This window comes from Pyrus communis, chromosome 10, assembly GCF_041283825.1.
Source record: "Pyrus communis isolate YQ-2024b chromosome 10, ASM4128382v1, whole genome shotgun sequence".
In the NCBI taxonomy this organism is placed as follows: domain Eukaryota; kingdom Viridiplantae; phylum Streptophyta; class Magnoliopsida; order Rosales; family Rosaceae; genus Pyrus; species Pyrus communis.
The window spans coordinates 19,567,664-19,685,942 of NC_142574.1; the positions used below are offsets into that span (position 1 = coordinate 19,567,664).

General features: G+C 37.9%; 11 protein-coding genes, 1 long non-coding RNA gene and 1 pseudogene across 20 annotated transcripts; 5 read left to right on the forward strand and 8 right to left on the reverse strand.

Moving 5' to 3' along the window:
- Positions 1 to 8,662: 8,662 nt before the first annotated feature.
- Positions 8,663 to 10,551, forward strand: LOC137729631 (AP-1 complex subunit sigma-1). 2 transcript variants are annotated; one of them, XM_068468625.2, is made up of 7 exons: positions 8,663 to 8,818; positions 9,201 to 9,287; positions 9,459 to 9,550; positions 9,658 to 9,766; positions 9,848 to 9,883; positions 10,120 to 10,206; positions 10,288 to 10,551. In XM_068468625.2, the coding sequence occupies exons 1-7, from the start codon at positions 8,816 to 8,818 to the stop codon at positions 10,357 to 10,359; spliced, it is 486 nt and encodes a 161-aa protein (XP_068324726.2). In that variant the 5' UTR covers positions 8,663 to 8,815; the 3' UTR covers positions 10,360 to 10,551. The 2 variants fall into 2 exon arrangements, with proteins under 2 accessions (XP_068324726.2, XP_088533830.1); XM_088677704.1 differs by having other exon boundaries at positions 8,678 to 8,818; positions 9,227 to 9,287.
- Positions 10,552 to 10,727: 176 nt separating this feature from the next.
- On the reverse strand, positions 10,728 to 21,917 carry LOC137729630 (phototropin-2). Its single transcript, XM_088678082.1, is given in 25 exon segments — positions 10,728 to 10,913; positions 11,069 to 11,155; positions 11,157 to 11,177; positions 11,295 to 11,435; positions 11,591 to 11,703; positions 11,963 to 12,014; positions 12,392 to 12,514; positions 12,624 to 12,730; positions 13,394 to 13,443; positions 14,191 to 14,294; positions 15,003 to 15,083; positions 15,355 to 15,439; positions 15,632 to 15,708; positions 16,153 to 16,242; positions 16,521 to 16,580; positions 17,087 to 17,191; positions 17,294 to 17,343; positions 17,563 to 17,669; positions 17,946 to 18,016; positions 18,677 to 18,893; positions 19,046 to 19,334; positions 19,417 to 19,508; positions 19,664 to 19,846; positions 20,834 to 21,431; positions 21,675 to 21,917. Coding segments are annotated over 24 exon segments (3,069 nt in total). The 5' UTR covers positions 21,412 to 21,431; positions 21,675 to 21,917.
- Positions 21,918 to 30,685: 8,768 nt separating this feature from the next.
- On the reverse strand, positions 30,686 to 61,590 carry LOC137729632 (tetraketide alpha-pyrone reductase 1-like). Of its 3 annotated transcripts, none has more exons than XM_088677702.1 (7): positions 61,469 to 61,590; positions 32,801 to 32,954; positions 32,399 to 32,571; positions 31,970 to 32,164; positions 31,545 to 31,707; positions 31,229 to 31,412; positions 30,686 to 31,002 (listed from the first exon to the last, which is right to left on the reverse strand). In XM_088677702.1, the coding sequence occupies exons 2-7, from the start codon at positions 32,925 to 32,927 to the stop codon at positions 30,861 to 30,863; spliced, it is 984 nt and encodes a 327-aa protein (XP_088533828.1). In that variant the 5' UTR covers positions 32,928 to 32,954; positions 61,469 to 61,590; the 3' UTR covers positions 30,686 to 30,860. The 3 variants fall into 3 exon arrangements, with proteins under 3 accessions (XP_088533828.1, XP_068324727.2, XP_088533827.1); XM_068468626.2 differs by lacking the exon at positions 61,469 to 61,590 and adding an exon at positions 34,659 to 34,756 and having other exon boundaries at positions 32,801 to 32,988; XM_088677701.1 differs by lacking the exon at positions 61,469 to 61,590 and adding an exon at positions 34,659 to 34,716.
- Positions 35,703 to 37,909, forward strand: LOC137729633 (uncharacterized). Of its 4 annotated transcripts, none has more exons than XR_015952249.1 (5): positions 35,703 to 35,940; positions 36,059 to 36,122; positions 36,767 to 36,826; positions 37,074 to 37,595; positions 37,688 to 37,909. It is a non-coding gene; the product is annotated as an uncharacterized LOC137729633 (long non-coding RNA). The 4 variants fall into 4 exon arrangements; XR_015952250.1 differs by having other exon boundaries at positions 37,074 to 37,326; positions 37,499 to 37,909; XR_011068020.2 differs by having other exon boundaries at positions 35,704 to 35,940; positions 37,074 to 37,909.
- On the forward strand, positions 40,430 to 40,813 carry LOC148693663 (uncharacterized). The gene has a single exon (XM_088678083.1). It carries the CDS (start codon positions 40,430 to 40,432, stop codon positions 40,811 to 40,813), a length of 384 nt encoding a protein of 127 aa, XP_088534209.1.
- On the reverse strand, positions 45,617 to 55,097 carry LOC148693664 (phototropin-2-like; annotated as a pseudogene). Its single transcript, XR_015952247.1, has 7 exons — positions 54,902 to 55,097; positions 54,686 to 54,790; positions 54,246 to 54,576; positions 53,110 to 53,292; positions 52,864 to 52,955; positions 46,166 to 46,448; positions 45,617 to 46,019 (listed from the first exon to the last, which is right to left on the reverse strand). The product of XR_015952247.1 is annotated as a phototropin-2-like (transcript).
- Positions 47,660 to 48,779, forward strand: LOC148693665 (uncharacterized). The gene is given in 2 exon segments (XM_088677703.1): positions 47,660 to 48,170; positions 48,172 to 48,779. Coding segments are annotated over 2 exon segments (876 nt in total). The 5' UTR covers positions 47,660 to 47,733; the 3' UTR covers positions 48,611 to 48,779.
- On the reverse strand, positions 56,043 to 61,607 carry LOC137729881 (tetraketide alpha-pyrone reductase 1). The gene is made up of 7 exons (XM_068468930.2): positions 61,469 to 61,607; positions 58,261 to 58,414; positions 57,857 to 58,029; positions 57,292 to 57,486; positions 56,795 to 56,957; positions 56,490 to 56,673; positions 56,043 to 56,263 (listed from the first exon to the last, which is right to left on the reverse strand). Exons 2-7 carry the CDS (start codon positions 58,385 to 58,387, stop codon positions 56,122 to 56,124), a joined length of 984 nt encoding a protein of 327 aa, XP_068325031.2. The 5' UTR covers positions 58,388 to 58,414; positions 61,469 to 61,607; the 3' UTR covers positions 56,043 to 56,121.
- Positions 61,608 to 64,180: 2,573 nt separating this feature from the next.
- LOC137730250 (tetraketide alpha-pyrone reductase 1-like) lies at positions 64,181 to 66,112 on the reverse strand. Its single transcript, XM_068469310.2, has 6 exons — positions 65,937 to 66,112; positions 65,672 to 65,841; positions 65,263 to 65,457; positions 64,812 to 64,974; positions 64,521 to 64,713; positions 64,181 to 64,388 (listed from the first exon to the last, which is right to left on the reverse strand). The coding sequence occupies exons 1-6, from the start codon at positions 66,061 to 66,063 to the stop codon at positions 64,247 to 64,249; spliced, it is 990 nt and encodes a 329-aa protein (XP_068325411.2). The 5' UTR covers positions 66,064 to 66,112; the 3' UTR covers positions 64,181 to 64,246.
- A 2,103-nt stretch (positions 66,113 to 68,215) lies between these two features.
- LOC137727432 (histone deacetylase 19) lies at positions 68,216 to 72,226 on the forward strand. 2 transcript variants are annotated; one of them, XM_068466295.2, is made up of 7 exons: positions 68,216 to 69,044; positions 69,254 to 69,694; positions 69,994 to 70,224; positions 70,866 to 70,936; positions 71,018 to 71,075; positions 71,739 to 71,810; positions 71,909 to 72,226. In XM_068466295.2, the coding sequence occupies exons 1-7, from the start codon at positions 68,517 to 68,519 to the stop codon at positions 71,993 to 71,995; spliced, it is 1,488 nt and encodes a 495-aa protein (XP_068322396.2). In that variant the 5' UTR covers positions 68,216 to 68,516; the 3' UTR covers positions 71,996 to 72,226. The 2 variants fall into 2 exon arrangements, with proteins under 2 accessions (XP_068322396.2, XP_088533333.1); XM_088677207.1 differs by having other exon boundaries at positions 68,228 to 69,044; positions 71,733 to 71,810.
- Positions 72,227 to 72,609: 383 nt separating this feature from the next.
- On the reverse strand, positions 72,610 to 77,212 carry CLC-E (chloride channel E). The gene is made up of 7 exons (XM_068468376.2): positions 76,698 to 77,212; positions 75,790 to 76,246; positions 75,505 to 75,708; positions 74,677 to 75,143; positions 73,585 to 74,139; positions 73,267 to 73,475; positions 72,610 to 73,077 (listed from the first exon to the last, which is right to left on the reverse strand). The coding sequence occupies exons 1-7, from the start codon at positions 77,136 to 77,138 to the stop codon at positions 73,044 to 73,046; spliced, it is 2,367 nt and encodes a 788-aa protein (XP_068324477.2). The 5' UTR covers positions 77,139 to 77,212; the 3' UTR covers positions 72,610 to 73,043.
- A 3,098-nt stretch (positions 77,213 to 80,310) lies between these two features.
- Positions 80,311 to 82,983, reverse strand: LOC137728046 (UDP-rhamnose/UDP-galactose transporter 1). Its single transcript, XM_068466924.2, has 5 exons — positions 82,393 to 82,983; positions 81,621 to 81,805; positions 81,330 to 81,530; positions 81,059 to 81,220; positions 80,311 to 80,957 (listed from the first exon to the last, which is right to left on the reverse strand). Exons 1-5 carry the CDS (start codon positions 82,517 to 82,519, stop codon positions 80,613 to 80,615), a joined length of 1,020 nt encoding a protein of 339 aa, XP_068323025.2. The 5' UTR covers positions 82,520 to 82,983; the 3' UTR covers positions 80,311 to 80,612.
- Positions 82,984 to 112,514: 29,531 nt separating this feature from the next.
- LOC137730244 (ankyrin repeat domain-containing protein 2B) lies at positions 112,515 to 116,264 on the reverse strand. The gene is made up of 9 exons (XM_068469307.2): positions 115,980 to 116,264; positions 115,809 to 115,853; positions 115,009 to 115,196; positions 114,438 to 114,650; positions 114,186 to 114,334; positions 113,885 to 114,044; positions 113,409 to 113,501; positions 113,036 to 113,175; positions 112,515 to 112,938 (listed from the first exon to the last, which is right to left on the reverse strand). The coding sequence occupies exons 2-9, from the start codon at positions 115,843 to 115,845 to the stop codon at positions 112,839 to 112,841; spliced, it is 1,080 nt and encodes a 359-aa protein (XP_068325408.2). The 5' UTR covers positions 115,846 to 115,853; positions 115,980 to 116,264; the 3' UTR covers positions 112,515 to 112,838.
- Between the last annotated feature and the right edge of the window lie 2,015 nt (positions 116,265 to 118,279).

Here is a 118,279-nt window from a genome sequence, read left to right on the forward strand (position 1 = left end):
AACAAGCTAAAGCTGTTTAAGAATGTATTGTAATAGTTAATGTTGTGTTTGCCTTTACTCCGTTGTGTTGCTGAGTCAATCATTCCGACAAAATCGAAAATGCTCATTGGCTCTTTGAAGAAAACATAGTTGAAAAGGCTAAGGAGGGGAGATGCTGGTGCTAGTTTTGTGTTCACAGATTGTGATGGAGGTAGTACATGTGAGTAGTATCAGTGAAGGAAAGAGGGTCTTGAGGAGAAGACAGAGATCATGACAGCAGTAGTAAATCTATCAGTGGCTTGAGGGATCAACTTGAATTTATATTAATCATAAAACGGCAGTAGATGTAATTTGGTGGTTTTAGAATTAGTAGGAATTATTCTGAATTAGTATTAATAGCAGCAGCAGCAAAAATATTAGTTCCTCAGTTCTAGGTTAAAGTTAGGACTTAGGTAAATTGATGGCTTCAAAGATTTGTTTCACTTTGTATTAATCCATAATCCATGGAGGTAGTGAAGCTAAGGATGTGACTAAGGTTGTGATGGTGTAATTAGTACTACTCCTAGTTGACCTATCTTTATGAATGGCTGTGATCTCCATATTATGAAGAGGTGAACATAAAACTGACCTGTTGAATTTGCTACGTTATTATTGAAGCATTGTGAAGAGAGACACGGTTCTGCATGGGTGCCTAGACGATTAGATGAAAACATCGATGGAGATAGTTCCCCTCTGTAAAGGCTACAGAGCTTTTGACAGGTGATCCTTATAAATTGGTCTAGTTTTCTAGTTTGTGATAGAGTTGCAACGGTACCGGGTGGTAGATTTCTTTTAAATTTGCGGAAGCTCGATCATATAGATAGAGATACAAAGTTCTAATGATTCTCATTTACTTGTGGGTTTTTTTTTTTTTTTTTTTTTTTTCTATCTGCAATACATTGTTTTTCCTAGTTATCTGAGTGCAAGATTTTACCTTTGCGGCCAGTTAAAACTTATGTCAGGAAGCCCGATACTTAACCGTGCATTGTGCAAGTTCTGGATAATTCCTGCTCTTGGTTGCAGGTGCAAACCCTTCAGCAGGTTGTCTGTTTTTAGTGAAATGTATCTTGCTGTACGTCAAAATGAGTGATTGAAAATCCAAGGAATATAGTTTGTTTGTGTTTTCAATAAGTTGATTTTTGTACATGTATGGAGCTAATCAATATTCTTTAGGAAATTTCGTAACGGGGATGTCAGTGTGGCCTATACCTAATTATTTATGTACTATCCTGTGCACAAGTTAACATGATATACCTCATTGTGGATAAGGTTATCACGTGGGAAAGTAAGCGTAACAGTGTGTATGTGACTTTCACTGACATACCCATTGTGGATAAGTCTCTCTCAATTTTTTTTTTTTTTGGTACGTGAAAATGCTCCCAAGCTTGTATAATATTCATTGTTCACACTGTGTTGCCATAATTATCCTCTTTGGGCGGCATTAAATTTTGTTGCCAACCCAAACCCTTGTGGAGGGAGGGAGTGGTAGCGTGTGCGCCAATTGGACTGCCCTCAAAACATGCAACCGCGTATGGCAAAAAGCCCCGGGGGGGGTTGATGTTTTCTCTCTTGGTCGGTTATTGTATATTCCAAGTGAGAGCAAATTGTGAAGGAAGAACATCACCGACTAAGAAAGAACATCAACCCCCCTCAGTTCTGCAAAATTTTGACATTCTCTATGCTTCGTAAGATCTTCGTGATTTGGTCAGCTTTTGTTTGTTTGTTTCTTTCTTTCTTTCTTTCTTTCCAATGTTGTATTTTAAGGTAGTGGTAGTATGTGTCATACGACTCATACCTAAGGATAAAGACTAGGGGGAACTGTCCCATTAAGGGTAGGGATACATGCAGCATGTCTTATATAACCCCATATTAACCAATGAGTTTGTCGTTTGGAAAAATCGATAATCCTAGTCCTTAGAGTTAGGGTACCAACTTGTATCTCAACTTTTGAAATTTCAACTGATGTGGTAGTACTCCATCTCGTATCAACAAGTTTCACGCGCGAGTTTGTAGTTTCTCGTGCAAGAGCTTGTTTGGATTAGGTTGGTAGAAGCCTATGTATTCAATATGGTGTTGATGCACCGTCGATTGGATTATGAATAAAATTTCAGTTTGATAGAACAAAAATTGAAGCGGCATCATTTCATTTTGTTTAATTCGATTCCACAGTAAATCTCATTTATTGAAAACAAGTCAGCAACTTGACATATTATATCCAACACCGGTTGTTATTTAGAAGTCGGAATAACAGTTGGTGCATGTAGCATGATGGTGTTTGTGTAAATCATGCGCAGATAATCATGGATTAACCTTAATTAAACATGGAAACAAGTTGAACCTGAGCTAAGGAGCTGATTACGGAGTCATTTGAGCTTTGGTCTTGTGTGTATTAAGGTGGTGTTTTAAATAATATGAGTTTATTATGCTAATGTTAGGTCTTTAAACAGAGGGCTGGCCTCCACTTTGAATACCAGACATGGGAAAACCAGAAGAGATCTAGCTATTCAGATCTTTCTTGGATTTTGAGCATCATCAAATTCCTTTAGTGGACCAAAATACTAAAAACAATTCCCTAGGGTTTAATCAGACAGACTGGTCGAATACTTTACTATATTCACACGGTGGATCTATCTAACGTGAGAGTTGGTTTAATCAGACCTATCAAAATTTCTCTCGTATCTCCCTATAAGTTATGTAGAGTAATGTTTTCTTTGAAACCTGTTGTCAGGCTCGAAACATAGGCCGCATTTTCTGACAACAACCAATTTGATTAATGAATTAAATTTATAGTCAGATAAGAAAACATACGTGAATTATATCGTCCCCAACTCAAGTTCTATGTGATGAAATTTCAGTTATGCTGAAATTTGCAAATGTTTATTTGGTTGTTGCTAATAAAAATTGCAAGTAATATTCTTTTACCAACTTATACTTTTGTGTTATACAAATCTGAAACCCTAAACTTTAAACATTTGAAGCTTTTAAATAAAATTTTGAACAAAAAAAAGTATCAACATAAAACAATGCTTCATATATTGGAATTTATGCGTAATTTGATTGGGTAAGTGGATGATCAATCTAAGCTCGTCTATTAGAGCATCATCAATGGTATAAGTAATTTTAACAAACCATATTATTGACGCTAAAAGAATGAGAGGAGTGAGTTAAGCCTCACAATGGACTAACAATAATGTGTGTTAAATTATTATTTTATTATATATTGGTCCCTGCTACTACAATTTTTAAGAAATAAGTAATTTAAAATAGTTAAAAGTTGTAACATATTGGTGAATTATGATTAAATAATAAAATTGACTCCATTGCTTAAAAAAAGACTAGTAGAAAGTAAAGAATCAAATGATTAAAAAAGACTAATAATTTATTCCTAGTTGGTGTATTAGGCAAACCAAGTAGGCAACATTATATTTTATTATTTTCTTTTCATCTATAACATCTACTTTTACGATTTTACTTTTTAATTTTGTCATTTTCCTACACGTAGAATATTTTACTATAAATAGAGATGTGGGGCCGTATCTGCCTACCCATGGTAGGCAACCTACTTAGGAGGTATAGGTAAAATTTGTAATGTCAATTGCCTATGCCATTAGAATTAGTTTTTCCCTACATAACTTATCAAAATGAGTTTGTCCACTCAATTGCCTCATCATATGCTCTTAATAAGTCTATGAAGTGGTAAAGTAGCTAAATAATTAGTGATCAACTCCAACTGATAAACTACTCTGATTAAAGTCATTTTATTTAATAAAATAGAAAGAATATCAAACATATAAACCTGCATTTGCATCCTTAATTGAACATTAATTATCGCTAAATTACAAGGAAGCCGTTATTCACGCTTTAAACAAGATTCCTCCCATAAATCAAATCAAAACAAAACTATTACTTATTGTTTCATCCAATGTTTAAGTGTATACTAATTACTATTATAATTAAAATCAGATACAAGTTGTACTTGTTTAAGTAGCAAAATTTTAAATTTATATTAAAAAAAAAGTATAATTAAAATCAGATACAAGTTGTACTTGTTTAAGTAGTAAAATTTTAAATTTATATTAAAAAAACAATATTTATAATTTGAACAAACACTACGAGGTTCGACCAAAAAATATCAAAGACTACGAAGATGGGGTCGCCGCGGGCCTACTCCTCTGCGCAAGAGAAGTGTTAACGTAGAGAAAATTTTCAATTGTGACGAGAACACGGGTGGTACATCATATGTTTCTATAGAAGTAGTGGAAAATTTTATTTTTTAAATTATTAACACACATATCCTATCATTTGTAACATAGTGTACCATCTCATGTACCGGTCACACTGAAAAATATTTCGTTAAGAAGATTTTCTCAAAGTGGGAGTCTTCTTGGACTTTTTGCCACTTCATATTTTTAGCACAATATTTTAAAATGTTTGCATAAAAAATGTGCCAAAAATATGAAGTGACAGATAAAATTCATACATTTTCACTTTTGAAAGAGTCTCCTTAATATTTATCTAATTTAAAATACAAATTCAGATAAATTAAGTAGAGAGTCACTGACTTGACCTGCAATATATATATATATATATATATATATATATATATAACACTTATATCCAAATAAAATAACACAATTAAAAAAGTTATAACTAAGGAAATATAACAAGACAATAAAATATAAGGAGAACTAATGAAAATGACTTGAAAACTTTGAGTTTTAACAAAAAGAACAAAATAAAGGGTAAAGTAAATAGTACCAAAATTGACTTTTTAGTATAAAAATGTGGTTTTTTTTGTTAAAGTGAACAATATCGGGAGCTTTTCGTTAAAGATCCCTAAAATATAACACTCACATGCATTTAATATTCTAATAAATTGAGTGTTGGGTTTTCATTTATATGTTTTGAATTCGAAACTTCTCTTAAAGTATTGCAATAGTCGAACCTTCCGCCTCTTGATGATAATAAAATAAAAATTCATAATAATAATAAAAAGCACTCAAAAACTTTGTTCCTATATAATGAGCTCCATATGGTTCTTTACATCTCACTTTAAAATTTCATTAGCCTCTCACACAAACAACACAAAATATCAAATTCTGAGACTTGGATTTTGAGAAATTTCTTGAAGATTTTTTTTTTTTTTTTTTGTTTTCGATTCGAGCTCTAGAAATCTTCGAAAATGATATGTCTAATGGCTTCTCAGTCCATGGGCATGGCAACAATTTTTTTCTACACATGTTTTTGGATCCCATTTCACCAAATGAAGAAATTTTTGGCCAGATTGTTTTTTGGTGTGATTTTTTTCACTAATTTCCAGCAGCAGGAAGAGGAGGACTGTACGAGTCTTTCAGTGGCCAGGTTCCAGGACTTGCAGGCTCATGGTACCAAAAGGTGTGCACAAGTTTTGGAGGAGACATGTTCAGTTTGCTTGGTGGATTTTGAGGAGGAGGATTTGGTAAGCCAGTTGGGAAAATGTGGGCATGTTTTCCACGTGGATTGCATTGAGAGGTGGATTGAGAGCAGTCACTTTAGCTGCCCAATTTGCAGGTCACTGTTCTTCAATGTCAAAACATGCCATGCAAAACTGGATGAGGATGATGTTAGTATCTCTTCCTCATACATTAATGGTGGCTTTTCTTGGCATTATTAGTTATTTAATTTTGATTAGTTGAGTAATTAGCAGTTATTTGTTTGTTGAGAGAGGATATGTCTGTAAAGGGAGGAATATTTTTCAGAAATAGTTTTTTGGATTTTTTTGGTTTAGGGTTTCTCATGTACTTGGCTGTTAATTATATGAAAACATTTCTACTTTCATGCAAAGATACATATAGATTCTTGTCATTTATAAGACAATTGCAGGATGGCTAGTGCCATAGCGGAAATCAAGCGTCCTTGTGGTCCTCTTCATTCAGGTTCAAGGCTTCCCAATCCCTTTTCCCTTAGTTAAGCAAAAGCAGTTTATGTTTTTGTAATATTAGAGGAAAACAAAGCCTAAATCTATCACAATCTTAACTCATCGATCCATCATCCTAACCACTACTAACTACATGAACTTTTTAAAGTAATTAATGAGAGTAGGATTATGTGATATTAGCTCATAGGCATTGGTCAAGTGAGAATCATTGCACTTAGAAAAATCCTCGCCCGTACGTCCACCTTCTCTACCACTCGGATTAACTCCATGGACTTGTTTATTTTAATTGAATCTAAACCACATAAAAGAGAAATTCAAACTTGGAGTACAATGCTCAACCAAATTGGCTACATACAAGTCTACAACGAATTCCAAGGACTTAAATCAAAAGAATTTTTGTGTAGCTTTCTGGTGTATGTTTGAATATCAATTGATATAGTTTTAGTTGCTTGTTTTATTATATTTTTCAATATTGGCAATTAAAATTAGTTTAACAAATGAGTAGGGCATCTAAAGTACTATGTTTTAATTATTGATGATGATGCATGCAGCATGATGGGGGTTAGGTCAACGAGAACACGAGGCACGTACTCTTAATTTGTTTAATTAAGTTTTAAAAATGTAAGAATCATTCCGCAAGCCAATTAGTCCACTGAAATTATTGGATTAGTAAACCCTATAAAACTATTATCCTTTCCCCATTATTTGTTGAGTTTTGTGAATCGTCATGCGTGAAGAACATGACAGATGAAAGAATAATGTTAGGTTGAATATTCCTCTGATTAGATACAGATGAAAATTTACTCACATTTTATGGTTTTAACAAAAAGTTCCAAACAAAAAGGAACTAACAACCTTTTATGGTTTTTATCAAAGTTACTTGTGGCTCAAGTAGTAAAAAGGTTTATCATCTCACGCTCGAGTCTAGGGCAAACCAAGACAGATGGTGGAGAGGGGTTGCAGTGTGCTGGGGAAAGTGGTTGCAGTGAGTCTGAGTTCTGGCGCTGGAGAGAGTGGTTACGGTGGTAAAGGAGAAGAAAAAGGATTGGCGTTGGGCAGAGACGCTAGGTAGCGGTTGGTGGTGTTGGGTTAATGCGAAGAGCAATCTTGGAATCTTAGAAATAAGTGAAGGAATAAAGAGGAGGAAAAGTCAATTCCGGATTACCCCCAACAAACCGGATTTCAAATACCACCAAAATGTAGATAATCCAATTCCATCAAAGTTTGGACTTGGAATTCAAAATTTATGTAATCAAAATTCAATTCTGCATTTTTATTCTGATTACCTTTATGTAAACGTTTCAAATTTTCTTTTTCCAATCATGTAGCCATTGATATATTATGAGCTGACATAATTAAATTATATAATCCAAAGACATAGGGTATTTTATGTATTTTGGTGGAAATTTGACCCAAAGAAGAGCTCAATTTTATAATAGTAAGAGCATATCGAATGTGTTAGGCAATGGCTGGATGTGGAGGTGGGTATGCGGATGCAGGTGGGTGTGGTAGTCCTGCTTTGGTTAGGGCATGCAAATCTGGCGGTGGCTCTGTTTGGGCTTCTTGTCGGTGGTCGCATCTGGAACCTCTGCTGTTTGCGGTTCATTGTTGCTGCTTCGTTGGATTTGTGGATGTGGCGGCTAGACCAGTCTTATGTTGTGGCATCGCTGTGGTCCTTGCTTAAGGGTTCTATCCTTCCATCAGATGGTGTCCATTTTGTGCTTCCCATCTCATATTAGTTTATTTTAGCCTAGTTTAATTTAATTTAGTTTAGTTTAGTTTAGCTCTATTGTCTGGCGTAGTGAGCGTTGTGGCCGCACCGCAAGGATGGCTGTATTTGGTTTTCACTTTGAGCATTGTATTATGTGGTCTTGCTGTTATGATGACTTTTATATGGGCGCGCTATTTGGCGCGATTGTTTGCAATCTCTTATACAAATCTGTTATATATCGTTTCTGTGATAGATTTGTATGGATGTTGTGGGAAGTTCTCGTACATGTGATAGTTGTTCAGGGGTTTACCATTATTGTCTCATATTCGCAAATTAACCTCTAGAACATTTTCTTGGTCACTGAAGAATTGTATCTAATCGGCACCTATGTATTGTTCTCGATTGATTAATAAAATACCAAATATCGTTCCTTGTCAAAATAAGCAAATTTCAGCCACTCAAAACAATGATACAACATAGGTTAAGATTTTAAATGTTAAGTGGGTCCCATGTTACCCACAATTGAAAAAATAAGTTGGTTTTTAAATGTTAAGTGGGTCCCATGTTAGCCACAATTGAAAAATGAGTTGGTTTTTTTTTTTCTTTTTCAACCAGCGCTCACGTCAATATGGTTGAGTTGAATTCATAACATCCTTCATGATCTAAAAGCTAAATCAAATAATGTTTTGGTCGTCGTTGAAAAATCTTTGTAGAATTTTACTGTATTGAAAAACATTTAGTTATTTAACTAGAACTAGTCACAAATAAACAGTAAAATTTTACAATAAAAATCAAATAAATAAATAGTTTCTGATAAAAAATAAAAAAAAAAAATTCCACACATTTGTTTTTCTTTAAACATTTGTACAAGACAAAATCTACAATTTGATTACATTTTGGGCTTTTTGGAAGGAAACTTGAAAGGGGTTTATTTATGGGCTTTTTGGGGGCTCAGAAGTTGGTTTTCAGCCACCCGGGCCTTTTGCCTCGCTTTTCCTGAGCCCATTGGGAGGTGGGCAATACCGCTTTCATAACGTTCCTTCCCAATTTAAGAATATCGGAAAGTTAAATCAAAGATTTGCAGTGATTAGAAGCGCAGAGCTGGGTTTCGGTGAAAGCTTCGAGCTTTGAAGAAGAGCAAGCAATCGATCGCCACAGAGAACGCAGCCATGGTAATTCTAACCGATTTCTCATACATCATCATACACCAATTAGTTGTTTTCGCTTTTCTCGTCCTCAAATTTCAATTTCTTAGATTGGGTTGTGCGAACTTAGATTTTTTAGATCGGGGTCGAATTAGCTAATCGATCATTACTTATCTGGGATTTTTTTTTTTCGTGTTTCGATTTGTTTTCTTATGAACAAAATCTGGGTTTCTGTAGTTATAGGAAATTACAGTATGATCCATCTTTGCCATGCCATTACTCAAAAGTACGCAAATTTTCTTGGAATTTGTGTTGAAGTAAGAAATTGGTTGTTTGACAGCATTGCTGGGGTTGAATTTTATTTGGGTTTTTAGTTTGGTTGCTGATCTGATAATGGATTGTGATGTAGATTCAGTTTGTGCTTCTTATAAGCAGACAAGGAAAAGTGAGGTTGACAAAATGGTATTCTCCTTATACTCAAAAGGAAAGAAATAAGGTACTGTCGATAAATCTCATCTAGTTTTCTGGGGTTGTTTAATCGTCACTAGAATATATAACTCCAAGAAGAGTAATTACATGAACACTTTTTCGTTGTTGTAATGAGAATGGCTTTTGATTCTCACATTGTTAATCACCGTATGTGTGTGTGTTCTTGCGTGTTGCAAAGGTTCTTCGTGAGCTTAGTGGAGTGATTCTTGCAAGAGGTCCCAAGCTCTGTAATTTTGTGGATTGGAGAGGATACAAAGTTGTTTATAAAAGGTGATGCAAAGAAATATGGTTGTGTTTTCCTCTTCTAGGGACAGAATTATTAGTGAGTGGCCTGTCTTGGAATTCCGTTACTGAATTTCTGTGAGTCTGTTGTGCAGATATGCTAGTCTGTATTTCTGCATGTGTATTGATCAAGAAGATAACGAATTAGAGGTCCTAGAAATGATTCATCATTTTGTTGAGATTCTCGACCGATACTTTGGCAGCGTGAGTGATGGCATTATATTCTTCATTTCATTTTGATAAGGGATGTTGTTGTACAGTGTACTAATATGTTTATACCCACAGGTCTGTGAATTGGATTTGATCTTTAACTTCCACAAGGTATGTATGTTATGCTTGATTAAGAGTCGATTTTTTAGACTATTGAACTTGCGTTACAGAGAAGATGGTATTTACTGTTTGTGCGCACGTGTTGCTGCTATATTGTTGGTAACCAATGCAATAATTTGCCTCAATCCTCTTGTGAGAATTTTCTGATGTATATTTCGATAACTTGATATGACATTTATAAGGGAGTAAATATCTGGCTTGATTGTTTAATATATTCAACGTGGTAGGCCTACTATATACTGGATGAAATTTTGATTGCTGGTGAACTTCAAGAATCGAGCAAGAAAACAGTTGCACGGTTGATAGCTGCGCAGGTACAGATTATTCTTAGATAAGTTCCATTCGTCATCAAATATTTCTACTCTTGCTAATTGCATTTTATTTCTCGGTTCTAGGATTCATTGGTGGAGACTGCAAAAGAGCAGGCTAGTTCGATAAGCAATATAATCGCGCAGGCAACCAAGTAGTGAAGAACAAGCATGTGGTCACTTCTTGTATCAATACACGTTGAAGTGTGTCTGTATCAAAATTGTTACTATTCTTTTGAAATTTTTATCATCACCGATGTGCGTCGTTGGATACGCTGTTTAAGGATTGTACAATGAAATGTTTCCGATTTGTCGTTGATTATATATCTTGTGTGGATGGTTTATTCTTAATTGGCAAAGCTACTGGCTGTATACTGTAGTATGAAGGCCAACGTTTCACATGTTTCCTTGAATTGAAAGCTTATATGTTAATTAAGTCCTTCAATATAAATTCAAACATGAACTTCGGAGTTAGGGCATGCATTCATATTAACATTAATTTCAATCTGGTTAACATTTATTCGCGGTTAAATAAGCTCGCTCGTTGTAAGTGCTACTTCTCTGTTGGTTCCTTGTACAACCTCTGCTGTACCCAACCCAGTCACCAAAATCACTCCCCCTCCCCAGGCGCTTCTTTGCGCCTCCAAGATTCGAATTTCATGCTCCGAAGGCGAGGTTTGCCGTACAGGAAGACTGGGCCGAAAGACCTTGTCCTGTAAAGTCGAAAGCAAAAATATGACTAATAACAATCAGATACCATACGTTTGGTCTGTAACACCAAGTCTACAGTGACAGCTTAACAAAAATTATACTAAATCAGAAGCAAGCAGGCAAAATTGTAATCTATGCAAAAGAAATTAAACTGAACCTTTAGAAAATTATTCAAATCCACTGCATTTACAAGGACTCCATCTTCCCGTGTTCTAACCTTGGCCTTTGGATCTTTTTCAATGGGTTGAAGAGAATGTCGGAGGGCTCTGCATACAAAAAACACAGAATTTCAAGACGTAATTAAGAATTCGAATCCTGGGTGGGCTCTCTAGATCACTATTGGTATTTAAAAACCAGTGTTTCTATGATGGATGTCTGCCTACCATGCAACGAATCAAAGGCCAATTAAATCCACGGAAGAAAGGATGTTGCTTGATTTCATTTGCACCAGTATTGGATCCTAAACGTGTGTCCGGGTCTCTTTGCAACAATGCATTGATCAACTGCCGTGCTGCAAGGCTTACCTGGAACATCAAGTACTGTTAGTGGGTGCATAATTAGCTCGAAGCTTCCAATAATGACAATACAAACGCAATAGTAAAACTTCATCCATCTTTAGGTCAAACGATCACCGGGTCCAAAATGACAGAATTAATGCACAGTTCAATCTTAGATTTACCGGAACACTGCCTGGAAACTTGAGATCTTTGTGCAGGATGTTGGCGAATGTCCTCTGCCTATTTTTACCCCTGAAAGGTGTACGGCCATACAGCATCTCATACAACAAAATACCTGAATTCCGAACACAAACAAAAGCATTAGTGATAAAAATGTACAACAGCTCTATCAAGAAAGTAGGAGCTACAGAGTTAGGAGAGGGGGGGGGGGGGGGGGGGGGGGGGGGGGGGGGAACAACTCCATGATTGCAAAGTTTTATTATATGCACACTTTTGAATACCAAAGTAATTTTCAAAGCAGTGGAAGCAGTGGTACTTGTAAAATTGATTCCTTCACGAGCATAAGTAATGATTTCGTGAAATTTACTGCTTACCAAGAGCCCACCAATCAATAGCACTGCTGTGGCCTGCACCAGTAACAATCTCCTGAAACCAAGCACCTATAAGAGCTTCAAAAATATACAGGCAGACGAAACACTGACCAGATTTGTAGTTATACAATTATTCCAAAACATGACATACAAAATGTCAGAGCAGTTAGCATGGTATGAAGCACATGCATACATTTTATTGTTGATGAAAAGCTCGTGTTGTGTGTGTGTGTGTGTGTGCGCGTGCGTGCATGTCTCATAGGGGACTTTGATCCTGAGTTCCATGTAGTGACTACGCATGAAAATCTTTTCTGAGGTGTTAACCAATCATTGTAGAACCATACAAAAAAAAGCATGCTCTTCTGTCTAATCCGCTAATCAAAATATTGAAAGTAAGATGACCTAAAACCATAATGGAAGGGGATCATGTACAGGAGCAATGTACTCTTCAGTTCCGACAAATGAATTTGATTGTGAGACTGGTTCTGCAATAAATGTTGCTGGTGGTTGACTGCTCGACCGTCTTCTATTGTTAAGCGATTGATGCCTTATAATCTGTGCAATGCACAAAATTTTATATATCTATATATATATTAACAAATAAGAAGAGTAAGTCTGTAAAGAAAGAAGCAACATTATTTTATAAGAGGATTGTGATTTGTACCAGGGGTTTACACGATGTCATAAATGATAAATCAAAATCTGTTAAAACAATATGCCCATCCTTCTGGAGTAAAATATTTTCAGGCTTAAGGTCGCGATATACTATTCCTGTAAGAAGCCACAGATACAGTCAGCTAAGAAGCAAAAGAACTGAGATGTTCTTCATCATAAATGATGCAGATTCGTTATAATAGGTCAAACGTGGGTTGGATTCCCGTGCTTCAAGTGCTAATCCTTATACTCAGGGAATAACTCACCTTACATCTGATTATAGTTTACATCATCAACAACAACAACAACAACAACAACCAAGCCTTATGGCACTAAGTGGAGTTGGCTGTATGGATCCTAAAACGCTCTGTTAGCTCCAAGTACTCCATATCTTTTCTTATAGTCTCGTTCAAAATCTTCCTAGATCTTCATCTACCCCTTTTGCCCTGACCCTCCGTCTTCTAGTCACATCTTCTACCCAGAGCATCTGTAGGTCTTCGGTTCACTTGTCCAAACCATCTCAACCGAATTTCTCTCATCTTATATTCAAATGTGGCCAGTCCTACTTTCTTGGACATCCTCGTTCTTAATCTTATCTGATTATAATTTATGTGTCAGGAAAATTAAATAAACAGTAAATGTTAACCCCAGGATTTGGTAAGAACACCCATAACTTCATGAGGTTTTCTTCCATTTTTTATGCAGTAGAAAACAATTAGAAAAAAACATTGAATAGTCAAGTGGAGCACAGAAACTGTTCATATCATTAAATCAAAATACCTAGACAGTGAAGGTATTCCAAGGCGATAACCACCTCTGCCGCATAAAACCTGGCAGATAGTGAAAGTTAAAACACTAATCTTAAGAGAGCTACTTTATAGTTGGTTAAACATTAATTGTACAAAGTCTGCAATCAATCTAACAGTAAAAAGTCTGCAATTCATATGTACCAAACATCAATTTCTGCTTCACACGACCAAAGGTCCACCATCCACAACATTGAATAAAAGTGTTATCTAGCAGTTGTGGACACAGTTATGCCCAAAGGTATCCCTGTCTCCACCATATTTTGAAATCTACCTTAACAGGATTAGGGTGCATATGGTTTCATCACATTTCAGCCAAAGCAGGGTTTTAGCCTGCTGAAAATTTTGTTCCATGACTGGTACCAATTCGTAAGAGGAAATTGAATTTATAATAAATCTTTTATTACATCAACCAAAGAGTACAATGCATCTCCTAGAAAACATGGATCATACTCTTCTGCTGCCTCACTTTAGATCCTTAGTTATATTATATCACAAACAAATCCAAAAGTTGTCATAATTGGATTTATTTAATCACTAGCAAAAAAGAAAGCATGCATGACCGCATTTGGATTCATGATACGAGGCTCATTTTGAAAGTCAATTAACACAAAGTAAAGCACTCATATCCCTGGAAACTTGAACCCACATAAGCAAGAGTTTAAAGTAGCAATAGACAGATTAATGCTTTCCAGTCATTAATTCCAAGCAATAGTAAGCGGTAGCTCTAAGATGGTACCGAGAGATGTTAGAGTACAATTATAGAAGTACCTCGCAGATTCCTCCTTAAATAATTTCATTGGCTGCTGGTCAAGCAAAGCAAATAACTCTCCACCACTGAAAAAGTCTGATATCAAACAAACGTGTGTGGATGTCTGAGGAGATGAGAAAAAAACATTAGCATACTTGAACTTATACTATAACAGTAAATTAAAAAATTTGACAGTAAATTAAAAAATTTGAACTGCGTAAATAAAACTTGTTGACACTTAACCAACATATTACAACTCCCTTAGAACCCTTTTTTGCTTTCTTTTACATAGGAACTATAGAACCAACACCAACAAAGTCAAATGTCAAATGAAGTCCATAAAATATTGTAGAGTTTGAGACACAGAGTCCGGATATCTATTTTGACTCGTCATGCATGCCAAGCATATTAGTTTGACAAATCATGGCTTCTTAGCTTGTATAACAGACCAGTATGAGAATGGTCGAAAAATCAGGTTGTAAGTGTAATAATCCCCTTGAAGAACTGAAATGTTAAAGTCCAATGAACTGTATAAGTCTGCCCTCCAACTAAGAGAAATCCAATTTCTTCTTTTGTTTATTTGAATTAGAAGAATTCAAATAAACGAAAGAATAATTCCTTTGTAAAACAAGTACAATCGTTAGAAGGTAGTGCTTATCTGTCCTCCAATGTTGTTGCCAAATAGGTTTAGCCTTTATGACTTAGTCAATAACAAGATATATGTGATTTAGATAGAATGGAGGATTGAACTGGCCCTCAATCAGATTTCTATGCCTATTAGTGCACATGCATAAGCATCCCATGCATCCAAAACATCCATATACAAAATTACCTCAAATGAAGTGTATAGTGTGGGGAGAAAAGGATGGTCGAGTAGTGAAATTATCTCCCTCTCAATGCATGCTCGGTGAACCTGAAAACCAACAATAGCAATATGTGACCACGGTGACATATAAAGAAATTACACCACATTCCACTTTTGCACAAATGAAAAAGGGCATCCATGTGTGTATGTGTGCAAATACCACACATTTACAATCAAGAGCTATGGATATGCAGACATGTAAGGGTGTACAAATGACACGCAATCATGCACAAAATTGCAAAGGGCCTTTTCTGGACACTGCAGGGATATGTTCTTATTCATTGCTGAAGAACGCAGGGGTTCTCTTATGTGCTCATACCTTGTTGCGGTTCAACATTCTTGACTTCTCCATTGCCTTCATAGCATACAGTTCACCTGTACCTTTTAGTTCCACCAAATGTACACTGCAAATTTACCATAGTAATGTAACTGAAAATTAGAGATCCAGATGAACGAATATTTTTTGTATGCATTGTATAAAGGATTGCCTAATAAGCTAAATATAAATACAAATTGAGACGGAGAAATGACAAAAACAACTGTAGCTGAACCCCACTCAATTACATATATCAACAAAGGTGAACAATTTGCAGTACCTTCCAGTATTACCACATCCCAATGGTTTTACAGGCTTAAAATGATGTAGACCAATTTTTTCACCACGAGCAGTGATCTATAGAAAACGGATAAGATTATAAAAAAAACATTAGTGACAGACACAGCTTAAGAAAAAACTTGTGAAGCTCATAAACACCATATCTTCATTCTGAACATGATGAAGTAACTGTAACTTGTATGGGCCTAGACTACAGAAACTAAAATACATGTCAACACCACCATATAAATAAGACAGCTAAAACATATGCAACTGCATACTGATCTAAGTAATGGCAATGTTAGTCAAAACACTCCCAAGTTATAAACAATACACAATTCAAATAAATCACTTTACAATTAATTTTAAGATTGCCTGTATGTCTATCTACCTCAGCTATACAAGAGTAAGGAAGTTATAAAGATGAATCCGGATAACCAGTTTATAGTAAACTAATAAAATTCTTAACCTAATATACATGAAGTTTAACAGAAAAAGATTGTTTGAAAAATGGATTGGTACCTCCCGTATTGCTGTCCAAGAAGGACTCTCCCTTTTGTGAGGCCTTGGCCAGACAGGTTGAGAATGAATTGCCCATAAATCTTCTGGTCTCTAAATAATGATATAATATAAAATCTGCATCAGCTATAGTTCCAAATTATAGCCGTAAATATATTAGATCCCATCATTACGTAAAAGATGTAGCAATAAAAAATGAACGAAGTGTAAAATTATTAAAATCACAGATATTTTAAAATATTTTTCAATACCGATTTTTAACCCAATCTGAAAAATCTCAATCAAATATATTTAAATGTATATTTAATTTAAAAAAAGAAAAACAATCAACTCATTGGACAGTCTAATTCAGAGCAAAAAGAGTACCTTACCAAGTTGGCATCAGGAAGTTCTCGGACAACCTCATCAACATTGTGTGCAGTAGCCTTGACCTGATAATATAGAGAAAAACACTTAAACATCAGCAGTATCAGATGAGAAAGGTATTAAATATATATCAATAAAACCAGGGATAGAGTGTGCCACACATGGACTGAAAATCTGCTGATGTGAGATCATTCGACAACAGAAGATCCGGCAGTTTTCAGAGTATGTATTTATTGCTTATCTTGTCCATCATATCAAATGCCCAAAAAAGTAAGTTGATTTTCTTTCTAAATGCAAAGTATGTTGAAACTTGAAAACATTGAAGTTTGTTACTTAGCTATCTACTTCTCCTTTTTTATCTCCCTCAATTAATTGGGACATATGCTGAATGATCTGACTATTCGAAATTTAACTCAATTCTAGCCAACTTCCAAAATAACTGGTATTGCTTTGAAACGATATTCTGACTATTTAGAACTGTCACATTAGGAAGGCAACAGCATCATGACTACAACAGCACATAAATATTTAAGTTCTACAGACGGTATCCAAATAATAGGAAAATAATTACCAATTTAGCACTTTCTATCTCTGTGCTCTCTGATAGGCGATTTCCCAGAGGTTCCACATGACCACTCTCATCCAGTTGGACACCAATGAAATATTGAAGTTCACCCTATAAAAATTAAAATGGACTCAACATAAACGCCACAATGAAGTATGCAGCAGAATTTGATAAGAAACAAGTTTGAACCTACAATAAGAATCACACAGTTACCTTCTGGTCACGCATGGGCTGCAAATGAAATAAATTCAAAAACTTTTTTCCTGCAATTCGAGAAATGTTAACCATTAGTGAAAGGAAAAATGTAAAACAAAACCTCCAAACCAAATCGAGTCAGTTAAACAGAAAAGAATTTATACACTGCATGGAACTTAGCAATTAAATGTCGTTCATTTTCTTGTCTTCCACCCGGCATGAACCAATAATTCAAGTAATTGCCATTATAGCATATTTACAGCATCAGAAATTTCAAGGCTTCTTACCACTCTTGGTATAGTTGATCAACTGGACAGTAACTTCTCTTTGTTCTCTTGTGGCACCTCTTATCTTTGAGATAGTTGCTTGCTCTGTTTCAGGTCTCTGGATAAAACTATGAAACAGATAAAGCAGATTAAATTCCTATTGCCATCTCTGATAAAGTTTCTCATACAAATGAAGAATATACTAGATAAGGGGGATTAGATAGCAACAATGACAAATAAGTCTTAATTCTAATTTCATACAATTCATATCGGGAAACTGGACTCATTTACCTAAATGATAATTATAAAGGGATAACAGGAATACAATCTGAAATGCTGAAGTTATACAGCAGGAAGTAATTGACCTTGTTAAGAAAACTACATAATTAGAGTGCATTTCCTACCAACATGTTCTTCCCAAAATTTCTTCACGGGTATACTCTGTCAGTTCTAAGAAACTATCAGATGCAAATATCTGCACAGAAAAGAATCAAAAGACTATTAAACTCTTTCGCAAAATATAACATGCACCACGCTTAAACCATACATTTTAATTCAAGTAATCTTTCAGAGGAAATCATGATGCTTCTAAGTGCATAATAAAGGCAAATGTGAAGTGAATCTTCCTTGGGAATAGTAAGGGAATATTAGTATTAATGACAAATTGACAATGAGCAACCTTGTTCTGCCATGCATTACCAGTAAAGGAAAGCAAGCAAGTAAACTAAAGTAACCCTACTATCACCTATCGTATGCAGTGATCAGTAGTCTGCAGCTAGATATCTTAGAAAAGATCTACACCTAAAATGGTATCGTAATGTTCTTGAAATTGAGTTTGGCTTGCAAGATGCATTAGAAGTTGGATATAAAAGCTACAAGAAATTGTAGATCAATTCCAAAAGGTTGGCACTAGAAAACAACAAATCAACACCTGACTCACTCTATTGAGTTAAAATCATGAGTAATGGCTCTAAGTGGTTACATGAGGTTATATAATGTGAGATCCATGGCATAGTGCATCCATGTGGTAGTGCAGTACCAACTTAGAGAGTTGGAAAATGAAAACCAGAATATATTTGACTGAGAGTGAGACTGGAAGAAAGTTGCATATTTAAAATAAAATAATTATTCTTACAATGGGGCAATCAGGAATTCTAGGATCACTAATCACAAAGTTCTTTTCAATGCGTTCCAATGTGGTTGCCAAGTCAAATCCTTGGCATATATCCCTTTCTCTTTCCGCATGGTCCCAATTGTCAGAGGGCTCTATATCTATGGTCATCAAAACCTCCGGTTCAAGAATAGGTTCTTTTTCATGCCTGCTTGCAGAGCTTAGAGACCTTGTTATAAAGCTGCAGGAGAACATCAAACACCTGATGGTGGTCTAACTAACTTCAAATGCGACTTTTAAATATAAAATACAAGGGAATATAGCATTAAAACACTGTGGTGAAACAATTGGATTGGAAAATAGAATGTACTCACGAAAATAGTATGTACTCACCCCATGGAGGAAGCACATCCTGACTTTCGAGATATTTTGCCCGCATCAATAGGAGAGCTCACGCTGTGAAACTTATCACCTTTCACATCCGATTGAGGAGGTTGTGTACCAGGCATAATCACATTTGCAGTTGCAGCGGATTTAGGCAGAACATAATCAAGGTTGAGGCTGTCCTGCTCCTCATGAATGCTGACAGTGTCATGACTCGCAACCCGGATGTGAGAACGTGGATGTTTAACTGTTTGGACAACTTCAATGATGGAGCCTAATGCGCTTTCCTTCTGACGAGCTTATCCATGAACAACACAATTCCATCGAAAATGAAGTAAGACAACCATACAAAACCCTGAAAATTGATCAATTTAGCTTACCATCAGAGTGGATTAGTGACTTGGGCAATCCATTTGCCCTCAGTGCCTTGTCATTCACCCCTTCTGTGTACTTGTTGACCTCAACCTGCATTCTGCAAAATCAAGAAGTAAACTTTTTTCTCAAAATTATTCCAAGAAAAAAATTGCAATAAAATCTCAAACAATATCAATCAAAACTAAATGAAAACATTCTATATAGCATTCAAATTACAAAAGTTTCATAAAATTTAGAATTTTGGGGACTGACCCAATAAATTTGATGGTGTTTCCTTGCTCATCTTTGATTGGGGCAATGGTGAGAAGATTCCAGAAGGGAGTTCCATCTTTCTTGTAGTTGAAGAGCCTACCGCAGTAACTTTTCCCGGTCTTCACTGCGTCTCGGATTTTGGACACTTCATCCCGATCCGTTTCCGGTCCCTGAAGAAATCGGCTGCACCCAAAATATCACAATTTTAGGGCACCAACTTGCTTTCTTTCTTTTCGATCTCTTCGTCTCCGTGGAGGTGGAGCCACACTTTCTGGTTAATTGAAACTCAGAAAAGTTTGACCTAAATTGAACGAACCCCTAAAATTGCTACAAAGGGGACTGAACTGAACTGAAGGAAGGGAGTGAAGCTGCGCGGTAATTACTTCTTAATTTCAAATTACTATGTATTTATAGCAGCTGTTTGGTTTAGCTTAAAACGTCGGGGTGCAAGACATAAAACGTCAGTTACGAAAAAAATCTCATTTGAGTAGTTACAGGTAGCGCAGTTAAACATGTTATGTTATCAAATGACCGTATATGAAAATGAAAACAAAGTGTCTTAGAAATGGACCAAATTGATACTTGAACAATTATATCAGACTATGTTACTAGAGGCGGATGGAAATAGGGATTAAGATGATCTCAATATCACTCGAGTCTGGAAAATATACATGTAAAGATCTTTTGAAGACCCTTCAAATATTTGGTTTATGCCTACTAAATGTTTGATGTAATGCATGCTAAGTATATCTCAACAGGCTGCATCAACGACACTCGACAAATTCTCTTTATATCACTGATCAGATTGTTTTGGTATATGTCATATATGTTGACATGTACACAACAAGCCCACCAAATGAATACACTGATTTTTTTTTTTTTTTTTTTTCTTTTTTGTGGGCTTTGCGCTCTATTTCTATCTAAACCACTTGTATTTAACACTAGGACCCTCAATGTTCAAATTCTAAATCCTCCATTGTATGCTATAATATGATTATTAACTTGATTGTATATTAAAATTGAAATAGGTATGAAAAATAATTTAAATCGAAAATTTACGACATAACATGTTAGACTGCATAACGGGCTAATTATCCAGTACATATAAGCAAACCTAAAAATTCGTCTAATGTCAGAAATGGTCCAATGTGCTAAAAATTAGTAACTTACCAGTTCCTGCCAATGACCTCCTTTGAAGAATACCCAGTCATCCCAAAGAAGCCACTACTAGCATACACAATTGGGCAATCAGGCTTAGTGGCATCAGAAACAACAAAAGTCTGCTGAAGTGTAGACAGAGCTGCCATCAACTCATTAGAAACCCTTGGAATATTTCCCATCTCACCCCCATAATTTGAGTCCTCAGAATTCCTTGCAGATGACTCAAATCTCTCTGATGAGTTTTTTCTTCCAGATATGCCCTTAAAGCTTCGTTCCCCAATATCTGATGACTTCACCACAACCCCCCACTCAGCTGTTCTTGCTGCTACGGTTGCCTTCTCTGTGATAATCTGGTTGTTGCCGGAATTGGAAGCATGCCCTCCATTTAAATCAGTGGCAGAAGTGCTTTTCAGATCGGCTGAAGCTTGAGCAGTTTCGAATGCCATCCACTTGGTGATGGAATTCCTTTTAGCAGCAGGAGCGGAAGTTTTTGTTGAAGAACTGCTTCCTGGTCCAATTTCCACTGTATCAGCAGCTTGCTTGTTGCTAGGGTTTGCTCCAACATCTTTCAGGTTGAAGACCTCCATTGAAAACAGAAATCCAACACCTGCCATTCACAAATCACTTAACTAAAAAAAATTTATCAACAAATAGAATGTTAAATATACATATATTTCTCAAGCTAAGAACGTAATCTACAAGCTCGTTTCCCACAGACAGCGTCAAACTGTTCAAACTTTAGCAAATACTCCGGAATTGAATTTCATCAAGAATTTGCTATTTTTCAAGTGGAGAGTGAAACGGAAAACATCACTCAATTACCATAACTCAGAGTAACACGATGTGCTACCTAGAGAATTAGCAGGCAAATAAATTATCTAAAAAAGGAAACTTTGCATGGAAGGACCTGCTGAAAATTCGAGTTTGATATCCTAGATAGGAAGTTTTCACTGAGCATTGACAACAAAGAACGCAGCCATGCTCAGTTCCCACACAAACCGACAACAATAGCAGATTTCATGAGAACCACCAGTCCTGATGAATTATATGATCTGTTCCTCTCCTCAGGTTATTTGCTCAGTAAATATGCCCCCTCCTCCTCCCCAAAATTTGCCAAACCACATCTAACATGCATACGGTGAGATCTTGGAAAGCTCCTTTTCATCACAACTTTTGTTACTTACTTTGTAACACTCACATTATCACATGATATTATTAATTTACTTATGTTATCGTATGTGTATTTAATTATAGAACTAATTTGCATGCATCTTTTTTCTCCTATTGCACACACATTTATTTTTATTCTTTAACGCCATTTTTCAAAGTCTAAAAATAAACATAGGTGTGCATGAAAAGAAATAGAGTGTATGGAAACATGTTATTTTGTTACTTGAGAGATGAGTGATTTCTCAACTCATTTTCATCTTTTGCACTCCCTCATTTTTTTTTTCTAGACATGAGATTAAATGATTCAAAGAACAATCAATGAACAGAATTGAGGAGGGGAGTGCAAAAGTGAAAATAGAAGTTTGGAAATCTCTCCCTATTTATTGGAACTGGATACCTTCTGGATTCCAATAATTTGAGCTTAAGAATCAAATGATTCGGACTGTTAAAATTTAATCTAATGATCTTTGAGCTTAGATTATTAGGATCCGAACAAAATCCGGTAATACTATACACTACTCATGACATCAAATTTGTCCAAAAACAAAAAAAAATTCATTTAATTGATAATGCTTTGTCACGTCGTGAACAGGTTGGAGATGCGTACGATGCGTGGAGACCATATGTTTTTTTCCATTTATCCAATCCTTTTTTCAACATGTAAATTAATTTGTCACAGCCTTCCATGTGGGGTAAAAGCCTAGGAATCTGCGGGGGCCTCAATGATAAGTGCAGATGGGAACAGGCTACAAGAGAGGCGAAAAGATGTAGAGCCAGAAAAGATCAAACTTGAGAATATTTAGATTTCGACATCAGTTTTTAAAATTGTTTGTAGTCTTGCTTGCTTGCTCGCTCATGTACAAAATGCTTCCTACGCCAACTAGCCAAGGACCACTCTGTAAAATACGGGCTTGTAAGAGTATTTCAAAAGGAGGAATAAAAAATTCATGTGGAAAAAAATAATGTTTTCAAGCAAAATGTCAATTCTTATGTGACATGATGTGGATTGATATCAAAAGTGGTTGCTCTTAAATTTGACATTAACTTTAAATAGGGATTGCAACAGTTCGATTTGTGGACGAAAATGTTATATTTATCCTCGTAACCACAAAAATTAACCATATCCATAACTGCCAATTAACCATTGGATATTATTTATAATCATACTCACCGGGTAACGGATTTCCCATCGGTTAATAGTTATACCCATTGTCGTCAATACAAAAAATATATTTATTCAATTGACGTATGATAATTTAGTAAATATTAATTTCGTCATTAAATATTTGATGTATAAAATGATTTAATGAATGGATCTTGTGGAGCATAAAAATTAAAGTTAAACATTGATAATGTTGGCTGATCTTTGATATCTCCTATAAGTATTATTGGTTTGGTTTGGATTCTCATAGATTTTGATTCATATCAAAACATTTTTACTTGCCCACAAAATGCAACTCACACAATGCAACTTTTGTATTTTCAAGGTAATGGATTCAGTGAATAATATATATATATATATATATATATATATATATTATATAATACAATTATATTCTAGATAATTATATATAAATATTATTATATTATATATAATTCGGTCCGGATTTGGGAAGATTGGGGATCCCTATAATCATATCCAAAACCATAACCAAATATTATTTACGAGTTTTCCCCATATCCAAAATATACCCAAATTTTCATACCCAAATTCAATCCATTCGGACGACTATCCATGGTTTTTGATTTTAACAGTTAGAATTGTCATCCCTAACTTCAAATCTAATTTTAGTGATTAATAACGTTTTTCATCATTTTTTTAATTATTTTTTTATCTAAAAATACTTATAACAATTATGAAAAGTAATTAATGCAATAAATAATAGTTTTTTTTTTTTTTTTTGTGCCAAGAAATAAATAATAGTTTAACTTTAAAATATTAAGTGGAAACAAAATTAATAAAAATAAATAAATAAAATTCTATATAAACTTTCAAATTTAAATTTTATGTTTAAAAATTAAAATCTCCTTAGAGGTGCTCTTCCACGCACCCATAGAAATACTTCTTCAAGTCCACATGAATTGCATTAGGAGAAAGGGAATGATTTATACATTGTTTTTTTCTTTTGCACTTATTTTTTTGCTTTTGTACCTTTATTCTTTTTTTATTTTATTATTAAATCTAATTGTTAGAAAAGAAAATGAGTGTAGGGAAAAAGAAACCGAGGATATTTGTTTTTCATAAGAAAACAACTTTTTTGCACATGGGGGCGGATCTACTCATGAACTTGGATGGTTCTGGAACCACCCGGAAGTCCGAAAAAGCCCATATCAAGACCTCTAAGGACCACCGAATGATTTGGGCAAGTGGTGAAAAAGTATAGACCACCATGATTGTGTAGATGCTATGCAACAGAAGTTTTGAACATAAAGGACATAAATAATTTTAGACGAGGATGAATAAGGAGAAGACCACCATGGCTCTGCTATTCTTGGATCTTGGTATTTTTCTGTTTTGGGAGATATTTGACCGTTTCGTCTTTTATGATCTTGTATTGTGAGCCATTAGGGCCCACAATTTCCCCCTTTTTTTTTACCTTCCCCCGTATTCCTTCTCTTCACTCTCTCCCTTTCGCGACTCTTTCCCTTAGCTCTCTCTCTCTAGAACTCTCTATCCCTCTCCAGGAGCACATCCAACACACAACAACAACGATAACACATCCACTATCACCGACAAGCACTCCAACAAGCCACCCTCAGAATCTTTTAATCACAAACCCAAGCCAGGCCGAGGTCCCTCATTTTTTCTCTATCTTACTGCACAGTGATCACCACTGTTCCAAGATTCCTTCGACGAGTTCTCGCCGTTTCTAACAAAGGTAATGTTCAAAAACCCTTTAGAACCTAGTAGATCGTGTTTTGGTGTACATTTGGATTAGCTTTGAGAAGTTTGGTGGCTTTTGGATGTAGAGACCCTCGGAGAAAAAGCATTCTCCAGTTTTCCGGCGAGACAACCCACTTTGCATGTGGGTTTTAGCCAATTCCGGCCATGACTTGATCTTTTTTGGTATGAATCTCTTCCCTTCATGTCAAGCTTCATTTTGGCTTTTGAATCTTCGAAAATGGTTAAGAATCGAGTTCAAATGAAGCTTTGGAAGTCGAGCCCAGAAACCAACCAATTTCAGGCCTCGCAAGGAATGCAAGTAGGCTTGTACTCACGGACGCATGAGGTTGCGTGTGGTGTTGCAGTGCTCGGCCCGTGAAGCATATTCGCCTCCCTAGAGGTATTGTGCTCTACCGCCATGACCACAACACCGCAGTGATTTTTCCAGCCAACTTTTCGGCAACTTAACTAGGTGTGTGGTGGCATGTGACCTCCCTGGCTGCCGTCCCGTGGTGGCGCATGGAGGAACCTGAGGTCCCTCATTAGGTTTTTTGACGTCCTGAATCCGGATACACTGTCCGTTTCTCAAATTTAATCTTTCAGTTGAGTTTTACTAATAGGTCCCAATATTATACTTGGTACGATTACTATCGCGGACTCCAACTTTCCTAGTTCAAGCGGCTACGACGTCACAAGTATTTGTAAGTGGATCTTTTCTTTTATATAGAATATATATTCGTTTAGTTTATATATATATATATATATATATATGTATGTATGTATGTATATTTCTAATAATGAATTTCTACGCAATGCCATAATTAAATTAACGTTTATAAGAAATGTCGTAATGTTCGGAATTATGAAATAATCCTGAAATTGGTAAGTGGAATAACCTGCAATTTAAAATTTGTATACGTGCTTTTCTGACTAGTCAACCACACTCATCAACTAAGCTCAAATATGTTAGTTTACTCACAGCAGAAGAAGTCAAATTCAAGTTCAGTTTACTAAAAAGTTCCTAGTTAACTAAGGTCTAGCTTAGTACACATTTTAATACTGACAAGTTTAGTTGTAAGGACTTATCTATTTGTGGATAATAAATTGCACGGGATGTTTTTGGCCGAAAAAACCCACCTCCGGGTTAAAAAACCAGGGACTTTCCACTATATCCAATCCACTAGTGAAATCAAGATTCTTCTAAAGTAACCACACAAGCTCAATTCCTAGATCCTAATCAACAGAGCAACTTGTACCTTTGTGCAACCTTGTTAGTTTCACCGGTCAAACACTTGAAAGATGAAACTGATGCGAATAAAAAATGAGGTCAGTTCAAAGATTTGAAACTTATAAAAACTTAATCTGAAACAAAGATCAAAATCACAAAGGCAATGCTACCCTAATATGCAATGATCTGGGTGTTTAGTGCACGAGTGTGATTTTGTGGCTAGGGTTTTCAAGTGAGAACCAAGGGGCAGCTCCAAGCTAAAATCAACTTTTTTCATAAAATAAACTCTCCTAACCAATCTGAAATGAAACCCTAGATGATGCTTTTATAGTGGGCTTGTTTCAGACAAAGAGAATGGGATGGAAATGCCCCGTGTCATGTGTAAAAACAAGCTGAAAAGATCTAGGGTTGAAAAACGCTCTCATGGAAAAGGCTGTCAGAAAGCTTATATGGGTTGTCTTAAGTGTGTGCCCAACCACGTGAAAGCAACGAGAAGTTTTGACTAGACAGAACCATTAGACATAATGAATTGGAAATAATGGCATGAAATGCATATGTATGAACAAACCTTTGATGAGAGAAATTGAGCTCTTGAGATTAATATTTCCAACAACATGATCCCAGAGAAGCGATTAAATCCTAAAATTAACTGGAGCATGTGTGGTACAATTTACAACATTTGACAAGGGAAGTCAAACAATAAAATAAGGACGCACATGTAAGAGTACTTTAAGGGGATGCCTTAATTATATTTACAGCCATAAATAATATTATATTGACTAGAATTATCGAAATATTGTGGCATGATTATATATATGTGTTATTTGCTCATTGTGTGCTACACAAGTGTTAGTACTCGCTCGGGTCAGGGCCAGTCTTCATGTGCATGTTTACATTGCACCATATGCTCACTTTGGATCCATTGTAGGTGCCAGTCATGTCCTAGATTGCTATAGGCAATTAGGATTCGTATGTGATACACATAGGGCCAGTCTTCACGTGATTGTAGTACTAGAGCGTAAATCATTATTACACCAGTCCTATTCATGCCAGAATATCTCTTCATGAACTCGTGTGTCAGCATATGTCGATGAGCACTCGATATGATGTGTTTATTTACAAAATATTGTGAAGTAGTGCGTTCCCGAGATATTACGGTTTAGGATAAGTATTTTCATATTATATGTAGTATGCTATTTTTGGAAGCTATACTTGTTTTACAGAGAAGGGTTATTAAGCTTTCAAAAAGGTTTTACAAAGCTTTATTTTTAGGCCCACACACCCTTGTTTTTCACCACTTCAGGATTATTGGCAAATGTTGGTATAGGAGGGTACCTTCGATGGTATAATTTTTATCCTACTTTTATTGTACTATGCGTATGCTCTGACATCACGTGTGAAATGAGTTCATTTCCGCTCATATGTGCACTCTTGGATTTAGTCACTTTAGGTTTAAATTTACTCATATTTCCACATCACTATACTTTATGGCTTCGTAATCTTCCTAATGTCGATCAGCATAGCTCGATTCGGAATTTAGGTGAACATCCCAGGTCGAGGTGTATCACAGCTCAATGTGAATTGGAACTAATAAGTCATTGCAACTATATCAATTAGTTTAATTACAAAATTCCATCCAAGTTGTTATTGCTACTCTAGCACATACTACTTTTTTTTTATCATCAAGACCTCGGTCATTGGTGCTGTCTAGACTTATTGTTTGTCTAAGGGATTGACTAATGGCTAGGGATAGGAATTATGTACATTGAGTTCACATATAATCCAAGTCTCAAAAAAAGAAAACAAAAATTATTAAATTGGTTAGAGAAGTGTGTTTTTCACTCTACATCTAAGTTTAAATCTTCATCCGTAATTTAGATTAATTTAGTATACTCCCTCATATGCGTCCTAAACATGAGTGCACATTTACTTTTTAACGTGAACTTCTCATGTTCCCCGTGATTATAATACTACTTTTAAGTACATGTTTTTGGCATTGTCAATATCTCGTTTGTGTGAAATCTATAAGTCTAGGACCTCGTATTGTGACTGATGCAGGAAAAATCAAGGGAGTCTCAGGGAGACGGAGGATGATAACTTGGGATTTGCTCAATCAGGGGCAACGAAGCTCGCTCACGTCGCTAATCGTGGATTCGCTCACAAGACCAAGTCAAATGCTTGATTTTAGAAGGAAAATCACTCTCTTCAAATGCACTAGGCAAATACAATTTTAATTCATTTCAGTCTCATTTCTCAAGGGTTTAATACATATATTTATAAGGAATACAACACAATGAAACTCTAGTCCGAATTGGACTTTTGCTCTACCCAAAAATATTTAAAATGTTCTTATATGACTACTTAATTATTTGTGTTGCTCTAAAACTCAATTAAATATAAGGAAAACTAACGAAAAGTAAAAAAAAAACTTCTCTTTTAATGAAAAGCCTTTTTCAAAGGTATAGTGAATAGTATCAGGAAAATGTATAAATGTGGTTTTTCGTTAAAAGTGAACAATACCAGAAGTATTTTGTTAAACCTCTCTTAAATATATTTGATGATTCCAATACGCATAAGACTCTTGGTAGATTCCAATACATGCATGAGAGCTTTGGTTACTGCATCAGTGACTATTGATGAATGCAGGATTTAGAAAAAGGTCTAGCTTGATTTTATCGAGATACTTTTAATGTGATTGTAACTACTTTTATGTTGCATTACAAATTTAACTATGTTATAACACATGTGTTTTATTTATAAATAGTATACCTTAAAATGTAAACTTACTATCTACATATTTTAATAAATAGATTAGTAAAATCTGAACCACATTAAGTTATTTATTTATTTATTTTTCATAACTTCCATTACTACTGCATTCTTCCGCTGCCACATTTTGTGTTGGCTATATTGCTGCCGTACCAGAGTTGACCACGTTTCATGAAATTTTTTAGCCAAATATAAAATAAAGGATATATCATCAATAAAAAATAGAGAATTTTAATGAAATACTTTTGGTATTGTTCACTTTTAACGTTAAATATATTTTTACTCTGAAAAGTTATTCTTGATACTATTCATTTACAAAACCTTTTTGTCATTTTGATTAAAATTCAAAATTTTCAAATAATTTCATTAGTTTTCCTTAAAAAATATACACATTAAATCAATACTTAACTAATAATTTAATAATTAATAACCACATCATGTAATTTATAAATTTTAATTTAAATAATTTATCTTCCTCGCAATGCCCCTCTCTACCTCGTTCCAATTCTGTGAGAAGATAGAGACAGCAATATCGCAAAACTCCCGTATATAGTGTCGTGTTTCCATGCATTGCATATCCTGCCATGATGGTCCAGGTCACGTGGACACGTGTCGTAACGTCGGTCTGGAGCTACGAAGGTTTTTGTGGTGGCTGTAAAGGGCCACATCCACCACCCACTAGGGTTGGGGTGGGAGTTACAAAGAATCTCTAGGAAATTATTCCCCTCCCTCCCTATCGCTCTCATCTGTAATTGAGTTTACGTGTAAATGTCCATTACACATGAAATATCGGAAGGAAAAATAAAGATTTATGACAACCAAAAGCGATTGTGATTAAGCTTGGTAAAATAAGTTTAGTGGTGTGTGCTGGTTGTAAAACAATTTTTGAAGAAGCACTTTCAAATGCTTATCCATATATACACTTTATAAATTAAGTATTTTCACAAAAATCGTCTCAAATATAGCCTAAATAATTCATTTAAACCAAGTCTGCAGCAAGAAATAAAACTGAAACCAATTCAATTTTACAATATTTCCTGTTAGAAAAGAGTTCTCCGGCTCTCTTCCACCAAGGCCACCAGAAAAAGTGATCCGGACCTTTCAAATTTCATCAAACGACCAAAAATTATCATAGCTTTTAAGAGGTCAAAACAGGTGGGCCATTGGATGAAATTTGAAAAGTCCGGATCACTTGATCCGGTGATCTTAGTGGAAGAGATCCAGAGATGATCTCTTTCCTTCCTCTTAGTTAATTGTCAGTTCATGATTAGTAAATATGGAGAGAGGGAGACTCATTTCTCATGTCAAATATTCAAGCATGTAATGTTGCCGAGTCTTAATTGTCAATTAGATAATCATGTTCGGAATTGTGGCTTGAGGGTATATATATATATTTAGAGTTGTCAAACGAATTAAGGTATGACTACGCCTGATTAGCTTACAATGGGACCTAGCTCATAAGTTGAGAAGGGCTGGGTCGAGGTTTTGCCCAACAAGGTCAACCCAACCTATTTACTAAGTGGGCCGATTGAAGCACGACTCAAATACGCATAGGCTGATTTTAAACTGGTTGTTCTGTTTGACAACTCTATACACACTAGACAAAGAGTGATCCGAATTTCCAATCTGTCAGTATAAATTTTATGTCACCAATTACCTTGTGCGTGAACAAAATGCTCTCTTGTGATACTGTTAATCTGAACCACTAATCAAGTCGGTTGTGACTCTGAACAACTAATCAACTGATTGCTAAATGTTCAATTCAGATTCACAATCTGATAATATAAGCATTTGTTCGTTAACATAAGCATTTGTTTGCGATCATGTTTATTTATAATTATATACGAAATCACTGCATAAAGATCATATGAAAAGTAAATTCTGCTTGCTTCATACTATCCTAACTACGTCATCGACGTCTTTATAATCGCCTTCCTCAATCCACACTTACTAAAAGGCAAGATAAATCACAGAGCATAAATTAACTAGAGTGCAGAAAGATGGCCTTGCTCCAACAAAGAGTCAATGCAATCATCAAACATCTCCTGGATAGTCTTGAACTTGAATCCTAGACTCTGCAACTTTGACGTGTCGAACTCATAATCTGGTCTGCTTACTTGCTTCAAACTGAAAATTCCCATGTTAATTAAACTTCAAAACAGCAGAGTATATATAAATTTCTGCTTGTTCAAGTTCATCTTCATATGTTTTTACTTTATTACCATGTGGTCGATCAAATGTAGCTAGCTTATCAAATTCCGATTGCTGAACTTATCAAAATCAAACACCGATGACATATGAATCACACATTGACGACATAATCTTTTCAGCAATTGGGATTTGATCGATTTACCTTTTCGCAATAGGTAAGGAAGGATATCGCATGGATAATAAGGAAGCCAACTCATCGTCGTCCAAAACTGTTGAGCTACAAAGATATCGACCATGAGCACTTTCATGCTCATAAACTAAGATGTGACAGAGTGCAACATCATCAATGTGAACATATCCTATTCTTCCATACCATACTGTGTCGCCTGCTTAATTGCTCGGAAAAAACAAAAACAAAAAAGAACCATTTATATTAAACCAAGATAAATGAGTGAAAATCATGCATAATCTACAGTGTATCAGTTTGATTTACATAAACCAGACAGCAGCAGCCGTACCTTTAAGCAGGCTGAGAACCCGCGATGCAGTATGAGATAGATCAGCTGACAAACTAGGTCCAATCACCCACGCAGGTATAACAGTTACTAAATCGATCCCATTCTCTTTGCAAAAATCCCCTGCTGCCTTCTCGGCTAGAACTTTTGATAAAGGGTACCAGAGCTTTTGTAACAGGTACACATACGGCCAGACCAACAAAGCGAACCATGAAAGCATACATAATTTGTCAGTTAAATCAGTTACATGGTTACATATATTATATAATATACATGGCATAAGCATATATTGAGATTAGGAAATGTACTTGCAGAGATCATAAATCTGCAGCGCTTTGCATCTTATTACTTGGTTCACATTTATATTTAATTGTCCCAAAAAAAATTGAATACTGAAGATTTTATGTGAATTAGGTGATGAAAGCAACCTGAAGTCTTTGGCAGTATTCCACAGAGCTCCAAGATGACTCATCCAGTTTTAAACTGGAGGCGAAATCTTCATCCGGTTTCACCCTTAGAGTTGAAGAAGATGAAGTGAAAACCACTCGCCTCAGAGACGGATTTTTCTTACACGAACGCAACACGTTCAAGGTACCCTCAATCGCTGGCTCCAGGATTTCTCTCTGTATGTGCATGACAAAAAATAACAACATTACTCAATTTGTGTAATGGGTAGCCGGAAATTTGACATGTTATGTTACTAGACTATCAATTTGAACTATCAATAGGGTAAACTTCTGCTCAATGTACAATCCAGATTGAAGATTTTGGAACATCATACGCCAAGTGTTCAGGAATCAGGATTTAAAAAGTTCCTTTTTTAGGGCATATATCATCTCAGATAAGATGCAACATGCCTTTGGATCAGATGAAGGTTTCTCCATTACAGGGGAAGCAGAATGGAAGACACCATGGCAGCCCAAGATTGCATCATCAAAGCTGCATTCTTTCGTTAAATCAGCCTCCACCAATCTGAGTCTTTCCGTAGCTCCTTCCAGCTTCCATAAATGCGCCAATTTCTTCTGGTTTCCTTTGAATGCATTGCACAAACCAGATTATCATAGTCTTATAAACATTCTGTGTGCAGACGTCTGTTATTTGTTAAAGGACAAATTTTGTATCGATGACACAATAATAAGCTTTTCTGTCAACAGGCATATTATCTACCAGTGTCATCGACATATCATCGATACAAAATCTGTCTTTTAATAAAGAAATGCACTGCAGGTTTTGATCATGCAGATTGACGGGGGAATTACCTAGATCTCTGACGGTTCCAATTACATGATAGCCCGACAAGAGAAGCTGCTTTATAAGGCGAGATGCCAGATAGCCGGAAGCCCCCGTAACACAAACTTTGCCTTTGGATTCAAGTTTTTCATCCATCCCCTTCAAATCAGCAGCACTTTTCTACTGCAAGCTGATAGATAGAGGCAGTGAAGTAGCCCTGAGGTAATCAAAAGCCAAAATATATATATTAATAACAAATGCAGATGGAAACAGCTTAGAAGAGATTGAAGAGTTTATTGGGGCCATAAAACACCAACATTGAGATATTATTCATCAGGTGAATTTCACCATCACTCGCCAAATTTCTTCGTAGTCTAAATTTTTATTTATTTATTTATTTATTTATTTTTTTATAATTTGAGCCACATTCTAATCTAATCTAAAATTACAGGGAGGTGGATTTAAACTTGGGTGCAAGGCAGGGGAGCACATTGCTCTATCCAACTTGGCTACATCCAAGTCTGCTGCTTTATAGTTTAATTGGTGCATTCAAATGTGTGCATTATAATTTATAGACTTTCAAACCCGACTGTCCAAACAAAATACAACACTGAAATCACACCACTGCAACCCATCAAATCTCTCCTCTTACCTTCACGCAGCTGCCCTAATCCAACAGGAAAAACAAAGTGATTCGCACGCACATTTGTTCTGGCCATGCACTCAAATGTATATTCGAACTTTTGAATTGAATAAATCAAAGAACTAAGGATAGAAATAAACAAGGTTGTGCAGATATTATTTAAAGAAAAATGCATAACTTCAATTTCGTCTCTTTTTAACATTCACTTGTCCTTACCTTTTTGCATTGGTAATGAATGAGTTAACAGGACGTATTCAAATCAGGGTGTATGCTTTTCGCAAATGATTTAGTGTTGATAGATGAAACGCAAGAGTGAGTAAATGCAAAGCTTAACCACCTTTGGAGGGAAATGTTGGAATCTAAGGTCTTCGCCTAAGTAGGTCAAAGACAAAGTATATGAAGTGCAAGCTCAGTGAAAATAGGGGTCCAAACGAGATATGGGTGATGATTGAAGATCAGGAAATATCAAAGAGTGAATGCATTCATTATTTTAATATATTTTACAAAAGAACGGAGAATTTGACAAAGATCTCAGCCATACAATACAATTTGGATGGATGAAACAGAAGAGTGCAACGGTTGTGTTGTGTGATCATCGCATGCCACTAAAGCTCAAGGAAATTTTTTATAGGATGACAATAAGGCCAACAATGTTTGATGACACAAAATGTTAGGCGGTCAAGCATCAACATGTGCAAAAGATAAGTGTAGCGGAAATGAGAATGCTTCGTTGGATGTGCAAACACATGAGAAATGATAGAATTAAGGACGAGGATATCCGAGGTAAAATAGAAATGATTGTAATTGAAGACAAGACGAGAGCAAATTTTTTAAGGTGGTTTGAACATGTGAACCAAAAACCTATTGATGCTCCATTACGTGAGATAGAGGCTCAGAGCAAAAGGAGTATAGGACGACCTAGAAGACTTGAAAGACTTAGCACAAAACCAAATGCAATGTCGTTCTAAGATTCATACAACACCCTCATCTAATATGATACAACTTTGTTGTTGTTATACTTGCTTATGCTGTTCTTATTTACTAATCTAGTAATCTTCAAAACCCATCTCCTATTTCTCTTAGTAAATGAGAACCACAGAGTGGAAGAAAATATTTTTAATGGATCAGATTTTGTTTATGTTTGTTAGTTTTTAGATTGAATTAAGTTGGATTTCTTCTGAGAGTGAAAAAGGATGATCGCAATAAGATACCGAAGGAGGAGAGTAAAGAGAGGAAAACCAGACCTGGTTTGACCGTTTGGGAGCTCCAGCCGGCAGGAAAATGATGAGACGCAGTCGAGGAGAACCCAAATAAAAAACAAGTTCAGAGAAGCACCATTTATATTTTATTCTAAGGTGGCAAACTATGACATCGTATCCCATTCGTTGAATTAGAATAATGTTTCATATCAGGCTTTTTTATACAATATTTTTATATTATTTTAGATGACATAGGTATAGATAGTCAAATCATTTGGAAAATTTGTAAAACCCAATAAATGGAAGGAGATAGACTCCTTGTATACTACAATCATCATTTAATTAACTAGTTTTTCGTAATTATTAGTTTATTAAATAATGAACTAAATTTAGAAATCTGTTTAATTCAAATGATGTGGCTGTACACGTCAAATATTACTTAAGTTAGTATGAAAATGTTGTACAAAAATATGGTATGAATAACATTAGCCTAATACTTAGGGTTCTTTAGATATTTACCTACACTAAGGGGTGTATTCAATTGTAATTTTGGGGGATTTTAATTATTTTAATGAATTTAGGGGTATTTATTTAGAAATTTAAGTGATTATCTAAAATTCAATGTATATTCAATCAGAATTTTAATATAGTTTATTAAAATTCTTAAAAATCCGAGTATGTTCAATTAAAATTTTAAAGAAGTTGTAACATTACAAGTATATTCAATTAGAATTTGATTTAAAAGAATTTGACAAAGTTGAGGAATTAGAGAAAATTAGAGAGATTCTGTAATGTATTTTAAGCATATTCAAATCTCACATATCTCTAAAAGATTTTAAGAGAATTAAATCAAAATTTTACATAAAATCTCTATAAATCAATTAAACTCAATAAAAATTCAAGAATTTATAAATTTATTAAAATCTTTTAAATTTCTAATAGAATACCGATCTTAAATTTGGGTTTTCTGACGGCCCAATTGATCTATAGTGTGCGGATAAAAAGGCCCCTGATTTTTCGCTTGCTTTGACGTTTTGCCCTTCTCGCCCAGCCCACGTGTCAATCATCGTGAGGTTTTGTGTTCAGTCTGTATCCTCCCCACTTTTTATTCCTTCCCGTACCCTTTTTTTGCTTTTCTTTCGTTTTCGAAGCTCTCCATTTTTCTCCTTCTATTTTTCTCACCTCTTTGTTTCCTCAGTCATCCTTCTGTGGACGCAGCTTTTCTCGCTGCTTCCTTCCTTCATTTTCCCGCCGTCTCCCTGCTCGCCTATCTCCCAAAATCTTTTCAATTCCGCCAGCCGCAGCCACCACTCAGACTTCCCCAAAGGTAATTTCTCCTCCCTCCCTACCAGTCGTATTTAAATATGGATTTCATATGTATATATATATTTAGTTCTGTTATGTTTTCTATGTTGTTTTTCTGATTTTCTAGGTTTTGTTTGCAGCCTTTAAAGCCGCCGTTATTGAAGCCACCTGTAATCCTTTGAACTGTTGTTTAAGCCATTTAGGGTAAGCAATTTCATATTTATAAAACTGATTTGGGATTTACGATGTAGGGCTTTTGAATTAGGGTTCGAATTAGAGATTTACAACTTGGGGAATTTTTTTTATTTAGGGTTTTAATTTTGAGAAATTAGTAGGGAGAACGGCAATATATAGGATGTTAAAGTAGTCACTTCTTCCTTTCTCTCTGTTTTGAGATTATACTCTTTGAGCAGAAATACAATCCTCTGTATTGGATATCTAAACAAGATATGTTTATGGAAAAATTTAATCAGTCATTGAACTATTCACGCTATTTATACACAGTTGTGAGTCAAAAATGCTTTTCTCTGAATTATTCACACCGTCTATACACAGTTTGGGATGCTAGGGAAAAATTGAATTATTCACGCCATCTATACACTGCTGATTTGGTTAAACTTTGAACAAGAGGCAATGAAATTGATCTGTTGTTGTGGGGTTTCTTTTTTTTTTTTTTTTTTTTTTTTTTTAATTGAAGGGTCTTCGTTGGTTTTGATAACAAAGAGTGTGTTTTTGTATCCATTTTCTTTTTCTTTTTGGAATTTTGTTTCTCAACCTTTTTGAGATTTATGATTTTTTTTTTTTTTTTTTTTTTTTTTTTTTTTTTGGGTTCATGGTTTGTTTTGCAGGTATTCTTTGTACAGATATGACAACAACTTGGCTGCTGCACCGTCTCTTGCCACTCGAGGGTAAGGTTCAGTTGCTTAGGTAGTTGATCGTAAAGCTATGATCAGACGTTGAGTTTATTTTTGATCGAGGAATTTGAAAGCATCTTTATCTGTTTCTTTTATCGTGTTCTGATTCGATTAAATTTTAGGTTCTGGAAATTATAAGCTAGATTTTGTTTTGATACAGCAATTTGGTTGCCTGTTGTGTTTATGATGGTTCTAACAAATTGGTTTTTAATGACACCAACAACCTTGCCTTCCTCCCCAGCTACTACATGGATCCTATGAACAGACTTGGAAGCAAAACCTTCAATCAGATTACCAAGAGTTGACTCCAGTTTGCACGTAATTGGTTGCATGACTTTTCCAATTTTGCTGGTCGTCGTGATGGTGCTCATGAAGTCCCTAACAGTGAGCTTTCTGAAAGAAATTGTCACACAAATTAAGTGGCCCATCAAAATGATTTTCGTCTGTTAAGTGATCAAGGCAAGCACTTTTTTTTTTCTTTGACAGAAATCAGTGTAAGAAGATTTATAATATTTTAAAACATTATTTAGAATTCTGGCATTTGAATTGAATTGGTATATATATTTTTTTCATATTTTATTTCATTGATTTTTTTTTTTTAATATAACAATGTCATTTGTACTTTCCGCACATTTCTAACAACACATCCATTGCTGGTCACTGAAGCTGATACCGAAGTGTTCAAAGCAAACTAGAAGGGATCTGATTTCGAGAAGAAGGATTTGATTTATCTTTACGGCCAGTGCAAGGGGAATATGAATAGGTATTAGCTTTATTTATCACTGCATTTATCTTTTTGGTCATTTGGATTCCTGTTTCTATTTGATACTTGCAGACTGTTCTATTCAATGATAGGTTGTGATGCTAAACTCGATTCATACCGTTTCAAGGAAATTCTTGTGAGGCAATTGCTACAAGTGCGCATATGTTTATTAAGCTTCAAGTTCATAGTGAAAATTCTGGGATTAGGTGCTTGGATATAATGTTTATATTTATGTGATTGAAGGGTTACATGGGTTTCGAATTATTCATTGAACATAGTCATTTTAGTTTCAGTTATTACATTGCATTTGCTCATTCCGTGGATTATATCTTTATGGTTCTAACAAATCTGAACTTATTGTCAAAATATGAATTCATTCTTTTAAATCCTTAATATATCCAAATGAAGTCAATTTCAGTTCTTCTACCACAAATTTAAGTCTGTGTTACTAGGAATCATCTTTTTCTGAGTTCAGTCCTGGCTTGCAAACCATGGCCGATTGGTTCTTAAAGACATTTAAAATAGAACCACAGGTGATAAGATTCACTATGAATGTTAGCAAGGTTCTAAAAAAACGTTAGGCGCTAGTCGGGTGGCAGGCTAGCACCTAGCGCCTAGGCGGTTAGATGGGGTCTAGGCGGCCTAGGTGGATTTAGGTAAATTTCTTGTATATTAACACATAAAAAATAAAATTATACTTGTATGAAATCCATGAATAAGATAATAAAAGAATGATAAAATACAAAAAGAGTATCAAACAAGTTCAAAATTTAAAAATACATTTAAGTATATATGCCATATAACTTAAGACATTTTAAATGATTATATCTAATTTTTCAAAAATAAAAGTAAAAATCCTAAGTAATGGGTTGGGTGGTTCATAATAAAACTACTAGGAAGCCATGCTAGGCATTCCTTAACCAAACCATGCACATTGGTATCATCCTAAAATCCTCTTTTTTATTTATGATTTTATTTGAGTTGGTGTCCCACTTTGAACTTTGGATCACCAAAACCGATCAGAAACCTATATAGCCATTGATTCATTTGAAAGTTGAGCTACGCCTTGAAAAACATGACTTTTGTGCCTTTGATGTCCATCCAGATTACATGTGTCCTTCAATCTCAGATATTTTTTATTTTTTTTAATTAATTTACAAAGACACCTATTAATGTTTTCGTGCCCTCTAGTTTAAGATATTTAAATAAAAAATAGATTTTCGTGACCATTTACACTTCTTCTCCTCAATCTTCACGCCTCACTCCCCTTCTTAATTCCTCTCTCTCTCAATCCTCCCGCCTCTCCTCTGACCTCTTTCCCTTTCCCAATCTAACCAAACCTCTCCCACTTTACTTTTTTCCAAATTTTTCTTATTTCCTTATCTCTCTCTCTCTCTGGATTCTTCGAGGAGGTCTTGCCGCATCTCACTTCCTGGTCACAAATCTCGACTTTCCTTCTCTAATAGTCGATGGACCTTCTTTTCGTTTCCTCTTCTTTTTTTTTTTTTTTCCGTTTTCCCTCTGTAAATTCTCCCCCCCCTTTTTTTTTTGTTTCCTCTTCTTCTGTTTTGAGCTGTAAGTTTCTCTTTTTCGATGGATTTCAAAGAGAGGGAGTTGCGACAACTAAGAAAGTCGTGGTGCACAAAGAGGGAGTTGAAGCGAAATTTCTTCCCAGGAAACCATTTCGCTCCGTCCAGGCCACCTAAGAGCGCCTAAGCGGACGCCTAACAGCTCCCCGATTTTTCTTAACGATTCGGACCTAATTGGATTGACACACCTACGCCCAGCGCCTAGGCGCATTTTTAGAACATTGAATGTTAGACCAGATGGCCCCTTTAGTTAGCCCCTTAAGCCTTACTACATGGTAATTTACCTATGATATATGCAAATAATATTCTCATATTTTGTTGGTATTTTACGTATAATGCAAGTAGGTAAATTAATAGGAAGTAGGTAAATTATGTATGTGATGCCAATTTACCTACATTTTTTATGTGAACCAAATATTCTAGACTGTATATGTAAATAATTTACCTGTAGTTGGTTCTTTTCTTTTTCATTGTCCTAAAATTAATTTACCTGCAATTTTATCTCCATTAATTTATATATTTTTACTTTGACAACAAATTTTTTTTATATATTTTTAAAGTACAATAATTGCCTATATGTAAGGCCATTTCCAACTGAGGGCTAGCCAGATGAATCGTTTTAGCCCTCTAGCCCTCCAAGAAATTAATATTTTAATGAATAGTACAAGGTCTATTTGTCTCCATCTCCAACCGAGGGCCAAAAGGCTATAGGACTCGTTTTAGTCCTGTCACAAAAAACCGTCTCCAACCAAGGGTCAAATATAATTTATTATTTAAAAACGACAACTTAAATTCAAATCCAACCGCTAAGTGACGTTAGTTAGCCGTTGGATTTGAAATTTTCTTTTGCTATAAATAGGGTGGATATTGGGCTATAATTCACACAACTTTGAATTCAATCTATTTCAATTCAAGTTTGCAATGAATTCCAACTTTGGATCCTCTTCGGATTCCAACTGGGGGTCCTCATCCAATTCCAAATTGGAAGCAAAATGGGCGCAAATGAGACGAGAAGATGAGGAGTCTGATGAAAAAGTTAAAGTAAGGTGCAACAAACATAACAGAGTAGCAACCATGGCTGCGGCCATGGTGTGTCAGCCAACTGAGGAACAACCTTAATGGGGTGGCTCTATTGCTGGTCGCTCTTACAAACCACGAAACAGAGTGATGTCACATGCTAATATGATGAACTACTTTAACCCCAACTTGGTGTACACATAAGAGGATTTCAAACGTCGCTTTCGGATGAGGCGTCATGTCTTCGAGCATTTACTTCGTGATGTCCAGCAGGTCAATCCATACTTTCGACAGAAGCGGGACAGAGCAGGCCGTCCTGGTTTCTCACTTTATCATAAGGTTACTGTTGCACTTCGAATGATGACCTATGGCTTCCCAACTGATTCGATGGATGAAACCCATGGTATGTCTGAGTCTACATGCCTTGATAGTCTTGAACAATTCTGTGACACAATTGTTCAGGTTTACAAAGACGAGTACCTCCACGAGCCAAATAAAAAAGATCTGAATCGGCTTCTTTGCAAAGCTGAAAACCGTGGGTTTCCGAGCATGATAGGGTCATTAGACTGCATGCATTGGGATAGGAAGAACTGTCCCACCGAATGGCAATGAAGCTTTAGCGAAAGGTCGAGAAAGCCAAATTTTGTGTTAGAGGCGGTTGCCTCATATGACACATGGATCTGGCATGCTTTCTTTGTAGTCCCTGGATCCCAAAATGACATTACAGTTCTTGGGCGTTAACCCCTATTCAATAACTTGACGGAAGGTAAAACACCTCAACTTGACTACTACATCAACAACCGTCAATACAATATGGGGTATTACTTGGCAGATGACATTTACCCAAAGTGGGTGACACTTGTCCAAGCAATTCCAAACCCTAGGAATGACGCAGAAAAGTTGTTTACCTTACACCAAGAGGCATACCAGAAAGATGTTGAGAGAGCTTTCGGTACTCTACAAGCACGATGGAAGATCATTAGCGGACCAGCAAGAGGGTGGAGTCGAGAAAATTTGGACTCCATCATGATGTCTTGCATCATATTACACAATATGATAATGAAGGATGAGCGAGATGGGTATATTGATAGAGAGTTCGATGACGACCAAGAAGATCCAAATAGGTCAAGAAGGGCTCGTGCAAAAATATATGATGGGCCTAATTTTTCTTTCAATCCAAGAACTGGTAATATCTCTATAAATGAGTACACAAGGTGCTATAGAATGATACGTTTTCGTGCCACAAATAAGTACCTACAACATGATCTTGTTGCACATCTTTGGGCCAAAAGAAGCATGAAGTAGGCATTTAAGTTTTATGTTAAATGTTTTTAAAAATATTGTTTAAGTTTCATGTTGTTAAATGTTTTTTTTATGTTGTATAATTTGTATGTTGTTTCATGTTACTTAATTTAATTTAATGTTTTTTAATGGCTTAGGAAGTTATAGGAAAAAAAATAATTTAAAAAAAATATGAAACAAATTTTGTGAAATATGAGTTATAAGAAAATTTTTGTTAGCTAGCCGTTGCATTTGATTTTTTTTTTTTTTTATTTACAAAATTTTTCCTATAACTTCTATTTCACAAAATTTGTTTTATTTTATTTTAAATTCTATTTTTTTTTCTCCTATAACTTCTATTTCACAAAATTTGTTTCATATTTTTTTTTAAATTATATTTTTTTCTATAACTTCCTAAGCCATTATACAACATTAAATTAAATTAAGTAACATGAAACAAACATAAAACAATATGAAACAACATTAAACAACATATAAATTATACAATATAAAAAAAAAACATTTAACAACATGAAACTTAAACAATATTTTTAAAAACATTTAACAACATAAAACTTAACGCCTACTCCATGCTTCTTTTGGCCTAAAGATGTGCAACAAGATCCTATTGTAGGTACTTGTTTGTGGCACGAGAATGTATCATTTTATAGCGCCTCGTGTACTCATTTATAGAGATATTACCAGTTCTTGGATTGAAAGGCAAATTAGGCCCATCATATATTTTTGCACGAGCCATTCTTGACCTATTTGGATATTCTTGGTCGTCATCGGACTCTCCATCAATATACCCATCTCGCTCATCCTCCACTATCATGTTGTGTAATATAAGGCAAGACATCATGAAGGAGTCCAAATTTTCTCGACTCCACCCTCTTGCCGGTTCGCTAATAATCTTTCAACGTACTTGTAGAATATTGAAAGCTCTCTCAACATCTTTCCAGTATGCCTCGTGGTGTAAGGTAAACAACTTTTTTGCATCATTCCTAGGGTTTGGAATTGCTTGGACAAGTGTTGCCCACTTTTGGTAGATGCCATCTGCTAAGTAATACCCTATATTGTATTAACGGTTGTTGATGTAGTAGTCAAGTTGAGGTGCTTTACCTTCCGTCAAGTTATTGAAGAGGGGTGAACGCCTAAGAACTGTAATGTCATTTTGGGATCCATGGACTCCAAAGAAAGCATGTCAGATCCATGTGTCATATGAGGCAACTGCCTCTAACACAACAGTTGGCTTTCTCGACCTTCCACTAAAGCCTCCTTGCCATCCGGTGGGACAGTTCTTCCAATCCTAATGCATGCAGTCTAATGACCCTATCATGCCTGGAAACCCACGGTCTTCAACTTTGCGAAGGAGCCGAATCAGATCTTCTTGATTTGGCTCACAAAGGTACTCGTCTTTGTAAACTTGAACAATTGTGTCACAGAATTGTTCAAGAGTATTAAGGCATGTAGACTCAGACATACCATGGGTTTCATCCATTGAATCAACTGGGGAGCCATAGGCCATCATTCGGAGTGCAACAGTAACCTTCTGATAAGGTGAAAAACCAGGGCGGCCTGCTCTGTCCCGCTTCTGTCGAAAGTATGGATTGATCTGCTGGACATCATGAAGTAAACGTTCGAAGACATGACGCCTCATCCGGAAGCGACGTCTGAAATCTAAGCAAAAAACTTATGTCAATGAGTTTTATTCAAGCAATAAGGCCAAACATAATTTATTATTTAAAAACTACAACTTAAATTTAAATCCAACGGCTAAGTGACGTTAGCTAGCCGTTGGATTTGAATTTTTCTTTTTGTATAAATAGGGTGGATATTGGGCTATAATTCACACAACTTTGAATTCAGTCTATTTCAATTCAAGTTTGCAATGAATTCCAACTGGGGGTCTTCATCCAATTCCAAATTGGAAGCTAAATGGGCGCAAATAAGACGAGAAGATGAGGAGTCTGATGAAGAAGTTCAAGTAAGGTGCAACAAACAAAACAGAGCAGCAGCCATGGTGTGTCAACCAACTAAGGAACAACCATAATGGGATCGCTCTATTGCTGGTCGCTTTTACAAACCACGAAACAGAGCAATGTCGCATGCCAATCTGATGAACTACTTCAACCTCAACTCGGTGTACACGGAAAAGGATTTCAGATGTTACTTCCAGATGAGGCGTCATGTCTTCGAGCGTTTACTTCGTGATGTCCAACAGATCAATCCATACTTTCGACAGAAGCAAGACAGAGCAGGCTACCCTGGTTTCTCACCTCATCAGAAGGTTACTGTTGCAAAAAGTTATGTTTGGCCCTTTGGTCTAGTCAATGGATTTTATTCAAGCAAAAAACTTATGTCAGGTTTTATGTGGAAAAAAATGAGTTTGAAGAGTTAAAATCATATTTTTAGTAATGCTTAACGTGGCCAAAATAAAATAAAAAAAGGTCTGAGATGCTAAAAAAGAGTCTTTTTATCATTTTATGATCGTTTATAGATTATTTCTTAAAGAAATTAATTCTATTCAAAGTCTAGTTATCTAAATATGTCGAACAAATCAACAATTTTGATAACAAGTATTATGTATTCTCGTTGTTAAATTATAATTTTTTTATTTTTTTTTATTTTTTTTGTGATTCATATGGATGCTTAACAACAAATAATTTCTAAATTGAATGATTTTTCTAGAGATAATTTTGAGAGGATGATAAAAAAAAAAAAATGAGTAGTTTTGATTATGACTTCTGTAAGGTTAAATAATATCACGCAGCGGGAAAGGAAGAGTTTCCTCCTTCCCAAGTTCAAGGGATATATTAGCCTTATAATTATAATAAAGAAAATATGGCACGTCACCCATTCGCTCAAGACACAAGAATTCTACTATGTAACCATTGTATTAGGTTTGTTAGCCAATTCAATTTGACATCCATCTAGAAAGCTTGGAAAATACTTGTACGTACTACTTTCACTTTCTTATTTGGCTAGTACCACGACATATCAATATTGCGCATAAAAGAGTTTTTTTGTCAATTCGTGAAATCAGAAAGGAGGGCAGAATCTTCACTGTTTGGGGCTTTAATTCGTGCGTTCATTGTAGCTTGGACGGCGTTCACCAGCCTCTTCATATGGCTTTTTGCACGTTTCTCACACAAGGCGCTAATTGTTGGTGTAAAAATTGGACCCAATTCTTCACCAACAAGTAATCACATAAACACATTGAAAAGCTCTGGACACCATCTTTGGTTGCGACTTGCGAGTGCGAAGGAAGTACCTGAAAAATAAAACACTTCGACACTCAAATTGATGAGTACTTAATATGATTGTAGGAGAACTTTTAGAATAATTTCCCATCTTCTTTCTTCTAGGTGCGTTAGTTGACATTTATATATAGTTTTAAAGTGTTGGGCTCCAAGGTTCACTTCCCTTGGTTTTTCTCCATAACTCTTTGGATAATCCACAATGACATGTTAGTGGGTTAATGCAACATCTCTTTAGCATGATTGTAGCTCCACATCCCTGATTTTTTATTAGTAGAAGATTGATTTCTTGAGGGAAAAAAACTATGCTCCCACGGGCCCAAGTAGAATCATACCTTCAAGATTACTTTGCTATCAAATACATGATACTTCATAGGTTAACTCTTGATATTCCAATAATTCAAGTAATTGGCATTATAGCATATTACGGCATCAGAAACTGCAAGGCTTCTTACCACTCTTGGTACAGTTGATCAACTGGACAGCAATTTTCCTTTGTTCTCTAGTGGCATCTCTTATATCTTTTGCAAAATATAACATGCACCACGCTTAAACCATATACTTTATCTTTCAGAGGAAATCATGACAGTTCTAAGTGCATAATAAAGGCAAATGAGCAATGAGCAAACCTTGTTCTGCCATGCAATACGAGTAAAGGAAAGCAAGCAAGTAAACTAAAGTAACTCTACTATCACCTATCATATGCAGTGATCAGTAGTCTGCAGCTAGATATCTTAGAAAAGATGTACACCTAAAATGCTATCGTAATGTTCTTGAAATTGAGTTTGGCTTGCAAGATGCATTAGAATTTGGATATAGAAGCTACAGGAAATTGTAGATCAATTCCAAAAGGTTGGCACTAGAAAACAACAAATCAACAACTGAACTCACTCTATGGAGTTAAAATCATGAGTAACGGCCTTAAGTGGTTACATGAGGTTATATAATGTGAGATCCACGGCATAGTGCAGTATCAACTTAGAGAGTTGGAAAATGAAAACCGGAATATATTTGAATGAGACTGAGACGGGAAGAAAGTTGCACATTTAAAATAAAATAATTATTCTTACATTGGGGCAATCAGGAATTCTAGGATCACTAATCACAAAGTTCGAACTTTGAATGCGTTCCAATGTGGTTGCCAAGTCAATTCCTTGGCATACATCCCTTTCTCTTTCAGCACGGTCCCAATTGTCAGAGGGCTCGATATCTATGGTCGTCAAAACGTAGGTTCTTTTTCATGCCTGCTTGCAGAGCTTAGAGACCTTGTTATGAATCTGCAGGAGAACGTCAAACACCTGATCAAAATGGTGCTCTAACTAACTTCAAATGCGACTTTTAAATATAAAATACAAAGGAATATAGCATTAAAACACTCTGGTGAAACTATTACAATTTGGATTTGAAAATAGAATGTACTCACCCCATAGAGGAAGCACGTCCTGACTTTCTAGATATTTTGCCCGCATCAATAGGAGAGCTCATGCTGCGAAACCTATCGCCTTTCACATCCGATTGAGGAGTTTTTCTACCAGGCATAAGCATATTTGCACTTGCAGCGGATTTAGGCAGAGCATAATCAAGGTTGAGGCTGTCCTGCTCCTCATGAATGCTGGCAGTGTCATGACTCGCATCCCGGATGTGAGAATGTTTTACTTTTTTGACAACTTCCGTGATGGAGCCTTATGCGGTCTCCTTCTCACGAGCTTATCCATGAACAACATGTAAAGTTAAGAATGACAATGAATGATATATTGGATTACTTGTGTTATAAGCCACTTGATTATCAAGTTGTTAACGACATAAGTAATTTAATAGTCCTATTGAAATAAGGATTATGGAGTCTTAACCTTTGTAATTGACCTCAAAGAAATCTGATAGGTTTTGCTACAAAGATATAGAATCTTGGTGCGACTCAATCACTTAAGTGATAGGGTTTGTTTATCACCACCAATAATAGGTCGGCTGTGATTAAACCCTAAAATACGCTGAGCACTATTCATATAGCTGAGAGATATTATTGAAGTACTGAAAGTAGAAGACAACCTAGAACTCGGCAATGGCTTCTTCTTCCTCAGGTAAGTTTTACGTAGACCTTATATGTTGCATATCTGCACGCAGTGCATCCTTGTTTTACGTAATCCTACAACCTTATTGCTTCTTTATGACATGCATGTCTATATATATATATGCATGTTACTTATGTAATCCTTACACGTGGTATCAGAGCCTTCCAATAAGGATAGGGTTCGTATTAATCCATATAATCAAACTGATAGCACTTATACTAATCACTTTAATGCTTCCACTGATCAATGGTATGTGAAAACCATATCATATATATACATATATATATATATATATATATTGTATTTGTACTGTTGTGGTTTGTTCTATGCCTCGGAAGGATATTCAACAAGAAAGCTAGACAACAAAAACAATTCATGGATTCATGTGTTATTATAACACTGAATCAAAACTATATAGTACGAGTTTTTAAACAAAATTGTAATGACTTATCTGCTCAAAAGTGTTTAGATCTTTGTTTTGGTTTATTATTCAAAGAATTTAAAGGTGATTTTTTTGAAACTAGTGGATGATAATCGGCTCAAAAGTGTTTATTATTCAAGTCATTCAAGCAACTCAATGTATAGTGATACATGAAATTGACAAGCTTCATTATTCATCTACTTAAAGTGTTGAAGACATGTAAATTGACCTTGTATTTTATGTATTGGCTATGCAACTCTAGTACAAACAGCATCTGTCCAAAGATGATACTGTGTTTATATGTAATTATTGATGGAAAACATTATGTGAGAGTTTTCCCAATTCTGTTAAGTATTGTAAATTCAAGAAACCTATTGATTGATATATTTGTGTGCACATGTTTCAGCCCCTCACATGACTTCTCTGAATTTTCAAAACATCGAAACCCCGACTGGTTCCAACTTCAAGAAATGGAAAGAGGATGCACAAATTGTGCTTGGAATGATGGATCTTGATTTGGCAATTAAAGAGGACAAGCCTGAAGATCTTACTGACACTAGCACTGTAAACCAAATGATCAAGTTTGAGAAATGGGAAAGGGCAAATAGAATGTCCATAATGATCATGAGGAAAGCCATGACTCAATCAGTCAAAGGAGGGATCCCAAAACTAGACAATGCTAAAGATTTATTGGCTGTAGTGGGAGATAAATTCAAAGAGTCAGGGAAAGCTGAAACATGTACTTTTCTTAAACAGCTTACCTCCATGAAATTTGATAGGGTTGGCAATGTAATAGAACATATTCTCAAGATGGTGGATATGTCTAAAAAACTGAAGGATATCGACGTCCCAATGACTGATTCGTTTCTGGTTCACATGGCTCTCAATTCCTTGCCAACCAAGTATGGACAACTGAAGGTCTCATATAATACACTGAAAGAAATAGGAAATTGATGAATTGATTTCAATGTGTGCACAAGAAGAAGATAAACTCAAGGGTGATAAGTCAACTGAAGTAAACCTCGTTCAAGCTGACAAAAGTGTTAAAGTCATAAATGCTGGTTCATTGTTCACTGCTGGTAAGTTGAATAAGAAAGCCTTTTCTTCTTTATTTAAAAGTGCTAACACCTCTAAAGGATCTCACAAACTCAAACATGTGAACACTGAAATCGAAAAAGAAAATGAATGTTATTTTTGTAAGGAAACAGGTTACTTGAGAAAGAACTGTGTTGGTTTCAAAAATTGGCTTTCCAGAAAAGGTAAGATTTTCAATGTTTTTGTGTGTGGTGAGTCTAACTTAGTTTACATTCCACCTGAAAGTTGGTGGTTTGACACTGGATGCTCCATTCACATCACTAATTGCTTGCTGGGCTTCTAAGGAGATAAACAATGAAATCTATAATGTCTATGTTGGGAATGGGAGCAAGGTTGATGTCGAGTCAATAGGAAATGTTCAACTAGTTTGATCTTCTGGTTTTATTTTAAAATTGAGTCCAGTACTTTATGTGCCTTCCATGAGAAGGAGTTTGATTTCAGCTTTTAAGTTAGTAGAGTCTGGTTTATCCTTTATTGGTGACCAAGAAAGTGTACGTTTTTATAATTCAAATAAACTAAACACCTTGCTGGGATATACAGCTCTTCATATTGATATGTGGCAAATGAAATGTTCATATATAAATGAGTGCTTTAATGCTCAACATGTTGGTTCCAAGAGATTGCTCACTTCTGAAAAATCCTCAGTGGTGGCACAAGAGGCTGGGGCACATCTCTAAGGAAAAGATTGTCAAATTAACCAACAAAAAAACCTGTTGCCACCATTAGATTTCAATGATTTTAAAGAATGCACAGACTGTTACAAAGGAAAACTAACCAACACAAGAAGGAAGGGATCAAACCGAAGTCAAAACCTACTTGAAATAATACACACTGACATTTGTGAACCATTTCCAAACAAAACTATATGTGGAAAGTCATATTTTATATCCTTTATTAATGACTTTTCACGATATACTTATGTCTTTTTTATGTCAGAAAAATATGAAGCATTAGAGTGTTTTAAGATTTACAAACTAGAAGTTGAAAAACAGCTAGAGAAACACATTAAAATTGTAAGATCTGATAGAGGCGATGAGTACTTTGGTAGGTATTCTGAAGCTGGACAGCATAAAGGTCCTTTTGCAACCTTTCTTCAAGAAAATGGTATAGTGGCACAATACACAACCCCAGGTACTCCCTAGCAAAATGGGGTTGCAGAACGAAAGAACAGGACCTTCAAAGACATGATAAGATCGATGTTTGCTCACTCTAAGCTAACAATCTGTCTCTGGGGTGAAGCATTAAAACTGCAAACTACATCTTGAATAGGGTACCAAGTAAGTCAGTTGACATGGTGCCTTTTGAAGCATGGACTGGAAGAAGACCAAGCTTCAACCACATCCATATATAGGGCTGCAAAGCTAAGGCAAGGTTTTATAATGCAGCTGAGAAGAAACTAGATCCCAGAACCACGAGTTGTAGCTTTATTGGTTATAATGAGAAGTCCAAAAGGTACAAATTTTATTGTTCTCATGGTCACTCCAGAATAATGGAGACACATAATGCAAAATTTGTTGAAGAATTGGATGAAGTTCAATTCACTAAAGGTGTGTTAACATTTCCAGAATTCGAAGAATTAGCTACTGATAACAGCTTCAGTGGTTTCTTTCCTTAACAAGGAACTATGCTATCTATGCTAACACATATACAACCTGAGTTTCCCAATGCAGATATCAACCTTTTGAGGACTGACACACAAGTACCTGTTGCAAATGACATTGCAGAAATGGAAATGGACCTTACACTTCCATTGGATGATCCAATTTTAGATGTTAGCACTACAATGGAAGCAGCAGCTCACGATCAAATTCATGAAGAAACAGTGAGTGTAAGAAAATCACAAAGAGCAAGGAAAACAATCATTCTTCTGGATTTCGTATACCTGAATAAAGCTAAGTACAATTTAGGAGATGAAAATGATCCTATCACTCATCATTAAGCTATCACTAGCATGAGATCCAAATTATGGCAGGTTGCAATGGATGAGGAATTGGAGTCTATGCAGAAGAACCAGGTATGAACTCTAGTTTCAAAATCGAGTGGGGTTACTAAGATAGTAGGTTGCAAGTGGGTTTACAAAACTAAGAGATATTCACTTGGTAACATTGACAAACACAAAGCTAGATTAGTTGCAAAGGGGTTCACACAAAGGGAGGGAATCGATTATAATGAGACTTTTTCTCCTATTTCAACCAAAGACTCCATGAGACTCATTTTAGCACTCACTGCACACTTAGACCTGGAACTGCATCAAATGGATGTCAAGAATGTGTTTCTAAATGGAGATCTTGAAGAAGACATATACATGACTCAACCACCAGGATTTGTTGAAAGGGGGAAGGAGTTAATGGTCTACAAATTGAACAAGTCCAATTATGGTTTGAAGCAGGCTTCCAGACAATGGAACAAGAAGTTCGATACTGTAATGTCGAACTTTGGTTTCCAAGAAAATAAGATGGATGAATGTGTATATCTTAAGGTAAGTGGCTCAAAAATCATCTACTCAGTCTTATATGTGGATGATATTCTACTTGCCATTTCGGATCTCACCTTGCTACAAACTACCAAAGACATGTTAGCTACAAGTTTTGACATGAAGGACTTAGGGAAAGCCAAGTTTGTGCAGGGCATAGAAATCATTCGAGATAGAAACAAAAGAGCTCTTGGTCTCTCACAAAGGCAATATGTTGACAGGATCACTAAAAGATTTCATATGGAGAAATGCGCTGGTGATGAATTACCAATTGGGAAGGAGGACAAAATGAGCAGTGAACAAAGCCCCAAAAATGAGTTAGAGAAGGAAAGTATGAAAGACAAGCCTTATGCATCATTTGTGAGAAGCTTGATGTATGCTTAAGTGTGTACAAGACCAGACTTGACATTTGCAGTTAGTGTACTAGGCATGTTTCAAGCAAATCCTGGACCACCTCACTGGGTTGCAGCCAAGAAAGTCTTGAGATATCTCAAAAGAACCAAAGATTTCATGCTCATTTTAAACATGTTGATGCACTTGAGTTATTGGCTAATACTGATTCAGATTTGGCAGGTGTATTGATGACCGAAGATTAACTAATGGATACATATTTATGCTTACTGGTGGTGCTGTGTCATGGAAAAGTGCTACACAGAAATCGACTGCTTCGTCAACAATGGAGGCTGAGTTTATTGGATGTTATACTATAACTAAATATGCAAATAGGCTTAGAAATTTGATAAGGGGATTAAGTGTGGTAGACAATATTGAGAAACCACTTAAGTTGTACTGTGACAACAAGGCAGCAGTGTTTTTCTCGAAGAATAACAAGAGATCACTTGCAAACAGACTTATGGATATGAAGTACTTGAGGTAAGAAAATGAACTATTGATATTCAACACATAAGCACAGAACTTATGGTTGCTGACCTTCTTACAAAGGCCTTACCAGTGGGAATATTTAAGAAGCACACTTTTGATATGGGAATGAGAGATTCTTTTGATTCTGTCAATGAGCGGGAGTAAGCACTCGATTGATTCTTATGTGATACATTCAATTGTTGGTTATTATTCTCTATCAATTTCCTTTGTTATTTGAACTATGCATGAGTTTATCAGTATGGAAATTTCATAACTGATATATTAATCTTAACAAATTTCGTACTCAAGTTAATTTCAGTTTATTTTGTGAACTAATGTTTTGATTATTAGTTCTTGACACCGTGACTTTGTTAGCAACAAAGTGCTTTAAGTTGAATGTGTATGTAATCTTGGAGTGAAAGGAACATACCAAGTTGTGTTCTTTGTTTTCTTTGGTTTTGCATTCGATTCAAAGTGACAGGGTGCTAGGAAAGGTTGTTGCATACTTATGAAGACTCAGTGATCACCATGAGTTCTTATTTGTTAGGATAATTCATTGACATTCAAGTGGGAGAATGTAAAGTTATGAATGACAATGAATGATATATTGGATTACTTGTGTTATAAGGCACTTGATTATCAAGTTGTTAACGGCATATGTAATCTAATAGTCCTATTGAAATAAGGATTATGAAGTCTTAACCTTTGCAATTGACCTCAAAGAAATCTGATAGGTTTCGCTACAAAGATATAGAATCATGGTGGGACTCAATCACTTAAGTGATAGGGTTTGTTTATCACAACCAATAATAGGCCGGCTGTGAATAAACCCTAATGATATAAATACTATGGTTTTGTCCCTGCTTCCATATGCTTAATCTCTAAAATACGTTGAACCTTTTTCATATAGCTGAGAGATATTATTGAAGTACTGGAAGTAGAAGACAACCTAGAACTCTGCAATGTCTTCTGCTTCCTCAGGTAAGTTTTACGTAGACCTTATATGTTGCATATCTGCATGCAGTGCATCCTTGTTTCATAGAAATATGGTTCACGTAATCCTACAACCTTATTTCTTCTTTATCACATGCATGTCTATATAAATGCATGTTACTTATGTAATCCTTACACAACACAATTCCATAAAAAAAAAATGAAGTAACAACCATACAAAACCCCGAAAATTTGTCAATTTAGCTTACCATCCGAGTGGATTAGTGACTTGGGCAATCCATTCGGCCTCAGTGCCTTGTCATTCACCCCTTCTATGTACTTGTTGACCTCAACCTGCATTCTGCAAGATCAAGAAGTAAACTTTTTTCTCAAAACTATCCCAAGAAAAAAATTGCAATAAAATTTCAGCAATATCGATGAAAACTAAATGAAAACATTCTATTGAGCATTCAAATTACAAAAGTTTCATAAAATTTAGAAATTTGGGGACTGACCCAATAAATTTGATGGTGTTTCCTGGCTCATCTTTGATTGGGGTAATGGTGAGAAGATTCCAGAAGGGAGTTCCACTTTTCTTTTAGTTGAAGAGCCTACCGCAGTAACTTTTCCCGGTCTTCACCGCGTGTCGGATCTTCGACACTTCGTCCCAGTCCGTTTCCGGTCCCTGCAGAAATCGGCTGCATCCAAAATATCACAATTTTAGGGCACCAAATTGCTTTCTTTCTTTTCGATGTCTTCGTCTTCGTGGAGGTGGAGCCATACATTGTGGTTAATTGAAACTCGGACCAGAAATTTTGACCTAAATTGAGCGAAACCCTAAAATTGCTACAAAGGGGACTGAGCTGAACTGAAGGGAGTGCAGCTGCGCGGTAACTATTTCCCAATTTCAAATTACGATGTATTTATAGCAGCTGTTTGGGTTAGCTTAAAACGCCGGGGTGCAAGACATAAACCGTCAGTAACGAAAAAAAATCTCACTTGGAGTAGTTCTAGGGTAACGCAATCCACCTTGTTATTTTGTCAAATTATCGTGTAAGGAAATGAAAACAATATGTCTCAGAAATGGTCCAAATTGATACTCGAACAATTATATCATACTACGTTACCAGAGGCGGATGGAAATAGGACCTAGGCGATCCCATGACCATTCTGGTCCAAAAAATATATATGTGAAGATTTTTCAATGATCCTTCCAATGTTTGGTAACGGTCTCTTTTTTTCCTACTAAATGTTTGATGTAATGCATGCTATACATATCTCAGCAGACTGTTTTGGCAACACTTGACAAAATTCTCTCTATTTCACTCATCAGATTGCTTCATCGTATGCCTATATATGTTGACATGTGCACAAGAAGCTCACCAAGTGACAAAACTGATTTTTTTATTTTTTGCGCACTTCGCATTTTGTTTCTATCTAAAAAACTTATATTTAATAATGAGACCCCCAAGGTTCAAATCCTAGATCCGCCATTGTATATTAGGATATGATTATTAACTTGATCGTATATTAAAATTGAAATAGGTAACATGTTAGACTAGAACCGGCTAATTATCCAATACATCTAAGCAAACCTAAAAATCAGTCCAATGTCAGAAACGGTTCAATGTGCTAAAAATCAGTAACTTACCAGTTCCTGCCAATACCCAGTCATCCCAAAGAAGCCACTACTAGCATACATAATTGGACAATCAGGTTCAGTGGCATCAGAAACAACAAAAGTCTGCTGAAGTGTAGCATACATAACTGGAAGCATGACCACCATTTGAATCAGTGGCAGAAGTGCTTTTTGGATCGGCTGAAGCTTGAGCAGTTTCGAATGCCATCCACTTGGTGATGGAATTCCTTTTAGCAGCAGGAGCGGAAGTGTTTGTTGAAGAACTGCTTACTGGTCCAATATCCACAGTCCCAGCAGCTTGCTTGTTGCTAGGGTTTGCTCCAACATCCTTCAGATTGAAGACCTCCATTGACAACAGAAAATCCACCAGCCATTAACATCACTTAACTATAAAATTTTTATAAACAAATAGAATTTTAAATATACATATGTTGCTCAAGCTAAGAACGTACGTAATCTACAAGCTCGTTTCCCACAGAAAGCGTCAAACTATTCAAACTTTAGCATATAATCCGGCGCTGAATTTCATCAAGAATTTGCTATTTTTCAAGTGGAGACTGGAATGGAAAACATCACTCAATTAAAATAACTCAGAGTAACACGATGTGCTACCTAGAGAATTAACAGGCAATAAATTATCTAAAAAATGAAACTTTGCATGGAAGGACCTGCTGAAAATTGGAGTTTGATATCTCAGATAGAAAGTTTTCACTGAGCTTTGGCAGCATTGAAGGCAGCCATGCTCGGTTCCCACTTCCTAGAAACCGACAAAAAGGGCGCATTTGGTAAGAACCACCAGTCCTGATGAATTACAGAATCTGTTTCTGCAAGTCTCTACCATTCGATTGGTACGAGACCTCGTTTTTCTTTTTTCTTTTTTTTTTCTTTTTCCTTTTTATTTTTTATTTTTTATTTTTGAGAACTGGGAGTATTTCATAACCAGTGCCGAAGCCAAAAGAAACCAAAAAGCCACAAATACGTAATAATATAACTGGAAGTAAGGGAGATAAAGAAAGGCACGGAAAAAGACCACGTCAGTCCTTTACTGTTAGGGTAAAATTGGCTATTCCTAAACAAAACGCCTGAGTTTGTAATGTCTTAGACTAATACATATTTTATGTTGTAATTATTTTAGTCTAAGTTTGTCTCACGTGCTCTCGATCACAAAAATGACAAGCATTTCAGAGATATCACTCAATTAAGTTCGGCATATATATGCATTCATACCATCTAGGTTAACGTTCAGTGGGCTATTCAATTTGGGCCTAAATGTTGAGTCGTATTGTTCATTAATAAAAGAGTATTGAGCTTGTTTGTATAATTAAGTATGCTTAAGCCCATCATTTTAAGTCAGCTTAAAACCCTAGCATATATATACATATATACCTTTAGGATCCTAGTCTTGCCGCATGACCTTGTTTTGCTTTTAAGCATTCAACTTCCTGTTAATGTTTCTGGGTTTTCATCCATATCCCTTCACCTAGTTATCTCATTATATCTTAACTGATAAGTCATTAGGCCTTATTAGGCTTGTGGGTTTATGATAGGGATAAGAGAGTCTAGCTGCTGCACATATACATAGAAGTCCTAGTTACCTGGTTGAAGTGGCTGCCACATAACACAGACTAGATTAACAGGGCATTAGCACCGAGTGCATCATAATATGTTTTTTGTTTTGGCTGCCGCACGCATTAGATGAGTTTAGGGTTTTTCCTACTGCTGCTGCATATGCATTTAGGTTGTTTGCGTATGATATAAACACTAGCAGCAATTCATTAAACAGATAGAAAATCCATGTGCCGCATGCCCTAGGGTTAAGTCAGTTTTTATTTTTCATCTTGATGAATCAGAGTATGTTTTTAGTTTGCTTTCACAGAGCATAAATTAACTAGAGTGCAGAAAGATGGCCTTGCTCCACCAAAGAGTCAATGCAATCATCAAACATCTCCTGGATAGTCTTGAATTTGAATCCTAGACTCTGCAACTTTGACGTGTCCAACTCATAATATGGTCCGCTTACTTGCTTCAACCTGAAAATTCCCATGTTAATTAAACTTCAAAACAACAGAGTATATATAAATTTCTGCTTGTTCAAGTTCATCTTCATATGTTTTTACTTTATTACCATGTGGTAGATCAAATGTAGCTAGCTTATCAATTTCTGATTGCTGAACTTATCAAAATCAAACACCGATGACATACGAATCACCCATTGACGACACAATTATTTCAGCAATTGGGATTTGGTCGATTTACCTTTTGGCAATAGGTAAGAAAGGATACCGCATGGATAATAAGGAAGCCAACTCATCGTTGTCCAAAACTGTTGAGCTACAAAGATATCGACCATGAGCACTTTCATGCTCATAAACCAAGATGTGACAGAGTGCAACATCATCAATGTGAACATATCCCATTCTTCCATACCATACGGTATCCCCTGCTTAATTGCTCAGGAAAAAAATAACCGTTTAAATTAAACCAAGATCAACAAGTGAAAATCATGCGTAATCTACAGTGTATCGGTTTGATCTACATAAACCAGGCAGCAGCAGTAGTACCTTTAAGCAGGCTGAGTACCCGTGATGCAGTCAAACATAGATCAGGTGACAAACTAGGTCCAATCACCCACGCAGGTAGAACAGTTACTAAATCGATCCCATTTTCTTCGCAAAAATCCCCCGCTGCCTTCTCGGCTAGAACTTTAGATAAAGGGTACCAGGGCTTTTGTAACAGGTACACACACGGCCAGATCAATGAAGCGAATCATGAAAGCATACATAATTTGTCAGTTAATCAGTTAGTTGGTTACACATACACACACACACACATACACACACACACACACACACATACATACAATATATAATGTACATGGCATAAGCAAATATTGAGATTAAGAAATGTACTCGCAGAGATCAACATAAATCTGCAATGCTTTTGCATCTTATTAGAGAGCTATATATAAAAAAGCAGAATTCAAAATTATTCTTAATTGTACCAGAAAAAAAAATATTAACTACTGAAGATTTTATGTGAATTAGGTGATGAAAGCAACCTGAAGTCTCTGGCAGTGTTCCACAGAGCTCCAAGATGATTCATCCAGTTTTAAACTGGATGCTAAATCTTCATCGGGTCTATTCCTTAGAGCTGTAGAAGATGAAGTGAGAACCACTCGCCTCAGAGATGGATTTTTCTTACACGAACGCAACACGTTCAAGGTGCCCTCAATCGCTGGCTCCAAGACTTCTGTCTATATATGCATGACACAGAATAACAACATTCCTCAATTTGTGTGAAGGCTTAATAATTTGGGAGCTAGAAATTTGACACGTTATGCTATTAGACTATCAATCTGAACTATCGAGAGGGTGAACTTTTGTTCAATGTACAATCCAGACTATCAATTGAACTATCGAGAGGGTGAACAAGAGGGTGAACTTTTGTTCAATGTACAACCCAGACTATCAATCTGAACTATCGAGAGGGTGAACTTTTGTTCAATGTACAATCCAGATTGAAGATTTTGCAATCTCAAAGGCCCAGTGTTCAGGAATCAGGGTAAAAAAAAAAAGTTCCCTTAATTTTAAGGCATATATAGTCTCAGATAAGATGCAACATGCCTTTGGATCAGATGAAGGTTTCTTCAATACAGGGGAAGCAGAATGGAAGACACCATGGCATCCCAAGATTGCATCATCAAAGCTGCATTCTTTCATTAAATCAGCCTCCACCAATCTGAGTCTTTCTGTAGCTCCTTCCAGCTTCCATAAATGCGCCAACTTTTTCTGGTTTCCTTTCAATGCATTGCACAAACCAGAATATCATAATCTTATAAACATTCTGTGTGCGGACGTCTGTTATTTGTTGAAGGAAGAATTTTGGATCGATGACACAATAATAAGGTTTTCTATTAACAGGCATATTATCTACCATTGTCATCGACATATATCATCGATACAAAATCTGTCATTTAATAAAGAAATGCATTGCAGGCTTTGATCATAGAGATTGACGAGGAGATTACCTAGATCTCTGACGGTTCCAATTACATGATAGCCCGACAAGAGAAGCCGCTTTATAAGGCAAGATGCCAGATAGCCGGAAGCCCCCGTAACACAAACTTTGCCTTTGGATTCAAGTTTTTCATCCATCCCCTTCAAATTAGCAGCACTCTTCTACTGCAAGCCAAAATTGTTGAGTGCATAAAGTTATACTTTTACACCCTCTTTTACATAGGTTTTTGACTTAAAATCTCTATGCATCACAAAGTATTTTGTTGTTTGTATTGTATTTTAAGATGAAAGTAAGGGCTTGAAGAAATCATCTTATTTTGAATATCTTAAGAGCCTAGAATGGACATTTTGAAGCCCAACTCACCCAAGACCAGACCATAGCGGCCCAAGATCTGCCAGAAAAGGCCCTTACAGAACAGCCAACTTGCAAGCTTTGCCCCGAAGTGCTCAGAATGAATTAGAAAATGGGCCATATATGTTGGAAAGCCTTGGAAGTCTTCTTTCTGATAGTCTTTACAGCTTGTGATTCGGAGGTTTTGACAAGAAATTATGACAGAATAAAGAGGAGCTGTTCAGTTATAAATTTTAATAACAGCTAGTTTTCAGTTACTCTTATGCTAAAAGCTGATTGTAATGAGCTATAAATGAGAGTCAATTTAAGGATGTAAATGTGTCAGATGTTAGATAACTCCTAAGCCTTTTAATAGGAGACAAATACACAACATGAGGGAAAAAGAGGAGAAAAAAACAAAAAAACATAGAATCAGAAGAGAGCAAGAGTCTTCGGCCTTGAGCAGTTTCTAGGTTTTAGCTTTCCTAATTTTTTATGTATTCTGCCTTCAATTGTTTCAAGCACATATTTTCAAGCTTAACTACCTTGTTTATGTTTGCTTTATGTTGAGTGAGAATGATAAGGATGACTGCCATATCTTCTTTCATTCATTAGCAACATGTGGTTAGGTTCATAACTAATCATGTAAACTGATTCCATGAAAATCTAGGATAAATGCCATGTTCTAGGGTTCATGTGATGTTCATAATCCTCTTCGTTCTTAATGAGTTTCTGGGTGCTAAATCTGAGTATATGCCTTGTTAGGTTGCACCTACAAATATAAGTTTGATGTATATGCCATGCATCTCACATGCAAAGAAAATGAGGATTCATACAATCTAGTTATATGTCAAGCTAGATATGTGAACATCTTAGTTGTGCATTTGAAATAAATAAGTTAAAATATCATCTCATTGATTTATGAATGTTTAGGGGAAGACATATTTATGTACTAAAAACATTTTTAACCTATTTCAAGTCTTAGGTTTATTTTTAGGTAGTTCTAATTTTTCCCTTTTCTTTCTATCTTTATTTCTTTTCCAAAATTACTTAAACCCCCCAGTTTTAAATCATAGGAGTCATTAACTAATGCTAATATGTAAGAGTCAAAGGTTTTACTTATTTGTTTATCAGTCCCTGTGGTTCGACACCCTTACTTGTGCCACTATACTATCCTTATATTTGCAATCGAAAGGAACTTCAACAAAAATATTTATTAATAGCAAATGCATATGGAAACAGGTTAGAAGAGATCGAATAGTTTATTGGGGCCGTAAAACACCAACATGGGGTATTATTCATGAAGGTGAATTACTTTATCCAACTTGACTACGCCCAAATCTGTTGCTTTGTAGTCTAATTGGTGAAAGAGAGGGGGGGGGGGGGGGGGGGGGGGAGGTGGTGGTGAGCACATTACTTTATCCAACTTGACTACGCCCAAATCTGTTGCTTTGTAGTCTAATTGGTGTATTCAAATGTGTGCATTATAATTTATAGACTTTCAAACCAAACTGTCCAAACAAAATCCAAGCACTGAAACCACACGGCTGCAACCCATCAAACCTCTTCCTTTCACCCAACTGCCGTAATCCAAGAAGTAAAAAAGAAAGTGATTTCGGCAGACATTTTCCCTCCCCATCCGCACCAATGTATGTTCAAACCTTTGGAGCGAATAAATTAAAGGAGAACTAAGGATGAAATAAACAAAATTGTGCGGATACTCAATTTCTTCTCTTTTTTACATTCACTCACTAGCCAAATGCAAAGATTAGTCAATTACTTGTTTATGCTAACCTTATCTTTTTGCATTGGTTATGAAGGGGTTAACGGGACATATTCAGGATGATATTTTTTGGTGTATACTTTTTGCAGATGATGTTGATAGATGAAATGCGGGAGGGAGTAAATGCGAAGCTAAACTTTTGGCGGGAAGTGTTGGAACTAAAGGTCTTCGCCAAAGTAGATCAAAGACAAAGAATATGGAGTACAAGTTTAGTGGAAATGGAGGTCCAAATGAAATAGGGGTGATGATTGGAGATCAGGAAGTATCAAAGAGTGGACGCTTTCGTTATTTTGTATCTATCTTGCAAAAGAACGAAAAATTGAATGAAAATCTCGACCATGAAGTGGAAGACTGCATAGGATGTGTTGTGTGACCGTCGTATGCCACTAAAGTTAAACAGAAAATTTAATAGGACGACAATAAGGCCATCAATGTTTTATTGCAAAAAATGTCAGGCGGTCAAACATCAATACGTGCAAAAAATGAGTGTAGCAAGATGATAATGCTTTGTTAGATATGTGGACACACGAAAAATAATTTGATTAAAATTGAGGATATCCAAGGTAAAATAGGAGCAGCTGCAATCAAAGATAAGATGCGACAAAATCGATTAAGGTGGTTTGGATATGTGAATCGAAGATCCACAGATACTTCAGTTAGAATATGTGAGACAGGGACTCACGACAAAAAGAGTAAAGGAAGATCTAAAAAAACTTGGAAATAAAATTTTAAGAAAAGACATGAAACACTTGAAATTAACTGAAGATCTGACGCAAAACTTGGCATTCTAAGATTCATATGCTATTCTTATTTAGTAATCTATTAATAATCAAAACCCATCTCCTATTTCTCTTACAAAACTGGAGAACCAAAGAGCGGAAGAAAATATGTTTAATGGGTCAGATTGTTTATGTTTGCTAGTTTTTCTCCTATTTCTCATGAAAATTGGAGAACCAAGGAGCGGAAGAAACTATGTTAAATGGATCAGATTTTGTTTATGTTTGTAAGTTTTCCGATTGGATTAAGTTGGATTTCTTCCGAGAGTAAAAAAGTAGGGATGAAATAAGATACCGAAGGTAAGAGACGAGAGAGAGGAAAACCAGACCTGGTTTGACTGTTTGAGGGCTCCAGCCGGCAGGAAAACGGTGAGACCCAGTTGCGGAGAACCCAAGTCAAACATGTCAAGTTCAGAAGAGCAGCATATATTCTCATCTGGCAAAACCTGACGCAATTCAGTCCGTTGGATTAGAATAATGCTTGGCATGGCCAGAATAAAATAAATATCTGAAAAGGTATGCTAAAAAAGAGGCTCTCATTTTTTCGTCTTCTTGTCGTCCAAAAATTATTTTTTAAAAATTGACTCCATTCAAAGCCAGCTTAGTTACACTCTATCGAACAAACCGACAGTTATGATAATAAGTAATATGCATTTATCAAGACCACAACCACTCGACGGCAGGCAACCCCCTTTCCATCGTCAGCTAACTCCATCTCTAATTTTATATGAGGATGAGTGAGATCCTCGGTCGACCTCGTAGTTGCTCCATGCAATTACAACGCAATTAGAGGATTAATTGAAGTGGGGTATTGAAATGACGTCAATTAGATGACCTGAGTAAAGTTTGACGTAGATTGCCGAAACTATATATCAATGGGTATGAGAGAAAGAGAAAGAGAAAAAGAGTAAGGTTTCTTAAGGTAATTGAAATTGGTCTATGGTGTTTGATGAAGAGTTGGAATGGACACGAAGGAACTGACATTAGAGACGAGGAAAACTATGATTTCAAGTTGGTTGGTGTCATTGCAATGGCTTCAACTTGTTGGGCTCATGTTTTCGTTCATTCTAATTTTAGTTTTTTAATTGAAAATTAAAGTTTACATTATTCTAATTTTCAGAATGAACCTAAAAAGTAAGAAAAATTAACACAAAAACAAAAACAAAAGAATAAAAGGTTAAAGATGGTCCTTATTAGTCATTCTGCAAAATGTTAGAGATGTCATTAAAACTATCGTTAAAAAGTGGATGGAAAAATAGTATTGATGGGTACGAGGGAATTTTATAGATCACATGACACATTAACAATTTTCCCAAAACATCAAAATTCTACTATGCAACTGTTTTATTAGTTTGTTAGTAATTCAGTTTGATATCCATCTAGAAAGCTTGGAAGATAATTGTACATGCTACTTCTCACTTTCTTATTTGTCAAGTGCTCCTGCATATCAATATGTGCATAAAAGCTTTTCTTGTCAATTCGTGAAATCATAAAGGAGGGCAGAGAATCTTCGCTGTTTGGAGCTTTAACTTGTACCGCCAGTATAGCTTGGACGGTGTTCTCGGCCTCTCCATATGCTTTTTGCACGTTTCTCACCAATAAGTAATCTCATAAATACATTGAGAAGTTCTAGACATCAAAAACACTATGACACTCATATTAATGAGTACTTATTATGATTGTAGGAGAACTTTAGAATAATTTCATTTCTACTTTCCTGTAGGTACGTTAGTTGCCATTTATATGCATAGGCTTTGAAGTACTGGGCTCCAAGTTTCACTTCCCTGCATTTTTCTCCTTAACTCATTGGATATTCCACAAGGGCATGTTAGTGGGATAATGCAACATCTCTTTAGCATGATTATAGGGATGATGATCCTCTCAGGATCCTTACATTTTAGTCATTCATCGTATATCGTGTGGTTAGTTTTTTTTAAGTACTATTTGTGTTTAATTTTAAATAATAAAAAAATCAAATGATTTATGACCGCACAATGTACGATGAATGATTAGGATGTGAAAATCTTTAAGATCCCCACAATTTGGATTCAGATGAAATCCAAATCCTAATTTTTGAGAGTAGTGAATTGACTTCTTGAGGGGAAAAACTATGCTCCCACATGCCTAAGTAGAATCAAGTCAAACTAACCCAAGTAAATCCCTATAATTAATCTAAATCAAATCAAAGTATATATGTTACTTATACTACGGTTTAGTGGTATTCCTCTTCACTTGTAAATGAGAGGTCTTAGGTTCGATTATGGAGAAGGTGAATTCAAACCACATTATTGCTAACCTATTGTGAAGCTTAGCCTACTCCCCTACCCCCCTTAGTGGAGATAATATCATTTGTTCAAAAAAAAAAAAAAACTACATTTTAATCATGGAAAAAACCTGAGTTGTAACGTTTAATTTAAAATATAAAATAGTTGTTGCTAACATGCTAATGTATACAAAGTTAATTGGCCAAAAATTAAAAACTAATAAGGTTTCAATCAATGTACATTAGTGATTAGGAGTCCCATCAAAATGCTTCTAGATTGCTTTTCTATCAAATACATCAAACTTCATAGATTGACTCTTGATATTCCAGATACATTCACTTATCTAGTAGAATTCATATATTTATTTAGAGTTCATGCATTCTTTGAGCAATGAATATGGTTTCTGTATTTTTCTCTAATTTTTTTGGCCAAAATTTGAGATATCCAACACCCCAAAAAAAAGACTAATCCCCAGAGAGACCCAAAAAAGCTTAAAAGTATTTCAACCCACCTATGGGCATAGTCAAATGTTTATAAATAGATGAAGCACTTATAATTTATAATTTAAGCGATTGAGATCACGTAGTCACGTACGGAGACTTTTGAGTTTGAATTCCTTTTTTTCCGAATATTACTTGTCCAACCATAAAAAATAATTAAACAATTAAATTAAAAAATAAAAAAAAAAGAGAGGAAACATTTTTTGTCAAACATTTTACATATTATATTGTGAATCCAAAGTCCAAACCATTGATTAAGTAGTAGTACAGGCTAAAGTAGAGTTATTAACTACTTTATTCAGCCAGTGCCAGTACGGCAAGAAAATCACAGAGCATAAATTAACTAGAGTGCAGGAAGATGGCCTTGTTCCACCAAAGAAGCAATGCAATCATCAAACATCTCTTGGATACTCTTAAACTTGAACCCTAGACTCTCAATCTTTGAGGTGTTCATCTCATAATGTGGCCTCCCTAGTTGCTCAAACCTGAAAATTCCAACTTCAATATTCGATTAATCATCTGATATAATTGATACGCTTAGTGTGACACGCGTTTTTTCTTTTTTAGAGATTAGGATTCAGAATGCTTAATTAATTGTAGCTGGTAAAAAATAAAACCTTGCGGGGATAAGTAAGGATGGATATCTTGCAGATAATAAAGAAGCCAACTCGTTGTTGTCCAAAACCGTTGAGCTGCAAAGATATCGACCATGAGCACTTTCATGCTCATAGACTAAGATGTGACAGAGTGCAACATCATTAATGTGAACATATCCCATCCTTCCATGCCATTTGAATTTCTCTGTTTCACCTGCTTGAATGTTCAAACAAATAACCATTTAACGCGCTTATGATCAAGATTAAACGAAGCGCTTATGATGCAGGGACATAAATCAGCAGTAGTAGTACCTTTAAGTAGGCCAAGAACATCTGATGCGGTAGAACACAAATCAGGGGGCAAACTAGGCCCGATCACGAAGGAGGGTAGGATGGTTACCAAATCAATCCCATTTTCTTTGCAGAAATCCCATGCTGCTTTCTCAGCTAAAATTTTCGACAAAGGGTACCATATCTTTTGTAATTGGTAGATGCATAATTTGTCAGTTCACCGTTCGGATGTATCATATGTAATGTACATGGAAAAATAAATTATCGAGCTTAAGAAATGTAATAGCATAGATCAATACAAGTCTGCATTGATTTGTTTTGCAGCTAGCTATTTGTGTATTTAAGAATGGAAGCCTGCAAAGTTATGTCGAATTCACTGAAAACGTCATCGAATATTGGACTGCATACTGGCAGTGGTAAGGAAAACTACTTAACAAGAACAGACAGAGAGAGTTTTGTTAATTAGTGCTACCTGAAGCGTCTCGCAGAGTTCGACAGAGCTCCAAGATGACTCATCAAGCGGTACGTTGGAGGTGAAATCCCCTTCTCGTCTCACCCTTACAGCTGAAGAAGATGAGGTAAGTACCACGCGCCTTAGGGACGGATTCTTCTTACACGAACGTAACACGTTCAAGGTACCCTCAACAGCCGGTTCCAGGATTTCGGTCTGTGCATGGATGACAAAAGATAAGCACAATACTCAAATTATGTACAAGACCATTAATTTTAAGCGAAATGTTCTCTTGTCCCGCATGCTATGTGTTAAACTATCAATCTCGGCTATTAGTACGATGAAATTCTGTTTAAATGTATAATCTGTATTGATGGTGTAACAACATAAGTCATATATTTAACGAGAAAAAGTTAGACGAGCAACATGCCTTGGGATCAGATGAAGGTTTCAAAACAGGGGAAGCAGAGTGGAAAACACCATGGCACCCTAAGATTGCATCATCAAAGCTGCCTTCTTCCATCAAATCTGCCTTCACCAATCTGAGCCTTTCCTTAGCTCCTTCTAGCCTCCACAAATGCGCCAATTTCTTCTCGTTTCCTTTGAACTCATGCAGAAAACCACATAAGTTTTATGTTGAAAAAACGAATCCAATGCTACATGAAGCAGATTGACTTGGGGGTTACGGTACCTACCTGGATCTCTTACAGTCCCCGTTACATGATAGCCGGATAAGAGAAGCCGCTTAATGAGCCAGGATGCCAGAAAACCAGAAGCCCCGGTGACACAAACTTTACGTTTGGATTCGAGTTTTTGATTCATCTCATTCAAATTAACAGTGCTTTAGTACAACTGCATATTCCAAGCCACCAGGTTTTATAAGGAATGTATAGATATAAACAATATAAAAGTGCATGCTGCGTGCATTGAGGTTTCTCATTAAGAACTGTTTAGGTAAGCCATCCTATGCTTGTGGTTCATTACTATAAGGATAATCTTGATCTTTATGAAGTTTATTAAGTCAAAGACATGAGGGAAATGATTTTTAGCTTGAGCTAAGGTTAGAAGTAGGCAAGTCATGCAAAAGTGATGAAGTCCGATGCCATTTTAGCAGCACAAGCTCCATATCAAATATTTGGACTCGATTTCTTGATCCCTCTTATAAACGATGCATAGTATAAGCTTTGTTGGACGATATTGTAAGTCCAAATTTTTATAAAAGATAGTTGTTGACATTATTGCATGTAGATACGACTTTAAATTTCTTTAAAAAAAACACGTTGTTCAAAAAAAAAAAATAATACAATTACCACTAGATTTAGGGTCAGTTTGGGATTGTTGTGTTTTTTTAATAAATTGCTTATATTGTGCCTTAAGAATAATCAACTGCAAAATAAAGCAGTTGAGTGTTTTATAAATTGTATTTTTAAAAGTGTTGTGAGTTTGAAAAACAGTGTAAAAGAAGTGTCTAGAAGGATAAATAATGTCATAGTTTAAAATTAATGAGCGTATTACAGGAATTAAAAATATTCTGAATGCTTAACTCGGCTTTTTATTAAAGCAATTTTTAAAAGAAACATATAGGCTGCTTTTAAAACCTACTGTCTCAAGGCCATTGCTTTTAAAATAAACAGTATATTTTGTTTTTACCAAACACTTTTTTATTGCTTAATTTTAAAGTGAAGCAGTTTTTTGTTAAAAGAAGTAATACTAAATTGGGCCTTACTTTTTTTGTGTTTTCATTTTCTAATCAATTAAGGAGAAAAATTCGAACTTAAGATCTTTTCAAATATTGGGAAGACACAACTACTAAACTTATTATAAGAAATGTGAATTGGAATCATTAGGAATCTTGATGTCCCTGCTTTACTAGAACATGAGTATCAGAGTATTACATAAAACCTTTCCAATTTCTCACTTCCATGTGTTTACTATGACAAATGGAATTAAAAAAAAAAAAAGTACGAATTTCACTTCAAAACCTGTAATTGAATACTTAAAAATCAAGATGAGATTAATTAAAAGTAACAATTGAGTAAATTTATATTCATTTTTGACTTTCTCGATTGGTGACCGTGGCTTCCCGCATATCATGGACACGAAAAAAAATATAATCACTACTTTCAACTAAATTAAGCCAGTGCAAGTGGCCTTTTATAACAGTGATGGAAATGAGTTAAGTCCTTACATAACGATGTGAGTTCAAACTTCATTGGTAGCTAATTTAACGCTTAATCTAATAAAAATCTATTTTTTGACAAAAAAAAAAAAAAAAAACTAAATTAAGCCTAATGTAAGTACCACTTTCTATTCAGATTTAGTTTGTATTAACCTTAACATTTCTTTGTAAATCATCGTAAAATACGCAAGCGAAAGATTGTCTTGATGAATACAACATTCTATTTTGACATACTGCTAATGTAAGTACCACTACCTATTCAGATTTAGTTTGCATTAACTTAAACATTTCTTTGTAAATCATCCTAAAATACGCAAGCGGAAGATTGTCTTGATGCATACAACATTCTATTTCGACATACTGCATCTCGAATTCATACATTTCCTCTCCACTTATTGTTTACACTAAAATAGTTTTTTATAATTAATCCACGTGGAGTCATATGATTGAATTAGCAGGGCCATATCAATACACTAACAAAAAATAATGACGAAATTTTAACAGAATGAATAAATTGATGTGCGGTAGTGAAAGTCAGGGACCATATTTATCAATTTTTGAAACTTAGAGATGAAAATGAGGAGTTTGATAAATGTCAATAATCATTTGCAATAAAAACCCTTCTTTTGTGTAATTCATGTGTCACAATTTTATTAGATTTGTGGGTCTCACATATAAACAATCAGGATAATTAATAAAATCTAAAAGGAATGATCAAATTGATGTTCGATAATGAATGTTAAGAATGACATTGATTTATTTTAAAAGTGAAAGATTAAAATATTGAGTTTGGCCAAAATCAGGACTGAGAAAAACCCTAGTAAAGAAAGAGGGAACAAATAAAACAACAAACAAAAGCTACGTTCTTCTTGTTCTTTCTTCTCACTCACTCTCTCACTCTCTCACTCTTTCCAATTCAAATTAAATCCAAGCCATTTTCTTTCTCCATTAAATAAATCAGATATAAATAAACCAAAATAAAGCAGTTTCCTTACATCGATTTGGTGCCCTACCCGCCGATTTAAACCCCCAATAAACCAATCTGAAAATTATAAAAATTCCAATTTTTGGCTGAAAAATCTGGTTTCCGCCGACGATGGACACCGGCGGCAACTCTCTAGCGTCGGGTCCCGACGGCGTGAAGAGGAAGGTGAGCTATTTCTACGACCCAGAAGTGGGAAATTACTATTATGGGCAGGGCCACCCGATGAAGCCCCACCGAATTCGGATGACCCACGCCCTCCTCGCCCACTACGGCCTCCTCCAGAACATGCAGGTCCTCAAACCCTACCCGGCCCGCGACCGCGACCTCTGCCGCTTCCACGCCGACGATTACGTGGCGTTCCTCCGGAACATCACCCCGGAAACCCAGCAGGACCAGCTGCGGCAGCTCAAGCGGTTCAATGTCGGCGAGGACTGCCCTGTCTTTGATGGGTTGTACTCGTTTTGCCAGACCTACGCCGGCGGGTCGGTCGGCGGCGCTGTGAAGCTCAACCATGGGATTTGCGACATTTCGATTAATTGGGCTGGCGGTTTGCACCACGCTAAAAAGTGTGAGGCTTCTGGGTTTTGCTATGTGAATGACATTGTTCTTGCAATTTTGGAGCTTCTTAAGCAGCACGAGGTTGGTTAATCTGATTGCGTAGTGTTAAAGTTTTGAGCTTTTTGATGTTTGGATTATTGGGTTTGTTTTGTTTTGTATGATCTCTGAATTCGGTTGTCGAAAATGTGAATTGCATGGTTAAAGTCTCAAACTCTTTGATGTTGGTTTAGTTTTGTATTGTGTAATCTCTGAAATGGGTTACTGAAATTGTTAATGTTTTGCCTGAACAGCGCGTTTTGTATGTGGATATTGATATTCACCATGGAGACGGTGTTGAGGAGGCGTTTTACACGACAGACAGGGTCATGACCGTTTCGTTTCATAAGTTTGGGGATTATTTCCCTGGCACAGGGGACATTCGCGATATTGGGTATGGAAAAGGGAAGTATTACTCCCTTAATGTCCCGTTGGATGATGGGATTGATGATGAGAGCTACCATTACTTGTTCAAGCCCATCATTGGGAAGGTGATGGAAATTTTTAAGCCTGGGGCTGTGGTTCTCCAGTGTGGTGCTGATTCCTTATCTGGAGACAGGCTTGGCTGCTTCAATCTTTCCATCAAAGGTCACGCTGAGTGTGTTAGATATATGAGATCCTTCAACGTCCCGCTCTTGCTTCTAGGTGGCGGTGGCTATACCATTCGCAATGTTGCTCGTTGCTGGTGCTACGAGGTACACTTCTCGTATTCTGTTCTACCTTTTAACGTTTCCAAATTATTTCACCCGTGATCTGATTGCGCTAACATATCGTATGGTTTTTATCATGAGTTATAATCTCTTGCCAGATAGCATGTTAATGTTTTGTGATTGCATAATATGAGTATAGTGCCTGGCAAACAACTAACCTTTAACACATTGCTGTAAATGTGACATGTGTAGTTCCACATCATCTGTATTTGGTGCATCGAATTTTTGTTTAGTCTTGAGTCTTATGGAATTCTTTTGATTTTGATATGTTGTCTGTAATGCAGACAGGAGTAGCACTTGGAGCAGAAATTGAGGACAAAATGCCACAGCACGAGTATTATGAGTATTTTGGTCCAGATTATACTCTTCATGTTGCCCCGAGTAACATGGAAAATAAGAACTCTCACGTGTTACTAGAAGAAATACGGTCAAAGCTTCTTGAAAACCTCTCCACGCTTCAGCATGCACCCAGTGTCCAATTTCAGGACAGACCTCCTGATACCGAGCTTCCGGAGGTATGTTTCTGCAACTAATCATTTTCTCAGAACTAATTCGTTTTTCCATCTTCTATTTTCATCAAAACATAATAATCATCTGATTGAATTTTTTTCTTATGCATTGATTTGTTAGACTTATCTTAGCAAGTTACTGTTCATTGTTCAGATTTGACATTATACAGCCAAAGTGCATGAGTTTGTCGTCTGTCTATTGTCTAAATTAGTAACTTGTAATAGATAACTTCTTGTTCTCAAGATTTCTTGTAGCATAACGAGCTACCTGGTACCCGCATTTACTCCACATTTTTCCTGAGCAGAAGACCCCAAATTTCTGTCTTTTCCTTCCATCTATTTGCTATCAAGCTTACATTTTGACATTCCTATGTTTTCTGCTTCCTTCTTGTAGTATGATAACTGTGGAATACTTGATGGAAGTCTCTGTAGACTTTTTTAACGAGTATAGTGATGATCCAAAAGGAAAAGTTGTGTATGTAAACAGTGGCAAAGCTTCATTCTGACTTATTTTAATCTATGTATAAAGAATGTAGCTTGCCTGTTCAGATCAATCTAATCTCAGTTGTTATGTACTCAGTATTTAACGTTGTTTTTATTGGCTTGTATTCAGTGGTTTAATATTTATTCCTTTTAACTTCTTTCAGGAGAATGAAGAACAGGATGACCCAGATGAGAGGTGGGATCCAGATTCTGATATGGAGGTTGATGATGAACGGTACTTCAATTTATTCTCCTAATTTGCTCTCATTATCTAGCACTTATGTCTTTGCAATATACTGATTTCTGTTTTATACAGTAAGCCTTTACCAAGCAGAGTAAAGAAAGAGATCGTTGAACCTGAGGTTAAAGATCCGGTATGTCACACATCATCTCTCGAACTCAAAACTTTTTTCGGCTGTGGAGTCATTTAAACTATAATTCACTCTATTTGGCTACCAATTCATTTGTCTATTCTTAAGCACTGCTACATTTTTTGATAAAGGACAAAAATATATTGACAAAAGGCTAAAAGATGAAAGTCACAGGAAAAAACAAAATCTTCTATCCACAAGTTAAACAGTCCTGTGTAGTTTACTATTTCATTAGTTTAGATGACGCAATGAACCAAGTTAATATGCACCATTCTTGACGGCTCTAACGGTAAACTTACCAAAACCTGGATTTACCTAGAACTGATTTCAAGCCATCCAAATCGTAAATAAAGGGGACTCTTGTCTCTTCATAGTGTTTCTTTGCTTCTCACTGTTATCCTGTTTCTTATATAATGTTACGTGAAGCCTACATTGGTGATTAGTAATGTTCCCTTTCTTTCTTATAAGAATATAATGTTTCCAGCCCTGGTAGCTGCTGCTGTTTATGATTATATGTTTAAGATGTGCTCATTTCCTTTGCGGTGCCGCATTTTAAAATTTACATTAACATGTGGCCTATTTTCCTCTTGGATGACGAACCTATTTGTTATGTTATTTACCTCAACAATATCTGATTCTCGTTGTTGTGGCACGCTGGAGATCCAGAAAGGGACCTCAGAGAATGCTAGAAGCTCAGGCTATGATCCAGCAGTAGATGAGATTACGACAGGAACAAAGGTGAAGTTAACACATAAGGCCATCAATAAAATCAGGATTCGCTTTGACATAAAAACGCTCTCCCACTAATAGTTCTCCGTCGACTTTGACATTTGCAGGCTTTGGATATGGGCTCTGGATCTGCGGATGAACCAGCTGTGAAGGTTGAACAAGAGACTACGAATAAACCTGCAGACCAGATATAAACATTATCGCGAGCAAATTTATTTGGGGTGACTTTATCACCAAGTCATTCTAACTTAACCATCGCTCGACAAAGAAAAACTTTCTACCGTCCAACGATTTGTGAAGTTGGTAATTTATTTGGGCTGTAGCATTTCATGTATCTTAGCATTTCCTGTATCGTAGTATTTCTTGTATTTTGTAAGAATTCAACGCTTGTTTAAACTTATATGGATAAGTATCCAAATTTGGTAGATGCGTCGATTTGTAATTATACTGTCGTACCATAAAACTGTATATTTTTTGTCACCCTAAAACCGTGTTTATTTCAGGAATCATAATTCCAATCGGTAGTCCTGTTCCTGATTTTGGTGTTCTAAAAATCCATTTCATTTGGGAAGAACATGGGACTAGAAATTTAGGATGTCTTGTGATGCTTATAATTTTGCCATTCCAACCTCCTCACTCAATCTTGAAACATAGGAGCAAGTAGTTACTAGACTCAAACACGCGTTATCCGGTGTGATTGGGCGTTAACCGGAATGATTGGGCGTTAACCGGAATGATTGGGCATACGTGATCAATGCTTCCGAAAATGTTGGAGGTGAGAAATTAGGATAATAATCTGCTTGAATCCTTTACGCAAAAGAATTTTCATTTTTCATGAGTAAAACTGTAAAGGGAGTGATATAACAAATGATATCAGCTGTACGATATTGCAGTAAAACCAGTAACTCTATATTACAAGGCGAAATGGTAAAGGGAAAATCCCAATTTTGACGGTTTCTCTTCCAACTTTGTATATGTTCCTATGTCCATCAGTTGTTTATAGATTTGGTAGTTGTTCGGGCAGGACAACCTAGCTGATCCCAGATTTCATCAATCAGAGCATTGACTGGAAGGCTTTGCTGAGTGTGGCACCGGGCAGTCTAAGGCAGCAACCATGTGGATGCCGGAATTGTATGTGTCCGGGATAGGTTGAGAGTCTTCAGACGGTATTACCAAAAACTTTAAGATAAATCTGATGTCAGGTATTCTGTTTTATCAACAAATCAGTGCATCCGGTATTGGTCACTTGCAAAGGGATTCTCTGGTTGCTAAAGCTCTGCACAAACCAAGGGAAAGAAAGGTTAGAAATTGTAAAATCCCCAGTGCGCGGATTGCAATGCAAAATGTTGAATGGAATTTGTCACGAAAATTTTCATTGAAAAGTATACTCCTGCTATATAACTTGTCCGTAAAGCTGACATGAAGAAATGAGAGAGGCTATGACGGGAAAGAAAAGGTCTGATACCTGCAAGTGAGAGTGATACATTCTCTGTCTAAAAGGCCAACTAAGTGCCCTCTGTGATCTTGAACATGCTGTGTAACAACTGGAATTTGATTCATTCCATACTTATTCATAATGTTCTGAGCTGAAAGTAGAGTCATAGTAGGCGTAGCCGTCCATGGTACTCGGCATACTTCCCCATCTGAAGAACACATTTCAGATACTATAAGCTCCTGCAGCATGTACAACCAGTTATTCAAGCTCAACAGGTCACAAATTTTAGTAGATGGGGAAAAATTAGAACCGGTAAAGATAATCCAGCAGCAAAGGACTAGCTGTTACCTTGGGTCTTTGTCGTCTTGGTTTTGCATATTTATTGCTGAACTCTTGAATGTCTTTAAGTGTCAGTAAACCAATTAGAATATGATCATCGTCGACAATCATGGCACAGGGCTGCTTTTCTGCAAGCATGAGAGTCACTGCTTCTGTAAGCAATGTATCCATTAAAACGGTCACATATCTTGTCCTCATGGCCTCGGATACAGATATCCTCTTCTCTAAGTTCTCAGTATTAATATCAGAACCATCTATACAGAGTGAACTCTCTAATTCACAAAGGTCGCTTGCATTAGACGTGAAAGCATTACTAGAAGAAAGCCCACTTGCACTAGGGGAAGGTACTTCAGGTTGTTGATTGCTACTAGACTTTCCCTGTTTTAGTTTCTTAGCCTTCGAGATATCTTTTCTCCTTGTCTGTCCAGATGTAATCCACGAAGAAAACCCTACAGCTCCAAGTAGTGGTAGCACAATACGATAATCTTGTGTCAATTCAAAAAGCAGCAGAACCGACGTCAGAGGTACCTGACAGACTCCTGCCAGAGTAGCAGCCATTCCAACCTGCAAATGGAACCTTTCCAACCGTCAACTACATCCAGATTTTGGGATTCCTTTTGATTTTAGCAGAGAGATACTAGAAAGAGAAATAATATATTCACCGAAAAAAGTTTTAAGATTTTTCAAGTTACCATGGAGACTGGTATTATGTACATTCCATGTCAATTATCAAAAGACCATTCTACACCTTAGAACCAGTACAAATGCAGGAAACACATTGTACTTCTGAAAAGAAAGGTATCTGCCCCTGAAGATAATGGTTATAGGATTCTAGATAATTACACAAGGCGGCCTCGTAATTCAAATGTGATTTTTGTTCTCAGAAATTATCAAAATAGATTTGGATTGGAATAGCGAGCCATTCTGTTTTATAAACATTAATAATTAACTAATGAAACAACTAACTTTTGAGTCGCTGACAATAAGAGCCTAAAGTCTAAACAGAATGCATACATGAAAACATACGAGTTGAGCATTGCTATACATTTCAGTTTTGAAGGTAAACTATCTACTAGATATGCAAATAGCATAGAACTGTACCAGGCCGTATGCTTGTGGTGATGCTACTTCCAAGACGGAAAGATGAAGTATAGGACTGGACTGAGCAACCGCAGAACTGATGAATTTCCCGTATGCCATTCCTGTTGCTGCACCAATAAAAAGTGATGGAGCATAGAAGCCTCCAACTAATCCAGAGGCTCGAGACAATGAGGTTGCACCTATCTTGACCACTACCAGCTGAAGTAACAGATCAGCTGAGAGGCATTTCTCAAGTGGTCGAGACTCAAGCAAAATATCAACATTCTCAAAACCCTGATAAAGAATTTCAGGATATGCCAACGCCATAAGCCCGACTGCTAACCCACCCATGATAGGGAACAAAAATTTTGGTAGGCCAATGGTCTTGTGAAGATTGTCAACAAATACCAACATGTACGATGTGCACTTTGATAAGGTTAACGAAACCAAGCCACATAGGACACCCAGCAATAGATATAGCGGAAGTTCTGAAAATGATTTGAATACGTCTCATTGTTAAAACTGCAGCTTTAAACAATAACTTGAACATCTACCTCTAGATATACTAAAGGTATGCCTGAAAAATTCATCCCAATAGAGTGAATAAACTAGTGTTGTAACACAATCATTTATGAAATTACCCATTTGGAATATGCAATGGAAATCAACTACCCAAATAATGGGAAAATTCAGAAACCGTATTCCGTAAAGGCAAAGCACATTACCAGGAACAAGTAAATACTCATAGATTATGTACTGATACCATAGTCAATTGCAGAAATTAATTAAATAAATTTCACTCGGCACATAAGTTCTTATATGTATCAATTTGAAGAATTAATAGTGTACCAGTAGGTGAGCGGAAGTCATAGTATGGGACCTTAAAGGCTGGTTCAGAACCTAGACCAACTTCTGAAACTACAGAAGCTATCACAGCACTAAGTATGACCATAGAAGTGGTATTCACAAGCGAAATAGATGAGGAATCAGATGGTGATGGCCATAAGACTGACTCCACAGCAAAGAAACAACCCGAAACAGCAGCATTAAACCCTGTCAAAACAGAACAATTACAATGAGGGCAAACATGTATTGACAATGGCAGAACAGATAAATACATAACTGAAGACCAACCAGAAGCAATTCCAGCAGCTGATCCAGCAGCCACAAGAGAGAGCCTTCTTTGCGAACTTTTATCAAACACAGCACCAACACCCTTGGCTATAGAAGTTCCAATCTCAACGCTAGGACCTTCGGGACCTAAAGAATTCCCAGTCCCAAGTGTCACACAAGCAGCAATTGCCTTGAGAAAAGGACGCGATGCAGCCTTGAGACCATAAAAAACCGAAACAGGCATTCCCATTTTCACTAATAAATTCTCCCCTTTTTCTCCACGTTGCTCATTGACATTGTTATCTTGTGAACCATCCTCGAGAGCATCTCGAAGAAAGTTTAATATGGCAACGATCAAACCCCCAGAAGCCGGAACCAGAATCACCTGCTTCCACGTATCTCCCACGTACTCCTTTCTCAGCCATGAAGCTCCCCGTTGAGGAATCCCACCCCAGAACACATCATGGATCTCACGTACCTTCCCATTCATATCAAAATCTCAGAAAATGCTCAAATCTTTATCCATAAGGCAAGCAAGAAAAAAGCAAAGCAAAAAATGTGTAATAGTGACGGAAGTTGAGGTTCCACCCCAAATTGGCAATGGGGGAATATCCCGACTCCTTATAAGTCTGGGCAAGGTTCCTTAACTTTCCGACGTGGGACAGTTTTTCATATCCCCACGGCCCCCCTCAAGTGTCGCAACACTCAAGCCAAACAGGTGGACAACACACTTTCTGACAGTTCTTTTAACATTCTCGCAATGAGTCAACAAAAACATGTAAATGAAGAGCCCTAGAAGACAAGCAAGCTAATGTATCTCATGAACATTATAAATCGTCTAAAATCTCAGATAAATCTCAAAACTTTGCAAACAAGCAAGCAAGAAAAGCAAAAATGGAAAATTGGTTAATGGTAAAAATCAAACATACAGAGTAATTGAAGAGAATGATGCCGATTCCGGTGAGCAGACCCACCAAGCTCGACGAAAGCACTATCGTCCAGTTCCCGCGGCCACGGCCTTGTGCTCTGCTTCCATCTTCATCTTGCTCTTCTTCTTCTTGTTCTTCTGCGTTGTCATTGTCATCGTTTTGTTGCTGGGTTTGTTGGGTTTGAGGGAGGGAGAGAGGAGGTCTGGGAGTGAGAGCTCTGCCATTTTTTATGGGTTTACTAGTTCTTGTGTTTGACGTGTACCCAGCACTGGCATTTTTGGTGTCGATTGTTCTGGTTTGGGTGTTTGATGTGGGAGATAATAGGAGGAGGGTTTTTCTCGGCGGCGGTGAAGATGGAGGAGGAGGAGGAGAGACCAGGGGACGTAAATGGCGGCGAGAGTGGGCGTTGGGGAAGCGCCATATGCAGTCCAGGCCTCCCATTAGCTGCTACACCAGTTGAGCAAGGTGTTCATTCCTATTTCCAATCACAACCAACGAATGGATAATTGTTTGATAAAATAATTAATAATTCATATTATATTTATATAAAATATTATCTGTTATTTACCCCAATTTCCTTTTCTTTTCATATTAACCAAGTCACGGTAGAGTTATTTTTATGGTAACTTATTAAATATAGTTCACATATAGAACTGAACGGCGGTATGTTATTGATAACATAAACATCTGTTTCTACGAATTAAGAACGGACGTCTTGTTGGAAGTTAAGACTCTAATCCAACAGTTAATAAGTCTACATAGTTAATAAAGATTGTTGGAGTATAAGTAAGTTTAGGGTTTAATCAATAGCTATAGCTTGGACCCAAAGTAAAGTTAATAACCCGATATTGTTTAGGGAAAAAGAGTTGTTGATTCTATCCTATTTAGAATGAAATTTGGTAGATCAAATTTATTGACCGTAAGGAATCCTAGTGACATCATTATGGGAAGGTTCATTAGAGTTAAGTCAGTATAAATACTAGCTATAGGTCCTTGCACATAATACCACATATACAAAACGCAGAGAATTCCCCATTGATTCAAATTATACAAGTGGTGAGTTTGTAGAAGATCTTGGCTTTGAGTTCTTGGTATTGTCTGTTGTTGCTGTGCTTTCGAAGATGTCTTCTCAAGGTTAGTTTCGTGTTAGTGTTTTGATTTGTAAATCTATTAGGTTTAAACACGCCTTGCAAAGAAAATTTTTGTTACCAAATGTAATTGAAAGGATGGTTGAACTTGAGTGATAAATACAACTCGGTGTGTGGATGTACACAAGAACATAGGAAGCCTTTAGCATTAAATCCATTCCAAGAAAAATCCATCCCATCACACATACCACAGGAATCATGCTTAACTTTAATATCTATGTTGTAATAAAACATTCCCAATTAGAATCTAAGTTCTGCACGCATTAATAACTTACAGTTTATGCGAACAATTGTCCTTAACATTCGCAAATAAGAAAGTGCAACTATTCATACTGAAAAATAGATAGGTGCTTATGAATGGACATGCACCTGATAAAATTCGAAGAAGTTCATCCCAATGGTTATTGAGACATTGACTAAAACTGAGAACAAAAGAAGCACCCACAACGAAATTGCACACTTCGAGGCAAAGTAACCGGTGGCAGTTGGCGCCAAACCAACATATATAGTTACAAAATACAAGAAACTAGACAAAGTTGTAGCTGCAAATTGGGAATGTATTACATTATGTGTTGATATTTACTCATTACATTAATGATTATGACCTATTTTTCGGTTTTGATCCAAAACTTAGTTCTACTTCAAAGATCGCTAATGTATTATTTAATAGATTTTATAGATCTTTCCATGCACATTATGTAATGCAACAAGTTTTACAAGATTAATTAAATATCGAAAATGATGGTGATCACAAAAGGGATCAATCAAAATGCCTTTTTTGTACCAAAAAGAAAGCTATTATTCAATCAACTAATGAAGTTATTTAGAGGGTTTATAATTATATTTAAGAACACTAATCACTGATCAATCGACCAAACTCGAACATAACGTGGTGAGGACATGAGCTGACAACATCTCCAAGAGATGTATTTTGGGGTGGAAAAATAAAGGGATTTTTGAATTTTTTTTAAACGAATATTTTTTAAAATCCAACAGTTAAAATAATATTATTAGTTTATCAAAAAAAAAAAAAAAAAAAAAATCCAACACCAAAACTCTAGAAATTGTCATCAAACTCAAGTATCTAAACAAATTGTTTTTTGGGAATTTGAATTTTTCTTTTTTTACATCAAAATGTTCATAAAAATAAATAAGATAGATTATACAAAAACTAATTCCAAAATTATTATAAAAAAAAAATCAAAGAAATACAAAATTTAACAAATTATAAAGTTGAGGGTGGAAATTGTAGGTCCCTTACCATTGGAGGAAAAAACTGACCAACTTCATACGTATAGATCAATAGTTGAAAATACAAAGCTAAATTTTTGGATTTTACACCTTGAGATTAGAGATAGCGTGTATTTAGTTTTTACATTAATAATTAGGTTTTTTCATTAGACGGATTTACCAAATAATGTACAAATGTGCAGCACATTGTGAAAAAATAACATAATAAATGTCGGATAAACAAACCGTTCCAATTTCTCGATTGCAGCTTCCTTCTTAATCTGTCATTAATTAGTACCTTTCTCTATGTGCACGTTTTTGTTTTTCCACTTTTACAAGTTGACAAATCTAAAAACCTAAACTTGCTAATCACTCCACCATTGTTCCTTTTTCTATCCTCAAAAGAAGGCAAGATCTCTCTTTACGTGTTCCAGCATTGCAAATTCCAATTGGATTAAAAATTATAATCGAACTTATTATTTAATTACTCTTTCCCAAGGCTTGATTAATCAAAGAACAAATTGCAAGTTGCAAACTTGTTTTTTTATAGCCAACATGGAAAATATATATTTACAAACCGTTGCGTTATCTTGTTTTCACCAATAATTTTGATCTCGCAACTACTCGTACAAAAGGCGAAATCTGTTTATGCATACGGGGTTTAGTACGGATTCTTTTTTGTAAGAGATGTGATCAACAATGTGATCGTGTATCAGTAATGTGGTTGGACACATGTATAACCTTTAGCATTAATAACCTTCGTTACATTAAGAATTTATATTCGAATCGTTTATCAAACAACTATACTTTACAAGAAGCGACATTCAAATTAAGATACAAAGGACGTCACACAAATCTACTATTCTTTTATTTGTTTATTACTTTATTTGAACTTTCAGACCAATAAATAATTCAGACAGCTGAGTGAGTAAAAGATCATAACTAACCGGACACTGACGAGTAACGAACTCGTGTAGAAGATGGAGATGGGAAACTACAAAATTTCTTATGTCAGTTTTCTTCTTAATATTGGCTGACATATTTATAGTCTGTGGTCCAGTTGAACCTAAACTCCTAGATATTCACAGAATCAATTTGTTTGGTGAACGAATATACGGGTTTCGTATGGGCCCCATTTTGTACGAGATGTGGTTAGCAATGTAATCAGATGTATGTGACATTATGTCAATAATGTGGTCGGATGTATGTAAAGACTTGTTTGGTGGATGAGAAAGTGTGGGAAAACGGAGGAAAATATATTTTCTGGAATTAACTTTTAATGTTCATAACTGGAGAAAATACTTCCATCCATCCACAAATATATTCTACTTCTTTCTGAATACTGAAATCCATATACAAAAATACTTTAATCGTTTTCTGACAACAATAAATAAGAGGAAAAAGAAAGATTGAACACATTTTGTGAATAAATAGAATTAGATGGTGTAAAAGGCTGTGCTGGACGAACAGATGAATGTCGAAACATGCGATGATCATGTATCCGAGAAAATGTCTCTGCGCAGTGAAAACGGGAAGCCTATACTTTGGACTCGCCAATCACGACGTCTTTCAATGGACTCTCGGCTACTCCCTCCTTTAGCGGTTTCAGATCCTCTTCTGACAGATGACTGGGGAGGACCTTGGGATGCTTCTCAGCCTCCACAGCCCAGCTGTATACGATCATGCCAAGAACAGCAAGAGCCATGCCGAGCAAGTTTTTGAATGTGAGCTGGGAATCAAAGAGTAGCCACCCCAATGTCAGGACACATACTGTTTTCATGTGGCCCAAAACCTGGAAAGAGACAGCTGAGAAGCGGCCGATGCAGAGGTACTGGCTGATGTTGCAAAACACCGCTAGGGAGCATGAGAGTAGGATGAAAAACTGCAACATTGGGATCACACATAGCACAGCAGCTTCATTAGAAATTGTTCGTCACAAACACAAAAGCAGATTTAAGATCAAATATTAGAAGAAGCACTTACAAATGCACCAGTAGACAACTTGTAATCAGACAGAAGTTTTCCAGTAAGAAAGTAATCAACGAATGGACCAAGAACAAGAAGAGACAGAGCTTGAATGGGAGCTGTCTTGCTGAGCAATTCAAAAGAGCCTATCGAGTATTTCTTTTGCAGGGAACCTATTGACTGTTGCCCAAACAACAAGAATGTCAGATCAACAATTGCTTCGAGGTTCTTATGTCTAAACTCAGATTCATGGTATAATTTTAAAGGAGAGAATTTGGGTAATACTCACAATTTGTTGTAGGGATGTACAGAGGATAGCCACACAAGCACACAGAAAGCCTTTAGCATTGACTTTCACGTCCGTCACAGTACATATACCCACGCCTACAACCACTACTGCCACTGCAATCTTGACTTCCCGTGAAAAATGCTTTCGATGAAGAATCCACTCCATCACACAAACCACCGGAATCATGCTCAACTTCGATATCTACACCATTATAACAATGAAGAAGATCAGAAATCAGATAACAATTATGCACTAAAGGGAAAATTGTTAGGCTAATAAAACGATATTCACCTGATAAAAACCGACAGAGTTAAGCATGAGGCTCAAGTTCATCCCGGTGATTGAGGCATTGGCAACAAGTGAGAACCAAACAAGTTCCCACAGAGGAACATGCTTAGATGCAGAGTAACCAGTGGCATTTGACACCAGACCGACCAAAGCAGTAACAGAGAAATGGAATCCGGTCAAAGTTGTAGCTGCAGAGAAAAACAGACAATCATCAATTGCCGGAAACCAATCCACCAATGAATTCAACTATTTCTGTGTCACATAACATAAGCATACTCTAGCAAACACCTTTAGTGAGATCTCCTTGTGAATCCAGGCCACAAACAAAGCTGAATTATGTGAAATCGTAATTTCTATTGAAATGTAGCTAGATCTACAGGGAATGATGACAAGTCAAAAAAAGGCCGGCCATAGCTGAAACTGCCATGAGTGGCGAATACTAGTCAATCGAACATGGAATATTATATTGTAATCTGATTTATTGGTCCCTTGTGAATCAAAATTGAGGCGAGAAAACAATCAATTAACAATCCAAAAGTTGGTGAAAATGCAGTTCTTCCTCAGATTCATGGCATCTGCTAAAATTCGAAATTCTTAACACAATTCAGGAAACAAAAGCAACCCATTATTCAACAAGAAAAACACTAAAACCCCATTAACCAAAAAACACTTCCCACTCCAGATCTGTAATTAAATTGAAGATTAGGACAGAACCCAGAAGAAAAATTAGATAAAATTGGTAAATTAACAGAGTTAAAGAAGGGGATGAACTGACCGAAGCCGAAAGCAAAGCCGTTAGGGGACATGAGCTGCTTGTTGGCCATGATAATGCCCACAGAGCTCACAATATTCATTCCCCAAGCTCCCACATCGGACACAGGAGACTTCTTTTCCTTCTCCATTTCTGCAATTCCGAGCTCGAATCCAAAAAAAACCCACAAATTCCAAATCCTCTCCTCCCCAACTTCGGATTTTGGATTTTGAATTTTTATGATCGGAAGAGAGGCGGACAACAAAAGCAGACAGAGTTGCAGGCTGCAGAAGTCGGTCACCACCTCCCTCAAGAGACAAAGCCAAGGAGCTATGTGGGTTATATAAACGTGGAAATATAAAAACAAAGTTAAAGACAAAGGGGAAGGCTTTGGGATATATTGGCTGGCCAATTTTAATTTTAAATTTTTTTTTAAAATTTTTAATTTTTGGTTTTGCTGTCTCTCTCAGCAAACGAGCATGTTACCCTCATATGGCCTCACCTTCATTACCATTTTAATAAATATCGTAATATTTATTGGGGACTCATAAATCAATTTTATGTAAGTGGGGCTTGATGGGATTTGCCCTAATTTCGTTTTCCTAACTTGGTTCCACCTTTGGTAACCTTTTTCCTGGTTATTAGGGAAATTTCTTGATTCACTCCTTCAAATAGTACCAACTTTTAAATTTTGAATGCATAAGCAATAGGTGAGCTAGCAAGTAAGCTCCCTGACTCCTAAAGGCAGCTAATTTCTCGTTTGGTTCAATGTTTAGAGGGAAAGCATAAATCCTCCGTTTGGTTCACTCAATGGAAGTGAAAGGAAAAAGAATTATGTGTTGTAGACCTATTTAACTGAATAATGATAGAAAGGAAGAAAGGTGCGGTAGCAAGAGAGAGAAGAATAATTTGCGAATTCTGAAGTGGTGTGTATTATTTATTTATAGTATTAGTGAAGGGAGAATCCTTACCCTTTAGGTAATACAACTAAAATAGAACTATATTTAGAATTCTTATATGATTTACACAATTACAATTCTAACTAAATGAGGACTGCAACATTATATGTTTTTACAAGGTAAGTGCTTTTTTTTTTTTTTTTTCCTTACACTGTTTAATAAAGTTGGGAAAGTAACTAAGAAATATAAGGTAAAAATCGGTATTTTCAATTTTTTTAGTAAAATAAAGTTGAGGGAAAACATTGAAAACGAAGAGCTAATATGGACATAAAAATTCAGTTTCAAAAGTTAATAGGTCAATGTTATCTTATAATTTTGCAATGAATGTTATGCAAAGCTGCCGAAGTGATTGAGATCAATAATATATATTTTATAATATGCATAAATAAATAAATAAACTAATAAAAAAGATTTTAAAACTTTGAGTTTTAACGATAAAGACAAAATAAAGGATAAAGTGAATAGTACCATAATTGATTTTTTTAGTGTAAAAATATGAATTTTCGTTAAAATGAACATTACCAGGAACTTTTCGTTAAAATTCCCTAAATAAAACCGTAATAACTTTGATAAAAAGTAGAACAAAAGATAACAAACATTAATAAACCGTATGCAAATTACAGTTTCGTGCTCTTTTATTGTCGTTTATTGTCTATTAAGTTCTACCTTTGATTAAAAGTTTGTAACGGATCTACTTATGCGTATATTCCTATTTTATATATCTTATGTTTTTGTTTTTTGTTTGTTTTGGTTTGAATATAAAATCTAAGCAAATGTGAAGTGTTAAAAGCGATTATAGTATAAACAGCGGAGACACTCCAGATTTGACCTTTACGTGTACAAGTTTTGCAAGCTGATCACGCGTTTAGTGAATTGGACTCAAATGCAAAATGCACCAACATATGGTGTCAAAAATTAAAAATTAAAAATTAAAAATAAAACCCCACATGTGAGGAGTGATAAAATTGGAAGCAACCCATGAAACCTGCAGATCCCCGAAAGTCTTCAATTTTGATTTTTCTTTTACTTTGACCCGGCAATTTTTTATTTATTGTGACCCAATAAATATAAGAAATTACCTTGGCTTCTCAATAAATGCAAAAGGAACTCCTCTTAATTCACTAGGTAGTTGATTCATAAAATTTCATACTTATTATTGAAACTGTTTATATTATAAATTACTATGTAAATTTTATCTCTGCAAAGAATAATAAAATATGAGATTATTTGTTCAACAAATTGTATAAAGATGGATGAACAAATTTAATAAATGAATTATGGACTGCCTATCTATTTCTTACAATTAGTTGATTAGATACTTTTATTTTAATTATTTTTTTGTAAATATAATATTTAAAATAATTTATAATATGAACAATTTTAATTATAAATACAAAATTTTATGAATAAGTTACTAAATGAATTGAAAAGAAACTCTTCAATCTCGAGGACCCAAGCCGTTTTCTAAAAATAAATACTTGGCTGGCGTTTTTAAGAAGACTTTTTATTTTGGTACACCGCCGGTGCTGGGGCCTGAAGAACGCGAAGTGGAATATATTTGGCAGATTTGCATTATTCTCAGTGCCAGAAAAAGTCATTCGGTTTTAGTGTTTCTAGAACCCAACTATATTTGACTAGGCGTTATTTTGGTCTTCTTTTTTTGGTAGAGTGGTATGATATAAAAATGTCACTTTTGTCACATATTTAATTGTTATTTATATTATATTTTTAATAAAAATAAGATTTACATGCGTTAATAAGTTCTAATTTTATTAGAAATATGACACAAATGATGGTATAAATATACATTACTTAGTAGTGTTAATATGTTAAATAGTTAATTGTTAGTTGTTAAATATAATTATTTTATGTCATTTCAGTACAACGTTATATATATTTTTATAGAAGTAAAACGTTATATGCTATTGTTCTATTTCTTTCTTTTTTTCTTTTTTTTTAATGGTCAATGTTCTATTTCTTTAATATAAAACAAAATAATATTCTTTTTGAAGAATATGTTTACTTATAAGGAATGAGTATCATTCTTATTTACTCGTGTGTGTAAATAACTAAGGAAATGAAAAAGTAGATGGGTCCAACATGAAAAAAAAAAAATGAATTTATCACATTAACACAGGGGGTTGTTTATCTCATACTTGTTCATTGTCATACATATTTCATATGATCTCCATACCATGTCAGTGAACATGCCTATAAGGGAGGAGAAACTCTACCCTAAGGGGAATGGGGACTTCGTTAGGTCTTACAATGAGTTAATCACTAATAAGGTATCTAACTAACATAAATATAACACACCATCGTCATCCATACGAGTCAAACATGAGACATTTCACTTACGAGTGAATATGAGTACCACTCAACATAGTTTTAGTTAGTTTATCGCGATATTTGATATCAAGAGATTAAAAAATTATAAAAACATATTCATTTAATCTATCCATGATATTCAAATGAATACTCATTTTATAACATAAGTGAATTAACAACGTCATATGCCAATATGACTGACCGTTACACAATAACACTTATTTCCGCACTTTTAAAAGTATAATAGAATATAAAATGAAAACCATTTTCAACTTTGTGATCGTAAGAACATTTGGAGATATAAGTTAGCGAAAATTGTAGCAATGGTCCCTCAATTGAAAATCCATGACCATTGGTCCCTTAACTCATCAAAACGTGCATCTATGGTCATTTTCATCAACTCTGCCAGAATTCCATCAAAATGACTCATGTTGGAAGGACCATGGCTCCAATTGGGTTATAAGTTGAGAGATCATTTCTCCACTTAGGTTAAAGTTGAGGGATCACTGCTACAGTTTTTTTCATTTGGTTTTTCATATTTGCCCCTTGATTCAGCCTCATGTGCGTGACACATGACTTATTTTGCAAAAGTTTTAATGGAGTTGACGAAAAAGAGTATAGATGCACGTTTTGATAAATTAAGAGACCACTAGTCATGGATGTTTGGTTGATGGACTATTGCTCCAATTGGGTTAAAATTAAGTGAACATTACTATAATTTCCTCTATAAGTAACAGGCCAAGATATGTTTGTTACTAATACATGGGTACTGAATTATGTCAAATTCCTCACTTCCCCTTAGGATTTTAACATGTATGAAATCAAAAAGTATATGGTCCGACATTACATGTTGTTACCCAAAATCAGAAAAAAGAGTAAGATTGATTAAGGTTGAGTTGTTGATCATATTTTCGTTTATTATTTTTCTTCTTTTTAACTTTTCTGATTTACGATTTCTCTCATTCAAAGTGAGCAAAACATGTTATTTTTGTTCTAAGTCACAAACGATTGTAATAATATAGATTTAATGTGACATCCCACATTGCCCAGGGGAGTGATCCTTATATGTGTATTCCCATCTCTACCTAACACGAGGCCTTTTGGGAGCTCATTGGCTTCGGGTTCCGGAGGAACTCCGAAGTTAAGCGAGAAGGGGGCTAGAGCAATCTCATGATGGGTGACCCACTGGGAAGTTGCTCGTGAGTTCCCAAAAACAAAACCGTGAGGGAATGGTAAGCCCAAAGCAGACAATATCGTGTTACGGTGGTGGAGCGGGCCCGGGAAGTGATCCGTCCCGAGCCGGGATGTGACAATTTGGTTTAGAGCCTAACCCTGGTCGTGGTGTGTCGACGAGGACGTCGAGCCCCTAAGGGGGGTGGATTGTGACATCCCACATCGCCCAGGGGAGTGATCCTTATATATGTATTCTCATCTCTACCTAGCACGAGGCCTTTTGGGAGCTCACTGGCTTCGGGTTCCGTAAGAACTCCAAAGTTAAGCGAGAAGAGGGCTAGAGCAATCCCATGATGGGTGACCCACTGGGAAGTTGCTCGTGAGTTACCAAAAACAAAACCGTGAGGGAATGGTAAGCCCAAAGCGGACAATATCGTGCTACGGTGGTGGAGCGGGCCCGGAAAGTGATCCGCCCCAGGCCGGGATTTGACATTTGGTATCAGAGCTTAACCCTGGCCGTGGTGTGTCGACGAGGACGTCAAGCCCCTAAGGGGGGTGGATTGTGACATCCCACATCGCCCAGGGGAGTGATCCTTAAATGTATATTCCCATCTCTACCTAGCACGAGGCATTTTGGGAGTTTACTAGCTTCGGGTTCCGTAGGAACTCCGAAGTTAAGCAAGAAGGGGGCTAGAGCAATCCCATGATGGGTGACCCACTGGGAAGTTGCTCGTGAGTTCCCAAAAACAAAACCGTGAGGGAATGGTAAGCCTAAATCAGACAATATCGTGCTACGGTGGTGGAGCGGACTCGGGAAGTGATCCGCCCCCGGACAGGGATATGACATTTCACATTTACATGTAGAATGAATTATATGTTAATCTAATTCTGATTAAGAGAAATAATTTAAGTAGTTTGTAAATGTGTTATCATTTAATGTTCCAGCCAAACAATTAAGAAAAAAACAAACTAGCTTATCCTGTTCCTTTGTTTTTCCTCCATCATTAACCAGCTTCTTAGCCTGAAGCCAAAAATGGACGAAAAGAAAATTTCAGCAGCCTACCAAGAACACCAACCCGCATGCCAAATTCAGATTAATATAATAAGGGGTGTGCTATCCACACACCCCTTTTTACCTCTCACACACCTCTTGTTGATTTCTGTCTCTTGATTTTCTTCAATTCATCTGATCCGATGGCCGAAAATTAAAAGGGTGTGTGAGAAGTAAAAATGGATGTGTGAATATCACACCACTATAATAAATGGTATCAATTTATCATCATAATAATACCATCAATAAATACAAAAAAGTTTTTTTTAAAATGAATAAAATTTGGTGTCAGTCCAGAATGCTAAAAAAACCCCAAGAAAAATTTAATTAAAAAAAAAAAGTTTACTTATACGGAATGAGTATCATTCTTATTTATGTGTCTGTAAATAACTAAGGAAATGAAAAAGTAGATGGGTCCAACCTCAAAAAATGAACATTTCTCATTAATATAGGGGGTTGTTTATCTCATACTCATTCATTCTCAATCATTTTTCTTATGATCTCCAAATCATGTAAGTAAACATGACTTTAAGGGAGGTGAAAGTCTATCCTAAGGGGAATGGGATGGGTTAGGTCATACAATAAGTCAGCCCCTAACAAGGTATCTAAGTCAATACAAATATAACAAATTCTCGTCATCTAGTCTAGCATGAGACATCTTACTTACGAGCGAAGAGAAATATCACGCAAAGTAATTTTACTTGGTTTATCATTGTGTTTGATATCAAGAGTTGAGATTAAAATATTTAAAAAAAAACATTCATTTATGCATGTGATATTATAAACAAATACTCATTTTATAACATGAGTAAATTGACAACGTCATATGTCGTATGACTGACCGTTACACCAAATCCATTTTCAGCCCCGCAATCATAAGAACATGCGGAGAGATAAGGAACATGCCATGACATGTTTATTACTAATACATGGGTACTGAATTATTTCAAATTCTTCACTTCCCTTAGGATTTTAACATCTACGAAATCAAAAAGTATACGGTCCGACATTACATGTTGTTACCCAAAATCGGAAAAAGAGTGGGATTGATTAAGGTTGAGTCGTTGATCATATTTTCGTTCATTCTTATCTTGTTCCTCTGTATTTTCCTCCATCATTGACAAGTTTCTTAGATTGAAGCCTAAACTGGACCAAAATTTGAGCAGCCTACCAAGAACAGCAATCCAAATGCCAAATTCAGATTAATATAATAAATGGTATCAATTTAACATCATAATAATAACACCAATATATACAAAAAAAAAAAAAAAAAAAAAGAATAAAATTTCGTGTGGTACAACATCCCCAAAAAAAAAAAAAAAAAAAAAAAAAACCCAAGAAAAATATCGTATAGTTGGCCCAGTCCGGTTTTTTCAATTTGTGGCTTGTTCAAGCGTCAGAGGTTGAGAGTGATGGAAGATTAAGACTAGAGGGGGTACAAGGTTACAAACTAACTTACCAGATTATTAATGGGTACCTGTTAAAACTTGTTTAATTTGATTTCACCGATGTGAGATTTGTCGTGACAATGTGTTGACTCTAAAAATTACGAAACCTACATGGCGCGCAGGCCGAGTAACTAATAAGCTAACTACGTCCTTCGGTTGAATGCGGGGCGTGCCAACTCGTCGACCGAGCTTGGCCGAGGAGTAAAATTTGTTGATGTCGCTTTGAGCGCGTCGTTGACTTCTCTATCTTGCGATTGCGACCGAGGAAGGAACAATCTTGGTCTCTGGGTTCCACAGCCTAAAGACAAGGCTACTAATTCTGCGGAGTTCACAAATCGTCGGAGCCCGATTCGGTCACTGTGATTATATTCGTAAGAGTATAAGCACGTCGAATCGAGACCAAACTATATGGGCACAGGTACTCAAACGTGATGTATGTCTTGATGGTAAACGTAGTTCGGCTGTCGGAATGCCGAACCCTGAAACTTACCTGCGAGTATCCAATCATAAAATAACTCGGCGTCCAGTACGCCGAGGAATGCAATTCGTAACACCTGACTATGCCGAAAAGGCTAGCAAGGTGACCTCTGCCAACAAAGGTTCGAAAACCCTTCTCGGCCGAGACTTAGATAGATAACCGGTCGACCTCGACGCAGTGCTGTTAATCCAAACTGAAGGTGCTTCTCGGTCGGCTGATTCTGCGGCAGCAGTACTGTTTATCCAAACTGAAGATGCTCGCCGGGTGCTTCCACAGTGCTGTTTATCCAAACTGAAGGTGTGTCGGCAGGAAAAGAAAAGGAAAAATCTCAAGGTGTTTGAGAGGTTTTGTGCAGGGCAATTGTATGCTGATTTTTGAAGGGCTTTTCCGTTGCATGATTTCTTGTATTTATAGTACCCCATTCCTTGAAACCAATTCTGATTTGGATTGGGAGTCCTTATCCCATTTCGACTCTAACTCGAACAAACCTACTCCCACTGGGATTCTGAATTTTCCTTCTTTTCGAGACTCCATTCCTTGCCGGTCGAGAATCCTGGTCGCACCAGGACTTCCTTGACCTTTTCTGTTCATCCGGACTACTTAGGATAGGATTTGGCCGACCCTGCCATCTGGCCCAGGATTTATTATTCGGCCCATAGTATTTGTCATCACCTTGGGCCGAGCACATCCTGCTGCTAGGCCCAACAATAGTATTTTGGGCCCAAACATTGCCCTCTCGCTTTTGAGGTCGCCGACTGTTAACTCTTGGTCGGGCCTCGGCCTTGAAGAAGCGACAACGTTTATTGCTTTTTTGGACTTTACTTCCTTAATGACCATCATTCCTGCACATTTATAAGACATGATTGCACTTTCCTCGTTGCCCCCAACGCGTGGCCACGTGTCGATTCTCCGCCGCTCTTAAAAGCTTTCAATCATGGGCCTCGAAACCGTGCACTAACTGAAACGTCTTATCCTCATTAATGCATTAAAACTGGCACCGCACGCAATCGTGCGTCCTGGATTTTCGACTCCTTGATCCTATCTTCGCAGGTTCCCAAAATATCCGAAATGATTGGAACCTTTCCCGGTTAAATTTCCCCCCAATTTGAACCAGTGCTTTTCGAATTCCAATGCTTTTCGAATTCCAGACGTTTGATCTTCATTCTGAAAAGCCTATAAATACCCACACTTCTGTCATTCGCATCTTACGCTTTCAGAAATTCCAAAATCCTAATTTTATCATTCCTGTTCGTTCAAGCAAAAACTTCCAGTTCTTCCTTCTGCAACACCTTCTTCTACCAAACCATCTCCTCTCCTTTCTACTAATGGCCTCCTTTATCTCGAAACTCTCTGATGAAGTCAACAAGTGTAAAGATTTCATTGATCGGAGCGCCGTCAAGACGCTGTGATTTGAAAATGACATGGCCACCACCCACCAGATTCTGGGTCCCCTCTTCAGAGACGCAGTGCCGTCGTCTGTCACTAACCTGTTCAAGGAGCAGTGTTTAACACCCCTGCTGCAGGGGTTTGATTGGTCAAAGTGGACTCTGGCGCGGCCTCAGGGAGCCTGGCCCTCGACCACCACGGCCTGGGCCGCCTGGGTTGATCGAATGAGCACATTCTTTGGCGAGGAATGGAAGGCTCTCGACATTTATGATGCCATTATTCTGTCGACCATGGAGATCGCCATGGATAAGGAGCTGCTCATGGCAGCCCTGAGTTTATGGTGTTCGGCCACCAACACCATGGTCCTGCCCTTCGGCCCTCTCGGCCTCACGGTCTTCGACATCTCGGCCATCCTTGGGACTTCTCCAACCGGCCTTCCTATTGATGTCGCCCTTTCCGGATACCCTTCTCCTCTCGACCTGAAGGCACTATTCGACGAAAGGGCCGTCGAAACGTTAAGCCGGGGTGATCGAGAGCCCTTAAGGGAAGAAGTTCAGAAGCTCCACAAGAACTTCTTCAACTACAACACCCTCATCCTTCATTTCGCCGGCCGAGGCGAGGAAGGCCTTAGGAAGGGAGAGCACGAGGCCTTCTTCTTCTACTGGTATAACAAATTCATCTGTTGTACCAGGTCAAACAAATGCCTGGTCGAGAACATGCCGGTGGCCCAGGCATTGGCTAATGATCGCTCACTGGCGCTCAGTCCAGCCATACACGCCAACCTCTATCGTTACCTGGCCGATGCGACCATTAGCAAGATTGACCCGCACCAGAACGGACCCCTCTGGGTGTTCCAACTCTGGTTGCAGGTTTACTTCTCCACCCTACGACCGGAGGTTCCTGCCTTCCAACGAACGGCCGCTCTCGGCCTTCAACTGGCCTCTCGACCGGCGCCACCTCACCGAGCCGACTAGGTCTTCAAACACTTTCTCAGCCTCGATGTCCTTTCGGATGACGAGTTCCTGGTATGCCGGCACCAGGAATACCCTTCCTCGCTCAGGCTCCCTTCGGTAGCATGGGCCGAGTCCGAGGATGCGGACATCCGTCAATGCTGGGGGTCCTTTGTTCTGGCTCGCGACCTTCCTCTTGGTTGCGACGCCCGCCGAGCCAGCTGGGAGGTCTATCACCCCCACTTCGTCGCCCGGCAGCTCGGCTACCTTCAAGGCTGCCCCGTCCCCCTGCTTGTCTCTCGGTCTCTCCTGAGTCGAGGGCATCTTTCCGGTTCCTCGGAGAGGGAATGCAAGACGTCGGAGCAGAAGTTTCAAGAGAAGTGCAGGAAATTTCGGCTCCGGCCGACGGTTCCTGAATCTTTGGGAACCGACACTTTCGGGGACTGGTGGGAGGAGTATACCGGCGACTTCTTCGGTGCCCCGGCCGAAGATCTGGTGAGCAAGATCTTCGGCGACCGTCCCAGGTCGGCGCCCTTGGCCCAACCTAAGGAATCAGCCCAAGGTAGTCTTTCCGCTCATTTTTATATATATTTATTTATCGACTTTTATCTTTTGTTATTAATTACTTTGCTATTTCAGGGGGTCGTGGGCCGAGGAAGGTTGAAGTGATCGCCGCGGTGGCGAGGTCGAAGAAGTTGGCGCCCACGAAGAGGACCATCGCCACCGAGCGGACGGTCCCTGCCAAACGCCCCCACCGAGAGGCCGAGCCGCAGGATGATGCCCCTCGCCCTTCTAAGCGCGTCAAGAAATTGGCGAAGAAGGGCGACCGGGAGATTCATGTCGTCCCCAGTGACACTACAGGGACGCCAGCTCCTGCCGGCTCTCCTTCTGTATCGGCTGCCCCGACTTCTGCGAACCCGATTCCTCCAGCCGTCTCCCCTCCTGAGACCACAGCTGATCCAATCGTCGCACCAACTCCAGCTTCGGAGCCAGTTGTGGCGCCTGCCGTGGGGGAGTCGGCTGCACCTGTCGAGGCACCCTCTACTCCAACGGTCATTCTGGAGGAGGTATAATTCTACTTCCACTCTTGGTTCTTTAGGTTTCTGGCCGTAATGCAAAATATTTTTCTTTTCGTTCAAGATGTCGAGAGTGAGAGCGACGAAGTCCCGCTGGAATGCCGTCGTCGACCAGTCAACTTTCCTCCCGTCCATCCTCCTCCGGTCGTCGAGGCGACCGCTCGACCGTATCCTCCAGCGGATCGCGGCAAGAGACCCATGGCCGATCCTGAGGCCACGGCCAAAACGCCGATCCATCCGCAGGATGAAAATCTCCCCATTCCTCCGCAGGAAGTCTCTTCGGCCTTTGTAAGTCTTGTTTATTTTGCGTTAGTTTTTTTTATGACACATGTTTTTAAAAGACTATTAAATGTCAGGTGCCCGAACGTTCATTTCACCGACAATTTTATGCGCCGACGGGCGTTGTCTATATTTCCTGGCTGCCGTCGTGGCCATCAAATGTAGATAACCTCCATCGGCCGCGTGAATTGCGTAGCGGTCTAAGGCACTGGGCTCGGCCATTAAGTTCCCTGGGTTCGAGCAATGACCCAGAGGGCATGGTCGAAGTCTCCTCTCGGCAGGTCTAAAACAATCCCCTTTTTTATATGCACTATATCACGACGTCTTACTTTCCTTCACAAAATTTTCCTTTTATGTGCAGCCATCGTGGGAAGTGGAGCTTGACGCTCTTCTTCAAAGCACGACCGGTGAGGCCGGCTCATCTGCTGCTCCTGCCGAACCAGCGGGAGCCATGCCCGAGGTCGAAGTCTTCGTGAAGCTGCACGAAGTCCTGTCTCTTACCGCCTCCCAAGCTCTCCGATGCAAAGGCCTTGACTCCGTTGGAGAGTGTCTTAATGACTTCGCCAGCGGTGGTCACCTGAGCACGGAGAGTATCTCTTTCCTCACCGATCTCCTGGAGCGGACTCGGCAACACTTTCTCATCTTCGAGCGAGCCCTACAAGCCGAGGACGACTTGAAGGTGGCCAAGGTCGCGCATGAGGCTGGCCGAGTAGAGATGGAGGCAATCAAAGCAAAGAAAGCGAAGCTGACCAAGTTTGATCGCCAGATCTCTGACCTCCAGCGTCAGATTTCTTACCTTCAACGGCAAAGGTCGGTTGCTGCTTCCGAGCTTGAGAAGGACTTTGAGGCCAACAAGGCTCGGCTGACGGCCTTCGCTGCCGGCGCACGGCGTATCCAGCAACTGCAGTGCAACAAGAAGACGAGGCAGGCTGAGATAATTTTGAGCGAAGCGAAGTGGCTGGAGCTAAAAGCTGCCCTCGAGACTTTTCTCCCCTCGACCCCTTAGGAAATTATCTTTGTATTTGTTTTTTGCTATAAATACAATGGTCATTTTGCTATCAATACAATGGTCTTACTCTTGCATTTCCCATGCAATTGGATAGTACTTTTTTAAAAACTTTCCATTAATTGGCAATTTGTGAACTGAACCCGTTCGATCTCTTAGATGATATGCCCCTTTGCCGAGGACTTTGTGAACGATGAATAGCCCTTCCCAATTCGGCGACCATTTACCGAATCAGGGGTCTTTAATCCCGACAGGCAACACAGTTTGCCACACCAATTCTCCTTCGCCGAACGTTTTTTGTCTTACACGCGCTGGTTATACGCTCGCTCGACAATTTTCTTTTGTGCTATCAATAGATTACCCGCGTCGATTCGACTTTCTTCTAAGTCTTCTAATTCTTGTCGCATTGCTTGACTATATTCAACACTGAACAAATTACTCTGCTCGATCACTCGTAATGAGCTTATACTCAACTCAACCGGTAACATAGCGTCGTGTCCATAAGTTAGCGCGTAAGGAGTGGTTCCAGTGGCCGACCGGGGTGAAGTTCGGTATGCCCATAATGCTTCATTTAACTTCAAATGCCACAAACCAGGTTTCTCTTTTACCATTTTTTCAAGGATGCCGATTAACACTTTATTGCTGGCCTCGGCCTGCCCGTTTGCCTGTGGGTAGTACGGCGTAGATTGCTCGAGTCGGATATTCAAACTTGCCGCGTATTCCTTAAACCTATCGGCCGTGAATATAGTGCCATTATCAGTTATGATCGATTCTGGCACGCCGAATCTGGTCACAATATTCTCCTCTACGAAATTGCATACCTCTTTGGCCGTTAATTCGGCGTATGATCTTGCCTCAACCCATTTAGTGAAATAGTCAGTTGCTACCATAATCCACGCGTGTTTCGCCGCACCCGATGATGGCGTGATTTTGCCAATTACGTCCATTGCCCAACCCCTGAACGGCCATGGTTTAGTCACCGAGTGGAGTAATTCGGCTGGGGCTCTCTGCATGGGTCCATGAATTTGGCATGGTACGCATCTTCGTGCATATTCGATGCAGTCCTTTAATATGTTGGGCCAAAAATAACCGTGTCGCCGGAGCAACCAGCGCATCTTTCGTCCAGACTGGTGTGCCCCACAAATTCCTTCATGTACCTCGGCCATTGCTTCGGTGGCCTCGTGTGGGCCGAGGCACAATATTAGTAAACCGTCCTCGCCCTTGCGGTATAATTCATTTTGGTACGACACGTAATTCGTGGCGAGGACCTTCGTTCTTCGGTTGTGTTTCCCATTGGGGTTATCGAGGTACCGTAACATCGTCTTTCGCCAATCATCCGGTTCTACCTCGACGGCACATACTTTTACGGGGTTTCCGCGTTCCAGTAGGGATGGGAGCGACATTACCCTTGTACGTATTACGTGTGCGCGCTGGAGAGTTTGCCGATTGATCAAGGCTGGGTACGAGCGCAGACTTGTGGCTGCAATTCGGCCTAGCTTGCCCCCCATGAGTTGTGCTCCGGAGGCGATCTGGGCGAGTTCATCGGCGTCTGTGTTGTGGATACGTGAAATGTGTTCAAATGTGATCCGTTCGAACGACTCGGCCAGGTAGGTGGCGACCATGTGATAGGGCGCTAAAGTACAACTCATGCAACGAAACAGGCTGTTTAGTTGGTTAACCACAAGTTCGGAATCACCGAGGACGAGAACGCGGGAGACCCGTAGATCGTGTAAAACGTGGAGGCCGATAATGAGGGCTTCATATTCGGCCTGATTATTGGTGCAGCTGAAATCCAACTTGAGAGAAAAATACCATCGGCAGTGGTCAGGCGATTGAATTGCAATTCCAACACCGGCCGAGGTCGAAGTACTGGAACCATCAAAATGCATAGTCCAATGGCTATCGCGTGTGGTGACTAAACCGATGTCGACGTCGCCTCTTTCAGAACCATAAGGGGAAGGGTGTTGGGCCAAGAAATCGGCGAGAGCTTGCCCCTTGACGGCCTTTTGGGGTACATACTGAAGGCTGAACTCGGATAAAACGAGCGTCCATTTCCCGATTCGGCCTTTGACAATGGGCCGAGTGAGCATGTACCGAATTACGTCCGTTTGGGCGATGACCTACGTTACTAATGGGAGCATGTAATGCCGAAGCTTGGAGGCGGCAAAAAACAAAGCTAAGCAAAGTTTTTCGACAGTGGAGTAATTGAGCTCTGGTGAATTCAGATTTCGGCTAAGATAAAAGATCGCTTGTTCACGCCCTCCATTGTTGTCTTGTGCGAGGAGACAACCAATGGATTCAGTGGCTGCCGAAATATATAATTTAAGGGGTTTGTTGCGACAAGGTAGAACTAGCACGGGTGGGGTGGAAAGGGCCACCTTGATTTGCGTAAATGTAGTTTGATGCTCTTCGCGCCATTCAAATTTGTCGGTATCCTTAAGTTTTAGGAGCGTAGAGAATGCCTTCATCTTACCCGCCGAATTGGCGATGAAACGACGGAGGAAATTTATCTGCCCGAGTAACGACTGGAGCTGTTTCTTTGTCGTCGGAGGTGGGGCGCTAATGATGGCGCGGGCTTTATTTTCGTCGACTTCGATGCCGCGGTGGTGCACCAAAAATCCTAGGAAATTACTGGTCGAAACACCGAAAGCACACTTGGCCGGGTTCATTTTGAGGTTGTTCTTGCGTATGCGAAGGAACGCTTGCCGCAGATCGTCCAGGTGCGTTTGACGGCGTTTAGATTTTACGACCACATCATCGATGTAAACTTCGACGATTGTACCGATTAAGTCGTGGAATATCAGATTCATGGCTCGTTGGTATGTGGCGCCGGCATTCTTGAGGCCGAATAGCATGACTACCCATTCGTAAGTACCAAGTGCCCTAGGGCAACGGAAAGCCGTCTTGTGGACGTCAGCTTCGGCAATGAAAATCTAGTTGTAACCCGCATGGCCGTCCATAAAAGATAGCAGTTCATGATTAGCTGCGGCATCAATTAATAAATCTGAGATTGGCATTGTATATTTGTCCTTGGGAGTGGCTAGATTTAGATTACAGAAATCGATGCAAATGCGAAGGGCACCGTTTTTCTTCAACACTGGGACGATATTGGCCAACCATTCGACGTACCGAGCGGTCATAATAAACCCAGCTTTTAGGAGCCGAACTAATTCTTCTTTGATGCCGAGTTGTACTTCGGTCGAAAATCGGCGAGGGGGTTGGCGAAAAGGCTTACACCCTTCCTTGATGCGTAGCTCATGCTCTACAAGGTTTCGGTCGAGGCCTGGCATTTCATGATAGCTCCACGCGAAGCAATCTTTAAATTCCTGGAGTAACTTACGGAGTTCGACCTTCATGGATGGTGGGAGTAACGCGCTAATAAACAATGTTCGAGGATCATCGGCCGTGCCTACGTTAACTTCTTCTAATGGGTCCTTAACTTGAGGCCGATGGTCTTCGAGTTCGGCCGGCGCAGCCTGAACTTTATCGAAATATAGAACGGGGCCGTTATCTGCTTAGGCCAAAAAATCGATTAAATTGATGCCGGAATGTGGTTGCTTGGTAATGGCGTACCAATGGGCCAACAGACGTTCCATTGTAGATGAAACAACGGCCTGACGCCGTTCTTGCGTGGTGTGCTCAATTATCGGCATTGGTGACTAAATCTGCCAAGCCAAGTCTCGCCGAATCCTGTTGGACAGTCTCGGCGCCGACCTCAATCACTTTCTGTACTGAAATTCTCGTCGGCCGGCCATCCTCGTTAAGGCCTTGGAGGGTGATGTAGCCGACGTGATCATCGTAATAGCGAGCCTGAATCATGTTGGTTTCAAATGGTTGGTTATCGGCTGGGTGGACTACGACCGATTTGCCATCCCAAAAGATGAGAACTTGGTATAGTGATGAAGGAATGCAACTGGTTTGGTGGATCCAGTCGCGGCCAAGTAATGCGTTATAGTCGGTCTTGGAATCAATTATAAAGAATGTCGTCATGTGTTGACGACCGGCAATGCTAACCTCCAACGGGAGCACTCCTTTGGTCTGTGACTTGTCACCAACGAAGCTGCTTATAGTGATCCCTGACGGAATGAGTTCATTATCAGAACGGCGTAAATCCTTCATGACGGATATCAGCATAATGTTGATTGTGGCTCCACAGTCGACAAACACTTTAGAAATAGGAAATCCTTCGATGTGAGCCGTGACGTACAACGGCTTCAGGTGTTGGAGATTAACCGAGGATGAGCGGGGGAATAGTTCGGCCAAAGCCGCCTTAAGGTTGTCTCTGCTTCGGGTGTCTCTGTCGTCGTCGTTTGCGACGAAATCTACTTGTGTTGCTTCCTCGGCAACCACGTCTCCATCCAAGAAATTCGACTGGTGGGTACTTGGCTGGAATTCAGCTAGTAAGACGTGGACCATACTGATCTCCATATGTTCGAGGACCGAGGGACCCATTGGATCGTGGTCGTCGTCTTCTGCAGAACTAACCACAGTAGCAGTCGGCGGAACATCCTCGATCAAATTTTTGAGTGCCTCGGTAAGAACCGGTATCTGAGACGTGTGAACTAAATCGAGTGTGGGTGGGCTATTTTCCTCGACTATGTTGACTGCCGAAGACTTACGTTGGTCCTTCGTTACACGGGCTCGTTCTTCATAGGCAATACGGGCGTTCCTCGTGTCTAGATATGTATCCAGTCGTGCTATCCGTTTTTCCTCATCGGCCGTGAGGCCAAAGAGCGATACAGCCGAGAAAACTTCGAAATGATAGCGCAAATGCTGAAGGTCTTCGAGCGAAAAGGGTAATTCGGCGGCGTCGATATCTGTATAAGGATCGACCTCAAAACCAAGGACCTAAGCCTCCCGTATATGTTGGAACCTAGCCTTAATTGCTGGGTCGGAAGTTTTTTGGATAATTTGCTCGGCATCAGGGCAAGTTAGAGCTAAGTCGAGGGCTTCCTGACACGCCTTGGGTAGTCCATACAAGTCATTGGCGGAGTTTTTCTTATGAAACTCTCGCATGTATTCCAAGGATTCACCGAGGAATGGAGGATGTAAGTTGCGCCGTATTTTGATAAACGGCTCGCGCGGTGGTAACGGAGAAAGTTTCCTTTCGGCCTCTTGTCTAAAATGCTCTAGACGAGCTCTCGTTTCCCCAGGCCGGAGAATGATCTTGATACGTTTCTTAGACTCCTCAATGGTGGTTTCGAAACCGGCAGCTGCTACTTTCTTCCCTTCGGCCAACTCGGTCATGATAATCGGGGTTGGCCGTTCGCTGATGTTGTCCACGGCCTTTTTTGGTTGCCACTGGTTGGAAGGGCTGGCCTGCGCTTGTCGCCGTGCCATGCAATCTATCCGTTGGCGGCGACGTTTTTGAGATTTAGACAGCGCCGTATACAATCCAGTTGGAGAATTGTAACTGTACCAGCGTTGATCCGATGTCCTGGGTGGCTTGAAAGTTTTACGATTGGTTGGCGAGCCCGAACTGTTGGTATTGCGCGAGTAATAATCCTCATTATAGAAAGGTGCGTCGAAATCAAGACGCCGCCTGACCGAGGCCTGGTCTTTCGGCCGTAATTGTGGGCTGAGTCGATCAAACACTTGACGTCGTGGACCGTGTCCCTTTGGTGATGTTACAGGGGCCGTGGGGGGTGTTGAAGATGTCTTCTTCCCAGGTTTAACTGGTGTTTTACAATGGTCACATAAAACCTTTGATTCATGAGTTCCGTCGGGACTTGACCTCGTCATAGGCTCATCGGCAGGTGGCCCCGATTGTTCCGTAGGTGGTGCATTTCAAAATAAATCAAGCTTTAGTCTTGTTCGACCATTCCGTTGATGGATATGCTGCACCGGGACGTATTCGGCCTTCCCTTTGTTTTTAGGAATATGAGCATCCACCATACCAATTGTTGTTGAAGGGAAGGGATTGACGTCGACCGCCATCTGCTTTTCCGGAAATTTCAACTTTCCTTTCTCAATCCAACTTTGAATTGTGTCTCGGAACACAACACAATTATTGGTTGCATGCTTATTAGAATTATGATACTTACAGTATATATTTCCCTTTAATTCATCGGCCTTAGGGATAGTATGTCCCGGCCGAAGCTTAATGATTTTTGCTGCCAATAATTGATCGAAAATTGCATCTGCTTTGGTGATATCGAAAGTGTATGCTTTCGATGACTTACTCATTTCCTCGGCGACCGAACGGGCTTTGGTGTCTTTGGAATTTACTTGAGCCAAAGCCTTGCAGACGTAGGGTTTGTCTATTACTATCTCGGCCGCATCCACACTAGCATACTGAGGGTCCTCACTTTCGGCCAATGCATAGCTAACCGTGGGATTCTTATACAACGTCCCCCGAGATGGTGACTTTGATATCTTTTCTTCTCGGAGCAGATAATCATATTGTTCAACGTGTTGAGCAAGTTCGTACATATCTCGAATATTTGCCTCCAGAAACTTCTTTTTGTACTCCACGTCTAATCCATTGAGGGCGATTCTGACGAATTCCACTTCGGGGAGTGGTACTCGGCACCAATTCCTGGCCGACTTAAACCTTGTTAGGTATTCCATCAGAGATTCGTCGGATGCTTGAGCCATCCTGGCCAACGATGATACGGACATCTCCATCCCTGGCCGATAGAATTGTTCATGGAACTTTTCGACTAACTCTTCCCAACTCTGCACGGAGTTGGGTGGAAGATTAATGTACCAGGCGAAAGCTGAGCCTGTCAGTGAAAAGTTAAACAGCTGTAATTTGTAGAAGTCGCTATTGACGTCTCCACACTGTGCTGTGAACCGAGCCACATGTTCTAATGAGGATAAAGACGATTCCCCGACGAAGAGGCTGAAATCAGGGATCTTAAATCCCCGTGGGTATTCAAACCTTTCTACATAAGCAGGGTATGGATGGATGAATTTTGGAAACTTCGGCCCTTTCTTCAGGGCTGAGTCAATCATTCTCTGGACTTCGGTCATGTTTACGGAAGTTGCTTCTTCTCCCTGGCTTGGTCCCTCAGATCTATTTCCTGGTCCACCTCTTCTTTCTAAGGTGATTGGTTGCGGCCGGGCAGACCCTCTCTCGGCTGGTATTGGCACATTTGTCGAAAGCTGCCGAGGTTGGCCGACCTGGCCATCTTCGAAGGCTTTACTAACCAATAGTTCAAGCATTCTGGTCTGTGTATCGTTGTTACTTCGTATTGCTTCTAGTAAGTCATTCATCTTTTGACCAATTGACTGCTCGACGTGACGATATTGTTCATCCAGTCGTCTCCGAAGAAAGGTCCTAGTTGGTGGATCGGAACCTTCCCCACCATCGTCGTCGCAATCTTCCACTATCCATTCCATAAACATGCCCGCCGTTTGATTCGGGACCGCTGAGTTGTGAGGTTGTCCGCCGAGACATATTTCATTTTCTCGGCGTGTTACACTTGTGGCCTCGGGCGGCGCAATAATGATCGGATTTTTTGTAGGGTGCAAATCCTGCCCAAGGCCTTGCACTGGTAAGTCAGTTGTCGACTTTCCCATGGTTGTTTTCTTCTTTGTAGACCGTGTTTCAACGGTCATGAACTCCGAAGGTTTAGCACAAATGTCCCACCGGGCGTGCCAAAATGTTGACTCTAAAAATTACGAAACCTACGTGGCGCGCAGGCCGAGTAACTAATAAGCTAACTACGTCCTTCGGTTGAATGCGGGGCGTGCCAACTCGTCGGCCGAGCTTGGCCGAGGAGTAAAATTTGTTGATGTCGCTTTGAGCGCGTTGTTGACTTCTCTATCTTGCGATTGCGACCGAGGAAGGAACAATCTCGGTCTCTGGGTTCCACAGCCTGAAGACAAGGCTACTAATTCTGCGGAGTTCACAAATCGTCGGAGCCCGATTCGGTCACTGTGATTATATTCGTAAGAGTATAAGCACGTCGAATCGAGACCAAACTATATGGGCACAGGTACTCAAACGTGATGTATGTCTTGATGGTAAACGTAGTTCGGCCGTCGGAATGCCGAACCCTGAAACTTACCTGCGAGTATCCAATCATAAAATAACTCGGCGTCCAGTACGCCGAGCAATGCAATTCGTAACACCTGACTATGCCGAAAAGGCTAGCAAGGTGACCTCTACCAACAAAGGTTCGAAAACCCTTCTCGGCCGAGACTTAGATAGATAACTGGTCGACCTCGACGCAGTGCTGTTAATCCAAACTGAAGGTGCTTCTCGGTTGGCTGATTCTGCGGCAGCAGTGCTGTTTATCCAAACTGAAGATGCTCGCCGGGTGCTTCCACAGTGCTGTTTATCCAAACTGAAGGTGTGTCGGCAGGAAAAGAAAAGGAAAAATCTCAAGGTGTTTGAGAGGTTTTGCGCAAGGCAATTGTATGCTGATTTTTTAAGGGCTTTTCCGTTGCATGATTTCTTGTATTTATAGTACCCCATTCCTTGAAACCAATTCTGATTTGGATTGGGAGTCCTTGTCCCATTTCGACTCTAACTCGAACAAACCTACTCCTACTGGGATTCTGAATTTTCCTTCTTTTCGAGACTCCATTCCTTGCCGGTCGAGAATCCTGGTCGCACCAGGACTTCCTCGACCTTTTCTGTTCATCTGGACTACTTAGGATTGGATTTGGCCGACCCTGCCATCTGGCCCAGGATTTATTATTCGGCCCATAGTATTTGTCATCACCTTGGGCCGAGCACATCCTGCTGCTCGGCCCAACAATAGTATTTTGGGCCCAAACACAATGATGGTGTAAGATGAAATCAAATTAAATAATTCTTAATAGGTACCTATTAACAACTCAATAAGTTAATTTGTCACTTCTAAATAAAACGCGGCTAAGACTTTGGTATTAACTTGATGAGAAAATTTGAGCATTGGTCCTTTATATTTTTTTTCATCTAATTGGAGTTTTGAACTTTTGGTCAGTGAACTAAAAGTTTGGCAGTGATTTTAAACTTTTTACAATGTGAAATAATGATCATTTTGGATAGTCGCGTCGAAAACTTATTAGTTTTTTGAAATCTTTTATTTTGGACAGGGATTATAATAGTGCTACCCAGAAGCACCAGCAATTCGCAAGTGATAAATTCGTGAACCAATTCTTACAGATTTTAATTTTGATAGCAACGCTTCAGAAACGTAGGGACCAATACTCCAATTTAAGAAAACTTAGTCATGCATCAATATATGAATTAACATCTTATAACCTATTTTTAAGTGAAAAAAAAAAACGAGAACAATACTGGAGCAAGCCAAAACCAACTTACTTACATACCATTTGATAACTATTTTATTTTTAATTTTTCAAATTTTGAAGACCTATTTTCGAAATTCTTCCTAAATTTGCAACCCACGACTATTTATCCCTGAACTTTTAACTTAAGCAAATTACCCTACAAAATTTATTTACGTCTAAAATTTCCCTTGCTATTAAATGTTTCCATATTTCATCCAGTTTGGAGGGAAAAATCGTTGTTTAGGTGAGGGGTGAATTTGATCTGGGATTGAGGTCGGCGAAGGGTGTGGGAAGGGTTGGGGTAGGTGGGGGGTGTGAGCGGGGATGGTGGGGGATACTATCACGTAGCAGAGGGAGAGAGATGTGGTTTCCTTTATTTCTCTTTTAATTTGAATTTTTTTTTTCCCTAATCTTATTTTATTTTTGTGATTTTAAATTCTCAAAACCAACGACAAAATGTGATGAGATTTAACAGCAAGGGGGAATTTAGAAATAAATAAAAGTTGAAGAGGGTAATAAAGTTCAAAACGTAAATTGGCAGTGGGTTATAAGTTTAGGGTGCAATTCGGCAAATAGGTCGTTTTTTAACGAATAATGTTAAAGAGACCACATATTTATACTACAACCATATAATTGACAACATGTAAACATTACTTACTACATCATATAGTATACAAATGTGGCACAAAAATTGTAGTCTCCTTAGAATTTTTAATTTTTTTTTAAAGGGCATTAGCTGATAACTTCGCCACGACAACCTGTCTGAGAAGACTCACAGAGGCATTTCAGTCTTCCCCTGACCATCATATTGTGGTTTACTAGTGCCAAAAATCGAAATCAAGACCTGAACCACCCCGTGGTGATTTCTTAGAGTTGAAAACTTATTATCTGATTTCAAAAAAACTAAAAACTGAAAACTATTGTAGGCCTAATTTACTGAACCGTATAAAGGACATAAAGATGGGGTGCGGCATCAATAGAGAGAAAGAGAGAGATCTGTAATTGTGAGGTGTGTGTTATATCACTCCATTGTGTCTTTCTTTATAGTAGTAGGGAAGGTAATCTCCTTACCCTAATAGGATTATAACTTTAATAGGATAATATCTAATCTAAGAGATATGGTAGAATCCTATAAGGATATCCCATATATGATAGGATTTACGTACACAATAATATTCCTAATTTAATAGGACTGCAACACTCCTCCTTGAGTGTGTAAACACTCAAACAAATGGCGCATCAAGTCTTCAACGATGAAGTAAGTACAGTTGACGAACTTGTTGGCACAATGAGCGAATGCAAGTCTCAAATCAATGGAAGAATGCATAAAGGGTAAAACTCACAAAACCTCGTTATGCTAAAACCCAAGGTGGGAGAAAAAAACCCATAAATTAAGGATAAAAGTGAGAAGTTGCATTTAATCAAAACTATATATCTTTTGGATACAAGTAGAAAAGCTCACAAGAGTATGACTAACCCAGGATAGGTGCCTCGTCAAAACCTAGTTAGGTAGCAACAACCCAGTGGGAAAAATGCTCCTAATTATAGAAAAAAGAGTACATTAAGATCAAGTGAGTATACTTCTTGATACTCCCCCTGAGTTTGACAGAACTTTCAAATGAGAACTACAAGCATTGCATATGAATAGTTAGGCATACCAATTCCTCGAACAAGCTTATGGAAGATTGACTTTAGCAATGACGTCGTGTAGAGATCGGCTTGCATGACTTTAATCTTCTAATGCTATGCTGATGTAGATGTAATATGTCTTAGCGTTGACTACATTAATGTATCATGTCTTGGTCGGGTGGATACATAAGGCATAGTCTTCATGGATCGTCGTTGGGACTCAACGATGGATGAAATAGCAAGTACTTCGAATCTGCTCAACAAGAGCTCTCAACCATGTCTCACGTGTGGCATAGTGAAGTAAGGTGAGTCTTGGAACGATTCGAAGATTTCACAACTAAGGTCATATCGTGGACCTCTAAGATATTGCAATATCCCTATTGTTAAAGGCATAACTATTCGGGGATGTGCCTTGTGCAGATTTGATAAGTAACCAACGTCAACATAACAAATAAGGTAAGCATTATTCCAAGGATCAAGGGGGTCGGATCCGCTCGGGATGCGTTGGGATTAGCCTAAGTCCATAGGACCTTCAAGGTAGTGAAAAAACTTCTTTAATACCAATTCAGTAGTTGCGTGTAGGCACGATGCTGCACCTTTACCAATAGATTAACAGTGAATAAGATGGTCTATCTAATGCAATGAGCTAAGTACAACGAAGCGCAAAGTTGAACTTAGATATGAAACTTCGTATTTCATAACCTCTTCAAGGGTCTTATTTGCATATAACGTATGGAAGATCATAGGTATACTTAAAGGTAACACTTTCAGGGTGTAGTTCGACTGGTAGACCAAGTACCGTCAGAACAACACTTGAACTTCAGGTCAAGGCATAAACGAGTTTTCCCAAGATCCATCATCCTAAATTCCATCTTCAGGTACGAGGCAGTTTTCTCAAGCTCTTCCATAGTCTTAATGAGATTCATGTCAATGACATAAACTGTAACTCTAGCAATTCGGAATATGACTTTATAGTTTAACATGCAAAGGCATAGTTCATATCCCTAATTGATCAAATAATCACTTAGACGAGTATACCACATCCGTCGGATTGCTTAAATCCATAACTAAACTGCTAAATCGTAGCATCATTGTTCGACCTAAGTGTCAAGGCAAGTAAACTGCTAAATCACCAGGCTCTAGGCCGGCCACATATGGCGTGTTCCTTGTTGGGAGACAACCTATTGGCCCTAAAATATGGTTTCCGGCTTTGTATTTTGGAGGTGGTGCAAAGATATTCCACTCTATTTTTCATCAGTGATTTCATTCATGATTATTGTCATCTCAAATATCTTTAAACTCAACGATGTTCTTCCAGAACTAGGAGAATATAAGGTCTCTTAAATGGTAAGTTAATACCATTCATAAAACGAGAAGCATGCTAATGCTCTTAATCAAGTTGGATAGACCTGAAGTCATTGCTAGAGATGTGATTTAGGTATAAAGTTAGTGTGTGTAGTATCGTATTCATCCAGAAACTAACTTTCCCACATTTGTACCTAATCACGTGTTTAATTGAATTCGCTCACATGTATACAAGAAACATGATTCAATTAACTCATATTCGAGGACAATATTGATAAGATTTTCCATAACTAAAACAAACACCAAAGTTGAATCCAAGAACATAGAAAAACGTTTACAAAGTAAATAGTTTACTAAGGGGATTCGGTTAACAAGGTCATCCATGTCAAAATTCTGCTCTTCCAATGGTGTCCGGTGGAGCAAAATTAGTCTCACATATTGACTACGAGAATGGTAGTCCTCAACAACATTGGTAGGGGCATAAATAGGTGCATAACCAATAATCTCTTCCATCAAAACGAAAGTAGATTCTACAGGTTGAGGTTCAAGAACAATATCCCTAATTCTTGAAATTTTAGGTCTTAGGTGCCAACGATCATGCTTCGGGCATGATAACACACCTTAGCAGGCCCTAATTATACCATATGTGGTAAAAATAAACTTGAAATTAGATTGTGAGAGAGATTGACCCAGACTTAGGTTTGGTAGGCTCTAGCTGAAGAGGGGTAAGTTCGGTATGCCTCTCCCGAAGCAAAGCAATACCGTTCGGTGGGCCCTAACCGAAACTGGGAATCATCATTCGGTAGACCTTGACCGGATTGGGTTAAGCCATTCAGTAGACTCCAGCCAAGGCTGGGTCTATACCTTTTTCTTACATTTATGGTAGTAATCAGATTCAAGAATTTGGTAAATTTCCGCTCTCTACACTGTTGCCTCAGGAGCGAGTTAGAAACATGAAAGGGCGAGAAAAGTATTCTCTAGTCAAAATTCGATTAGATTTATAAACTTCAGAATGGTACTCATTCATGGACGTAATCATGGTTGCTTCAGGCAATATCTTTCATGATTATACAGCCCGTATGAGCGAGCCAAAGAGCAATGGAATCCTCGTTCGGAAGGAATTTCTGTTTGTAATGCCTCAGGCATAAGTCTTCGAATGAAGATCATGGCAGAGGCTTATTCAGCTCTTCCATGCCATTGTTGGCTTCAATAGTTGCTCAGCTTCTTAATAGTCAAGTGAAGATTCACGTCTTGTACCCATATAAAGTGGTTTCTGTCAAGAAACGTTCAAATATGTGAAATCGAACTTGTTACAGTTTGTCAATCTACTAACTGGAGGGAATAAGATTGTGATTGGTGCTATGAAAATAAGATATCCACAAGCATCAAAGTTAGAACATTCAGGTTCTAAGACATGGTTTACATGAAAAACGTCGGGTTTTCATGGGTGTATTGTTTTATGAAAACTTCAAGTTTCAAAATCATTAAATTCAAAACTAAAAGTTCGGTTTTAGTTATGAACTTTTAGTTCATAAAAGGAGATACCTATAAAAACACGAAATACAATATACAACTAAGTGTAGTGAATTTGAGTTGCTTCAGGAACTCAAGTGTGAGTGCATCGGGACTATGAAGGATAGTCAACGGTTCAAAGAAAAGAAATAATTTATTGAATTGTTAATTGCCAAAAAGTGGGCTCCAGGCCAATAATTTTGGATGTTTTGTCAAATTAATGGACTGATGGTCACTTTAATTAATTCAATGGATCATAACGATCCAGGTTTGATCGTAGGAGCAAAATAATAACATTTGGGTTAATAATAGCTAGAATTTTTATCTTAGAGCCAAGCAATAATAAAATTATAGCTTGATAAGCGTTAACCAATAACATCCCAAAAATTATAGGAGTATGGTTATGAAGTGGAAATGCCAAAAATAGGGCATTGGGTTCGAAAAATCGCAGCCCAACTCGGTGGGCTAGTTGTCGTGTGCAAGGCAAGGCCCTAAATGGCTTAGTGGGCCTCGAGGAAAGCTGCCAAGGTAGCCTATGTGTGGCTACAAGCCACGGGCCGATTTTGGAAGGAGCCCAGTAGCCAAGCTACTGGTTTTGAGCCACAAAGGGTATGGTGAACACATGCCTAACACAGGGGCTGCTCTAATATGGGTGCACTGAAAGTCCAGCCAAAGGTTGGCTTTGTTTAGGCCAGTTCTAGGCGAGCCCAGGCATGTGGGTTGGCTTTGGTGATTGCTGGCCGAGACAGATGGTGAGCCCAGCAAGCAATGTGACAACCCGTTCCAAATTTTACGTTTCTATTAATTTTAAAAGCGTGAATTTACAAAAATGCCCTAGAGGCAAAGATTTTGACTAACGTTGACCATCGTCTAGAGAGATGTATGACTTATTCTTTGAGCATATCCTCGTAGTACTCGTTGGTGCAAATGCATAAGCGGAAGCCGTTTGCGAGTCCGGATTATAACAGTATAGTTATGGACGTTTAAAGTTGGTTATTGAGAGTTAGTTAAAAGATTAAGAAGGATCAATTAGATGAAAAAGAAAAAAAGGGCAGCAGCCCAATCAGAAAGGAGAAAGAAAGAAAAAAAAGAAAAGGGGAAAGCTGGGAGCTTTTCCCGTGGGTTTTCAGTCCGTATACCTCCACGATCACCCATCTTCCAAGGCTGATTCCGGCCAACTCTGATGGAGTCTTTCGACGCCACCACCATCATTTTGAAGCTCTCATTCCCCTCTACAAAAATCCACCCAAGCATCACTTTAATTAACCTCTGTATGTGGCGGTTTGAGGTCACGAAAGTTGATGGTTCTCACGGTGCCCTAGCCACCCTTTTTTATTTTCTAGCAAATCGACAAAGTGATGGCTGATGCCACTACTTGGGCTTTGTAGCTCATCATCCCAGGAGCAAATCCCAACCAACCTTGGCCCCGTTGGTCCACCGTAGACAACAAATCGATGCCGAGAAGTTTTAGTCATCGCCAGCTTTGTGGGCAAAATTGACCATCTTCCGTCCACTTTTGGACTTCGTGGCAAGCGCCAATCATTCTGGACGCCTCGATGTGTGCGCTAGTGAATCATAGCGTGGACTCTAGGTGAGTGGATCTTTTCCTGCTTATCATATGTATATAATTGATAGTTCTGCAAACGTTTCTAAATTGATTTATGCATGTCACATGCAAATAATTAACGTGAACTACAAATGGCTTGATTTCTATTTAGGGTACGTAGGCAGTCTAACGAGACGTTAGATGCAACCATACAGGATGTGAGATTAAATAATTGAGACAATAGCTTTGGTTGGGGAATTGAACAATGTGAGGGACATTGGTGTAAAATGTGAGTTTTAACCTTATGTGTTGGTGGTTAAATGTTGGTTATAAATCAATGTATGAATAATCAGGAAATTGAAGTAAGGAGATGTAAATAGTGATAGTTAATTAAACTAGTGTCTAGTTGAGCTTATCACCGATAATTATTCCCAAAACTAAGTAGTTTGGAAGTGGGGCGTTACAGATTATGCATTTTACGCTATGTTATATTATATATATTTGGAAACACTATGAAATGTTCGGATTTAGATTGTATCATGGCATATTCATATGTATATTACCTGAATCTAATTATTGTGAATGCTTTGAAGTGCCAAATGACGTTGCGGATGCTCAGGTGAGATTCAGGTAAGTACACTTTGATGATAATGATGATAGTGAGTACGATTGTTTTGAGATATATTAGAGTTCATAAACCCGCACCCCGGTGTTAGTGCTCCCGCTCGTGGCCAGGGCCTAGCCTTCACGTGATTGTTCACCTCCCACTCACCTTGAATACAAGGTAGGTGTCAGCCTGTCGTACATACCACATTAGGTGGTTCCGACTCGTAGGTGACTTGCGATACTTCGCACAACCTTCACGTGATTGTAGCACTTGAGCGTATTTATTTACACCCAGCATGTTGTACAGACCACTATAGGTGGTTCTGACTCGTGTGCAAGTGTACTTATTGATGAGCTTATTGGCTAGCATATTGATGAGCTATTGGCTAGCATATTGATGAACTATTGGCTAGCATGTTATTGCATATTGATGAGCTAACATGTTATTGAGCTATTGACTAGCATGATTGATGAGATATGAATAAGTCGTACATGTCAATATAGGTGACTCTGACTTATATGCTAGCCATGATTGATGAGATATGTAATGAGATATGAATAAGTCGTGCAGGTCACTATAGGTGACTCCAACTTGCGTGCTAATATGGTTTATTAAGAACATGATTATTTATATTGCTAATGAGATGCTGAGTAGTATTATACTTTTGATTTCATACTTCTACGTAGTATGATTTGTTGGAAACTATTCGAGTTTTACGACGAGAAGTTACTACCTTTGATAATAGAAATGATTTGAAAATCTTTGTTTTGACCACTCATACTTTCTATTCTTTTCACCCCTCCGAGTTCTAGTAGCATGGATCCGTATCGACGAGGACATGTGGCACTCCCAGTTCTGGTGGCTTATATTGATGGTATAATTATTATCTTTATTCACTATACTTGTCTTATGCTCTGTATCACGTGTAAAATAGGTCCATACCCGCTCACCGCGTAGTTGTGTATATAGGCACTTTTAAGTTTAATTTTATTCACATTTTATACACTATCACACTTTATGGCTTCGTCACCTTCCAGGTGTCGCCCAACACAGCTCGATTTGGGGTCCTAGTGAACATTTCGGGTCGAGGTATGTCAAGCAAAGCTTGTTGTAGGCGGGCGGGGTCCATGTGGGCAAAGCCCAGCAAGCCTAAGCTTGCGGCATGTGTGGTAGGCCGAGGCAGGGCATAGCCCAGCAAAGTTTTGAGGGTCTGGTGGTGGACTAAGGGCTTCAAGCTTGTTTGGAGACCAACCCGGGTTGAGGTCTGGTGCTGTGCAGGGCGTTGAAATGACACCGTCCTAACTGCGGTGTAGTTTCAGGTCAACCAACTCAGCTCGATGGCACTGCGTGGAGCCACTACTCAATCACGAAAAAATCCCAAATTTCCCTTTTTTTTTTTTGAATTCTAGGGTTAAAAACCCTAATTGCTTGTAAATTAATTTTGATGCCTTGACTCACAGTTCCACATAGCATAATTGCGTATTGCACGAATATATATATATATATATATAATTGAAAGGGAAATATAAATATAAGAGGTTCATGCATCATAAGGAATGTTTTCATGCTTCAAGGTCGTTTTAAATATCTTAATTTATTTTAAAAGAAATTAACTAGCAGAAAACAGCTAAGCCTTTGAATTTGTAGAAGATCCTTCTTTGAAAGCTGGAATTGCATCTCCAATGCGTTATACCACGTTCAACAAAAAAAAATTAAATTGAATTAATAGTATGTTGATCAATTCAATAAAATAATAAATTAATTATAAAAAGAATGATTAAAATGTAATACTTAAGCTCTCTTTAGCACAACGTCGAGAGTGTGCTGATAACGTGTTGTAGGCCTAATTTACTAAACCATATAAAAGACAGAGAGGGGGTGCGACGACAATAGAAAGAAAGAGAGAGATGTGTGTGTGTCATATCTATACCCTAATAGGATTACAACTCTAATAGAATAATATCAGTCTACAAGATATGGTAGAATCCCATAAGAATATTCCAAATACGATAGAATTTACACAATTTCATTCCTAATCTACTAAGACTGCACCAAAAACTAATTTATTGATTTTTCAAACGGCCTTTCGTTTATTTTTTTCCTGCTCAGTGCAGTCCCCTTCATCAGTTTACCCCTACTTTATGTTGAGAGTGTTTTACTCAGAAACTTGAGTAGTGCAAACCAATTATTTGATAAGCAATCAATCACCATCTTCATTTTTTTCTTTCACCAATGAGAAATGAAATCCCAAAATAACAACGAAAGCTACATGTCATACGCCACACAACACGTTCCATGTCTCCCATCAAAATGTTTTAGGTTGTTACTAACACATTCTAGCGACGTAGTAATCATAAAAGGTAAACATAACATAGACAAAGCAGTAAGGTATGGGGCTGCTTATATCCTCCTCACGCCGATCCAATCGTCCAACTAGACTGAATCCAAATCGGCATATGCCTAACATGAAACAACCGTAAGCATATGCCAACCACAACTTTATGAAGAATTACAGGAAGGCGTCCTTCTCGAGCAACTTTAGTACGTCATTTTGGTTGTTCAACTTGGCAACGTCAATCGGGGTTTTGCCGTCCATGTTCTGGAGAGTGCTGCAGATTCCGGAAACAAAAGAGTATCAGTAAACCTACGAGTGGGGCAATATCTAATTTCATATAGAGGCCTTAAGAATTTTAACAAATGGCTTACACAGCTGCGCCATTCTCAAGTAGAAGTGCCACGCATTCCTTCCTACCATAACCGGCTGCATAATGAAGTGCGGTGTTTTTGTTCTTATCAAGAGCATCGACTCTTGCTCCAGCCTCAAGAAGAGCTTGAGCACACTTCACCTGAAATGAAATGAGACGCATCTAAATACCTCCATATATCAAAGTATAAAATCATTAACAAAACTCTATCCCCCACCCCTTTTTCTTCATGATCATTTAGTTTCAGCAGTAGCTTGTGATCATATCAGAACTGCATGATTTCCGCATATGTGCGAAAGGTCCATCACCTGATGATAACAAGTATTGGCTTGCAGAAACAAGTAAAAAGAGAGGGACTCCGAAAGATATCATACCTCACCATATCCACATGCAAAATGTAATGCTGTCCTCCCTTCTGAATCTTCCTCATCCTTGTCAGCACCAGATGCTAAGGCAGCTTTCAAACCCTGATTGACAGATCGGAAATTTTAAACACTTGTACATCTGCTAAGTTGAACCAAACACGTCGGGTATATACAAATCAAGGTTCAACATGGAGGTATATTTCCTGATATCAAATGCTAAGTTACCAGAAATCATGCAAGCATACTAATAGAACTAATTAACATGAAGAGCTTGGGTGTAAAAGCCATGAGTTTGAAAGCAGAAATAAGTTCAAATAGAAGACATTTTCAAATACCATAATCATGCCTCAATTGCAGAATTTCTTATTAACAATTAGGACCAACTAAATTGCAGAATTTCAAATACCATAATCATGCCTCAATTGCATAATTTCTTATTGGCAATATCTTATTAACAGTTAAGAGCAGACAATGGTGTGCTCTACCTCCATGTCACCAACACTAGCAGTGTGATGAACAATTGATTCATCCTCATTTCCGGCATCTTCTGCTTCTTCTGGTGCTTCAGTAGAAGTAGCTGCATCCCCAACTGCAAGACCCATTGCTTCTCCCAACTTCTGCAAAACGTCTTTATCGTTCCAGTATCTGCAAAGCAGAATTTCCTTCTTTAGCACACCAAAAATATGTACTCAATCAAGTCCAATTCCACTACTATGTCTCAAGAAAGAAAACGTTATAGCTTAAGCATTAGTTCCCAGCTCCCATAACAAATCTAGGATTACTAACCTCATCATGGCAGCTGGACCACCAGTTTCTATTTCTTCCAAAATAGGTTTCAAAGAAGGATCTTCTTTGATACGTGACATGCGTTCCTCAAGCTGATCTTTGCTCGAGGGATTGGCGAAACTCTCAAGCATGGTATTCATAGATGGATCCTGAGTAGAAAAATTAATAAGCTTGAAATTCAATCAACCAAACGACTTGCACAACACTCAGAATAAATAAAAAATAATCATGAAAGGAGAAAGACCACATTACCTGCATCAATGCACTACCAAGGCGCTCAGCCATGGTCATGAACTGAGGATTCTGCATAACCTGTTGCATGGTGGAATAGTACTGTTGACTATCAAACTGAGGGACACCTTCATCAACTGACACACCTTGAAAAGTTTTCTGAAGTTGGTCTGCCATCTGGTTGAATGAAGGATCCTTTGCTATCTGTTCAGCTAATTCCTTAATGCTAGGATCCTGGTGCATATGACATATAAGACACTTTGAGCAAGAACCAGACTGATTGAACTTTTTAAACGTTTTAAAGTTTTACTAGTACTTGAGTTTTGGATTGGTAGCACAGTTTCGCCCATTTCGCATCGAGGCATAATACCCCCAAATTACTATAGAGAATTCAATACATTGTGAAATGGATGGCATAGTGCACATTGCTCCCTGAGATTCAGTGTAAAAAGGCGTATGTGCAGCAACAGAGGTCTGAGACTTGGATAAATTATAAACTTTTCAATTATTAATTTAATCGAAATTATTCTTCTCCCATGCTCAGTCATTCAAATGTTTTCAAACTCAAAACGCAATAAAAGCAATAACATACATTCAGCAAGCCAGTCATGGCTGAGAAATCAAAAGGATTGGGAGGAAATCCAGCCTCTGGAATTTGGAAAGGGGTAGCCCCTGGTTGTCCTGACAGTGAGTCTCCAGAAGATGCCTCAGGCTTGGGACTTTTGTTCTCTGTTGTTTCGGGTTTGGAGCCTTTGTTCTCTGTAGAAACTGGCTTTTCACCTGAAAAAGATACGATGAACGCGAGAGTGGCATACTCTTAGTCTCTTAAAATTAAATTCCAAAAGACATTGGCCGTTTTTGCATCCAGTTTCAATGAAAAAATCAATTAACAAAAGGATATAGAAAATAGTTATCAGACTAGCCAATTATCAAGCTTCACTAAAAAAGTAAATAAAATTAACCCAATTTACTTGGACTACTTTATCATGGTCTAAAAAAGCAACCCAAATTACATATTCCTGCAGATTATCTAAAACACAAACAAAACCCTCACTTCTCACTACATGTTTAAGATACATGAACCCAAACAAACCGCTTCACCGTTCACAAATACCCTCGGTGCTATATATCCGGATAAAAAACGAATAAATAAAACTGGCTGCTAACCAAAGCATCCTTTGATCAAATTAAGAAATCCAAATAAAATTAAACACCAAAATCTGCGAGAATTTTCAGCAAAACAAAGAATACTTCTCTCTTTTAACCCCCTAAACCCACTCCTAGAGACTGACAGAAATTCAGACACGCTGGAATTGCTAATCAAATGAACACACACACACACACACCAAAAAAAAAAAAAATTAACAGTGCGAGAAACAACACCAAGCATACCAGCAGCAGCAGGCACATCCTTCTGCGCGGAAGCCATAGGAGCACCTGAATCGACGACGAAGAAACAGAACAATCAATCTCCAATCACCAAACAACGATTCAAACCCAAAACTGCGTAATTTATCAAGAAATTCACACATTCGATTCGAGAAAGTGCGAAAATGATCGAACCTGATCTTCGGGATGCGATGCAGTGGAGATTGAAGTGGGGAAGGAGAGTGAAGCAGGAGGTCCTTCGCAGCAAGCAAAGAAGCGAATGCTTCAGAAACTTGACGAAGGGGCAGGGGGGGGAGGGAGGGAGAGAGAGAGAGAAAGAAGCTTGGCTCTGGCGGATTCAGAACCCTATAAGCTCTATTGACTTAGCAGCTCACCACCGATTTCTGTAGTGTACACGACTCAGTGGGCCATCTCAATCCTCATCCCTTTCCCAATTCCCGAATGATTGGCTCTTTCTTTGCTATTATTCACCAAATTACTCTTTTGCCTTTTGGGCTTGACATGCATTCTGCCGACTCAATTAGCCCAATTCTCTCTCGACAATCTGCCAAGAGTAAGAGCTCGTTTAAAAGTTCTTTTAAAATGATTGAAAATACTTTTGTGAAATTTTTTTTTTAATAAATCTTAACAAAAATACAAATAAATTTTGAAAAAACACTTAAATGCCTGAAAGCCTAATACTAGTACTTGTTGTAGGAAACACTTTAAGTGTTTTTAGAACCAAAAAACATTTTCGCTAAAAGCGCTTTGAGTAATTTTAAAAACACTTCTAAACAAGCCCTAATTCTTGAATTCAAATCTCGTACACGATATTTTATGAATAGATGTTGCAGGTTTTGCATTGCAACATTTGAGAGGCTAGACGAATAATTGTATAATGTATTGCATGTCGACCAATATTTCACATTTCGATCTACAGGGTGAAATGGCCTGAATTCAAATCTCAATTACATTGTGCAGTTTGCACTATAAGATGTTAGAGGATGGGCGATTGATTGTGCATTGCATATCAACCAGCATCTCACATTCTGCAATTGCAAGAGTTGTGCAATCAAGGAAACGATAAGAACATCGTAAAACCCAAGTTGAAGTTTTCTTGTTCACTAGAAAAAGTATAAATCTTTCTTGCAAGCACGTTGCAAAAGTGACATACTTTGCAACGAAAGGGAAGAAAGGTATCTCTAGTAAGTGAATTCCTACCAAATATTTCGTGTGGAAGTAAGGATTCTTTTATGCCATTAATGAAAATTTTTTGTATCACAACAAGCAAGTTCTTGTCTTACTAAATTTGGTTACGTTATAGAAATATTACTAAAATAGATGAAAAAAATATAACTGTAAACACGAAAAAGTTCCTGAAACAAGAAACAAGAATACGTGTACAAAATATATTTTTTGTTTGTATTGATTTTGGGGTTACAATCTCTTTGTAATTTGATCCTCTGATTCTATCTTCGTAGGGTGTAGGTTTGTGGATGAGCTGTTGATCCAAAGGGCCGTTGGGGCTTGATCTAGGGATGAACAGTTGATGAACGGATCTTCGAGGGCTTTTGAGCTTGATCTTGAAGACTGGGTGTATGGATTTCTTCAAGGGGGCCGTCGGGGCTTGATCTTGAGGGTTGATGGATGAGCGGATCTTCAAGGGCTTTTGGGCCTAATCTTGAAGACTGATTGGATGTGTGGATTTGTTGAGGTTGTTGATCCAAAGGGCCGTTGGGGCTTGATCTTAGGATGAACGGATGATGAACACTTTCTTCAAGGGGCCGTCGGGGCTTGATCTTGAGATGAACGGATGATGAACACTTTCTTCAAGGGCCGTCGGGGCTTGATCTTGAATCGGTGGAAGTTCTTCAAGGGCCGTCGGGGCTTGACCTTTGAAGGAGGATTTGACGAAGAACGAAGAGTGTTTTCTTGATCCTTCGGGATTTGCTTGAGAGCTTTAGAGTTTCGAGGCTTCAAGGTTTTGGTGTGATGTAAATTCCCTTCTTTCTTTCTTCCTCCTCTTTCTCTTCTTTTCTTTTCCCCCCCGAAATGAATGCCTTAGCCTCCTATTTATAGAATTCCAAAACTTGATTTTTGGATTTAAATAATCAGATGAAATAAATCATTTCTGCCAGATATTGACACGTGTCCTATTTGATGACCTTTCCAATTTATTTCGATTTTTCGTTGAGTCACACGCTACATGTAAAATTTATGTGACACGTAAACGTTGAAATTTTAATTATTGGTTAACATTCATTTCACCGAAATTTCGATGTCTACAAAGAGCACAAGCTGTTCTTGCTTGGATTGCAGAAAATAGGGAAAGGAGATTGGAGAGGGATCTCAAGAAACTTCGTGAAGACTCGCACCCCGACTCAGGTTGCCAGCCACGCACAGAAGTACTTTCTGCGCCGGAACAACCACAATCGCCGGCGCCGCAAATCTAGCCTCTTTGACATCACCACCGATACGGTCTCTCCAACTCCAAT

Bases quoted from the DNA above. Each gene is read 5' to 3' on its own strand.
- LOC137729631 (XM_068468625.2), top strand. The intron at 9,288-9,458 runs GTACTGTCGATA...CGTGTTGCAAAG, and splicing joins CTCAAAAGGAAAGAAATAAG to GTTCTTCGTGAGCTTAGTGG. The intron at 9,884-10,119 runs GTATGTATGTTA...TCAACGTGGTAG, and splicing joins TGATCTTTAACTTCCACAAG to GCCTACTATATACTGGATGA.
- LOC137729632 (XM_088677702.1), bottom strand. From the start codon at position 32,927: ATGGATGAAAAACTTGAATCCAAAGGCAAAGTTTGTGTTACGGGGGCT. The intron at 31,413-31,544 runs GTACGGCTGCTG...GCAATTAAGCAG, and splicing joins GGTTCTCAGCCTGCTTAAAG to GCGACACAGTATGGTATGGA. The intron at 31,003-31,228 runs GTAAATCGATCA...GGGAATTTTCAG, and splicing joins TCCTTACCTATTGCGAAAAG to TTTGAAGCAAGTAAGCAGAC.
- LOC148693663 (XM_088678083.1), top strand. From the start codon at position 40,430: ATGAGGCGTCATGTCTTCGAGCATTTACTTCGTGATGTCCAGCAGGTC.
- LOC137729881 (XM_068468930.2), bottom strand. From the start codon at position 58,387: ATGGATGAAAAACTTGAATCCAAAGGCAAAGTTTGTGTTACGGGGGCT. The intron at 57,487-57,856 runs GCATGTTGCATC...ATGCATATATAG, and splicing joins AACCTTCATCTGATCCAAAG to ACAGAAGTCTTGGAGCCAGC. The intron at 56,264-56,489 runs GTAAATCGACCA...GGGAATTTTCAG, and splicing joins TTCTTACCTATTGCCAAAAG to GTTGAAGCAAGTAAGCGGAC.
- LOC137730250 (XM_068469310.2), bottom strand. From the start codon at position 66,063: ATGAATCAAAAACTCGAATCCAAACGTAAAGTTTGTGTCACCGGGGCT. The intron at 64,714-64,811 runs GTACTACTACTG...ACATTCAAGCAG, and splicing joins TGTTCTTGGCCTACTTAAAG to GTGAAACAGAGAAATTCAAA. The intron at 64,389-64,520 runs GTTTTATTTTTT...TGGAATTTTCAG, and splicing joins TCCTTACTTATCCCCGCAAG to GTTTGAGCAACTAGGGAGGC.
- LOC137727432 (XM_088677207.1), top strand. From the start codon at position 68,517: ATGGACACCGGCGGCAACTCTCTAGCGTCGGGTCCCGACGGCGTGAAG. The intron at 70,225-70,865 runs GTATGTTTCTGC...AACTTCTTTCAG, and splicing joins CTGATACCGAGCTTCCGGAG to GAGAATGAAGAACAGGATGA. The intron at 71,811-71,908 runs GTGAAGTTAACA...TGACATTTGCAG, and splicing joins AGATTACGACAGGAACAAAG to GCTTTGGATATGGGCTCTGG.
- CLC-E (XM_068468376.2), bottom strand. From the start codon at position 77,138: ATGGGAGGCCTGGACTGCATATGGCGCTTCCCCAACGCCCACTCTCGC. The intron at 74,140-74,676 runs GTACAGTTCTAT...TTCCATTTGCAG, and splicing joins CACCACAAGCATACGGCCTG to GTTGGAATGGCTGCTACTCT. The intron at 73,476-73,584 runs GTAACAGCTAGT...TACATGCTGCAG, and splicing joins CAAGACGACAAAGACCCAAG to GAGCTTATAGTATCTGAAAT.
- LOC137728046 (XM_068466924.2), bottom strand. From the start codon at position 82,519: ATGGAGAAGGAAAAGAAGTCTCCTGTGTCCGATGTGGGAGCTTGGGGA. The intron at 81,221-81,329 runs GTGAGTATTACC...TTTGGGCAACAG, and splicing joins GTACATCCCTACAACAAATT to TCAATAGGTTCCCTGCAAAA. The intron at 80,958-81,058 runs GTAAGTGCTTCT...CCAATGTTGCAG, and splicing joins AGTTGTCTACTGGTGCATTT to TTTTTCATCCTACTCTCATG.
- LOC137730244 (XM_068469307.2), bottom strand. From the start codon at position 115,845: ATGGCTTCCGCGCAGAAGGATGTGCCTGCTGCTGCTG. The intron at 114,335-114,437 runs GTAATGTGGTCT...TTTTCTACTCAG, and splicing joins TTGGTAGTGCATTGATGCAG to GATCCATCTATGAATACCAT. The intron at 112,939-113,035 runs GTAAGCCATTTG...CGGAATCTGCAG, and splicing joins CTTGAGAATGGCGCAGCTGT to CACTCTCCAGAACATGGACG.